Source organism: Alosa sapidissima, chromosome 16 (assembly GCF_018492685.1).
Source record: "Alosa sapidissima isolate fAloSap1 chromosome 16, fAloSap1.pri, whole genome shotgun sequence".
NCBI lineage: Eukaryota > Metazoa > Chordata > Actinopteri > Clupeiformes > Clupeidae > Alosa > Alosa sapidissima.
Window position 1 is genome coordinate 8,469,283 of NC_055972.1, and position 125,000 is coordinate 8,594,282.

At 41.8% G+C, this 125,000-nt stretch overlaps 7 protein-coding genes across 14 annotated transcripts in view; 5 read left to right on the top strand and 2 right to left on the bottom strand.

The window, feature by feature from the left end:
- ablim1a (actin binding LIM protein 1a) overlaps window positions 1-2,133 on the bottom strand; it is a 61,822-nt gene extending 59,689 nt beyond the window's left edge. The window contains exon 1 of the mRNA XM_042064814.1: window positions 1,832-2,133. Coding sequence (XP_041920748.1) covers window positions 1,832-1,844 — 13 coding nt within the window. The 5' untranslated portion in view covers window positions 1,845-2,133. The remainder of the gene's footprint in view (window positions 1-1,831) is intronic.
- A 2,526-nt stretch (window positions 2,134-4,659) lies between these two features.
- LOC121685052 (interferon-induced protein with tetratricopeptide repeats 2-like) lies at window positions 4,660-6,215 on the top strand (the record flags this gene model as incomplete). The annotated part of the gene is made up of 1 exon (XM_042065309.1): window positions 4,660-6,215. A coding segment is annotated over one exon (1,080 nt), but the record flags the coding sequence as incomplete, so codon positions are not given.
- Window positions 6,216-15,811: 9,596 nt separating this feature from the next.
- On the bottom strand, window positions 15,812-29,499 carry ppa1b (inorganic pyrophosphatase 1b). Its single transcript, XM_042064839.1, has 11 exons — window positions 29,342-29,499; window positions 28,675-28,739; window positions 28,179-28,232; window positions 21,506-21,625; window positions 21,241-21,327; window positions 20,931-21,057; window positions 20,568-20,695; window positions 20,308-20,393; window positions 17,431-17,506; window positions 16,237-16,276; window positions 15,812-16,128 (listed from the first exon to the last, which is right to left on the bottom strand). Exons 1-11 carry the CDS (start codon window positions 29,400-29,402, stop codon window positions 16,100-16,102), a joined length of 873 nt encoding a protein of 290 aa, XP_041920773.1. The 5' UTR covers window positions 29,403-29,499; the 3' UTR covers window positions 15,812-16,099.
- Window positions 29,500-29,863: 364 nt separating this feature from the next.
- On the top strand, window positions 29,864-35,553 carry eif4ebp2 (eukaryotic translation initiation factor 4E binding protein 2). The gene is made up of 3 exons (XM_042064848.1): window positions 29,864-30,165; window positions 33,230-33,406; window positions 33,953-35,553. Exons 1-3 carry the CDS (start codon window positions 30,033-30,035, stop codon window positions 33,982-33,984), a joined length of 342 nt encoding a protein of 113 aa, XP_041920782.1. The 5' UTR covers window positions 29,864-30,032; the 3' UTR covers window positions 33,985-35,553.
- Window positions 35,554-38,665: 3,112 nt separating this feature from the next.
- pald1b (phosphatase domain containing paladin 1b) lies at window positions 38,666-53,962 on the top strand. Of its 3 annotated transcripts, none has more exons than XM_042064806.1 (20): window positions 38,666-38,931; window positions 44,885-45,079; window positions 45,768-45,870; window positions 46,152-46,331; window positions 46,515-46,679; window positions 46,859-47,019; window positions 47,123-47,198; window positions 47,294-47,445; window positions 47,556-47,643; window positions 47,795-47,899; window positions 48,297-48,392; window positions 49,216-49,350; window positions 49,959-50,075; window positions 50,317-50,493; window positions 50,897-51,094; window positions 51,615-51,755; window positions 51,869-51,940; window positions 52,140-52,280; window positions 53,182-53,337; window positions 53,695-53,962. In XM_042064806.1, the coding sequence occupies exons 2-20, from the start codon at window positions 44,895-44,897 to the stop codon at window positions 53,842-53,844; spliced, it is 2,598 nt and encodes an 865-aa protein (XP_041920740.1). In that variant the 5' UTR covers window positions 38,666-38,931; window positions 44,885-44,894; the 3' UTR covers window positions 53,845-53,962. The 3 variants fall into 3 exon arrangements, with proteins under 3 accessions (XP_041920740.1, XP_041920738.1, XP_041920737.1); XM_042064804.1 differs by lacking the exon at window positions 38,666-38,931 and adding an exon at window positions 43,443-44,338; XM_042064803.1 differs by lacking the exon at window positions 38,666-38,931 and having other exon boundaries at window positions 43,443-45,079.
- A 2,282-nt stretch (window positions 53,963-56,244) lies between these two features.
- On the top strand, window positions 56,245-59,342 carry rps24 (ribosomal protein S24). 3 transcript variants are annotated; one of them, XM_042064845.1, is made up of 7 exons: window positions 56,245-56,338; window positions 57,219-57,284; window positions 57,398-57,607; window positions 57,846-57,959; window positions 58,116-58,118; window positions 58,634-58,652; window positions 59,264-59,342. In XM_042064845.1, the coding sequence occupies exons 1-6, from the start codon at window positions 56,336-56,338 to the stop codon at window positions 58,637-58,639; spliced, it is 402 nt and encodes a 133-aa protein (XP_041920779.1). In that variant the 5' UTR covers window positions 56,245-56,335; the 3' UTR covers window positions 58,640-58,652; window positions 59,264-59,342. The 3 variants fall into 3 exon arrangements, with proteins under 3 accessions (XP_041920779.1, XP_041920780.1, XP_041920781.1); XM_042064846.1 differs by lacking the exon at window positions 58,116-58,118; XM_042064847.1 differs by lacking the exons at window positions 58,116-58,118; window positions 58,634-58,652.
- A 32,293-nt stretch (window positions 59,343-91,635) lies between these two features.
- zmiz1a (zinc finger, MIZ-type containing 1a) overlaps window positions 91,636-125,000 on the top strand; it is a 114,074-nt gene continuing 80,709 nt past the window's right edge. Inside the window, exons 1-2 of one of the 4 annotated variants that reach the window (XM_042064791.1) lie at window positions 91,636-91,827; window positions 115,693-115,811. The gene's annotated coding sequence lies outside the window, so the exon portion shown is untranslated. The remainder of the gene's footprint in view (window positions 91,828-115,692; window positions 115,812-125,000) is intronic. The other 3 variants (XM_042064787.1, XM_042064789.1, XM_042064788.1) reach the window with 3 other exon arrangements.

The window sequence follows — 125,000 nt, forward strand, 5'->3', positions numbered from 1 at the left end:
GGGAGACCTGAAGCTGCATACCAACTTTTACTGAGCTAGGTTCGTCCAGGCGGTGTAAACCAAACAGATGCACAGCAGTCTGAACCCTGATAGCCTGTTTTTAAAAACAGCTAACCCACAACAACTGATGTAAATTCCTTCTTAGGAAATGACAAGCATTCTTCCCTTCCATTGCAATTTCCACTGTAAAGCTATACCCAGCTTCTGACTATTAAACCATATTTCAAATCTCATTCATTCCAGCCTCTCACTTCCTCTACTTCCAGGGCCTTGGGGAAGACGGTCCTATTTTAATATGGAGGGATGGTCAGAGAGCCAACACACAAATCCTCTGGAACATTGTTTGCGACGGACGGGGGAACAAAAAATGAACATCTGTGTCAGTAATGCAATCTCTGAAAGGGCTTTTGCATGAGTCTGTTTTGAGATTTTCATCTTAAGGCACTTGGCAGAGATTCAATGCAAAACAATTATATTGTGATGTAGTGTGTGTGTGTGTGTGTGTGTGTGTGTGTGTGTGTGTGTGTGTGTGTGTGTGTGTGTGTGTGTGTGTGTGTGTACTTGCATTTTGGTAAAAAACGCTATAATCCATTATGCCAGTGCAACTTAGAACTATTTTTTTTTCTCCTAATAGACACTGCAACTAAAATGGCACCATGTTGTCCCCTCTACAGTTGCATGACACCACACACATCCAAGCTCTTGGGTTCATAGAAGGATAACAGGCACTAGTGCACAGGGTAAGCCCTCTGTCTCTATGAAACCTGCTGACCACAGTTATGCACTGCAGGAATACAGGTTTCTGTCAGTTCATCTGCTGAGTTTCTATAGACCAGTTAAAACATTCCAAACACCATAACTCAACCAAGGATGCCAACCACACCATGCCAAGGTGGCCTACTCAAGAGGAGACAAAATATAGACTATTTTCTAGTATTAATGAGTGCAGACTATGCTACAACAAAGACACAGGATGAAAAGTGTCAGATGTCAGTACAAAGATGTCAAAACAAAGCCCTTGAAACATGCAAACAATTGGTTGTTGGCTAAATTCAGTTTACCTTTTAGTCTGCCTTTCTCAGATATTTATATAAAAACGTTTTATAATATTGACAAAATGTCACCTTTACTACGGCCAACATATTTCTGACGTTGACTTTGGATAACACTCACACAAACAGTGAAGTGAGTGTGTTTTCAGCTCGTAGCTATTTCAGAGTTTTCTGCTATGTTACCAAGTTATTGGACACAACCGGCTACTCCGATAGCACCATCTGCTGGTGAGAACTGAGAAGTCTCCTCGTCTCGCCATCACTTGCAGTAGTATGCTTAGGCGTTAAGTTCTAGAGTTCAGAAGCAAGATAACGTTAGTCGCCTACTAAACAGATGCATTCGTTCGTTCGTTCATTCTGCTTCAGTTTCAGATGTAGTATTAACATCATTACTTGGATGAAGACATAATAAGTAGCCTACAGGAGGTCATAAAAGTAGCATACACCAGGCAGATGTGCCATGCCAAACGTGCCTGGTAAAACAATATCAACAATCCTCATCGAATTACAACCTATTACATTCTGATGGCATTGCAACAGTGATAAAGACCAGTTTGCATGCGGTGGTCCCCCCCCCCCCCAATCCCACAAAGATGTCTTTGGATTTGCACAGGCGAGGTGGCACCCATCCGATAGCCCACATCTCTCTTTTATGCTAAGGTCATTGACTGCTACCAGTGATTTACCACTTAATGCAATGATGTACAGCTTTTTTCTACCGGGCCATGGAATATATTAGGCTCCCCCTTGGATATATCTTATATGCTGCTGTTGCTTACCTTTTGTAGACATACCCAGCAGACGTGCACCAAACGAGAATAAACAGTTTTTTTCCCCTCAAAACAATGTTTGCTCGGAATAGGTTGATGGTTACATGGCAAACGTGGCTCCAAGTGGTTTCAGTATATTGCCATGTCCTCCACGAATAACACTAGCGCTCCATCAACGTTTGGGCGTGTCCCGGCATGAGAAATCAATGCGCAGGTTATTAAGTTGCATGTCATGCTCAGAGTGGCTAAATTTCCCGTTGTCAGATACCCTAGAACGCACGTTATCACCAGATGTAGCCTCACAGAGTTTCTTACAATGCTATTGAGATCTCAACTTGACGGAATAGACCAGACTACAGTGGCGTCGTTAGACCTGGGCATTCGGGGCTATAGCCCCGGATCCTCTGGGGATAGCCCCGGATCTATGGGCCGTCAACAACAACAACAACAAAAACTCTAATCGTGAATGAAATAAATAGCCCCGTAGAAGAGACTTTTGTGTTTTGTGTCCATTGTGTGCATTAACGGCAGCGCAAGAAAATCTGACGTGATCTGGGCAGGTTTAGAATCATTTGTTGCAAAATGTTGAAATTTCAATTCTCCTCTACGCTATTACGCATTGCTGTTTCGTGCTTCTACTAACTACCTATAGCGAAATAAGTGTACAGAAGGACAAATGAATATCAGAAGTTTCTTTAGAGAAAAAAGGGCAGAGCAGGGACAATAAGTGGAAACTCAGTGTGTCATCATCTCCCGCAACCCAGGAGGACATTTCGATCAGCTCAGTTTCAATATATCGTGATTTACTATTGAATCACATGCGCAGTAAATATGGTAAACCTGACCTCGTTTGAGGGGGCTTCCAAGCAATGCATGTTGGGCTTGATTTTGACACAATCCAAATGCATTGCTTTCAAGGCACCCATAGCCCATTAATTGAAGGGGATGACGTCCAAATGTTTATCCCGAGACGAACGCTCACACCTGTGCACTTGACAGAGGTGCATGACGATGTTTATTCTACAGGCTATTTTAATGTCATATTTTGGGTGTTGTATGTGGTGCACTTTGGCAGAAGAGACGTTCTCTTTACACGGTCTTTAAACATCAAGTGTTTAATAGGTTTGTTATTAACAGTTTATTTTTTTGATAGTGAAAAATTCAGCACTGGGTCCCTTCATTAGAAAGGATGTTGTTATTCAAAATAGCTTACATGATTCTATAAAGAGAAGGAACATACACCTGTTGCTTCATCATGCTGTTTTAATTTCTCTTCTCTGCAATTTCTCTCTATTCCTCAATCTATATTTTAAAGGAACTTGTTTATTCATGTCTCTTTACTTAAATTTCTTCAGAAAAGGTCAGACATGACAGAAATGTGGCTTTTACCACTCAGATATGCCTATAGTCAAAGGCCACAACATAGCTGTGGCCAGGGGCGCCTGCAGGAATTAATGCTACGGTACGCACACCCATCACCCCCCCCCCAAAAAAAAAATCACTCGTGAACAGGCTAAAGTTACCTTTAGCTTTGTTCTAGCGTAACGTGACGTCTAGCTTTAGTGCAGTCTAACGTTCTGACAAGCACACCAATTGCCTACCTTGTTCTTGCCCATCTGGAATAACTCCTAGCTTTGCTGCCTCCATCCTTTCTGTTTTCGTTGTTTAAACTTGTGATATCCATGATGAGTATTGAGTTAGTTAATTAGCTCAACATTGTGTGCTGATAACCATATATAAATAGCCGAGTAAAAGAAAACAACAAGTAGCCTATTGCGTGTCTGCGTGCGTATTCTCTCTCCTGCTCAAACAAAATGCGTGCACGTTAATTTTGATAACGTGTTCACTAACTTTACGTATTAGTAAATGGTAAATAGCCTAATGTCATGCAGCTAAAGGGATACTGTGCATAGTTGGGAAGGTATGGTAGGCCAATCTGGTGTGAATACACACACTCACAAGGGACATTTTCTGTTGTTGAGTAGCTTGATGGTACGCACAGTGCGTACGGACGTACACCTGCAGGCGCGCCTGGCTGTGGCTAAGAAAGCCTCAGTGATATATACAGTAAGTATATCATCAATGTGAATTCAACTGCTTATTTTCACCCATAAAAGACCCAAAACCCAAAGCAAACAGTAAGCATTAAACAGTATTTCAAGTCAAGTCAAGTCAAGTCAAATGTGTTATCCCAATGGGGGGATAATAACATTTTGGTGATTTGTTGATGATGTAATGATGTAATTATAATGATGTAATGATGTAATTATGCTTTGGGAGGCCTACGTGATCACTTTGATAAGCGGTAGACTTTAGACCTTACTAGATAAGGTGAGGGCCAATATATACTGGAGGTTTGTTGAAAGCTTTAAACACTTGAAAGAAGCTGTTTGGAGAGCACAACACATACTCTTTCAACACACTAGACCACACTACTGAAAGCCATCATGGAGTAAGTATTTTACGAGACTATCTTATCAGAACCATTTAATTAAACATAAGTCTATATTTAAAACAAATGCAACTAGTAATCCATGTATTATATAGGGATCAAATGGCTGATACAATAACACCTTTCTCTTTCTCTTTCTCTCTCTCTCTCTCTCTCTCTCCATAGCTCATTCAAGACTCCTCTGAGGAGAAAGCTAGACAGCCTTGAGTGCCACTTCACCTGGAACCTCAGTGGCAGCAAGGGGCAACGTATTGAAGGTCTGAGGGAGTATTTGGAGGAAGTTCGTAAAGGTGGTGGCTGTCCTTGGGAGGGTCACCTGTACAACCTGCTGGGTTACATTGTCTACCACATCACAGACTCCGCAGAGGAGGCACTGATACGCCTGCTACAGGCTGAGGTGGTGCTCAAACAGCGAGAACCGGAGGGCAGAGGACCTCGTCTGCTGGTCAACCAGGCTAACCTGGTCTGGGTGCACTACCATTTGGGGGAGCTGCCGGAGTGCCACGCTTCTCTGGAGGAAGTGACCCGGCTCCAGGAGGATTTCCCTGCACCTCCCGGGTGTGAACTGCATCCAGAGGTATATGGGGAGAAAGGCTGGACTCAGGTGAAGTTTGAGTATGAATTGAAAAAGCAAGCTGTAGCTAACTTTGAAATGGCTCTGAGAGGAGACCCAGATAGGAAAGAGTGGCACGTAGGCCTTGCAATGGCCAAGTATAAAGTTTATTATGGTATAGGGAATGAACAATTGAATGAAGAAATTATAAAGCAAATTGAACGTGCAAAGACAATGGATCCAGATAATCTTCGCATGTCAGCTCTCTACTTGGTTGCTTTGGCAGCGGTTGGCCAGAAGACAGAAGAGACTACGAGAGAGGCCGAAAAACTAGTCCAACAGATAAAACCCAATCAAGATGGCCTTGGAGATCTTCTCCATTTCTTCCGCGTATATGATTCATCGGATAGAGGTTTACAATTAGCAGAAGAGGTAGTGAGGAAATACCCGTCTGAAAAAGGAACCAAAAAGCAGCTGGCTCATTGTTATAGAAGGAAAATTTTGGAATCACGGGGGAACATAGATCAGGAATTGATGAGGAAAGCCCTTGACATTTATGAAGAGGTCATCAGCCTTTACCCATACAGAGAGGAGTTTAAAATGAATATTGCAGGATTATACGCTCAATCAGGCGACATCGAGAAAGCAGATCAGATATATGAGGATCTTCTCAGTAAGAGGGATGCCCTCGAACCTAAGTGTCTACAGCTGTTATACTCCAGATATGCAAAACACCTTAATCGGTTTAAAAAATTGCCTTTGGAATCCAGTGATTACCACAAAAAGATTGTAGAAATCCAAGTTCATTCTTGGGAGAAGCAGGACAGCATCAGAATTCTCCAGTCAATTAGTCGTTGCCAACCGAGATTTGATGATATCCCAGTCTTTCTATCACAGCATGGACTGAACTGATTTTGCGCTGTATGTCTTAGTCATATAGACAGCTGTAGTGATTGTAGTGATTGAAGGTTGTGATTGAAGGTTGTAGAAATCCAAGTTCATTTTTGAGAGAGGCAGGACAGCATTACAATTCTCTGGAAAATTGATAGGAATATTAGCCATCCAAAACCTGAAGAAATCCAAGACTTTTTGTTCAAGCATCTGAGCTGATCATGTGTACAGTAGTTTGTCTACTCATATGATGCAGTATTCAGATACATCCCAAATTTTAATAAATAAATGTACAATCAAGAAATTATGCAAACTCGCAGACCGAAAATGCCGCTATATACATTCTTTGCAGTCAGATAATGGGGAAAAATTGAGTTAATTAAAAAATTGATGTGTAAACTTTGGAAGATCCTGTAATGACCACTGTAAACTGTATCCAGTGTTGTAGTCTGTATATTAGTACTCACTAGCCTGGGTGCCATTCCGAACTTAGTCCCGCCCCACGGGAAGTTCGGTCTGGCATTGCTCCATTGTGGGGCAAGTATGCTCGCCCTAAATCAGGCGGACCAATCAAATCAGGCTTTACGATGATGGACAGGTGAGCAACAGCGCTTGGTCTATCACGTCATCTGAGCACGCTTAGATTAGGCTTATGTTTGAAACAAAAACGCTGTGGCTAGAAGGATACATGGCTTTTAAGACCATATGGAAAATTCATATTATTTAATGAGTTTGTATCACTGAAAACGATTATTTCTGAAAACTTTGGCCAAAGTTGAGATGTGCGAAAACTGGTGGTTTCACTTTCATCAAGGGAAAACAGCGCTGTTGCATTGTGACATGTTCCCTCGTTCGTTTGAAATCTCTGATTGACCACCTGTTCGAGGGATTTGCGACAGCCTTTCCCAGCTGTTTAACATGTTTGTAGCATATCACTGTTCAACAGAATTATTTTAAAAACGGAGGGGATATAGGAGCAGAAAGAAGGATGGTTCGTGTGTTTTCTTCCTACACCTCACGGTAAGCTATTTTGTTGCTCTGATTGGTTAGGTCTATCCAATTGAGTGCAGAGGCATTCCCCCCCTGTATCGGTTGAAGCACGCCCCATAATTACGTCCCAATGGAGCAGTATCAGACTCATATTCTGACTAGAATTTGAGTATGACAACGTCAGGCTAAGTACTCACTGTAATATTGAATCTTTCAGCATCACAGCTCTTTGGCTGGTGCCAGCAGAAAGGCCCAGAGGCCTAATGTCTTCCCAGCACAGCCCTTCCCCACCCCACCTCCACTCATAGTGGGGAGTTCCTTCAGCATGCCTTTGGAACACAAAAACACAAAAATCACATAGTGCATGACAAGCTAGGAAAGTCACCACCAGAAAAGCTAAAGAAAAAGTCTGTTTTCAGCCATAGAAATGGCAGTGTTGTGTTTTGATTTTTCATTAATTATATTATTGATTAAATGCAAATTAACAAAAAATAAAATTATGTTGAAAAAGGACATTGTTTTTTTTTTACACATACAGATGATGACTGATTATCCCATAGAAGTTATTATTGTATAATTTGTTTTTAAAATAAGTATAGTTATTTGGCTTTTGGAACACAGAAACACAAAGAGCATAGGCAAAGATCCTTGATTACTCCGCTGTAACCCTCTCTGGCATAGGCTACATGGAACACCTGCCTCGTGCATCAAACAGGCGAATTCGAATTGATAAGCGTCAGGGAGGATGGATAGTAGAAAGATGCCATGAGGGACTGAAAAGGCCAGGTAAAAAAGACGAAAAGTATTGGAGGGAAATGCCAAATGTGCCATGCTACCAATTTTTTTTGAAGAGGACAGACATAAGTGGCAACTGGTAAAGAGAGATAGCCATGATTATAACGGCGTAATTGGGCTAATAACCTACTGGACGTTATAGCGTTGTCAATCTATTCGCAAGTAACATATTAAATGAATTAAAATATTAGCATTTTGGTATCATCCAATATGGCTATTCATAGACTTTGCAAATATTGATAACAAAACTCAAGCTTGATCTGTGTATGCAGTAGCCTATAGGCCTAAAAACAAAAGTAGCCTGAGAAGCAGATCAGCCAGTCCCCCGCTGAAAATGATGAGCCCGAAATTAACTATGACTGTAGGGACAAGTAGAAAGGATAATAGAGTTAACCATATGAATTAAAGTTATTTTATGGAAGAAAGAACAGTAGGCTATGACAGCAGTAGGCTACATAATCAACCTATATGGGTCGTTTGCTCAGAAGTGGATGTAGTAAAGGAGCAAATCACCGAACAACAACATGATAGCTGACCCATGCAGAAAAAACATGTAAACAATACAGTAGTTCAATATGCCTCTTAGTGGAATTGTGGGATACATTTCAAATGCTTTATTTCTTCCTTCCTGTTTTTGTTAACTTATCAACCTATCCTTGTGGAATAGTGGAATATTAGCCTATAATAAAAACTACAGGATAGTAAGAGCTGAAATGTTGCCTTTATCCAATTTCCACCACCACTAAAAAAGTGGGTCTTGGGCCTGAAACTCCCGGGCTGAAAAGTGGCCCCACTCCGGCCCTGGTTGCCCAGGTAATACTTTTTTTCCCGTGATTGCCCACTTGACTGCAAGGAGTTTGAGTTTCATGGCACTATAATTTGACATGTTCCTCTCACTTGGCCACAAGCCCCGGCTAGAAAAAGCTATTGGTCACCGTAACCCATCCTTCTCCTGTCACAGTACTGCCCCCAATCCTGCATGGCTTGCGTCGCATCCGTCTCTAAGATAAAGGGACGACTGAAATCGGCATAACCTACTGTAGGGCTGGCGCTTGAACAAGCCGTTCGTTTAAGGCTCTGAATCCAGAAAACGTTCTAAAGGCAAACCTGAACCTGACTACATTCAATGTTATCTATCCAATATTCAGATGTCTCTTTTTTTGTACTTGAAATGTATGCAAATTAGTGCATAATTAATGAGATATTGTTAAATTAGGCTACATCCAAAAACATATATTTTCAGAAAACTTGTAATGCAAAAAAATATTGTCTCTACATAAATAATCATCTAGTAAGAATATCAAGGAGTTACATTTTTACCCTATTCACTCGTTGCCTACAGAGGCCAGTTTTAGGCCACACATGCTAATTAGCAGGTTTAAAACAAAACAAAAAAACAGCTAAATATGATATTCAAAATTAGGCAAAATACCCTTTTTACCAGTGTTTTCTCACATTTGACGCCCAAGTGATATTAGTCCCAGTCTTACTTATGCATTATATAAATGATGATGTCATCTAAGTGTGAAAATGGATCGTGAAAATTTGAAGACAAAAAAATTCTTGTTCCTTAGACTTGTTCCTAGACACCGTACTATTGCACGCGCATAGGCTTAGGCCTATGCAATACACATAACAAACAAGGCATAGCCTACCTTTCAGCTATGGGTCGTAGCATTTGGCTGAATTCCGTTGATATGAAGTAGGCTAGTCTGACAATTAAGAGAGAAATAGTCCCTATTCAGCACGTCTACAATTCTGTGAGACAAGTTATTTCGCTTACCGGCTAGGTGTCGAAGATGAGGCCCAGCCCCACATTTTTGCCTGATGTGACCACAATCTACAAAAGATAAATCACAAGAAACCAACAGTGTGACCTTGGAGCAAGACCCACACATTCTGGTTGAGTTTTTCCAACTCTATGTCCACGTAGCCTAGCCTTTTCTCAGATGATTTTTTGAAAATAGGCTGATGACATTCAAGCTATTAATTGGAGACTTCACAATTAATATCATGGAAGCTATGTCACTGTCGCAGACCCAGACAAAGAGCAACTATTATAGGCCAAAGGTGCAATGAAATGGCGTCATCTGGTGGTCATACAATACACTCAATAATAAATTGATAGAATTGTAGGTGACTGCTCATTTTTCTGTAGAAAGTACTTTGTCACTAACTATTATTAACAGTTGTCAGTCTTTACAGATGATTTACACTGTTTTTTTTTTATTATTACTGTAAAGGCGACTGTGCTTGCCTAGTTAAAACATCTCACTGGTGCTCTTTCCTATCATTCAAATTCCGGCCATGCAAAACAATGGAAGAGTGTGCATCAGGTTCTAGAATCTTTGGTGTGCATGTTTGAGGAGTGCTGAAGAGTGCTATGGAGATTGCATTATTTGCGAAAAAAAAATAGACAATATATCCTTTATAGTGCAATAAAAAGAAATATTTTCCAGTGCATCATTACTGCATAGCAGATTTCTGGTGGCACCATGCATTATTTTGGAGTTGAGAAAGGCATTAGGCATATATTACACCAGACAGACCCTCTCCCAAAGGCCATTCATTAACAAGTAAATATTGATGGACTACCTTTGTTCAAAAGCAGCAATTAGCACTAGCATTCGTATTAACATTAATGTGACATTTCCTGCTTGTTCTGTCGTCAACTCCATGCTTTGAGGAAAACAATCTTTTTATCATAGTTCCCTCTTCAGTGAGCGATTACCAGCTTGTTTTTGTAACAGAGATGGCTGTTTATTGTTCCTAGGTTTGGAAACACCTATTCATATTAATACGTATGGAAATCAAGTTAAACGCCGACCACTGTTTGTCTATTACATGGCCCAGAATGTCTTCCATGTCTTTATAACAAAAAAACAGTAAAACCTAATTTCCCGTAAACATATCAATTTGCATACTTGTAACATTTTTAATAATACTCTCCCATCATGACATTTAACAATAATGAACATTTAGATTTGAACACCATAAATGTGAAAATAACTGTACTATATAGCTATATAGCTAATGTTCTCCTTGCCACTTCAGTTCATAAGTCCATAAACACCCATGGAAGAGCAATGAAATGATGAGTGTGGCAAGGCTGGAGAGAGACGCTGTGTAGGCTACACTAGAAAGGCATTGTGGCAGAATTACAACAGCGAAGGTGAAGGATGACAGATACCAAATACACGGGATGGTTTGCCAAATGATGTAAACTTTTGGAAAGTTTTCCCTTTTAGCTTGTGCACCCTCGCATTGGAGTCCCGAGTTCATATACAAAATTTGGTATCGATAAGTGACAGTGTTCCTGAGATATGGACGACTTCCTGTTTCGGAGCTTCGGCACCGATTTCATTTGGCTGTGACGGGCAAACGCTTCCGAAAATCAAAAATTCTTCTGGTAACTTTTGTGAGGCTTGGTCCAAGGATCATGTACGTCAAGTTTTGTGGCGTTCGGACCAAATTTGTGACCTGTGAAAATTTAGTTTCGCTTTCTGTTCAATCCAATATGGCGGACGAATGACACGCCCACTTGACGTCATCTTCGTGAGTAATTTACACCGGTGCTGACTGGATGTTTTAAAGTGGGAACGGTGTCTATCTCAAAGGGCCCAGGCGCTAGAGCTGGCCAAAAATTAGGGAGACGGGAATAAGACAATTTAAGAAGAACAGTAAGTGCGCTGCTTTCAGCAAGCACACGTAATAAGAAACTTAAGAAGAACAATAAGTGTGCTGCTTTCAGCAAGCACACTTAATAACAGTCATGCAAAACGAAGGCATCACAGTCTGTGACCCCTCATCTCAGATATCAGGTCAAGATCCCTTTGAAATTGTCCTGCAGCAGTTCAAATCGTTGTCTTCTTCTTCTGACTTCTTCTTCTTCTTCTGACTTCTTCTGACTTCCGACCTATCGCCTATCCCCGACGTTTGGACTTTAGTTTGTTCCACCATTTGCTCCAGTAACAGAAGTCGCTGCTAAACTACTGGCTGGATATTCTCACGGCTGCTCTTTCCCCCGGTGTGCTCATCAATTCCAGCTTAGCAACATCACAGAGTGTTGCGCTGTCCGGGCTCCCTACATCTGACGTTAGCTGTTGCATGGATCTGTATGGTATCCTGATGTGGTGACGGCCTTGCTGTTTTGTTTCGGTTTGGGGTTTGCTGTGTGGAGCGCCTTCCGCTTCTCTCTGTGGCCTTCCATCGCTGCGTCTCTGATGCATGATTACTAGCTAACCTGGTGGTGGCTATCTGCTTGGGCCTGTTTAGTGCGGACGTGCGTGTTTGTTGCATGAGTGTGCATGTGTGGGAGTTTGGTTTGCTTGCTGCTCTATTGATGCTCTGTGCTTTTCTCTGTATTTTGTTTTGTCTTATTTGTACTCATTTGTTTTTGTTTGTTTTCTACTGCATGTACTGTCAAGTGGGCTTTCCCTGTGTATATTGCTTGTCTCTCCTGCTGGGGGCTGCATTGGGCGCATGTTGGAGGGTGTATTCTCCTCTGGTGGTGTCCATCCCTTATTGTGTGTGCTGTGTTAATTAGTTTAGATAAGTCACCTTTTCATTTTGATTTGCAGTGTGGTTTGAATCACAGATTTCGCCTCAGAGGCTTTGACATCTGCCCTCTACGGTAAGTCCAATCTAGTGTCAACATTGATCCTGACGATCTAGCATTACATTGCTCTGGTATTGAAGTGCATGTACATTGATCCTGTTTTAAATAAATAAATTGTAATAGTTTTGTATTGTAATCTCACGTCTCTGCCTATTATTCAGACTACCAACTTGTGTGACCCTAGTGGTAAACAGGAAATTATCAGGTTAATTTAACGGGTAGGTTCCTGGGTAACAGGGTATTAGAACCTGGTGACTGTTTATATACAAGGTAGGCTACTGTCACATAAGCAAGAATAAAACAGGAAAAGGCTTGAAATATTTCACTTTATGTATAGGCTAATACACCTAGATTATATTAAATAAATTATGGGGGAAACTTATTTACCGGTACGTGATTTTTTTTTTTCTTTTTAGATGCACCTGTATGTCCTCCGCAACCCATCCATTTACGGCAGAAGAGAGATCAGACAGCATTGCAGCTAGTATTGTTTCACGATTTCATTTGGCTGTGACGGGCAAACGCTTCCGAAAATCAAAAATTCTTCTGGTAACTTTTGTGAGGCTTGGTCCAAGGATCATGTACGTCAAGTTTTGTGGCGTTCGGACCAAATTTGTGACCTGTGAAAATTTAGTTTCGCTTTCTGTTCAATCCAATATGGCGGACGAATGACACGCCCACTTGACGTCATCTTCGTGAGTAATTTACACCGGTGCTGACTGGATGTTTTAAAGTGGGAACGGTGTCTATCTCAAAGGGCCCAGGCGCTAGAGCTGGCCAAAAATTAGGGAGACGGGAATAAGACAATTTAAGAAGAACAGTAAGTGCGCTGCTTTCAGCAAGCACACGTAATAAGAAACTTAAGAAGAACAATAAGTGTGCTGCTTTCAGCAAGCACACTTAATAACAGTCATGCAAAACGAAGGCATCACAGTCTGTGACCCCTCATCTCAGATATCAGGTCAAGATCCCTTTGAAATTGTCCTGCAGCAGTTCAAATCGTTGTCTTCTTCTTCTGACTTCTTCTTCTTCTTCTGACTTCTTCTGACTTCCGACCTATCGCCTATCCCCGACGTTTGGACTTTAGTTTGTTCCACCATTTGCTCCAGTAACAGAAGTCGCTGCTAAACTACTGGCTGGATATTCTCACGGCTGCTCTTTCCCCCGGTGTGCTCATCAATTCCAGCTTAGCAACATCACAGAGTGTTGCGCTGTCCGGGCTCCCTACATCTGACGTTAGCTGTTGCATGGATCTGTATGGTATCCTGATGTGGTGACGGCCTTGCTGTTTTGTTTCGGTTTGGGGTTTGCTGTGTGGAGCGCCTTCCGCTTCTCTCTGTGGCCTTCCATCGCTGCGTCTCTGATGCATGATTACTAGCTAACCTGGTGGTGGCTATCTGCTTGGGCCTGTTTAGTGCGGACGTGCGTGTTTGTTGCATGAGTGTGCATGTGTGGGAGTTTGGTTTGCTTGCTGCTCTATTGATGCTCTGTGCTTTTCTCTGTATTTTGTTTTGTCTTATTTGTACTCATTTGTTTTTGTTTGTTTTCTACTGCATGTACTGTCAAGTGGGCTTTCCCTGTGTATATTGCTTGTCTCTCCTGCTGGGGGCTGCATTGGGCGCATGTTGGAGGGTGTATTCTCCTCTGGTGGTGTCCATCCCTTATTGTGTGTGCTGTGTTAATTAGTTTAGATAAGTCACCTTTTCATTTTGATTTGCAGTGTGGTTTGAATCACAGATTTCGCCTCAGAGGCTTTGACATCTGCCCTCTACGGTAAGTCCAATCTAGTGTCAACATTGATCCTGACGATCTAGCATTACATTGCTCTGGTATTGAAGTGCATGTACATTGATCCTGTTTTAAATAAATAAATTGTAATAGTTTTGTATTGTAATCTCACGTCTCTGCCTATTATTCAGACTACCAACTTGTGTGACCCTAGTGGTAAACAGGAAATTATCAGGTTAATTTAACGGGTAGGTTCCTGGGTAACAGGGTATTAGAACCTGGTGACTGTTTATATACAAGGTAGGCTACTGTCACATAAGCAAGAATAAAACAGGAAAAGGCTTGAAATATTTCACTTTATGTATAGGCTAATACACCTAGATTATATTAAATAAATTATGGGGGAAACTTATTTACCGGTACGTGATTTTTTTTTTTCTTTTTAGATGCACCTGTATGTCCTCCGCAACCCATCCATTTACGGCAGAAGAGAGATCAGACAGCATTGCAGCTAGTATTGTTTCATACCACATACAGGTAAACCGCTACACACACACACAGTACGCAAACACAGAAGCAAACACACACGCACTCTCTTTTACAGTACATACACATTGAATGAGTTGGGGATGGAGACAAATTGACAAACATGATTTATTTATGCAAAGAGACACTGCAGGACTGAGCAAGGCCATATTGTATTGCTATGCAGTGCATGTAGTTTTCTTTATAGCTATATGTTTTGTTTAATGATTGCACTGTTGTGATGCTTTATGGTTTAATTTTAATCCCATTCAAATAAAAGTAATGTGTTTTGCCTGATCAGTTGTGTTTTCATAAAATATTGGTACACATTTTATAAATTCTGCATGCAAGTCAACTTATGAGCATTGATGAGATTGTTGTTGACTTCCGGAGAGGTCACACCCAACACCTGCCACTGACCATCGACGGTGCTGTGGTGGAGAGAGCGAGCAGCACCAAATTCCTGGGGGTGCACATCAGTGAAGACCTCTCCTGGACCACCAACACTGCATCACTGGCGAAGAGAGCTCAGCGCCGCCTGTACTTCCTGCGGAAACTCAGGCGAGCAAGTGCTCCACCAGCCATCATGACCACATTCTACCGAGGCACCATTGAGAGCATCCTCTCCAGCTGTATCGCTGTGTGGGGCGGAAGCTGCACTGAATACAACAGGAAAGCCCTGCAGCGCATAGTGAACACAGCTGGAAGGATTATTGGTGCTTCACTCCCCTCCCTGAAGGACATTTACACCACCCACCTCACCCGCAAGGCGACCAAAATTGTGAGTGATGCAAGTCACCCCGCTCACAATCTGTTTGATCTACTGCCCTCTGGGAAGAGGTACAGAAGCCTGCGCTCCCGCACTACCAGACTCACCAACAGCTTCATACACCAAGCTGTAAGGATGCTGAACTCTCTCCCTCCTCAGCTACATAACATCCTGGACATTGGACCCAAAATGGCCGCCTGCACTACTCCACTTGCACACTTGTACACTTTACAACTTGGTGTTGTTGTCCTGAAAACACAACACTTCTGCTGCTCTTACATAACTTGCACCACTATGCCACTTTCTTTCTTACTTAGGTCAAACAGAACTACCCAAGCCTTTTATTGGCCTGACTTTGCACTAGTATTTTATTGACTGTCTATGCACAATTTCAACCAAATTTTGCTGCTCTTATTTTTTCATTATTATATGTGCCCTCTTATTTACTTATTTACTTACTTTTTTGTTTACTTGAATGTTATGTTTGTCTGTGGACCATAATTGGTAAAATATGTCTTGTCTTCACCGTGGGATAGTGAGGAACGTAATTTCGATCTCTTTGTATGTCTGGAACATGTGAAGAAATTGACAATAAAGCTGACTTTGACTTTGACAGAAATGTACATTTCAGTGCTGTTGAAGACAAAAAAGGAACTTTAAGTCTTAGATCAAAAGAAAGTCTTTAATAAAGCAATTAAGAGTCTCTTACAGAGTGCCAGCTTGATCCAGAGTGCATTAGCCCATCTGTGCTGGTAAACAGCTTAATTATGCAAGTTAAATAAAATGAAAACTATTATTACATTTTTCAGAATTGGCTAATCTCCTGTCTCTCTTACAGCATATCTAAAGAAATGATATGTTTATCATTCAATGTTCAATTCTATATAGATTCATAAATCTACTTTCAAGTACATCTATTGAACCAATTTGTGTTCCCCCGAAGTGCTCTTCTTCATTTACTTCTTATAGTAAAACCATTTATCAACTGTAATGAGAAACATACAACGTCAGTTCAATCAACAAAAAAAAAAAAAAAAAAAAAAAAAAAAAAAAAACATAAGAAAAATGTGCTTTATATCCACAGTAAATTTACCTGAACATGGAATGGGTTCTTCTTTTCCACAGGGGCAATTCTGCAAGGGAGCAACACAAAACATAATAAGGTACTGATGGGTCAAATGCAGAGAAATCCATCTATCTATCCACCCATCTTCTACCTTTCTACCTACCTACCTACCTGTCCCTTCATACAGGCAGATTACTGACCACTGCACTTCAAATGCCCATTCAACCCCATTTGCTGTAAAATGCACAAAACCTGGAGCAAACCGTGTTGGGGGGGCAAGCAGGTCCTGAGCTGGAATGAGTAAACCCAACTCCCTCTTACATACTAAATGGCAAACACTAGTATTGATGAGTTTCGGTTTATGTGTACGCCCACCTCCCATATGTGAGATTCAAAAACAGTGTAGGACCATTTCAGTTAAAGGTCATCAATCAGCAATTTAAACGGTTCCCCATGAGCTTGGTCAAATAACCAACCAGTATCTTATCCAACAGCTTTTGGATAAGCACTTACTCAATAAGACATTTTTATCTAAAAACCAACAAGGTACTGACTACCAACAGACTTAACTTACAAACAGTAACAACCGTACAACAGGAATCGATGAAAGCTAACTTTCTAATGTATTTTTACAATATATTTGGTAACATGTTGTATAAGTTATTCTCATATTTTTGCAGGGTTTCAGGCCTGACTGGGCCATCAAAATGAAGGAGGTGGCTTTAAAGGGACACCAGGCAAGCCTGATGCTTTTTCTCTACGAAACTCCCCCTCGCTCGGTCTGAAGCTCTTTTCCTTTTCTTTGCGTCTTCAGTCAAGGGTTTTCGCTGCTTCTTCGCCGGCTCTGCCATTATACACACGTTTGCAACAATCTCTAGCGTTTCGTTAGCCTGCCTCTATGCTGTAAACTGATCCTGCTTCGGTCGGCGGGTAGGATACACCGAACTTGCAAGTGGGATATTCTTCCTACAGGCAGTAGGTAGGGGCGGGAGAGAGAGCCTTCATTCGCCCCGTAATAAGTCATTTAACCATATACCGACTTACGAAGATGATTAATTAACACAAAAACGTTGCCTGGTGTTCCTTTAAAACTCGCTATCTAGACAAAAAGAACTTAAAATCATGACTTAATGTTGTGTGAACGGTCTGTGTCTGTGTGTGTGTGTGTGTGTGTGTGTGTGTGTGTTCTCTCAATAGAAGATAATAGCTAACTGGTCTTACAGCATCAACAACGGCTTGGGCTTCACTGCTGGAGCAACAGTTCGGGCTCCCATCTTCAGAGAAACACGTGTTTTTACTGCAAACAAGAGGGACACAAATAGACTTTCCATTGGATGTTTCTCAAACACATGCCGATAACTTTATTAGTCATATTTTACTGAATAAGAATTTTGTTGATATATATATTTTGTTGGAATATTTCAAAAGGTGCAGTCAACAATCATATGCGATTTCAAGCCCATACATTTTTTTTTTTTTATCACATTCTGCAATCACCTCCTCACAAGTCTCTGTAGGCAGCTTGGAAACAAACAAAGTGGGGGCAGCCCGGAATACTGAACGAAGGGGTGAGCTACCTCTGTGGTGTGTTTCGTTTGGTCCTTAGTTTAAATATAATGTACGCAGTGTTTCCCACAGAATTTAATTCTATTTGTGGTGGTAGGTTTGCAGAATTAACTTGAATGCAGCAGTTTTTAACAAATTAGTGCAGTGTGGTTATGATTCTAACCAGATTTAAGCACAATTTAGTACAACCAGGAAAATCATTGTGTGGTGGTCAGTGTTGCCACAGTTACCTTGAAAAAGTAATCCGATTACTGATTACTGATTTCTCCTTTAAAAAGTAACTTAGTAAGTAACTGATTTTAAAAGTAACTAAGTTAGATTACAAGTTACTTTATTAGTTACTTTCAGCAGCTTCCGACAACACCCCCACCGCCTCAACATAAAAATGATAACCGGTTTTGCCAATACTCACTATACAGGAAGTGCATTTTAACAGTAATGTCAGCAATGTATAGCAGACATCCCAACCTAACCTACTTAGATACTGAAATTCAGATGTTTGTTCAATAATGTCTAAGTACACCAAATAAGGAAGGCCTATTGATAGAAATTGTTATAGTAAAATATGTAGATTTTTTTTCCATGTAGCCTTGGCAACTAGCCATCTTGTATAGGCCTGAGTAATATGCAAATGAAATTACACTTGTTAAACTCACCTCAACAAGTCTTTTGCAATCATTTAACCCGCCGTGAGCAATGCTAAAGTCGCTGTTACTGTACAAACAGTGCAGTGTGCAAGACTATCATTATGTTTTAATCTTTAAGAGACAATTGGGGACACTTTTGTGTATTCTGATAGTCTTCTAAAAAGACTATTAAACAGCTTCAGGTGATACAAAATGCAGCAGCTAGGACTCTAACAAAAACTAAAAGAACTGACCACATTACTCCAATTCTTAAGTCCTTGCACTGGCTTCCAGTAAGTCACAGAATTGACTTTAAAGCACTATTGCTTGTTTATAAATCAGTAAATGGAGCAGGACCTAAATACTTGTCAGACATGCTTCAGCAGTACACACCTTCTCGTCCTCTCAGGTCCCAGGTGAAAAACCTGCTAGTAAAACCTACAGTTAGAACCAAACATGGTGAAGCAGCTTTTAGCTGCTATGCGGCTCAGCTGTGGAACCAACTTTCGGATGACATTAAAAAGGCCCCAACTGTAGCCAGTTTTAAATCTAGACTTAAGACCAAACTGTTCTCAGACGCTTTCTGCTAACTGTGCCGAGTTACAAATTCTGAATCTGCCTCGATAATTATTCTACTTTGTCTTTTATTACTTTTTTTACTACTTTTGCCTTTGTTTTTGCTTACTAATTATTCTTTATTTTTAAATGATTTTACCTTGTGTTTTATGTTTTCTTTTGAAAATAATTCAGTGGAAATGCATGGATTCCAGTTTCTTCCAGTAGCAGCAACTGGAATCCATGCATTTCCACTGAATTATTTTTGGAATCTGATCCCTTATCATACCTGTTCATTCTTACTCGTTGCTCGACTTATCGTGACTAAATTCAAGATGGCTGCAAACGCTAAACTTCGTGAAGATACTGTCTGTATAAATCGTCTTGTAAGTAAACTACCAGTGCTTTTTCAAAGTTCTCAATGTCTCGTTTTAAATGTCAGGGCCCTCGGAAGTCTACCAATGAAGTGTGGAGATACATTGAGCCTCGTAAATGGGTGTAAAACAGTGATTTATTTGCATGGCTAGCCCGATGCCGAAGCACCACTATTGAAAAAGCTGTTGGTAGCATCGGCTAACTAGCGCCAGATTTTGGAGTGCAGGGGACAAGCCGAGATGGGCTATGAGACATACGTTCACACTCGGTATCATGTTTCAATACACTTTAGGTCAATATCACACCGGAATTCTCCTTTAAGTTTGGGAGAAAAGAGATATAAGCACACTTACACGGAAAACTGTGTTACTAAGTAATGCGTTACTGGCATCACTGGTGGTGGTCAGTGTTGATATTGTGGTGGGCCGCCACAAATAAGTCAATGTATCGGAAACACTGCTGTACGTATAATGTATGTAACAAAAGTGTCTACTAATAAATTTGAATAGAAACATAAACAAATGCGACTTCCTGCGAAATCGCTGACTGCACTTTTAATCATTAGGACTTCTGCATGATTTTCCAAGAAGAATAGTGTGCTGAAGAATGGTATAATCTGGGCTGTGTGGTACATAAGTCTTTCCATGAGGTCCAAAACAATAAAATATTCTCTCCATTTGACCAACAGTTTCAGAGACATTTATGTTTTGTACCTTTTGACTAGTCTTTACGTGGCAATGATTTTATGTTCTACTTTCTTTCAAAGGATCTTGGGTCTTTGTTTCAGCTTCTAATAAGAACATTATGTAATATAGTAACTGAGTGGTATATTAAGTCATTTTATGAACATAATATAAAATTGTTCACATTAATGTCTGCAAATTTGTGAATGGTAACACATACTTCCATAAACCAAGATATGTCCAGCTATGATATAAGGCACAATTAAAGTGGTCAAAAATGATTGTCTCCTTACCAGCTTAACCCCCCTGCATTAGTCGGCTGAGAGATGAGATTCTTCCAAAAGGCATGAGTGCTCTTGATTGTCTCAATAGCAAAGTCCTGCAAGTTAGCAATTAACATCACCAAACAGCAAAACATTTTATAATACAGAAAAAAATCAAATGTATCTAATGAATGTACACACACACACACACACACACACACAGATGAGATTATCCATACACATTTAAGGACCTTTTCTTTACCTTTGTTTGCAGATAAAGAAATACAAACCTTGTCTTTAAAGTCTCCATTGAAGGCAAACTGATTTTCAGGCTTTCCATCGGGCACTTTGTAGCGTCTAAACCAGTCCACTGTATTTTCAAGATAGCCTGGCTTCAGCTTCCGGACATCTTCAATATCTGGCACAAAATAATTCACAAAATAACAAAATCAACACAAAGATGTGTCATAAGCTTTAGGTAATATAAATACAAATGTTTAAATATTAGGTTTAAATATTAGAAATTCTTTGATGCATTGAAATTGTAGAAGTTGATGGCAGAAACATCAAATAAACATGTAAACAGATCTGATGTACCTCATTCAACATTACTTCATACAGTGGTTTGAAAATGTCACTTGACACTAACTTACTGTTGAAGTCCTTCGCCTCAGGGTCATCAACATTGATTGCTATAACTTTCCAATCAGTTTCCCCTTCATCAATCATTGCCAACACACCCAACACCTTAACTTTGATGACCTCCCCTCTTGAGCATACCTAAAATGTTTGAAGCAATGACATTTTATCCCTAAGAAAGTTGCACGGTAAAATATTCTCTAACAGACTACTGATTAAAACTGGTATATACCAGGGTTATTTGTGTCAAATCTCTTAACAGTTAAATCAATTAATATTATTACTTACTAGTCTGATAATGGTAAGAATTTGAGGGTGCATTACCTTGCTGCCAATTTCACAGACATCAATTGGATCATTGTCACCACAACAGCCGGTATCTCCATCTTTGTGCCCTGGGTCTTCCCATGTCTAGTAGTGGGACAAAAAGTAATCAGAAGAGAATGTGAAAATGTGCAATTGATGCATATGGGTGGAGGGTGTGTGTTTGTTCCATGAGCTTATTTTCAAAAAATTTTGCATTTCATGTGCATGGTGCCATCCACAGATTACCCATTCAATTGGACCCCTTTGTTTAGCTCTTCAATACCTGAGGGATGGCTCCATAGTTCCAGATGTATCCTTTGTGAGGGAAAACGTTAGCCACATACCGCAGATTTCCCTTCTTCACATCTTGTTTTATAGGGTTGAGAGGATCTTTGGTGGCAATCTGAGAAGTTAATCAATTTATTTATTTATTTAACCCCAATCTGTATTACAAGATCCAGATAACAAAATCAAGCCATGCTCATTTGACACAGCTTCACAACTACTTTTATTGCAGAAAAAGAAACCATACTAATAATGTCAATCCTTACAAAAACAAAAGGACCTTAAAACAGATGATACAATAAAACAGTTCAGGTTTCCATCTCATCTGCATAGGTAGCAAAAGGTACACACAGTAAAATTCACACCTTGGTCAAGCTTCAGCATTAAATGGATGATAATTATATTATATTCTCAAATCTTATTCATTCGTTCCAATAACTACAGAGAAAAAAACAGCTACAAGGTTTTAGCAAAGATGATCATTTTTTAAAGCCATTCCTCGAAAGCAGTCCCACGCAGGAACTCTGCAGATGTCAGGCAAGTGCAAGTTTGTCCCCACCAAGCAAAAATAAAGCAGGAAAAACAACAAATCATTACACAAAGTATTTTTCCCCTAGAAAAGCAAATTAATTTGTTTTTCGTTTTTAACACACCAGTATTAATGTGGACAAGGGATGTAGAGAGTCCTATAGAGATGGGAAACCCCACTGTCACTGTGTGATGTAATCTTTTTATGACTGAAGGATTCATTTATAGAAATGACCATTAGAAAGAGATTACATGCAATTCTGTTCACCTTCAAGCTGGTGCTGTCAAATGTGGTCTTAAAAACAAAGCATCAAAACACTGGATGGATGCTTTTCCATACAAAAACCGGGAGACTGGTCCAAACCGAGGTACGGATGAAGGCTACCATTTAAGATGCTCCATAAGACCTTAAAACAGAGTCAAGGTTCACCTTGAGCCAAAGCACATAGCCAAAACAACAGGCTTCAGGACCAGTCTGAGGGTCCTTGAGTGTTTCAACTAGTCAACTTGGTCTGAGGACACCTGAAGATGGTAGTTCAGACACTTCCTTTCCAATGCAACGGAGCTGGAGAGTATCTGCCCCGTAGAATAGGGGATTAGATTGGCCTAAGAATAAATCAATATCAGGGGTTTTGGTCACTCGTACAAATACCACGTCAAAAAGTAAGGTTTCTGGTTATTTTTGGTTCGAAAACAGCTTAATGTTTTTTTCACATTATACTCATATTATGTATATTTTCTTTGTAATCACCAGAGTGTATCTGGAAAAAAAAAAAACATTTCTCAAATGAAGTGTACTTTGATAGTAATTGTCATCTTTAAAGTAAACTTCATCACTGTGGTTCACCAGTTGCACAAAGGAAGCAACAATCTCTTCAGAGCAATAAACGCCACTGGGAAGATCACTGGGGGCCAGTTACCACCACCTCCCGCTGGCTTCACAGACCCGCAGAGATGAATCTCAATTGTTTAACCTCCTGTCCTCAGGAAGGAGGGAAGGAAGCAAGTGAGGACTACCAGAACAATGTTACATCCCCCACCCCCCCAAACCCAGCCACCCCCCCAAGAAGTCAAGCTGCTAAATTCCCAGGCCCTCAGCCCTTCCATACCAGTTTGTCACAATCCACCACACCCTACAGCGCTCTGCATAATCGCAGACAAATAACTCTCAACCTCGTTACCACTACGACAGGCTGCTGCAACAGGATAATACTTTGGACTGAAACTGTTTATCTTGTATCCAGTACTGATAACCGTGTGGTGTAAATGTGTGCTTGCTATTTTTACTTCTAGTATGTATCTTTATTCTTGTAATATTTATGAAACGATTACTGGAGTAGCTCAATTAATTCTTTGCCTTTAGGCTTCGTTTAATTCCTATCACTTGTTTCACACTGACTGTTATTACTGACGTATACACCACATTTAGAATTAAATTGGTGCGATGTCAGAGCCAAAAAAACGTCCATAAAAGGCATAGAATGTCCAAAGTTTTGCGAAATTTCAAACTTAGGAAAGATGACAAGGTGCAATGTGTCCACTGCAAAGCAGAAGTGGCATACAACAGCAGCACGCAGTGTTTCCCATACATTGACTTATTGTGGCCCACCACAATATCAAAATTGACCACCACATAATGATTTTCCAGGTTGTGCTAAATTGTGCTTAAATCTGGTTAGCATCATAACCACGCTGCGCTAATTTGTTAAAAACTGTTGCATTCAAGTTAATTCTGCAAACCTACCACCACAAATAGAATTCAAATTCTGTGGGAAACACTGAGCACATCAACGATGATTTAACATCTGAGCCAAAAGCATCCAGTTGTCCACACACACACTGTTACGACCCCGTGCCCCCTCAGGTCCTGGTCTGTCAGTGCACGGGCAGTGCTGGGCCTGGTTAGGCTAATTACATTATTAGGTGCACCTGTATTGGGTGGGGCTATAAAAGGGGTTCTCTCGCTCGGTAGGCACTTTTTCCTCCTTTCTTGCAGGCACTTTGATAGTCCTCTACTGTGGCACGTTATTCTTTCCCTCCTCTTTATTTATATTTTCCCCCTTTTGCCTTTCACTTACTCATCTTACATGCTGATACTACCATTTCACACATACACACACACACTCCTTAACACGCATTTCCCTAGACACTTTAGTGTTGATGTTGCTATCAATATTAATAAATGGTTAAATTTGAAACTGTTGTTGTCTCCCTTTATGTTGCGGTCTGTTCATGAGCTGGCCTTAACAACACACACAGTTAGATTAGGCTCTCTCACCAAATAGGCCTACCCCAGACATAATTATTATAGCCCTGACAAAATAACTGCATTACTTCAAGTGTCAAAACTGCAGTTTTCTGAGTATCAAAACTGCAGTTTTGGAGGAAATAATTGCAGTTCTTCTGCAAAAAATGCAGTACTTTGGATGCGAAAAAACGGCATTGTACTGCATAGTAGCCTACTGTACTTTACTGCAGAAATGCAATATTTTGGACATGAAAATACTACTGTACTGCACTGTCCTGTAGTATAAAAGGTCATTTTTTGTAAGGGAGGTTATTTGGTAGTAATGGTAAATGCTGCAGATGCACAAATCTACATAAAACAGATACAGTATATTAATTTACTTTGAAGTGATTAGGGCTAGTTAACAGTATGACATTTGTTGTGCATGTTACATTTTTTATCCAATTACTCGATGAAATAATCACTAGAATACACGGTTCCAAAACGAATTGACAACTGCGCCACTATTCATCTTAACAATTACTTTATTCTATCCAGATAACAAAATTCTTATTTCCACAGAATTTTTCTCCCGTCAGAGAACGTAGTGATAAGTGGACAAACCCTCCATTGGAGTAATACAGTACTACATTTTTCAGGTAGACGGCTTGATGTAAGTAATTACAGCACAGGTAGAGAGCATAGACCTCTGCACTCTTCTCATGTTGTGTCATCTCGCTGCCTTACACTAAAATCGGTTAAATGAATCAATCATCAATATTCACTCAAAATCCATCATGACAAGTGAAAACAGGATTTACAAATGTTTGCAAAATCATTCAAAAGGAAAAACTGAAATATCACACAGACAGTGATTGTTTACAATTAATTATCAAATGGACGGTTTATTAGTTATACTACTTCTCAGCGTAATAATGCAATATTTATCAACCACTGGGAACATTCCTTTATTAATTACACCCCCGACCACATTCAATTTACTTGGTCTCCTTCTGGTGCCACAACCTCTTCTGTGTAACACGTTCTCTGTCCAACATTCCGCATTACTGGTTCTACTGGCTCAACTTGGTCCAAGGACTGGACACTTCATTCTTTTATTCTGTACAGTATTTTACTATATTTAATTTTCTTTTTGTATGTTAATAGTAGCTATTTAATTAAGCATCTTTCAGCTCTTAACATGTAATTGTACTAATAAACTCTTATTGTAAAGGTCTCTTGTATCTTGACAGAGTAAGTATTCAGACCCTTTGTTATGCTACTGAACATTTTAGTTCAGTAAATTAAATTGATTGGACATGATTTGGAAAGGCACACACATGTTTATACGGTCTCAGAGCTGAAAATAGATCAGAGAAAAAACAAACAATGAGGTCAAAGTAACATCCTGCAAAACTAAAAGACATGATTGTGTTGTTGCACAGAGGAGAAGGCTACAAAACTTGCTGTATCGAAGGTCGCCAAGAGCTCCGTGGTCTCCATAACTGTTCAATGGGAGAAGTTTAGGACTACCCCAGACTTCCTAGAGTTGCCTACCCAGGCCAATTGAGCAATCGGGGCAAAGGGCTTTAGCAAGAGAGGTGACCTGAAGGTCACTGAGCTCAAAAGATCCTGTATAAAGATGGGAGAATTACTGCCACAAACCCCAGGGGCCTTATTCACAAAGAATTTTAAGGCTAAAAGTAGCTCCTAAGTGGCGAATTTAGGAGCAACTCCTAAAAATAATGGGGTGTCACTCCTAACTTTAGGACTTAAAGGACCTAAAAGTAGCACCTAAGTCTGGGACAGCTTAAAAGTCGTCGAGAGGACTCCTAACTCACTAAGACCTATTCACAAACAGCTTTTTGTGGCATTTCACGTTGCGATGTTTTGAAATGCGTTGCCTATGCGGCAACAAGAGCTTCCAATCGCGAGGGAACAATTTTGCATTCATAAAAGGGATGCAATAACGCCACCAACAACAACCATGTAAATTAAATGTAATGTTTCATTGTGAATCAAATTAAAATGGTCTCCTCTTTGCAAACATAGGCATATGTGACAGATTAATTTAATAATGTTGCAAAGATACTGCATCAGTCCGTAGGCCTATGTTTCATTAAGCTACTACTGTAGGATATTTGTTTTGCCTTACTCTTTATTTCATTTAGGCTAGACCTTTTTATTCAGTTATTCATCATCTTCCGTCCTTCGAGCTACTTGTGTAGCGCACGCATTCTCAGACCTGTCACTCATCATCGTAAGGAAGGTGTTTGGAATCATTCCCGCGTTACAATCATCAGCCAATCAAGGTGGTCACTTCAGTCAAGCTCGTGCATGAGTAATGACGTCATCCATAGCAACGAAGACTCACTTAGTTTAGGAGTTTTCATTTTTCCTTACTAAGAGTAGGTCTGAAAGGCTTTGTGAATAACTTTTAAGAGAAAACTCCTAGCTAAAATCTTTCAGTGCGATTTAGGAGTACTCCTAGTGGTAAGATAAAAGGCTTTGTGAATACGGCCCCAGATCAGTTGAGTTTTCAAAGTGGCAAGGCACAGGCCAAAAAAAGTTTCCAAAGAAGCACATGAAGAACTCTTTAGACAGTGAGGGACAAGATTCTCTGGACTGATGAAATCAAGATGGAACTGGTGGCCTGACTTTTTAGAGCCATATCTGTAGAAAACCAGGCACTGTCCATACAATCCCAACAGTGACACATTGTGGTGACAGCATCATGCTACAGGGGTGTTTTTCAGCAGCAGAGACTGAGCAACTGATCAGGATTGAGGAAAAGCTTCACAGAGCAAAGTACAAAAATACCCGGATATAACCTGGCCCAAAGTCTCCATTCCCAAATCTGAAGTGTTTGGGCCAATAAAATCGTTTGGGCAGGCTTTATACAAGGATGGACAGATGAGCAACAGTGCCTAGTCATTCACATCACTTGAGCTTTTGTTTACAAAAGAAAAAGGCTGTTGCTAGAGAAGCTACATGTTTTGCTATAGCATCTCTCGAACAGTGCAAATACTTGAAAAACACCCAGAAAACAGCAATTAAGGCATTTGTCTAGAATAATGATGTTTTTAGCTGTACTCCCCACAGGATTCAGATATTTCATTGGTTTGATTGGTTAGGTCTATCATCCATCATGTCAGTTGCATGCAGGGGCATTTTCCCCTGTATTGGTTGAAACACGCCGCAAAATCAAAACCCAATGGATTGATACCAGCCAGGCTATGCCAGGTTATTGATGCTGCCCACACCCCCACCCCTCCGTGCCCAACCACATTTTTGTCTTGGCCAACATCCCTGGGTGCAGAAGTGGCTTAGGAACAGCTTGTGTAATGGAGGCGAACTGAGCTAGCGTGTTAGTTGCCCGTGTAAATCCTCACAGCCCTAACCTTAAGAACACTTCTAACCGCTGAGTTGGAAGCCTGGGCTTTTAGCTCAGTGGTTAGAGCGTTCGACTACCATGCCGGTGTGTGTCGAGGTGGCGGGTTCGAGGGCCGTGAGCGGCGGACGAATTACGACCTCTGTTACACTCGAACATCTCAGACCTGCATATTTCTGTCCAACAATGGTCCCCATGCAATCTGACAGAGCTTGAGCAGATCTGCATAGACAAATGGTGGAAAGATCCCAAAAGCAAAGTGTGCAAAAGTTTGTTGCGCCATATCCAAGAAGACTCAAGGCCGTAATCAGTGCCAAAAATGAAGTTACTGAGTAAATGGAATTACTTTTTAAATAAAAAAAATCTAAAATCTCATTTTCCTTTTGCCATGAAGTTGTGTCAGTTGATGAATGCAACTCTTAAGGTTATAGAAATCAATGTGATTAATCACCACACCTTGTTCATTACTGATATTAAAGATATGAAATCTTAAAAAAAGGCATATAGTAAGAGAGATACACTTACCTCCATCTTTGCGTTTGTCCATCTAGGTACCTCAATGACTACATGGAAAATATTCTACAGACAAATTGGTGTGGGTTAAGGCCTACAAGTATTCAACACAGCAAACACTTCAAAGAATACAATTACTTTTTGTAGCATAAATGGCCTACGGCTTAATGTTGGTTAAATGGGGGATAGCTACATCACCTCCCTTATAAAGTCTGTGGCTACATTCAATAAGGTAAATATTATTATAAATGTACTAGAGTTGCCTAAAAAATATTGTATTATTATACAAGTACACAATAAATTATATGAGTTATATTTCAATGCTGGGAAGGTTACCACTCCCTATAACATGACCTCTTATCTCAAGATTTCAACATGGCCTTTTGGCAGAAATGGTCAATGTCATTAGAGTGGGAAATTAAGTGATCACTTAAGTGTCCATTTACAGTAGGGTACTAAAAGATTTGCTGTCAACTTCTTAAAAAGGAAAAGTCCATTGAACCTGTACCTGGCTTTCATCAGCATACAGAGGTATGTCATGGAATGGTGAGATGTACTTCCCATCAGAGTTTTCTATAAGAGAGATAAATTATGTCAAATCTAATCACCTTATGACGTCTCAACATTTGAGCCTCAGGCCTGTAGCCAACACGTAGGCCTTCAGTGATTAGGCTACTCAATATTTTTGGTGGGCTTTAATTTTGACCACTGGAATAACTGCAGAATTGTAAAATGCAGTAGTGTGTGCACAGTACATGGACATCTGCCGTTGCCTTTGCTTCTCGAAAAGAACTTTCTCCTGCAGAAAGTGAAAGTTTAGGTGCAGTTTCCGTTGCGAATCAAGACTGATAACCGTCGACCACTTCCTTCCATGACTCGACAAGGAACACAGGCGTCCACACACAACCCTACACAACACACAACCCTAACCCGGCAGAACTGGTTGGGCAATATCTCAGCATATTGCAGAGAAAACCTGCTGATCATTGAATGGTCAATTAAAGCACACCGAAAAGTATGCCCAAATGCACTATGCGCCCAAATCACTATGGTTATTAACTGATTTGACCATGATTGACACTATAATGAATGACACGTGGAAACTAAACGTTACGGTCCATCAGTAGACTACCCACGAATAAAATCCCGATACACTGTAAAATAATTATACTTACTGAAATACACTCTGTAACTCAGGGTGTTTGGATTTCCTCTCTCTTCGATTGTGAAACTCATGGTGTTAGCGTTATTGCTGTTTTCAGACTACTGTGTGTGCATCGATTGGTGAACGACGTACACGGTGCTGCACTCGGCTTTGAAAGGACCAAAGGCCGCATGCGCAGTTGTGAATTAAGAGGACGAGGAAGAGGAAGAGGCGTGCTTCAAAGAATAGCCTCTTGCATTATCCCTCATTTTATGATATGATTGTAAATACTTTTATACATTTATGTTAACCCACCACACCGTGGTGTTTATTGTCACAAACTCATTGCCAGCTATCTAAATATATTGCAGGACTGCATTCAGATAATTTACCAATACCACGTTTAACTGCGTGAAATTGTATTTACGACTACACACATTTCAATACATGATGATGATAACGGGTCTATGTTGAAATATAAAAGTAGTTACGCGAAAATGAAGACAGCCTCAGCTAATGACGTAATATCCTCTACACACATGCTTCGCTTCCTGCCTGGTGGAGGGAGGGGACCGTGCTGAAGGCTGGGTTAGCGAGCTGAGCAACAAGGAAGGTTGTTTGGAGAGAAAAGAGAGAGGGGGACGGGTCCGGGATACCACCTTCCCGCAAGATAGCCTAACATCTTTAGTTTGCTATTATTTGTTTTGTGATTGTTTGATGCAATGTCGACCAGTCGTCATCATAGTGAGAGCCGGGCCATCCCGACCAGGACGGTGCTGATCAACGACACAACGCAGCTACCTCATGATTATTGCACCACCCCTGGAGGCACTTTATTTTCCACCACTCCGGGAGGTAATGCAAACATATAGTGCATTTGATATGTCGGAGAACCGGGGAGTGTTAGTTGTCGATTGTTATGCCTACTTAAATTGTATGTTGGCTCACAACAATGCGGCCTGTGCCTCAGTCTTATCCAACAACAACCCGATCTTCGCGCAAAACAAAAACAAAGCTTTGCTGCGCCGCCTATGCTGTCGGTTTGAAGAACCTGATTGGCCGAGCATCAACGCAGTGATTGAGAAGCATGTTTGTTACATTATTACAGTGAAATTGATACCAGTATGGCATATGTTTTAAGGCCTGTAATTACCACCATTCCTCTCAGAAATTGTGTGTTGATAAATCGCCATGTCTGTGGGCTACACACACAACATGTATGTAAGCCACGTCATATAAATTGGCAAAACCGATCGATATTTGCAGGTGACATTTGTAAGCTTTGGCGAAACCAGTTACAGATAACATTAAAGGCATACTCCAACACAAACTGTGTTGAATGAGCCACTAAACTAAACCAGCAATACCGGATACTGTATTACGTCATTATCTACTCGGCTAGAATGTTTATTCTTTTGTTGCTCTTTCAGCCCTCACAACTTGTATTGTGATACAAGCCTTTGCAATAAAACTGCTCATTTAACAGGCAGCGAGGAACACACATGCTGTCCTTTGCTTTCTCTTCCAGTTATGCTGGTGTGAGTAAGCTATGGTGACATCTTAACAAATCAAATCTTGTGTTTCGCAAGCTGATTTGAACTTTGAGCACAGAATCAAACATTGCTTTTAGTTTTTATAGCCTATTGAATGCTGCCTCTCCCCATTTTCTTCCTCCAGTAACTCTGTATCATGTTTGTAGTGGCCTATGTATGTTATGTATGTAGCCTATGCTAGCATGCCTCCCCTGATGTGTAGGCCTACATACTCATCTTTCTACCCAGCTGGCCTCACAGATAGGTCCTATATAAATTAAACTGAATTGCATTAACTTAAGATTAATTTGCACAGATATCAAGTTATCCTGTATTAAAATAGTAGAGTTAGCAGTTGCTATATCATAACAAGCAAATGGTAAAACTAGGCAGCACTGACCCCACCACAATTTTCTAGGGTAGCAACAAGTATGCCTGACAGATGGTAGCTGCTTAGATGCTACATACATAATAGCTTTGGCTGTGTTAACTTATGGTAGCCTATCTGTTAATTGGGATAGATATTAATATTACTAATCTCTGAATGTTGATGTGATATAAAAACTAGCTAGCCACATGGAGTTATCTAGACCAATCCCTGCACAGAAGTCCTACATTTGATTGGTTAGACATTTTGTCATTTTGCTAAAGAAATAGCACATCCAAGAGGCTATGCATAGCAGTGAACTGCTTGATTGACAATGTTTACCTGAGAGAAAAAGGCAACACAAGCATGTATTTGCACCTCCAGACCGAACCCCTTTGACATTTTAAATCACACCTCAGGCAATCGGCCATTTTGCCTGTGTCACACGTCACCCTTAGATAATAGTCAGATTTTAGAGACATCCCGATCAGCTTAGTGCACAGATGTCACACCCACAACATTTGAATAGTGGGTGCCCCAACATTAATATCCCAATATGCAGCATAAAAGACAGATACACACAGATATCCACAGACATTTTTATAAGCTTCAGCTTGAAAACCAAACATGATTTATAAATAGTAAGATTCATCATCATCATCATCATAATCAAGCTCATATTTCCCACAATAGCACAAAAACACACTCACCTTTCATTAGATTGATGTAGTAGGATATTTATATAGTTTTATGTTAGCCCTTAAAGGTGCACTGTAGACAAACATTAAAGGTAAAGGTGGGTGAAACCTAATACATAATTCCTCATTATCAGGGAACAGAAAAATAAAATGGTTGATGATCCCTGGCTGACTTGAAGTGGAACGTCCCTTATTGTATAGATCAGCCAAAAGTCATGTAGGCCTACAGCTCAGCCCAGCAGACATCAACATGTAGCCTCATCCTTTTCCATGTGGGGAAACAAAAAAAACGCAACATATGGTTTCTAAGGTTTCCAAGTGCACATGGAGCAGTTTTCACACTGCAGTGTCTTCCAGGCATCTTAAAGTAGTGCAGAATCACAACAACTCTGCTAACAACACAATGAACGCATTCTAGCCGTAGACAGTAAACGTCAGTGTTTCCCATACATTGACTTATTTGTGGCGGTCCACCACAATATCAACATTGACCACCACACAATGATTTTCCAGGTTGTACTAAATTGTGCTTAAATCTGGTTAGCATCATAACCACGCTGTGCTAATTTGTTAAAAACTGTTGTATTCAAGTTAATTTTGCAAACCAACCACCACAAATGGAATTCAATTCTGTGGGAAACACTGAACGTTCTAGCGGGTATCCTGTAAACATGGCGGATGCTGTGATATCGGGGGCGGGGCGCTGTGTCCTGACAACATCTCCTCATTCTCAATAGCTTCACTCTTAGTTTTATGCCCTGGAACTGAGCCCATCTGAAGTGAAGACTGTGGGCCATTTACATACTTCGTAAGATGAATGGGAATGGTAATTTATCACTCTCTCCAGGCCGGTAGAATACTTCCCTGAGAGCCAACGAGGTATACTGTTTCTAGGCAACAGGTATTGGAGACAGAAAATCCTCAAATTGCATTTTGATGGCAGTGTATGAAATCTGTTACTTGAATTCTTCAGAAATAGGTGAAGGCATTCAATTTTGAATCCCCATGTTTGTTGCCAAGTTGATTGTGCTGTCCAAGAGTCAAATTGTAATGGAATAACAGCTTTCTCTGAATGTATATGGGTAATTGCTTGAAATTGGTCTGTCATAATGAGGCTCTGTGTGGAGTTTGAATGTCTTGAACACACCATTGTGTCATCGGTGGCACTGACTTGTATGTATTTGTTACAGTGCCTTAAAGTGTATTAAAGTGTAAGGTATTATGAGAGTTTAGTAAAAAAAAAAAGACTACTGGAAATGTTGTATTATGTAAATGGGCACTGAAATGATTTGATTTGGGTTGTATATTGTGTTTTATTGCAGGAACCCGGATCATCTATGATCGGAAGTTTCTGTTGGATAGACGTAACTCCCCTATAGCCCAGACCCCACCAGCACACCTGCCCATCATCCCTGGAGTAACCAGCCAAAATGTCCTTAATGAAAATAAGAAGAATCAAGCTAATAACATTAACAACCGTGACACCAAACCAGGAACAGGTAAGCCTCCACATTTTCCATAAGATCCCTCCAAAAGTGTATTTTTAGTATTTTTAAAATCCTTTTTGGGAAATTCATTTTCCAGCATTTGATGTGCTCTTACAACCAAGGTTAGCAGCTGGTAGGAAAGGTGTAGATCCAAACCATTTTGTCTCTGCCAAGTGGCCTTTCAGTTAAAGGTTCTACGTTGTTTGACTGGCAATGCACCTGGCAAGGCGTTGATACTCTTGCACAAATACTAATGCTAATTTAGTTACCAGGCAAAATCATTTCGCCAATTTAATGGTCATGACCTCATGCGAGCACACAGAGGAGGACGTTCTCACAACAGTCTCACCATTCCTGTAAAATATTGACTACAAACTGTAATTTGAAGTAAACCTCCACTATGTTCCACCAGATGTTAAAAAGCTCTACTAATTACTGAACCGATTTATGCCTAGTTTTATTTCAATCAAATGTCTTGCATTAGATAAGGAAATATGTCTCGAGTGTCTGTCACAATGTCTTAAATTAGGCCTCAACATCAATGACCTTGTGTTTCAGGTGAAGATGCTCAGTTTGAGATGGACATCTAAGCAAAGGAGAAACAAGATGAAGAAATAAGAAGGATGAACCTGGCGCATGTGTGCCAGTGGCTTGGCTTGTAGAAACCAATATCATAAGGCCTCTCAGCCATCTCCTTTTGCTCTCTCATTAGCTGCTGGTTCTTTATCACCCATGGGGATTACACTTGACTTCAGGTCAGGTTGCTGCAGCCCAGGAAAACTAATGTAGATGTTGCCTTCATCTGGTTAGTTTTCAGGGGCACTGCAGAAAACCTGTTTCATGGCCACAAACTAAAGGAATATGTGACAGAAGTGCCCAGAAGTAACATATTCAAACTGACAAAATCAGTTTTACTATCAGGGTGCATTCTATTGCTAGATAACTCAGTCTTTGACTACTCACATTGTCTGTCTAATCCATGAAGAATGAATGAGTTGAGTGGACATTTATGGTACACAGTTATATTTGGATTGCCACATTAACAAATTCGGAAAAAAACTGAAAACCATACCCTAAAAAAAGTATCTATAAGCTCTTTTTTGGAGTCTGTTAGGTGTATTTGGTGAATTTGGGAGATCAGCATTAATCAGCTGTCCCTTGTCTATGAACAACAGCAAATTCATTCCAGGCCTATTATGCCCATTACTTGCTGGTGTGAGTTTGACATCTATTTCTAGGAATATTCAGTTATTCATATTTGATTTAAGATGTTGCACAATGAATCATGTCTATTCCAGCATAAACATCATTCTAAGGGCAATTTTCTCCCCTTATATACATGTGATATGTAACTCCAAACAATTCCACTGTGCACCACCATTCATGCCCTGTAAAAGTCCATGCTGAAATATCTGTAGAACAAAGACACTCAGTCAGCCTTTGCATCTAGTCAGAAGTCTTATTTTTTACAGATTGTTTCATAAATTAACGCCAATGTGACCGAAGTCTCACTAGATGTATGATTTGCCTCTATTTTTGTGAGATAAATTTCAATTATTGTAATTATTGTTATACTTTAATACCATTTTCACACATATACTATCATAAGTGTCAAGGTAAAGTGACCTTTAAATTAATATCTGTGAAATCTGAAGGCTCTTCACGGGTGTTGGATTCAGTAGTTGTGTTTCAGTGAGGCACATGCACTAAGTAAATATGAGATTTACAGACTTTACCACACTTATCTGGCATAATGAAAAGTATGTCAGTAAAGCCCAAAAGCCCATTCAAACCCCATTTAAATCAAATTGCTACTTTATATTCAAACTTTAAATACTGGGTCAGAGGTAGGAAAGCACTGAAATGTTGTCAGGTCATCTGTAGAGATTAATATAATACTAAAAAACCACCAGTCAATTGGCAGTTAAAGATCAGATGAAGAGATGAAACAACACACTCGCACAAGCTCGGTGACCTGACACTCATTAGATTAAATTGATTTTTTTGTGAAAAACTTGAATTTTTTCCAACTCTCCTCTATGCATTTTCACCTTTATTACTTCCCATCACCTTTCAGTGTGAAAATCTATGAAATTGGTTCAAATTAAGTTCCTATTTAAATACCGTACTGTAGCCAACAGTCATCTTTTTTAAAAGTAGGAGCATAGGAGGTAAAAGGGAAAGATGACTTTGGTGAGAGAGCCTGTCTCCTGCACAGTGATCAATACATCGCCCTCTGTGCTTCATTTAATTTGTTTCTACTTGCTCAATGTTTTCTCTTCTGTGTCTGTGCCCATGCCTTACTTTACTAAGCTTAGAGGCTGTGAATTTCATCTGTTGAGTTATGGCTCCTTTGAATTCATTTCCAGCATTGTTTGTCTCACCTGGATCTTTTCTTCCTCCTTTGAGGCAAAGATCAAGCCACTCTTGTGTCTGTTATCTGAGAAATTATATTTTTGGAGATTAACTTTTCTGTGGCTAAATGTTTTTTTTTTTTTCTCCTGGCTACACTATGAGAGGTGTAATGGGAAATGATCTTTTCGCTGAATGATCAAAGTTGCTTGTAGCTCTTAGCTCTGGTAGCTGTTAAGATTTCTATAAAGGATTTCAGTTATGAGCTATTTGACATTTTGGTCAAAAATTGACAAGCCAAACAATATTCAGATTATGTGTTATTAATCATCTTTAGCCACTGAAGAAAAAACAGCCAGCCATGCCGGTGTAATTCCTCCATTTCAATCAAAATACTATAGATGGAACACCATGTCAAAGCAAAGGGAATCATTTTCTCTCTTATTTTGGTAATTGAATAATCAGATCATGTGTTTTTGTTTCAAATTTCACTGTTCTCAGTGAATACACTATAAATCATTAGCTTTGTGGGTTTTCTGTTTGTTTGTTTTTTTGGTCAGAAGTATCATTGATGGATTTGAAACATGTTAGTGGCCTGTAAGGTCTGAACGATTTTGTATTATGTCGCATATGAGATTGAAAAAAAAAAGATTATGTTTTTGTTCAAATCCCTGAATTATCTTTTATTTTTCAATGAAATGCCAATGCCATTGGACACTGTTACAGCAAGATCAATAAAGTTCCTTCATAAAAACTACTATTATGTTTTAAAGTCTTTTTGTAAGGCACTGTTGCCGAGTCATATGGAGATTGGTAATTCTGTATTTCAATAATTCACACTCCACAGCCAGGCAGTGAGGGCATAGTGAGCACAGCAGTTCTGTTCCTTGTCTAGGTTTACGGGGCTCTTTAAGAACTGTTGTGTTCACAATTCTAGCTTTTAGTAACTTCATCCTCCTGTAGTGCTCAGGTCTGTGGGATTGGTTTTCAATGTCAAATGGATCATGGACTTATTTTGTCCAATTAAAGTCCTTGGCCTTGATTCATGTTTTGTTTCTATGATTGTTTATATTGAGTGAAGCCACTCAATGTCTGGTGAGAACCTGGATGTCAGTCTTGTTAATTGTTTATCGATGTGATAAAGTCAGTTTAAGGCAGTGGTTCTTAACTGGTCTGGTCTTGGGACCCACAATTTCATGTCTCATATATCTTTTTAGTATTTAAGCCAACTGATACGGTGAGCTATGTGGTAAGACAAGCGAAGTACCTGTACCTGTTTGGAACATGCGGATGTTTGGCATAAGGGCCTACATTTGCAAAGTCCTCAACTCCTATTGCCTTTCAAAGTAGTATGCTACTCAAACCAATAATGTGGGTCCAGACCTGTTAACACCACAGGGGTTTCAGCTTGAATGAGGATGCACCTATTTGGAGGTTAGTGGCATAATTACATTAGTCACTACCATACTGTAGGTTTTCAAATACAGTTACTGTATATATAATTTAAGATACACTGGGAACTGGTGTGTTTAAAGGTTATTTTCCCCGGAGTTATTTCGGTCCTTTTGAGCTTGGCATATATGAAGGACTTGTGTGAAGAGTGACCGGTTGCTTGGAAACCTGTGGCAACAGGCTGTGTTCACCGGAAAACTGCCTGTAAGCCTAGCTGGAGTGCGCAGTCCTTTTGTTACATGAAATAATCTCTTAGAAAGCAGTTCAACTGATGCCATAAATATCTTGTGAGGTTAATATTTCACAGAGTGTTTGTTATGTTGAAGGAGGATTCATGACAGGCAATGATGTACAGGAGAGGGAAGTATTTACATAAATAGCAGTGTAGTATTCAAAATATATGGGAGACTGAGCTACTGCTGAGCTAAATACTGGCCTACAACCATACTATACTTGTGGACATGAATCACAGGCTCAGTCCCTGCCTCAGTCATTGCAAGCGCCTCTTGATTGATTAATCACCACTATGTGGATACTATTTTTAGAATTGATTTAGATTGTGTTAGTTAGTACAATTTGTATTTTAGTATATTTAGTATATTCTTTATCTTCTACTGTCCTTATTGGCTAGTTGTGTTTTTATATTATATACTTTTAATTACTTTTTTCTGCTGTTAGTGAATGTGTGTGTGTTGTCTGTATGCTACTGAGACTTTGAATTTCCCCTGGGGATCAATAAAGTATCTATCTATCTATCTATCTATGAATGATAAGTGCTGACTATTCTACTGCCCACCTTCCCTGTTGATATGTTAAAGCAAATAACCATATGCAAGTTATCTTGCTGTACAAGCATTTTATCAATGCATGCCCCTCTTGTCCCTCTATGCCGGCATATTGGATCATTATATTTAAATGATATATCCTCCACATTGTTGCAAGGAGGGTTTTTTCATTGGACGGGATAAATATAATACAACTTCCATTGTATAAAACAATCATGGATTTTAAATGCTGATTGATGACCCTGTCACAACATGATTTCAATTAGCAATACACTGTGGATACATGATTCATTATCGTGTAATACCAATATATTCGGTTAAGTAATGAACACCAATATTACATTATTACATGTGGTAACACTTTCATGTTCATCATGCTTAGACACTTTAAAATAAATATGCTTGCATGGTTACAACAGACTCTTGTTATGCAAAGTATTGATTTTGAGAGTGCTAGTCATATATGCTCAGCGTCTGCTGAAGCTCCTGTTTTGTACATGGTCTGTTGCCAGGCGATTGAGTGGGTGATTGGCCAGGCATGTGTGTGTGTGTGTGTGTGTGTGTGTGTGTGTGTGTGTGTGTGTGAGAGTGAGAGTGAGTGCGAGAGATGGAGAGAGAGAGGTTCTCCCACACATCCTCTCACAGTCCCAGTCATCACTCGTCAGTCTGTGGAAGAGAACACACCAGTGAGGTGGCTTCCTGAGGTTCCAGCTCTTTTTGCCCAGTCTCGGCAGCCAGAGGCGTCTAATCTGCTGTCCTGGGCATGTCTTTAGGTCAGAGCCTGGTCTCGGGGCCGGTGGCAGCAGAAATGATTGGAGCTCACCTGTGAGGAGGCAGGGCAGAGGAGGATGTCTCAGTGAGTCGCCAATTCACCGGCCGCTGCCACTATTCATCCTCCACACCCAAACACAGGACAACTGGATGGTGTGAGACAGAGCAGAGAGCCAGGTGATGTGCCACCCCAATCCAATCTTCTCCGTCTCCCCCCTCTCTCTCTCTCTCTCTCTCTCTCTCTCTCTCTCTCTCTCTCTCTTCCTTTGTCTCTCCCTCAGTCTCCCTTGAATTGATGTATTACGCCCGATGAACTGTCAGCATTTCAAGTAATATTGAAATATTGAAATATTTGATTTGGGGATTTCTTCTCTTGCTTAACTGGCTTCATTTGTGTGTGCTTGAGGTTTAATCTAGATTTGCACAGGGCCTTGAGCTTACGATGTAGGCTACACAAGAAAAGAAGAAAGAAATTAAGACATTTCATGCCCATTTGTTCCAGTGAAATATGGAAATAATGGTACTCTGTGAGGGGGAAATCAAGGGGTTGATGCGTATGACAAACTGTTTTGTGGATCAAGTGAAAGGCATGGTCTCTGCTTGCTCTGTGTGGATCAAGTGAAAGGCATGGTCTCTGCTTGTTATGTGTGGATCAAGTGAAAGGCATGGTCTCTGCTTGTTATGTGTGGATCAAGTGAAAGGCATGGTCTCTGCTTGTTCATCTTGTGTCTTCACTCTGGTATGATGTGACAAAAGTGCATGTGGTCTAGCAATGCTGTCTTTGTGCAGACCAAATGTTAAGTGAGAACCATAATTCTATCACTGACCATATGTTCTACCCAGAAGACCCATAATCTTTTATTTGTCTCATGGGGTCATGGCCTTTTAAAACTGTAAATAAACCAAGGATATTGTAATGTGTGTGTCACTTACATGTCAGGGCATTTCCCCAGAAGGGACAGTATAATAAGATTTGACCTTACAGAAAGTCCACCCTCATAATGGTCTCAAGGAAATCTTTTTCCAGGCCCCTGATTTCTCAATGACTATCTGATGACATGGGATATTCACCAACTAGCTATGTACAAGCATGTAGGTGTCTTGTAATGTGTTTTCTTGTAAAAATTGTTTTTTTTTGCATATTTTGATAGTATAGAGTCTAAGAAACAAGATTTTTTTTGTCTTCAAATTTTCATGATCCATTTTCACACTTAGATGACATCATAATTTATATAATGCATAATTAAGACTGGGACTACTATCACTTGGAGGTCAAATGTGAGAAAACACTGGTAAAGAGGGTATTTTGCCTAATTTTTGGGTGCTGATTCTGAATATCATATATACTTAGCTGATTTTTTAGTTTTAAACCTGCTAATTAGCATTTGCGGCCTAAAACTGGCCTCCATAGGCGACATAGAAAGGGTGAATAAGGTACAAAATTGAACTCCTTGATATTTTTATGAAACTTTACTAGTTGATTATTTATGTAGAGACAATATTTTTTTTGCATTACAAGTTTTCTGAAAATATATGTTTATGGATGTAATTTAACAATATCTCATTAATTATGCACTAATTTGCATACATTTCAATTACAAAAAAAAATTGTCCTAGGTTATGCCGATTTCAGTCATCCCTTTATCTTAGAGACGGATGCAAGCCATGCAGGATTGAGGGCTGTTCTGTGACAGGAGAAGGATGGGTTACAGCGACCAATAGCCTTTGCTAGCCGGGGCTTGTGGCCAAGTGAGAGGAACATGTCAAAGTATAGTGCCATGAAACTCCTTGCAGTCAAGTGGGCAATCACAGAAAAAAAAATGCAAGTATCTCCTGGGCAACAAGTTCACCGTGTACACTGACAACAATCCCCTCCAATACCTGCAGTGCGAAACTGGGCGCTCTGGAACAGTGCTGGGTTTCTCAGCTTGCCCTCTTTGATTACAACATGAAATATCGTCCTGGGACAGCTAATCGCAATGCCGATGCCCTTTATAGGCTTCCCACAAGCCCCACTAACGAGGCAGCTGTGGCCTACTGGTTAGCGCTTCGGACTTGTAACCGGAGGGTTGCTGGTTCGAACCCTGACCATAGGCACGGCTGAAGTGCCCTTGAGCAAGGCACCTAACCCCTCACTGCTCCCTGAGCGCCGCTGTTGTTGCAGGCAGCTCACTGCGCCGGGATTAGTGTGTGCTTCACCTCACTGTGTGTTCACTGTGTGCTGAGTGTGTTTCACTAATTCACAGGTTGGGATAAATGCAGAGACCAAATTTCCCTCACGGGATCAAAAGAGTATATATACTTATACACTAACACTGTGCGATCTGTGTCACACGGCCTGGACGTCCCCCTGCCGATTGCCATAGCCAACATGCAAGCCTCGAGTGCACCTATCCAAGACTCTTGGATGACACCATCCCTGGTCGAACCAAAAGAGACCTGAAAGGCCTGCAAGGGACTGATCCCTGTATTTCCAGATACCTGTGGTTTTGGCGACAGGGACGACCACCTACCCGTTAAGACAAGTGGAGTGAACCAAGGGAAGTCCAGCAGCTGATAAAGCAGTGGTCCCAGATACAGGAAGTGGATGGGACCTTGTACCGAGCGATCCTCCTTCCAGGGATCCAGTGCTGCAGCTTTTACTGCCTAAGGTGTTGCGAGTCGAAGTGCTCACTAGCCTACACAACAACCATGGCCATCTGGGGGTGGACAGGACCACAGATTTGATATGCCAGAGGTGCTACTGGCCCCAGATGTGGCATGAGTTGCAAAAGTGGTGTTTTGAGTGTGAGCACTGTGTGGTTGCTAAAGCAAGACAACCCAAGCCAGAACCTTCTTGGGAAATCTGTAAGCCACTAAGCCTTTGTAGATAATCTCGATTGACTTTACTCTCTTGGATTGGGCTAGCACAGGACAAGAGAATGTTCTGGTAGTCATAAATGTTTTCTCAAAGTTGGCCCAGGCCTTTTCCACCCCTGATCAGAGAGATTTCACCGTAGCTAAGATTTTAACTGAGAGATGGTTCTATGTGTATGGCGTGCCAAGGAGAATCCACTCTGATCAGGGGCACAGCTTTGAGGGGGAGCTGTTGAAGCACCTGTGTGACATCTAAAGCATAACAAAGAGTAGAACCACCACTTATCATCCAGAGGGGATGGTCAATGTGAACATTTCAATAGGACACTTCATGAATTGCTCACAAACTTACCCCCTGAAAAGAAACGTAAATGGCCCCAGTTGCTCCCTCAGCTCCTGTTCGCCTATAATACCACCGTGTACCAGTCCACACAGAACTCCCCATACGAGCTGATGTTCGGTCAGAAGCCACAGTTACCAGTCGACCACCTACTTGGAAATACTGGAGGTGACCACAGGGACAGTCCACCGACTGATTGGGTGGTGCAACATCAAGAGTACCTGGCACTCCACCTGGCACTCTAGTCTTTTTCTAGCGTGCAGTAGCCTGAAAGTTGTCGGTTCAATTCCCGGCTTCCACTATAATGCCCTTGAGCAAGGCACTTAACCCCAAGTTGCTCTAGGGACAATGTAATCCCTTGTAATATAGCTGACATACAGTATGTAAGTGACTTTGGTCAAGAATTGTCTGCTAAATGTAATGTAATGTACACTCTTTTGCAAGAACCATTTTCATGGTCGCCACAAAATCCAGGATACGTGGGTGTCCACGAAGTAAGAAATTGTGGAGTGTCTCGATGGAATTGGCACACACTATAAGATCAGGCCGTATGGGGAGGAGGGCCCCCTTAAGACCATGCATCGCTCCGAGCTTAAACCTGTTCCCACCAGTCAAGATTCATCCAGCCTACCAGCACTGGCTGCTCCACAGCCTCATGGGGGTATCCGGAGGGAGCCAGGCCTCAGTAACCCTGTAGTTGGAGACTCATTGAGGGTAGCCATAGTCCACACCAGGACTAGTGCTTAGCATCACAGTGACCAAGATGGTGTTAACTTTAGCCTTGACCAACTGTCCCAGGCTCATTTGGAGGGCGTACCAGATTAAAGAGAGCAAATGCACATGGTTTAGTGTCTGACCAATGTTTTCCCTTGAGTTATTTGTTTAGTTCAGGCTGTGAGAGGGCCATCCGTGGTTTGTCTGTCTGTTTGTTTGTTTGTAATTTATCCGTGGTTTGTCTGTTTGTTTGTACCTTAAATTCTTTTGTTTGTTAATTTTGCCTACTGCTACTTAACTACCAATGCCTATGACACCTAGTGGTGTACTATCTTGCCTGTACTATTATAGATTATTTTCAAGACAAATTTCTCTTAAGGTAGACAACAGAATGTCATGGCAGGTCAAGGAAAGCATCAAGAGAAGCAAAGATTAAGACATTTTAAGAAAAAGTTTTTGATATAGACACCAAGGGAGGAGGTGTTTTTACACTTTTCAGACACTAAAAGTTTAAAAACTATGGATATTGTTTTAGAACCAACAACCTTTCTACATTATCTGTGGGTTTTGTGTGCAAAAAGTGGAATTAATTGTCAAAAAATCAGAAGAAAATGTGAAAATCACTTTTCGGACTAGATATAATCGCTTATTTTAAAACATACAGATAAAAACACTAAAGATGGATCGTGAAAATTTGAAGACAAAAAAATCTTGTTCCTTAGACTCTATATTTTAAAAATTGCAATATATATGCAAAAAAAATATTTTTTTACATGAAAATCTAGTGGGAGCCTATTTTCCAAACACAGCGTACTGTACTAATGTGTCTTAGACGGCTAATTAATGTTTACCCTCTGAATATATTCCAACATTTCCACATGACTGACGTAATGCAATTTAGATCCTAACATTTATTTGTCAGTTAGCTACATCATGCAATTCATGAGACACTTAAAGGTGCGGTCTGCAATTCTATTCCAGTACACTCTCTGTTAAATTCAGCTAATTGCTGTTCATGGACCTCTATCTGTTTTGTGTGTGCTCTCAAAACAACTCAGGTGGCTGTACAGTTTTTGCTCTGCAAATGAAAAAAAGACATACGATAATGGTTTGGATTTATATCCCTGCCAACCAACACACATGAGGTGGATGGAGGGTAAGTGTATTGTTTGCCAATTGAGCTCAAATCTTCCACCAGAATCACAAACCGTGATATGATATCTGTGATTCTACGACATATCTGTGATTTCCATAGCCTGTTATGGGGCTTTTGGGGGTTGATCTCTGGTGTGCTCCATGAGAAGAAGGCTGTCCCTGGGAATACTTGATCCAACCCACTCTACCGTCTGGCTGCCAGATGTACCCAGAGGTTGGACCGTGCTATAAATGAGAAGGCAGACATGCAGCGTGAGACGAAGATATATAGAGAGAGAACATACGGACAGACTCTGCATATTCACATAGAGTGATACGGACATCACTCTGCATGCATATACCTTTTTTAGTTCTTCAGCTGTTTCCAGTTTATGCTTTAATCTGTCACAGAAATATGGATTATATCAAGACACCTATCATCTAACAATTACTGCATTTAGATTTGTTTAAAAGGACACTGTGGAAGATGGCTGAAATCAAGAAAAAAACACCAAGACAAAATGGGAGTACAAAGAACTCGTAAGGCTATAAAGTTTAATTAGTAAAAAGGAAAACGTTGGATGATGGATGCTCATTGACCTTTACTTATGTATTGTCAAAGCGGTCCACTCCTTGCAGCTGGGATTGTTGCTGTTCTTTTTCTTTCACCCTTCACTGCTTTCAATGTGGCAGCTCGCTCTGCTGGAGAAACCCACTCACACTCCCACGGCCCTGAGTGACTCATAGCTGAGCACTGCAAAAGGGGCTCTGTCCACAGCATGATGTAACGTGGTAATGGTGTGGAGGATGGAGGAAGAAGGAGGTTGCACTGATATATGTACCCATGACATATGTCTGACAAATAATGTCAATTATATTTGTTGTTGTTCGTTTGACCTTTTTATTGAAATGTTGTGAGAGGAGATTGTGTTGGCTTTTTTCTAAACACTTAGAAGGGCAAAACACAAGCAATCCATTTCTCTGTCATACAATTTGTTAAAAGTGCTGCATGACCAGGATGTCCACAAATTCATTAGTCCACCTACCACGTCTGGGACTGTTTTCGTGCTTCTCTTTTCACAACAGGGCATGCATTATGGGAACAAGTGCTAGCACAGCACAGCAGTCTTTCACTTCACCCAAACAAAAAGACATCCTACGTGCCAAGCGGATGGCCACAGACAGACTCTCCACTGGCAACAGCTCCCCTCAGATGGTCAGCTTTCTGAACAACAAGGCCAAGTCCATCATCACCAACAAAGTGGCTCCAGTCTTTATCACGTAAGCATCACATAGGAAGTTATCAGTGCATGACAGACTTTCACATTTCAATCTTTGCAACATGACTGGATTGGAATAGAATCAGGATGCCCAAAGGTAATTTGTCATCTGCATCCAAAGTTCTTTGGAGTTTCCAAAGTTATTTGTAGGTAACATGAACACATAGTTTACAATCAATGAGGTTCCACTAAAGTTAAATATAACGGTTACACTTTACTTGACAGTATCGACATAAGAGTGACATGACACTGTCATGAACGTGTCATCAACAAGTCATAAACGTTAATGACATAACGCTTCTCTCATTAAGTGTCATTCGGTTTTTGTCATAACAGGTTAGGGTTAGGATTAAGGTTAGGTTTAGGGTTAGAGTTCATGTGTCATGACAGTGTCATGTGTTCATGACAGTGTCATGTCACTCTTATGTCGATACTGTCAAGTAAACTGTTACCAATATAACTAATGTCTCTAGTCCTTTGTCAAGGTTAGTGCAGTCTTGTGGAGAGACATGCCGGTGTATGAGGACAAACGTGTGTTCTGAATATATCTGACCTTTTTCAACAGGAACATTATGTACCTTTGGGTGCCTTATCTTTCAATGACATGTCATGACATCATGCATTATACATGATTCAGTTTCTTTTTAACTATTTTTCATTCTCATAGACAATGTTCACTATGTTAACAGGTATAATTGTAAAGAAGAGTTCCAGATTCATGATGATCTTCTCACAGCCAACTACACAGTGGGCAGAATATCTGACACCATGCCTGAGCATTACCTTATATTGGTAAGGTCACAAACTGTACTTTTTTAAGTATATCCCTCAAGCTTTTGCCCAAAAAAGGAAATCGAAAACCAGAATATCTGGGAAACGAAAACTTTCCCTGAGTATTCCGACAGGTTTACCAGGATTGATTCAGTTACATCATCAGTGCAGAGAAACTTGCTGTTGCTATGCTTTGTTTGTTGCTTTTGAAGAGGCAGGTCAAATATTACCGTACACTGTTTTTTGAGAATGACAATATCCATGCACAGAGTTGCTCAATTCTGTGTTTCTACTTTCTATAGGGGGAATATTTTATAGTTCAGGATGTGTACAGCAGAACAGATGTCTTAAGTACCACAGGGAACTATGGGGCCCCAAACTTTCGCAAAGCTCAAGGGAACTACCCTATCTATGGCATGGGCCAGCCCAGTCTGAATGGCTTCAAACAGGTCCTCCAGAGACTCCAGGCAGCAGGTCATGAGGTCAGCACTGCTCCATGTTGATAATGCATGCAGTAATTTAAATATTCTGTCAAGCAACACATGAGTCCGAAGACACTACCTCATGCACAATTTTAGACATCATAAATGTGAATAATCCATTATCATCATCGTGTCAATTATTTAATTGAAATATCTCTTCATCTCAACGTAATTCCCAAAAAGGAGATTATATTCTTCTGTGTCCGGGAGGAGCCAGTTGTATTTTTACACTGGGAAAAGGACTTTGTGTCTTACACGCCCAGGAGGAAGGAGAATCTCCATGAGAACCTTCATGACCTAAAGGGAGAACTCACCCCAGAGCAGCTGGAACTAACCATCAGGAAAGAGGTATGAGGAAATACTATGGTTTTAGATGGTTTACATTTGTACCCTCAAACACAACCTCCTCTCTGACATCCCATTGGTCTGTGAGAATATTCCTCTCTTGGAATACTTTCGTCCACAAAATGATAGATGCAGGTGTGATGGGGGCTGTATAATGCATTGTTTTTTCTTTTCATTTGCAGCTGTGTGACTTTGCGAAACTGAATAAGAACATGTTTTATGTCTACAATGACATTGAGCACTTTAAAGACGAGCCCCATATTGTATCCATTCGGTCAGAGGAGGATATCCACGTCACTGAGGAGATCTACAAGACAGCCTTGTTTACTCTACCCTCTTACAGGTCACTCAAACATGCCCAAGCATTTCAAAATCATATCATATTTGTCATAACATGTTGGTTGAGACCAAATTTGTATAAGTATATAGCTGGTGATTTACTACAGGTATGATCGCCTACCACTGCCAATGGAAGGCGCACCCTTAGAAGAGACTTTTGATGCTTTCATCAGTGTTATAAGGGTATGAAGTCTTCTTTTCTGATACTCATAACATGAGTAAGCAAGCCTTAACTGTAGTGTACAAACAAGCCTGGAATGTTCAATGTTGCCCCCCAGGAGACCCCCAGCCTGGCTTCTCACAGGGATACCTGCATCCCTCTTCCCAGTCTGCTCTTCAGCTGTCAGATGGGAGTCGGACGCACCAACCTGGGCATGATCCTGGGTGCCCTGGTCATGTGTCACCTGAAGGGAGCTCCTCAGCAAGCAACGTTAGATTCTGTTGTGATTGGATTTTACATAAGTTGATTTTACAGATGCATGCCGACAGTTTTATTCCATTTTTATGATGGAAAAATGCATTTGGTCTTAATTTTGCCAGGTCAGCGAAGACACAGGAGAGGGCTGAATTTCAGATCATAAAGATGTTAATCAGCAGACTTCCAAAAGGGCAGCAGATCCTGGAGGAGGTGAGGACTTTACCCTGCCTATGTGAGCATCATTGCAAACATGCTTGTATTATTTACCATCACTGAACACAGAACTACATTGTGGCTCAGTCACTCAAATCCTCAGGACATCCTTGTCAAATAAATGTAAGCAGTCTATTGTTTACAACAGGTGAACGGTGCAATTGCTTCATGCTCAGAGATGCACAATATTAAAGATTCCATCTATGAAAACAAGAAAAAGCTGGAGGGAATTGGAGAGGATTATCAGATTCAGGTGAGGTCATCACACTGGTCAATAGTAACAATGGTTTCTGCCTGATTCACATCCGGGGGGGTTGCAACCAATACTCCTCATATTTGCTCACATGTCCTTGAAGGATGAACATAAATCACACCCACTTTGGCTTAGCTAATGGTCAAGATGTGATAACTTTTTTCCTCCTCAGTCACATGTGAAGGACATAATCATTTGTGTTATGATAATGAGATAAGAAATGGCTTTCTGTGTTTTAGATATGTTTTGTTTAATATAGTTTGAAATATCCATTTCAGGGTTGTTTGACAACAAAATATGGATGTCATAGTTCTTGGCGATTTAAGTAAGGTCAGGCTTGTTTTGTGTTATGGTCGACTCTAATAATAATTCAGCTTTGTGTTTCTGATGCATATAGGGAAGCAGCACAAAAAGCTATTTTCTTCAAAGGACACTTCAGAGCCTTGAGTGTTATTTTTACCTGATTGTTTTTAATGCCTATCTTCATGAGGAGGTATTCCACACTTATCTACTCTTACCAGATTTATTTTTCATAATTTTACATGATGCTTAAAATATGCAGTACTATGCTAATGTCTGAGGCACCTATTAGTGTTGTTGTTTTAGCAATGTAATGATCACTTATATAGTGATCAATACATTTATTTTTTACTTTTACTATTTTTTACTTATTTTTGTTTTTTCACTTTATACTTTACTTATTTTATTTATTATATAAACAGAACATACGCCATCAGATGTTTTGTTTTACAGTGTTATAATGACCTATCTTACAAGGGGAAGCTGTTGACGGAGCCAGCTGGTTTTGGTTCTGCCTCTGACACCGCTTTCAAAAATCGATACATATAATACAGTACGTTTTGAGTCGTCCCTCCTTATTGCGCCCTGCCAAGATGCTCTTGTTCCCACGGGGTCAGCTTTTGGGTAAAGTCAGCCGTTGATCTCAAGGTCCCCATCACAGCTAGATCTGCCAGCTTCTGGCGGGCAGGACAGGGCAGGCAGGGCATGCCTGTTAGTGCGCCATCAACAGTTTCCCCTTTGCGAGATTGGTCATTATTACACAGCTAAAGCAACCAAATGCAATGGTGGCCTAACACTGAAATCAGATTGGAACCAGATCAAAAGCTACATTTTATGTGTTTTTAAATACTCTCTACATTACCATATATGTGTTTTCTGGTTATATTCCAGTTAAGAGAGCGATAAGTACATTTACATGGTCATTTTAGCATTGCTTAAGCAAAACACATAAGATAAGACTTTTACACAGTAATGTCTAACTGTCTGTGTTTACCTTATCTATCTTCCTCAAACAGTATCCCTTGGCATTTGTAAAAAATTTCAGTCAGTGGATGTGCTCCAATGCCTGGCTCTACCGCTTGCTTGCTGCTATGGATCTGTCAGAGCTCTCTGCACCAGCAGCCCTCATTACAAGGGGAACCAGGGTACTGGTGAGGATCAACTTTACCTGTAGTTTTAAAAACACACAAAAGTGTATTTGGGAGGTCCCTGCATGGAACCCCTCCAGTTTGCCAGACTGGGCACTAACTCCCCCACATGGCATGAAGGTGAAGTTGCCTTAAGTAGTATGATGAATGCCATATTTACAAGTGAAGCACAATAAGGCAATTCTGCAAACCTCTCTATGACTGTAATGGATCAAATCATAATAGCAAATTGAGCCCATTGTTTAGGAGAAGTTAATTATTGTGTTGTGACATTATGAAGGTGAACAATAGTTTGTCATTACAAATTGTGACCACATGAGTTAACAAATATACCATTCAATTTTTTAACGTTATCTTTAAATGTCAATATATCATGGTTCCAATTCTTTATTTTATTGTCATATAACTGGATGAATGTTTTCTCTAGGTTTATCTGAGAGCAATGTTTTTTTAAATGATGCACTGCACCTTAACTCACCTGTAACCTCAGTTCTAAGCCCTGCTCATTGTTAGTTATGTATGAGTTGCACCAGCTGCTACTTCACAGACAAGACACCACCTGTGCCTTGGTGTACGAGCACTGTTTACATATTCACTCATTCTGCTGATAGGTAGCGAGTGAATATCTAGCCCCAGATATCCTGAGTACAGCCAAGGAGATGAAAGCATCCAACTTCAGACGGGTCCCCAAAACGCCAGTGTATGGCATGACTCAGCCTGGCTCTGAGGTAGGACTGTATACTAACATGTCTGCAAAAATAAAGCAAAGACCATGGATACACATAGTCAGGTCCATCTATTAAATCTGACATAAATTATATTGCACATTTCTTAAACTGATGGTGTAAACCTGTCCTGTAAAAGTCAAATTCTTGTGTTTAACAGGTGTGAATATGAGTAAAATCATGTGTATCAACTTCAAGATGACAGATTGGTTGAGACATGGGCTATGATTGCCTTTTGTTTCAGGCTCTGTCTACAGTTCTGTCCTACCTGACAGAGCAAAGGAAGCATGTACATCTGCTGTGGATCAACTTGCAGGAGGAACTGGTGATGGAGGGCAATGGCCAGGTGTTCATCCCACGAGAGCCCGCCTGTCTGGAGAAGCCTATCAGAATCTGCACACAGAGCCCACACCAACTCCAGGTGATATCTAGTGCTTCCTGTATGAAACAAAAGTGCTACATGAGGCGTTCATGTGTCAGTCCAAAATGACTCTAAACATTGAGTGTTTCTAATGAAGTGATGAAAACATGTGGTCGAGGGGGCGCTGTGGCGCAGCAGGCTACAGCGCCCGTACCATATACGGGTCCGAGTGCCCACGGGGACCCGGGTTCGAGTCCGGCGGTCATTTCCCGATCCCGCCCCATCTCTCTCTCCCACTTGCTTCCTGTCACTCTCTACTGTCTTGTCAAAATAAAGGCAAAAAAGCCCAAAAAATATACTTAAAAAAAAAGAAAACATGTGGTCGATGTCCAGTGCCCAGATGAAACTGCACAAGCTTTTTCGGTGGTTTCTTTGCAGTGTTATCATTAGCTTTCTGTCCCAGGAACTGGAGCAGGCTCTGGCAGAGGACGTCCTGCACTGTGGCAAGTGGCTGGAGGTGATCCTGGAGCAGGAGAGGCAGATGAGGATGTTTAAGAGCTGCCACACACTGCAGGAGATGTTCCGCCAGCACAGCAGCACACACACAGGCCTCCGCTACAGGCGCATCCCCCTGGCAGACTGCTCTGCACCACACGAGGAGGCAAGACGTGCAGAATTGAACACTAAGCAGTTTAGTCTATCCTGTCAGATAGTTCTTATGCCTTACAGGCTGAATTTCAGATGCCATCTGGATCACGCTTTAAACTCCCCAGTTTTAGAACCAACAGATATAAACAGTCTTTTGTACCTGCAGCAATTATACTTCTAAATTCTATAAAGAACCATAGATAACCCCCACCCCCCCGCCTTTGTATTGTCATTTATTTATTCTTTTATTGACTTACTATTTATTGACTGTTTACTGTTTTTATTGTTTTTATATGTCTGCAAGGTAGGCAACCTCTTTACTGTGTGTGTGATTTGTACTATCTGCTGCGCAAAAAAATTGCCCCATTGAAGGAGAAAATAAAGTAACTTGACTTGACCTGACTTGAAATAGAACTGTATTATCTAATGCCTGATAAAGACGTCTTTGCTGCTTTTTCAGGATATATGTAAGGGGTACCCCTCTCTTCACATTTATTTATTAATAGATAGTGATACCAAATTTCCTTTGAAAGGTCTTTGATGAGCTTTTGGAAGCCATAAAGAGCAGCTTAGCTGAGGACCCGACCTCTGCATTTGTCTTCAGCTGCCACAGCGGCAAAGACAGGACCACAGCTGCCATGGTCATTACAACCCTCACACTGTGGCATTTCAATGTGAGAACTCTTTTCACCAAACATACCATGTTGATTTTATGAATGAAATAATAAGTGTTATTGATATATTTACTGCCTTATGATGTATCATAACTTCAATGTTTTTTGCATAGGGCTTCCCTGATGTAGTGGAGGAAGAGATTGTGAGCATCCCTGATGCTAAATACACAAAAGGAGAGTTTGAGGTAGCCCACCACAGACAGCACAAGCCTTACTGCTGCTTCACTCATCTACTTGCATGAAATTAATCTAGTTTGTTTGCACTTGCACCTACCTTTGTGTGTGTGTGTGTGTGTGTGTGTGTGTGTGTGTGTGTGTGTGTGTGTGTGTGTGTGTGTGTGTGTGTGTGTGTGTGTGTGTGTGTGTGTGTGTGTGTGTGTGTAGGTAGTGATGCAGATAGTGAGGCTACTGCCACAGGGCCAGCAGATGAAGAGAGAGGTGGACATGGCACTGGACATTGTGAGTGAGACCATGACGCCTATGCATTACCACCTGAGAGAGATGATCATCTGTGCTTACAGAAAGGTGAGACATCATATGGATCAAATGCAATAAAACATTCACTGTGAAGGTATAAGAAATGTAGTTAATATGTTTGTAATCTTGATGTATATGTTTAGTCACCAAAAAAAGTATTGTCTGGATTTTAAAGATAATTTAGTAGCTCATGATGAATTTCAGAGAGCCAGGCTGATTCCAGCAGTGTGCTACTGCAGGGAAGGTCTACTGAAATCAACAGATGATAAGTCCAGTTATCATCTGTTCTGATGATCTGTTATCAATCTTACTATGTCTCAATTAAAGTACAGTTTAGAAAATGTCAATGTATGGTGAGCAGTTCAGTTTTTCTTTTATATAGCATTTTGCAATTCAATACATTGATTTTTCAGCTCAAAAGGAAACATCACAAACCAAACAAAGCTGAATAGGTCTTAGTGGTACCTGTGGGACAGTTTAATGACCACCGTGTTTGGTAATTAAAAGATGTAGTATGCATAATGTCATTGATGTATGTCCAGAGGCTTACTTGGGTGACAGAAATGACAATTCAGCTTTTGATACACGTCACAAGCAGGACGCACAAAATGTGCAAATAAATACATTATATATATTTATCATACTAAATCCTAAATCCGTACATTTATTTGACATGCCGGGTCTGGCATGTTTATTGTCTGCAGCGCAAAAACAGGCTCTCTGCCGAGTGGTTCATTATTTATAGAATGATGACACAGCTTGTGAATAACAGTCTATATACTTAAGAATAATAAGGCCTTTTGTTTCAATGACCTTTCACTAAAACTCACAGATATTGCCGCTCAAGAGAAGAATGTGCTGATGAAATAGTTTTAAGGGAGTGTCTTTAAAAAAAAACTTTGCTTAAAATGAAGGCAGTTCATGAAAGCAACATTTTTTTTTTACTTAGACAAAAGCTGCAAAGACAGAGAAAGAGTCTCAGGTTTGGCAGCTGAAAAGTCTTCAGTACCTTGAGCGCTACATATACCTCATACTGTTCAACACATACCTCCACCTGGAGAAGAAGGACTCCTGGAGACGACCCTTCGCTACATGGACACACCAGGTGGCCATTTATCATCTTTCATTCTTAGCTCTCAATTTTCAGAAAAAAGGATTTGCACACTCAAGTCATCTTGTGACAACAGTGTCAATTCTATATTTCACACTACATGTTGACATAACTATACTGTTGAAAGTGCTAATCTTTTTCACAGTGTGGAAAGTACAATATTCACAGAGTTTATTTTCCTTGTGTTGTTTCTGTTATAATATAAGGGGAGGCTTTTTTGTTATTCTTTAGGTGTGTTGAAACTGGTATTTTATGTTGACTTTAATAGTGCTTTAGAATGTAAGTTCACCTGAAATTGATGATTTTTTGCAATAGAATCAATCTGACAGCAAGTGTTTCCTGGACTTGCAGGTTGCAGCAAGAGCTGGAATCTTTACCATTCTCAACCAGCTGGGTTTCCCTGAGTTTGACAAGCCCAGGGACATGTCTCTGAGCAGTCTCCGTTGCCGCTGGCGACAGCCACCTGCTCATGCACTGCCTATTCGTGGAGAGTTCATCTGAAGAGTGTGTCCGCAGTCTTCACACTGACTGGGATGCATAATGAACCTTTTGGGTTTTGTCATGTCGCTGTAAATTACATTTCCATTTTGACACTAATTAAATCACTCTGAATTTAATTTATCTTTTTGTCTGACTTGGATAATTAGCCTATTTAGACTAGTAATGCATAAAACAAAGCATGAAGATAGGCTATATGAATAGAGATACATATCACGATACATAAAATCATAGCCTTGATCAACAATCAAAGTAAAAGTCAAATGAAAGCAACAGAGTAGAAGATATCAGCCCAAGTCATTTTGCATGGTTGAGATTGAGAATATGACTATGACCACCTTACATTGCATAGCTTCTTGCCTGGCCATGCATACTTGTAGGACCTCCTAATTTAGGCCTATAGGCTACAGGCCCGTAGGAAGTGGGGGTACTTAGGGTGCTGCAGCACCCCCTGTTGTTCCTGCAGCAACCTGCACCCTCTGTGTTCCTGCATTGTGATATTTACCCATAGGCCCATATGTTATTAAAGTCTTTTTTGGGACTATTTCTTCATCAGGTAAATACGGAAGCTCATTGCATTCACATGAGTAAAAAAAAAAAATCAGGTTATCTCATAATTACGAAATAATGATCTCATAATTACAACATAGTCACGTTATCAGGAGAATACTGTAGCCTAATACGTTTTATTTTGAACACTTACTGGGTCTCAATCCAAATAACAGAAATCACCAAACTCCAAGTCATGGTAGGGTAAGCTAAGGGTAAGTTAATAAGAACACAGCCGATTTAATATGACCGAGGAAAAAGACGGTAATGTTATGCTATGAATTAAGAATGCTCAATTCAAGTTCGCTTGTGAGGTCAGGATGTAGGCCTATGCATGTAAACGAAAATATGCCCTTCTTCAGTAACACTAGGCCGCAGGCCCCCCACCTCCCCCCAGCATTTTAAATCAATGCACCATATTGCTATGTATGATAGCATAGTAACATTATACCATTTGAAAGCTTGTACTCTTGGGAATCCATATATGACAACCTTTTTCCTGTTCAATCTGTATAGTGCTTCACATTGTCAGATTAATCTTACTATGTCTCAATTAAATTTGATCAAAAATGCCCTCATCTGCCTTTGGTGCTTCCCTACTTTCTAGCTGCAGTGTAGGCTATATCCCTTAGCAATAAGTAGATGCAGCATATATTGGGTATTGAAATATTCACAGGAATCCCTAGAAATTGAACATTCATGTTGTTTTATCTATTATTAGTTGTGCATATGTATAGTCCCATATTACACATCCATTGAACCAACAAAGAAAATGCAAAAAATAGAGACTTTTGTGTAATCATTCCATATCCATATTCCATATTATTTGAGACCAGGATTATGCTTCTACACCAAGAGGTTGCCACACAGTAAGCCTTTTATTGTCAGTATGCATTTTGGGTAACCAAAAGTCCTATGGGGAGTTTTCATAGGGCATTTTAGAAAACGCATGAGCATACCTTGGCAAATAATGGTCTAAAGTAGCCTACTCATATTTCATTCTTGATCTACTTTGAGATACAGATTCACAAGACCTGGTAGTGGGCCTCAGTTGTGTTTCCAGGAGAAAATAAATGACCAAGAGGGCAGAATGTGGTTATTTCCAGAGATGTACAAAACCGCCTACCCCTCTCTGACAGTTTATCACACAATCAATCTATACAAAATAATCTACAAGGCCTCTGCTTTCAAACGAGGTCAAGCACTTGAATATAAGTCAAAGTAGCCTATGTGGAAACAGGGCCATTGTTAGTAGGCGGTGTGCAATTTCGAGCAAAAACTCAAAAATAGAGGGGTAAGTGTAAAGATTTAAAATGCACAATGAAGGAAATCACATCTACTCGGTAATTATTATTATTATTATTATTATTATTATTATTATTATTATTACTGAACTTCAAGTAGGCTAGGGTACCCCTGTCAAAAATATTACGCTGTCAAACTCGCACCCAGTCTATGATTATTCACAAATAAAGATTATAGGTGTATGATGACACCTAGCGTTTTCTCTTGATGTTGCACTAAAGGGAAACGCTTCGATTTACCTGCCTCGCACACTGCAAACGTGATAATTCATTTTTATGTAGGCTAGCCTAATTTGATTCTGAACATATGGATTGTAAAGCATATTTTTCAACTCGCATAATCTGGGTACTACAACTGTTAAATCTACTAAATATTGGTAGACTATTTACGTTGATAATTGAAATTTATTTGTGAATCGTTTCACTTCTGCAGTAGGCTAGTCACATAAATTGGTTTTGATATAATGTAAATATTTTTGTGTGGTGATAAATAAATGATTTTTAAATAAGTGACGTTGGGCGTATTTATTTGTTTTTTACTCAGGCAAATAGTAAGCAACCCTTGCCACGATTCAGGCATTTCATTGGGCGCTTGCTGGTCCTCCTTCCTTTTCCACATCTCTGAGCGAGCCGACGCCAAGATGGTGAGTTTTGTGGCAATAAATGATCATCAAAATCCGTTGTTATCGGAAACATCCTATTATCTTATTCGAAGTTAATAAATGTACATGAACCCTATCCGTATACGAGTAATTCTATGCATGAATTGAGATGATAATTATGAGTTTAGTGCCAAATGTTTGGTCCTAATAACAACGGTGGCCTTCTCACAAGACTGCTCTACTAGTAGTGTTCGAAATATGAGCGAATTAGGCCGTAACATAGTACCTACAATGCGACAGTTGCGTTCTTTTTGTGGTGTTAACCAAATAAATGTAATGTAAGTGAAATAAGATGTGAGTGTGGCTGCACCGTTAGTGGTTTCTGTCTGCTATACACTTCCATCCTGCTAGCAAGTGTTAGCTAAATGGCTAATTAGCAAGGTTAGCCCATTAAGAATGATGTGCGTTGTTCCTGGTTGTGATTGTTTTATTCAGTGCTGCAGAATTCAACAAATGTACCTTTGGCCGTACCTACCTTATCACCGTTTGTGTATCACTGTTTGTAGTTGTGCGAGGTTGGCTGAAGTTATCTTTACAGCTTTCACAGGCATTATACCAGCTAATGTGCCATGCTATCCAATAAGTAGTATGATCTGAAGCGTAACATATCGATAAGCTATGGCAACTTGGTAGACCACCTAGGATAATTTCCGAATGTCACACACAGGAGAATGTAGAACGTTACGTTTTTAATTACGTGGCTACTGTAACTGAACTTCAAAATGTCACAATGTTACTATTCGTTTGACAGTAACAAACCTGTTTAGGTGGCCTGCTTAGTTTCATGGCTATGATGGATTGAGTCCTTTTTTACAGTGTGATGGAATGTGACTGTAGTGAAATAATGTGTCTTGTTTTTCAGAATGACACAGTAACAATCAGGACCAGGAAGTTTATGACAAACCGCCTGCTCCAGAGGAAGCAGATGGTAAGTATACCTTCACGTTGTCATCTGTGTAAAAACCCTGAAAGCTCTGTTGTGTAAGATGGACATCACTGTAATATGTGAAGGTCATTAATGCATGAATTCTCTTTCAACAGGTTGTTGATGTCCTGCATCCAGGCAAAGCAACAGTCCCCAAGACTGAGGTCAGGGAGAAGCTTGCCAAGCTGTACAAGACCACCCCTGATGTAGTGTTCGTCTTCGGCTTCAAGACTCAGTTTGGTGGTGGCAAGACGACTGGCTTTGCCATGGTTTACGACTCATTGGACTACGCTAAGAAGAATGAGCCCAAATACAGATTGCAAAGGGTATGATGACTGGCCATAAATTGGGTCATTGCAGGGGTGCTCTCTGTAGTGTCATTGAATTGTGTTTCTAACTGCAGTGAAATTGAACACATGGAATTTACCCATAATCTTTGGTTCATCAGATAGAAACATACCTAGTTTTATTAGGTATAACATTACCTTTCTTGCCATGGAAATACTGCCATGGTGACCCTCATGTTCTCTTTCTAACCTGATGCCATTTGTTCTCCTTTAACAGCACGGTCTGTATGAGAAAAAGAAGACTTCCAGAAAACAGCGCAAGGAACGCAAGAACAGAATGAAGAAGGTCAGAGGAACCAAAAAAGCATCTGTTGGTGCAGCTGGCAAGAAGGTAAGATGCTCTTTTTCATAGAACATGCCATCTGTAAGCCATTTTGTTGTGCTTGCCATCACATTTTTAATTAGCAAATCTAGTTTCTGTTTCTTTGCCATCTTAATTTGCTCTTTGTCATCTTTCTCCTTTCCCAAATCTTGTTCTGGACAATAGAAGGTAAATGGTGTTAAGAGTGGAGTAACTGCTTTCCACATTTATATTGGGGTGATGTCCCATGCTAACATTCCAAAAACACCACCTACTTTAACCCTAGTTACTGACCATATGTCAGTCAGATCTGCCTTTGTTGCGGTCAGATCTGTTTCCATTGTTGTGCAGTGCCAATATTCTAATGTAACACCACTTTCATTAGTTATTCAGTACAGTACATTGTATTGCTTCCATAGACCAACTCAAGTGGGCAAGGCTTGAGTCTTCATATTAGATGAGGATGGTATCATTGCAGGCCTTACTTTATTCAGTCTTAAGAGTTGTTCTCTGAAGAGTGTCTAAAGAGTCTAAAATGTAAGTGATTAAAGTTAAGGCATTGACCTTTTCATGAAAGCTAACAATAGCTTTCCTGACCAGGCATCAGAGAGCAGCTCTTAAGATGGCTTTTAATATGATCAATTCAAATGCTTAATTTATTTTCATCTTTTGCTTTATTTTTTGCCTCCTGCGGACGTTGTCAGAAATGAGGTGTCTTTCCAGGTAGAGCGGAGTTGGCATGGTGTGCTGATTGTTGCACATTCATGTCCTGTTCAGTTGAAATCAAAGCTTTGCATGTGATTTATCCCTTTGCTAGTTTATCAGCAGTGTTTTGAAGAGATGTTCCTGTCATGTTTGTCCATATGGTGCACCCCAGTTGGCTGTGTTAAACACAGCGACATAAACGATAACAGCAACATTACAAATGTCCGTGTCGTACACTGACTAAACCGAACACTAAGTTCAGAGCATGATCTATTTGCTCTATGTGTGTGAACTCATGGGTTGAATTTGAAGTGAGGCAGATTAACAAGCCTCTGAATTGCATGGCTTCACAAGACTTACCCCCATCTTGTTCTGTCCCCACTCTTCAAGCCTGGAGTGTTCCTGACTTGCACTGGTTTTAGAGTTCCAGGTTGTGAACTGGAAATGCTACAAAGTGTGTTTCTAGTCTTGTGTATGTTAACCAGATCCTGATTTCCTTTGTGATGTCTGTAGTTATCCCTTTCTAGTTCCCTTACCTCAGCAGTAGTGGAGTTGCTGGTAGGTTGGTCTTCTTCTGTATGTGCTTTTACCTTCCTAACAAGTTGTCCTTTCACTTTCTCTTTCTACAGTGAGACCGTCAAAGGGGAACCGATCATCCTGGAAATGTTCTTGTATATTGTCATCAAATAAAAAAGGAAAATTTCATAATCTTGCCTTTGACATATTTGTTTTGTGTAATATTGGGTAATAGCAATTCTGTAGCTTTTTTCCTTAACCCAAAGAGGATATCGCTTCAAGAGAACACATACTCATATTTTGTGCGCATTTCCTGACTAAGTTTTGTCTTGATTTTTCTTAATCAATGATGCAAGTTTCATTCATTAGCATTTGAGTGCAGTGACTTCAATCAGTCTAGCAGTACTGAGTGAAGGAGACAAAGCAATGAGGGCAGTTTTCTGAGACTGAAACCAATTTAAGTAATCCTTTAAATTCCACTGTTATGCCTACCCTTTTTCCTATTCCAAGATGGGTTGTTGATTGCATATAAGGAACACATTAGGCTATAAAGCTAGAGCTGTTTGTGTAATGGGTGTAGTACTTGATTGGCAATAGCAACTTGGAACATTACTTGATTGCACATTGAGATGGAAAACCCTAATTTCTGAAAGCTGTGCGTTAATGTTATGGGAAGCACTTGAATGCTCGAGGTGTATAGTGATGTGTTTAAAAACTAGATGATTATATCAACTGATCTGCATTTGTACATGTAGGCCTATGTGTTTAGTGGGAGTGATGTTAGGTCTGTATTTGGCCACATTAGTATTTCTACTTCTGTGCATATTTATGGAAAACATGCAGTTAATTGGACAATGACTAGTTTATTCCTCAAATGTCAAATCTTCACTCCTATAATACTGAAATGTCTGAAGATGACGACTCCTGCCAGAATGGTGCTGCAAAAAGGTACACACCAACTTTGGAATATGCTTACCTGTCCTCCAAGAGGATGCATCCCTTACTGCCATTGACACTGCAAAGTTGTCTGGCTATCAACGCTGCAGTTTTGAAGAATTCATTCAGTTCAGCAGTAGGAAATTAAATGTTTTCATTTCAAATGGCATTGTGTTACATATACTGCACAAATACAATGTTTTGCACAAACATTACTGTAAGAACTGCAGTGTAATCAGTAGTTTTATTGTTAGGACACTCCTCTCTTTGTGATTGCACTTTCCTGTATTTTCACCCACTAATGTTTGCATGTGGATGTAGAATGTTTTTTCTTTGCTAGTTCGAAAATATTGGCAATGGTGTAGGCCCTCAGAACTTCAGAGAATGGCCACTACTAAAACAACCGAGTCCTGCAACATGTCATTCTTGGCCATGGGTTTACTTCATGGAATCGCCGCCTGGGGGCGCTGCATACTCAAGTAATGACGGAAATAGCGCAGCAGGTCATTGACGATCACACACACCGTTCATAAAACACTTGGAGACAGAAGGGTGTTATCACAACATGCTGTTTTTGACAATGCGCCACAGAATAGGGAAAGCTGAAAAACACGTCCAACGTTTAAACATGTTTACGCTAAAATGGCGGTAGTCACTCAGGGTCTGTTCTCAACAAGACAATTATTTTGAATTTAATCTGAGGAGCACCGCAGGTGGTTCATACCGATCAGCAGGAGAGCGAGTGGAAGACACTGAGAAACGTGTGCAGACTGCAGAGTGAGTAGGCTTTGCTGCTGTCTGCAGTTGTTTAACTTGTCAAAGCATTGCCTTGGTGCCCTTCCATCTTTCTTGTGATTTTGTCAATAGGGCCTATCTTTTTCTTCCTTTCTTTCTTTTTGTTAATAAATTCAACCACGGGTCAATTATCATTTCTATAGAATATGCAACTTTTATTTGAATGAGTTTAATTTTGGTCACATATCTGGAATACTTAAAAAACGTTTTGTGAAGTAGCCTATTTCATATTTTATGACATTAAATGAACCACTATGCACTAAGCCACTCCCCTCCCCCATCTACTAGGACACTCAGAATAGGCCTACCTCTCATTTCTACTGCCCAAGTATTCAGCACTCATCAAACGTGTGAAACCAACAGAAAGGACGATGAAAGTGTGGCCAGAGGGAGCTGTTTCAGCACTTCAACAGTGTTTTGAAAACACGTCCTGGAAACTGTTTGCCACTCAGGTCACCCCTGACTCCCACACGGACAATGATTCATACGCCGCCTCCTTTCTGGGCTGTATCGACTCCCAACATCAACAGTGTCACCACACACAAACGGTTTACAACTTTCCCTAGAAGCCATGGATGAACAGTGAGGTCAGACTCCTGCTGAAGGCACGAGACATCGCATTCAGACCAGGTGATGCTCAGGCCTATAGCTCATCCAGGGCTAACCTGAAAAGGGGCATCAAAAAGGCCAAACACAACCACAAGTTAAGGATTGAGGATCACTTCAAGAACAATTCTGACCCTGTGTGCTTTAGATAGATAGATAGATGGATAGATAGATAGATAGATACTTTATTGATCCCCAGGGGAAATTCAGTAAAACCACCTTTAAAACCACCTCCATCGTGCCAGTGCCAAAACACTCCACTGCAACAAGCCTTAATGACTTCTGTCCAGTTGCACGCACCCCGATCATCTTGGAGTGCTTCGAGAGGCTGGTCCTGGCCCACCTCAAGACCTCACTGAACCCCTTCCAACTCGCCTAATGTCAGAACAGGAGCATGGAGGATGCCACCTCTATGGCACTTTACTCTGCCCTGTCCTATGTGAGAATGCTGTTCTTTGACTTTAGTTCAGCATTCAACACCATCATCCCCTCCAAACTGATCACCAAACTCAGTGAACTGGGCATCAATACCTCCCTCTGTAACTGGATTCTGGACTTCCTAACCAACAGACTTCAGTCTCTTAGGTTAGATAATCACACCAACTCAACCATCACCCTGGACACCGGTGCACCACAGGGATGTGTGCTGAGCACTCTCCTTTACTCCCTCTTCACCTACGACTGCACACCTGTACATGGCTCTAACACCATTGTCAAGTTTGCAGATGACACTACGGTGATTGGTCTCATCAGTAACAACGATGAGACGGCCTACAGGGAGGAGGTCCAGCACCTAACATTGTGGTGCACTGACAACAACCTGGCTCTCAACACCAAAAAGACCAAAGAGCTCATTGTGGACTTCAGGAAGTCTAAAGCTGGCACACACACCCCCATTCTCATGAACGGGACTGAGGTGGAGCGTGTCACCACCAGTTTCAAGTTTCTGGGTGTCCACATCTCTGAGGACCTCTCTTGGACCCTCAACACCCCTACTCTGATCAAGAAGGCTCACCAGTGTCACACACCATCTTCGTTCTTTCTGAGGAGACTAAAGAAGGTCCATTTGTCTCCTCAGATCCAGGTGAACTTCTACCACTGCACCATCGAAAGCATTCTCACCAACTGTGTCACAGTATGGTATGGCAACTGCTCTGCATTCGACTGGAAAGCACGGCAGAGGGTGGTGAAAACTGCTCAACGCATCACCGGTTCCTCACTCCCCTCCATCCAGGCGCGCAGCATTATCAAAGACTGTTCTCACCCCAACCACAGACTGTTCACCCCACTCCCCTCCAGGAGGCGTTACAGGTCTCTGCACCAGAACCAGCAGGTTCAGAAGAAGCTTCTTCCCTAAGTCTGTCACCCTACTTAACTCTAGCTCTGCATCCCGGTGACAACCAACCAACTAAACTCTGCACAATGACAAGTTGAATCTAATCCATTTAGGCGTAATATAGATTAAGCCTAAACTATCCTGTATTTAGGGTCCTTCTACAGAGTTCACAAGAAAAGGTTATGTGTCAAGTTTTGAAACCCCAACCAGTTAGTCTGATGCATATGCCCTTCCATACGTCTACGTATAAACAAATGCAGAGGCCTCAACAGGTAAGATAACCACTTCCAACAAATGTAACAAAACACAACGGTTATAACTTTTTTAAGTGTAATAATAACATAATAACTGATGAATTATACAAACATAAATTTATTTCCAGTTAGCAATCATTGCTCTTGCATGAAGCTTATTATTGCATTGCTATCTATATCTATCTATATTGCTATTTAGGGGCAGCCATTTACCAGCGGCCAAGCAGTAAAGCTGCATAAACATCCATTGTGTTTCTTTTCTTGTTCCATATGGTGCAGTTTTGAAATTTGGCATATTGTCCCTTACGAAAACTATACGAGAACTATAGCTATATACTATAAAATGTCTACAATAGTTCTGTAATGTATAACACTTCTATGATATTCTGTAAAATATACTTACACTGTATGTTCCTACAGTAAAGTCTTAGTATGTCCTAAAAGAGCTACTGTAAACCACAAATATAATAAAAGTCAAGAATTTTTTTTAAATATAATAATCCCACAAATACCGGCTTGTTAAGTGTAAAGAAGTTCTGGTTAGAGTTACTGGACTGCCGTTTGATTCCCATCATGCAGCCTCTACAGTGAGGTACTATACAATAATATCCATTTGATTCAACAAGTCTGAGCCTCTCCCTCCAGCATAGACCAGTCACTGCACATCAAGCAGTCATTTGTGCCTTCAAGTCTCTAGCAGCAGGCAAAGCATGTCCTGATGATGTACCTAATTGTATGTGCAAATAAACCCATTATATTCTCACAAAAATCTGTTTAGTTTTGTCTTAGGAACTAATATTTAATGATATTCAATGTTAAATTGTCATCTACTGGAATAGATGTCATCAGATGTCATTGTCATCTAATGGAATTCAGATGCGGGACTCCACCCTGACATGCTCTAGCACGATTTACCAAACAACTGCATGTGTTTTCATTATGAGTGAACAAACACAGCCTTGATCTTTTGTCACCAAACTGACAAAGTGGCTCTGAGTGGGTGGGTAGAGAGAAGAAGCCGCGGTAGCAGTTAAGGCAGCTGAGGAAGAGCAGGAGAGCTGCTGAGAAGTCCGCAGTCTTTGTGACGATGGGAGGTTTGACATAAATGGAGCTTTCAGCTGAGGGACTGGGAACAGATGGCGTTGGAAAATGAGGCTCCACTCCGCAGTGCTGACGTTCGGCTCCCAGGGGCCTTCACATTCTCCTTCCCTCACTCACTTATACGCTCAGAGCCAGAGCAGGAGGATGGGCCAGCCAGCTCATTGGACCACGGCTGTGTTAAGCTGTCCCATCCCATGGAGAAAGACGCAGGGAGAGGAGCTGTTATTATGCAAGGCTGGAGGAGCTGGGTAGGACGGGTATCACCTGGGTCCTGGCAGCTATTCAACCTCTCCCAGACAAACGGAGCAGATGGTGGGGCCACGGCCGCCCCCTCCAGAGGCTCCTGTGATTGGGGGGGGGGGGGTAGATGCAGAGAAAAGTTAGCTGCTACTCCCCTCCCGAGATCGGGCACAATGTTCGACTGAGGACTATATCAATGTCAGCACACCACAGTCTGTGTAGAAACTCAAACTGTGTGTTGGTACTTGGCCAGCAAAAAGCAATGAGAGGGCCTCTGTAATTTGGCTTTTGTCACTTGATGTGTGTGCTGGAAGTCGCTGTAGGTTTTGATGTCCCTACATCAGATTCAAGCCGAGCAGCGGCACCACTGCAGAGCCGAGAGCAGGGTGATTGGTTTAACCTCTGGGCCAGAGATGGTGCACTCTGCAGTCCCTCTCAGGGATGGTGCCTCTGGGTCCACAGCAGCATCGCTGGGACATTTACGGGAAGCTCACAACCATGACTGTGCTGCAAATGTTCAGTCATGCATTATCATTTCAGCGTGTAATTGCAGGAGAGATCATTTCTCATCTTAATGCCTCAGTCTGAAATTGAGTTGGTTGTCCTTGTCTGCTGTTTTTCAAATGTGTTTAGAGTGTGTCAAATTCCGTAGGTTGATAGTCAGACGAATGAAGCATTTTGTGTTATTTAATCAGGCTGAATCCTTTTGTGTTATTTAATCAGGCTGAATCCAACATCCATGTTATTGTCATAACCTACTCAGAATAGCTGACAGCCAAGGGGCTACTGATGACTGGGTGCAGAAAAGGACACTGGCTTTAATGGTTCATGTGCTTTTGCTAGGTGATCTGAATGGGCAGGACACTGTGACTTGACCTTAGCATTATCTTGCATGCAAATCGCATGATGACTTTAACGTGACTTGTCATACACATCTTAGTAGAAAGCCTTTTTCACATTTATTTGCAATCTAATGACAGAGCTAAGTTGAACATCTATGTATCCATCAGCCCTAACTACACAGGGGTTGGATTTCCACTTGATTAATAGTGTGATGTGGCTTGCGAGAGTGGTACAGAGCAGAGCAGAGGACAGTGATGCTGGGAGGTCTTCCTCCCTGTCTCACATGACCTTGTCATTTTTTATGTGGAGAGAAAAACACAGCTGTAGTGAGTGGTGATGTTGGGGATATGTGTGTGTGTGTGTGTGTGTGTGTGTGTGTGTGTGTGTGTGTGTGCATGTGCGTGTGCGTGTGTGTCGTGTGTGTGTGTGTGTTCAGGGCCAGGAGAAGATATCACGTGCAGAGCAGCAGGAGCTCGGGTGGGTGGGATAATCTCTGAATAAAGGCAGCCCTCTCCAGATGGATTTCTTTCTCTTATCTATGCAGAGGCTGTTTCCTCCTCTGGCTGTGACTGCAGACATCTGTCACTTACCTGCTGCAGATTATCTCCGGGGTAATCAGCAGGGCCGGGACGGCCTGAGAACGACTCAATGAGCTGCACAGCTCAGCTCTCCAGCTCCCTCACTGACGGGCCGAGCTGCACAGCGGAGCTCCGCGAAATGAGTTTTCCGCCGGCTGTAGTGAATGTTGGCAGCCAGGTTTTCTCTTTAGCATGCCTGCTGCGTGCTGAAATGGCGGGCTTGCAGTTCTCACCTGTGATCCACTCGCCCCCCCCCGCTGCACTCCCCAGGCCCCCCACATCCTGTTCCTGCTACTGTAGCTGCTGTTATGGTCCTTGCGTGTGTGGGATTGAGGGAGAGAGCGGGCCCAGTGTGTGGTGCTGTAGGAAGATGTAAAGATGATTGGGTTGAGCAAGTGTGCCTGCTAGTGCAGTGATGAACTCAATTGTGACTAATTGTGATGTATGAAAACATGGAAACTAAATCAAAATGGCCTGCTGAAACATATATTATCACAGCTTACATTACAGCAACATTAAATCTGGAACTACATATAAAAAAATCTCTTTTTTCAAATACACTCACTGCTGTAGTATTAGCTGCAGATGTGGTGATGGGGTTGCAGTGGCAGTATTTGCTCCATGCGCTTGGGAATGCAGATCCACCCACTCCTGCATTAGCATCCATAACTCATCTTAATGGACGGCATTATCACTGTTGTGTTACAGCATTGTGTCTTCTCTGTGATTTATTATGCATGTGTGTGTGTGTGTGTTGCGTTGCCATCAGATGTCAGGTGACCACTACCCTCCACCCTTTCCTACTGTTCTGTGACAGCAGGGGGAGCCACTTAGACAACATAAAATCCTTACACCAAGAGGGCTCTTTGAGACTCAGGGAAAGGGTTTGCAGTGTAGATTGATTACAGTGTAGTCTTATTTTGCAAGTAAGATCTAAACACCTTGACAGTGGAAAGAGGCTTTAAACCATAGACTGTATATACAGTCTATGCTTTAAACATTTAAAGCACCATACTACATTCTGTTTCTTATATTGTTGAATACTGTTACGATGTCTAATTATCAGATTATCACTTTGATTTGTTTTTGTTCTGCTGTTACCACATTTTGCAGCTGGCCAGTATGTAAAAATAAAGGCTTTCATACCGAGCTGAAAACGCAATTACACACTACAAATAATCCTTTCTGTAGGGTTCTGCAAATATTCGTTAGGTCCCCTCCCCGGCATTAAACTCCGGATGTGCCATGCATTTTGAGAGCCAGGCAGGTGTCATTACTGCAGTTCATTTGCAAGGTAAGTGACTATGGGATGTGACAGCGTTGGAATTAGTAATGCGCATGGGCTGTCATTTTTATCAACAGTGGCCTGCAGGGAGGATGTGATTAAATGGATATTCCACCCTCAGCATTAATACCCTCTGCCCCACATTCATTTCCATTTACTTACTGGAGCAGAGAATGGGGGGAACCTTCCTATTGATTGTGAAGAGGAGGGAGGCTCATTCTTCTTCTGACACCAGTGGGCCACAAATGGGAAAGTGTTATGTGTAGTTGATAGGAAAACCTGTTTAAGGTCTGTGTTTTTCCTTCATTCATTACATTACATTTACAGACCAGATGTATTAATGGACCATAAAAGTAGACTGCGAGTAAATTTTCTCAGCATAGCTGGCAACAAAGGATGTCTTGAAGTGCTGTGACTTAACAAGGGTAGCTTGAGAGAAATTGAATTTTACAAGTGAGTGTTTCTCATTAGTTGGCCACATTTTAATTTGGCTGTTTATATAAATAATCAAGTGAAGTACAAAATGAACTGGAAGAGTAAAATCTGTTTTGATGTACCATCCTTGCTGGATTTACAATAATTGTTTTGGACTATTTTTAGTAGAACTGATAATATCATAGGTCATGTGGTAGAAGAAATTGTTCTCAAAAATACATAATTGCTGATTTCCAACATAGCCAGTTGGCTGGGTTTTACCTGAAACGGCATCATCATAATGCTAAGGGCACTAAATAAATCAATGCTTATTAACCATTCTATCTCACTACTGACTTCTGGTGGTGTTTCTGACCACTATAGAACAAAGTTATCCAGCTGTGTCCGAATGTTTGACAAATTCCGGCCATAAAGAGCAATCAACGTTTTAACTCCAAGATAACATTATCTGGACATGAACATGTGTACACTTCAGTAGTGCACATTTTCTAGACCACTGTGGCCATTACTTACACAGACATTGCGTTCATGTTTAAAAGGTTTGTGCGCTCCAGGCTTGTGTGCAGTAAAGCTCTTGAGCTTAGCCTTGCAGGTAAAATGGGAGAACAGGAGCAGACGAAGCCAACGGTGAACGACTGTTAAAATATGAATGTGAGGACAGGAGAGATATATGAGAGGTCAAACACTTTACTGCTGACCTTGCGTTCTATTATTCATAAGATAATATTCAGAAATGTCGTACCTAGCAATCAAGCTGTTGTGTTGAAAATATTTGTGCTCGTAGCAGTCTTTTTCTTTGAAACCAAAATAAATCTAATTTTTACTTGTGGTCAAAACATGGGTGAGACACATGGGAATTGAACCCTGAACCTGTCTGACCATAACTCTTCTGCCTTAACCACTGAAATATTTAACATGCATGACACTATGATTTATGTGCAAGCAACTCACAGGTCACCCAAGTTTCAGACCTTTCGTCAGTGGAATTAAAAATCTGAACTAGCAGACCTCACAGCACGTCTGAAACCACTGCCAACTCTCTGCTGCTGTTTCAGCTTTTCACTCAGCAACAGACGAATCCTGCTCTTGCTTAAGTCATTAGAGCTAATATTTAAATGTTAACACATGATTAGGTGCTCTTTATACAAGGTATGTTAATCCATGCCATTGAAATAGATAATAAGATATCTTAAGATAAGATTTAGATAGGGTTTGCTCCCTTGGACAATTCTGTAAGGACAAATTTAAGCGCTACTCTTTACTTAAACTTTCCCAGAAATTTGAGTTAGAATGTCAGAAGAGCACCTTGTGCATTCTTAATGGATCTTAAATGTATGCATGATTTCTTGCCTGCAGGCGCTTCTATTTCAAGCGCCACAGCGGATGCACTGAATCCCTATGGAGGCCATTTGTGTCCATGTGAGATTCCGTTTGAAAGTGTACTTTTTCTGATGCCAGCTCCCACGTACTGCTCTTTATCTGATCCGTGCAATGATGTGTCTGCATGGTGAAATTGGTTTGATTGCACTGTTGGTTGACTTGGTAGACAAGCTGTACCTCATTCTGTTAAAGAGCTGCACGGCAGCAATCACAGGCTGGATTTCAGGCTCTAGCAGTGGATGCTCTGTTGTGGCTGTCATCAATGCCAGGTGAATGCACCAAACCCCACCACAGTAGACACACACCATTCTAAGCTATCTATGTGCATGGCATTGTCTCCCTGCCTGTTGGATGGAGGCTGGCAGCGAAGGGGGACATCTGGTGACTAATATGCTCCCATGTTAGCTGTGTTCTCTGAACAGCAGCTGTTGTGCAAGATGTGGTGAGGGTGAAGAATGGACAGAAGGATGGGCAGCCCTTGTTTATGTGTTTGCTTGTGTGGTCAGATCCTGGAGGTTATATCAATATAAATTGTAACAGGAGAAATGATTGATGAGGGGGAGATGTGGATTAGTAAAATACAATTCACTCAGACACAGAAGTAATCACTTGAGTTCAGAGTCTTGAGTGGGTTCAGTCTCTGTGCTGACTCCAGTAAAGGTTGTATCAGCGATGGCGGGGAAACGTCACTTCCGTTGATGTTCAAAAAACAGCTAACAGAGAGCTAGCTCGCTACTCCCCTCCCCCTCCTTCCCGCGCAATTGAAACTCTCCTGAACACGCATCTCGTCGGTTTGGAACACTTTATTTTGCCTTTGAGTGGTTGGCAACACTTGCTGGTAGCAAATGTTTTTGCGTGCAGATCTCAGAGCCTAGGCTGCCTACAGAGACGCGTTTTTTTTTTTTGACGACCTGCTTATGGGGAAGGCAGCTATAGCGGATCATTAGGAAAGATTAGATGAATGTGATAATTTATGTTTGGGCCTTTTTTGGGCCTGCAATCGCTGATACAACCTTTAAGCATAAGGACACTTTAAATGCATATCTCATTGCATCTCACTTTGCTATTTTGTGTCTGATTCCTACAGATCACCAGGCCTCTATCCCTTCTCCAAATGCATCTGAGCACAGCAGACAGGGGATAGACCCTGCCATACAGTGCGTTGGAATAGTGGGCCTTGTCATGGAGTCAACTGAAGTTAACCTCTCTACATTCCCTCCTATTTAGCTCCAAGTATGACTCATTTTTTCCCATCTGCTATGTGAGAGTATGTGGAGGCCAAAACTGTTTATGACACTCCAGCCCAGCCCAACTAGGCTGCCTGTAAGCCCCAAACCCTGTCCCACTCCGGCCCAGCCCAACTAGGCTGCCTGTAAGCCCCAAACCCTGTCCTACTCTCAGTGATAACTGGGGAATCAGTCACTGGACATGCACACAATATGCATAGTCATCGCAGAAAATAGCACAAATGACTGTTTGAACTGTATTCTTTGGCATGGGGATGTGTTCTTACTCTGCCATTTCAGCTTTTTCTGCAGCAAGCATAAATAGCCAAACCGTATGCACATAAAAGGAAAAATTATTGACTCAAGCAGTCTGCTACCCACGCTGTTCTTTTTATTTTTAAGCATCTTTTATTTTCCTAAATTATTATTAACCATTCTATCTCACTACTGACTTCTGGTGGTGTTTCTGACCGCTATAGAACAAAGTTATCCAGCTGTGTCCGAATGTTTGACAAATTCCGGCCATAAAGAGCAATCAACGTTTTAACTCCAAGATAACATTATCTGGACATGAACATGTGTACACTTCAGTAGTGCACATTTTCTAGACCACTGTGGCCATTACTTACACAGACATTGCGTTCATGTTTAAAAGGTTTGTGCGCTCCAGGCTTGTGTGCAGTAAAGCTCTTGAGCTTAGCCTTGCAGGTAAAATGGGAGAACAGGAGCAGACGAAGCCAACGGTACCCATGGGGTAACAGCACTGCATGCTGGGAATACAGACATCTTGGCAGATAGGGGGAATTCAGGCACTACACTAAATGAGTTGATATTGAATGTAATACTGCTAAACACAAGTGTAAGGAATTGAGATTTTGAGGAACACATGTCCTTGCCCATTTGCATCGTAAGCATTTCTGTCTTGTCAGATGTTGTTCCCCTACTTCAAAAGAACAAACTGGCTCATCCACACTTGAAAGGGAGAGCGTGCTGGAAGTGGTTGGTGTATCAGGAGAAGGCTGGCTGGTTTCCCTGTGTGCATCTTACCATTCAGACCAGCAGTGCTTTAGCTGTCATCAATGCCAAGCAGTCAGGGCTGTGCACCATCAATGGGTTTGCTCTAGCGTTGCGCTTCACAGAGGAGCCTGCGGGAAACGTTACGCTTCTAATGTCTCCGATTCCATGTTCCTCAGAAAACTATTGATGCGCAGACTCCATGGAAAAGCGAGAAACAATATCACAAAATGTTATTTTGGTCCTTGGAATTATTGGACCACAACTTTCCTGACTGAATCTTATTGGTGTCAGTTTTTGCAACACATTTGATACTCAGCTTCTGAAACATCAAAATAGCATTAACAAGCATGAGCACAGTTGTGACAATCACAATATATCTTGTGCCTTAATACTTAAATGTAATAAACTTTAAATATCTGATATCAATTAAATGTTGTGTTGCATCAGGCTTTTGGACAAATTATGCAGAAAGGATGGCTACATATGTAAAGGTTAGCACAACCCACACAAATTATGTTAGTCTCATATTTTGATTTAAATTAAAAGAACAAGCTAAGAAATATAAGTACACTTACTTACTGTTATGGGGACTTAAATGCATGATGCTTAATGCTTTATTACCCATGGTATATTTAAATCCTCTTGCAAAGCTATTATAGTCATGGACAACAGTATGGAAATGGGGAGCAGACAGATCAATGCACTGTGTGTGAGATATGAGAAATATAAATCTATTTCACATATAAATACTGCTTTGTTGTCAATTCACTGTGGATTAAATCAATGTATTCCAAAGAAAATATTTGTTTTTCCATTAATTACATAGATATTCACTGGTATCATGTACATCATATAGGGATCTTGTGTCACACATAATTAGAAAACAACATTATTGCATCATATTGTCTGTCTCGTTAGCACACACACACACACACACACACGCACATGCAGTGTTATGTAAGTGGGGATGAGGCAGGGTATGTCAGACACCAAACAGGACGAGGACCACAATTGCGTCACGTTCAAAAGTTTATTTAAGGGTTGGGGGTTTCAGGGGTTCCGGGGGGGGTACAGGAGTTCCAAGAGTCTGCGTGTGTGTGTTCCCCCAGTAGCCGAACAGCGAAGGCAGGAGCTGGATGATCCGGGAAGTCCTGGGGGAAACACACACACAACAGCAATTGAAACGAAGCAGCAGTACAGTCAAGGACTAGGCGGTATTCGTAGAAGAGGGACGGAAGGCAGGTCAAGATTACCGGGGCTGGAGAACACAGAAGTAGTCGAGCGGGTCCGGGATCACAGGCAAAGAGTCAGAGGCGTTTTCAATAAACAGGCAGGTAACTGGTGCTGGTTGCAGAATATCTGACAAGTGTGGACTGAAAAGCAAGGCTTTATAAAGAGGGCATGATGAGTGGTGAATGCAGTGCAGCTGGTAGGTAACGAGGGTGAGGCAGAGCAGAGCAGGAACAGGTGGAGGTCATCAGACTTCAATCAGCACGTGTTACCAGGCAGAGAGAGAGCTCATGACAGGGTAGGGGTAAGCAGCACACAGGGGCTGGGCCGGCGTGTAAACAGCTGCGGTGTCAGTGCAGGGCACAGTGCCAGCAGGCCCATCATGTGACTCCATCTGGGCATAGACAAACAGGGGGCCATCTTATAATAGACTCAAAGTGCCTTTAAGCCCATTACATTCAGTCAACATCCAACAACCATCCATGGCCACTCAAAATGGCACCCAACACCAGTTCTAGTTCTACCTTCAGCCTACCACCATGTCTTGTCCACAGTGCTTTGTGAAGGGGAGTTGGTCCTTAAAGTAATAACTGAACTGTCACAGACTGCTGCTTGAACTGTCCACTTAAGCATTATTTTCACAGTGTCTCCATGAAGTTAGATAGATAGATAGATAGATAGATACTTTATTGATCCCCAGGGGAAATTCAAGGTCTCAGCAGCATACAGACAACACAAACACATTCTTTAACAGCAGAAAGAGTAATTAAAGTATATAATATAAAAACACAACTAAGCAATAAGGACAGTAGAAGATAAAGAATATGCTAAATATACAAAAATACAAATTATACGAACACTTAATCTAAATCAATTCTAAAAACAGTATCCACATAGTGGTGATTAATCAATCAGAGGCGCTTGCAATGACTGAGGCAGGGACTGAGCCTGTGATTCTCTGTGCATAGTAAGGTATGGTAAGGTGCTCTAAGGTGCTCTGTGTGAATGAGTGTCATGGTGGTAGTGCAATGGTGATAGTGGTCGTGGTGATAGTGCAAATGTCCAACAGTGCAACAATGCAGAAATAAAGTAAAGTAAAGTCTATTTATCTATATATTTAACTATTTAAGAAAATGTATAAGTGTGGCCACAGTTCGGCTTTGGCATGGAGGGGGGGGGGGGGTTATGTTGTTTGACAATGAGAGTGCTCTGCTTCATTTTAATTGAGCCTCTTGAGCAAAATGGAATGTTGCAAGCACTCAAAAGCACATTGCACCTGTGAAATTAAGTGCTCGGGCACTATAGAAAAAATAGCTGTCCTCAGGATTGTTCATGATGTAATTTTGAATGGTAAATATTTGATTAAATAATTCAAGTGCTTCACAAGCATTTCTGTTGCAACCCTAATTGATTACAACCTAATTACACTTATCCGGTTTTGTATTACGGGCTAATGAACCATTAAAATGCTATAGGACTTGTGTTTATTCTGTCATGGTCTGTATGTATGGTAGTCAGAGTCATTTGTTGTAATACAATGTGAAGAGTTCACCATCATATCTGTGATATCATGATATCTGTGCCCAATTTTTCATTTTCTGTTCTCCATTACAGAGGAGAGTTTGATCATCGGACAAGACCAGGGTAATAGCATCAGCACTGAACTGAGGACTTTCATTACATCACTCTCTGATCAGCTTGATGTTAAAAGACGCATGTCAGTTAATGTCTTTTCTCAGAGGGAACAATGAGGAGCTTGAGAAGTACTTTATCTAAATCCAAACTGCTACACCTGTCATTAGCTTTAGCAGATGTGATGTGTGTGTTATGCGTGACTCAGACTGTATGAGACGAAGTATGCATATTCAGCAATGTGTGCATGTGGTATATATTTTCCTGTGCTGTGGTCTTATTTGCAACCGCTTGCAGCACAGTTGTCTCTCCATAGGCAATCACGCTTAACTGATTGTGTAAAATGGCAACATTGAAATGATCTGAATTAGTGGACAGATCTTACACTGTGTGTAATTGCAATGTTCCACTTCAAAGGCTTCTACAGGAGACGGAGAGTGGGGGAGAGATATCCTTAAAATACCAATTAGAGTAGCTGAAGGAACTCTGACCTTAGCTTTGGTGGGCCACACTCTTCCAGAGGAGGCTCAGTGCATTGGAAAATTCAGCCCACACCTTTCAGCTATGGTTCATAGCTTCCATATCAACATTTCTGCTCGTAAATTAACTCACACCCACTTACGGATTATAATGTCAAAAACGCATTTCCGCATTGCACTCAAAGGTTTATGTATATATTAAAATATAGATTATGTTATTAGAGATTTAGCTGTATTCCTTCTCCACACAAAGCAATGCACTCATGTACTCCATGACAAGTGGATAGGAGATAATTCTCCTGCCGTGATCTGTTTGAATCACTCTCTGTGAGCCTGTGACCCTCAGCTTGATATCACTGTCCACTGCACACCTCTAGCCCAATAATACCCTGTCCTCCAGACATTTCCTTTATTTTTATTATTTAGCCACTCGGCGGCTTGAACTGAGGCTAGCCAACATGGGTGCATTTCTGAAGCGGGGGTAGTTCCTCTCCATGCCCTCCCAATCCTCAGAGGATGCAGCAGCAGGGAGCGGCAGGAAGTAGTTACAGCCAGCCCCGGCCACATTTGTCACTGAGGCAGGCCCGCTGCTCTCCGGGTTGGTGGCCTCATTTCCATTTCAGGATGAGCTGCTGTTTGCCTGCGCTGCCTAGTAACTGTCAGATCCAGAGTGTGATTTATGTAAATCGGCTGGCAGGGGCCTCTGGGTCAGAAGCGATCTGTTGTGAGACCACTGCTGGGCAACTGAGCTGCATAAACAGCTAAAAATGTCCCCATTCCCCCTCACCCAGAGACGCCACGAGCAGAGGAACACACACCGAGAACAGCCACAGCCATGTAGTTCATAATACACACAGAGAGAAAGGCAGCATACAGCTTGTACTGAGATGGCTCAGAGCTGCCCACTCCACCCGCCTCCCAAAGGGCCTAATCAGTCACCTCCGGTAGAAATCACAGGAGGGTTGGAGTCAGAGTGGTTTGAAAGGTGGAGGTATCTCTTCTTGTCACCTTTGGTAATTTATGTCAAGCAAAGAACAAAGATAAGAAGGCTCAGTTGCTGTTAACCACTAACCCAAGAATGAATAAAACATTCTGAACATGAACGAAACATTCTCAACATTAAACAAATGTGCTTCTTAACACAAATCAAGCACTATAATCTCAGCTATGATATGAAAATATTATTTAATTATCGTTTGTGTGTGACTCTTTTGTATTGTGTTGAAGTATTGCTCAGATCTGCAACATACTGTATTATGTAGCAGGGACTCTGTGGCTTTGGATGTTGGCAGGGTTTCTTATACCTTCTGCTCTCCCACTGCTGACTTCCATTCACACCTGCAGTCTGGAGCCAGGGAAGGCTTTCAGGTGAAGATCCAAACACCAAAATAGAGCCGTGCTCACAGCAAGGTTAATGGGTTTAATGACCCACGCATGCCATCTCATTCTGACCCCCGTCTGAGTGAGAGCATGCGGTGATGGATTTCTCATCAGAACATCCTACTTTGTGTGTGTGTGTGTGTGTGGCTCTTAGAGGCTCTTAAGAGAGAAAAGGCAGAATGTCTACATGTTTACTACAGACAATGCAAGTACAGGTATGTGTGTGTGTGTGTGTGTGTGTGTGTGTGTGTGTGTTCGTATATGTTGTATTTGATACAAACAAACAATCAAACCTGCTCAAACATTATAGAAATGTGGTCTTGCTATACACATAATTTTGGGGTGCACCTCTTTGCTGAGGATAAAAGTCGTTGTGAGAAACCTAAATCCTTTATTTGCATTTTGTCGTGAATAAAGGGTTCATGCTGCCGTATAAATCAGTGAAAGAACTTTCATAAGCTACATGTGTCTCTTATCTCTGTCGTGCAGCAGGGCTTACAGTGGCCTTCCATCATCTGAACCAGCAGCAAAACAAAACGGAGCAAAACAACAGCAGGATCCACTTCATGCCATTTTTTTCACTCCATGTGGTCTGGATATTTCCCTGTGTTTGACTTGCTACAATAATTTAGTTTCACTGGCATTAAAAAAAAAACATTCATGAAAAACTGGGTTTTTTTTTTCTGCTCAGGTAGTCTGTCCGTAGGCCTCCTAGCCTCAAAGCCTCATTAAATGACTATGTGTTAAATTATGTGTTCAGAGAGAGAATTTTGTTCCAACACAATCAGGAAAATCCACGCATACATTTCTTCAAACACAGTGTGAGTGTCACAAAATAATTAGGCCAGCACATGGCTACACCGTCCCCAGTGACTGCAGTTGAAACCACAACGGTGCGGAGGAGTTTGCCTTGTTCCTGATGGCGTGACTTGAAATGGCTCCATAAAAAGCAAACACACTCTGTCTTATGTGCAGATGGTTTGTGTGGTGTGCATGTGCCAATGGGAAATTTAATTGTGCCTCATTTAAAAGTATCTGTTTTAATAGCATGCTTGCTGGAGTTCCCTGCTGGCATGTTTTAATTAGTTGGAATCCATTAGACTCCAGTTCCTGATCTACCTGCCAGGGTTTATCACTGGCCTGGGATTACACAGGAGCCATTTGCAAGCCTACTCTCAGGTCCGCTCATTATGAAGCAGTGATACGAATACGCCTACCCTATCTGCACATGACTCCTGCTCACTCTGTCTGCCTAGACCAGAGGCGGCCAGAAATCCCTGAACCTTTTAAACACGTCATGAAGATATTTAGATGAAGTTGCACTTCTGTGGCATTGCAACGATTGGTAACACTTTACTTGACAGTATCGACATAAGAGTGACATAACACTGTCATGAACACATGACACTGTCCTGACACATGAACCCTAACCCTAATCCTAACCCTAACTCTAACCCTGAACCTAACCCTAAATCTAACCCTTACCCTTACCCTTACTCTTACCCTAACCCTAACCCTAACCCTGACCTAATCCTAATCTCTAACCCTAACCCTAATCCTAACCCTAATTTGTTATGACAAAAAACGAATGACACTTAATGACAGAAGCGTTATGTCATAAAAGTTTATGACTTGTTTATGACACGTTCATGACAGTGTCATGTCACTCTTATGTCGATACTGTCAAGTAAAGTGTAACTCAACGATTCATAGCAGAGTGGATAGATGACTCAGATGAATAGCTAAATCGTCAAATGTTCAAGGAAATGCTTCAGTATGACAGATTTGCCTCTCAGTGTGATTTAGATGTGATTTGACACTCTGAGAAATGATACCCAGATATGGGTAGTGTGTTTTCCCCTCTTCCACAACCTGACTTTTTCTTCCTGGTGTATTTTTCGTTTTTTTACGATTTATCACTGCAGAGAGAGATCCAGACCCAGAATAAGTGCAGTGTGGCCAAACACTACCTCATAAAAGGGTCTCCCTGGTCTCCCACTCCTGCCAGTGGAAAGTGCATTTACAGCTCCTCATGATCCCGCGAACTGGATCAGTCAGCAGAAAAGAGCTGACTTTGGTCTAATTTGTGTTATGAAAGGCGGGGGGGGGGGTGCACTGGCCTCAGAAGCCTGCAGGCGCGTGTTGGCACAGACTTCACAAAGCATCAGGACTGCGGAGGCTGAAGTGGCATGTTTTTCTTATCATGACTCTTTCCCCTTCTTCCTCTCTCTAGTCCTCCCTCCCTCTTTCTGGAAGACATCAACTGCAGGCAAGTGTTGAGTTCAAAAAGAGCTCCCAGCGACATTCATTGGGGACAGGCATATGTGACCTCGGAAAGGTTTAACAAGTAAATATGCTAATTAGAGTTGTTTCACATGCAAGGCTATACTGAAAAGTTATCCTGGGGGGCATGAAATAACATCTTTCTTGCATTCTATAAAACTGCTGAAACCAAGACGTCACTGACCCCAATATTTGCCATGACTACCTAAGATAATGTACCCAAATATTATTGTGTACATTAAGGGATTATGTGTGCTAGTACCAGGGTATGTTAAATAAATGCTTGAAGGAAGCAGTGTAAAAAACATACCGAGCCAGAATTTTTGGAATGATCACAGATGAGGTCAAAAGATCAAATGTTTATGAGATCTTATGTAACAGGGTGACTTGTCCATGGTGTTCAAAGGGAAAGGGGACCTGTTTATATGTAAGGACACCCTCTCACAATTGGTTCTCTTGAGGCTCATATACAGGAATTACCCAACACTTGTGCATAAAATAGTAATTTTTCATGAAATATATCACCTGATTTTAATTTTTCCTAAATGGCTTGCAAAGACAGACCTTAACTTAATAAATCCCATTAGCGGGTATATATAAATGGCTTTGGTGCTGACTGTGATATTCATCTCTGCTGTGTTATTACAATAATGCAATGGCAGCACGTGTAATTTATGATCTCCTGCCTTTTCCCCAAAGAGCCCTGTTTCACTCCCATTATGAGATGCTTGATTTGATCTGCAAGACACTGAATCTGGCTAAAATAATCATTTGTAAAATATGTAGTATACTTGCAAGAGAGGCTTATATATTGCTGAATTATATCCCATGTGGATTCGGACACTTTATAACACAAGAGCTGAATTGTTTGTAAAAATGAGAGATGTTCATTTGTGTGGATATGCCAGACTGAATGTGTCTGCATAACCCTATGTGTGTGCATGGTAGATTATGAATGTTCATGCTACATTTGAGTGATAAAGGCAGATGTTGTATTGTGACATTTCTAGTCATAAGCAATGTAACAGTTTGCTGAGTGAAGAGGGTGTTCTTTGTGAAGATGCGTATTGATTCTCCTGAAAGCACCAGATCAGGATACAGGCAAGAGACCTCAGCACTTCACCCTTTCACCCAGAGCTCAGTCTTATCTTATTCACCCATGTCCTTTAACACCACAGCGTCTGGCACTGTGGCCCCCCAGGTGTGTCGCCTGAATCTGAGTGTTAGCCTTTATCCACCAATAGATGGCAATGATCGATTCCTCTGAGAACATCCAGACTCAGGTCAGATCCTTATTTTGGTTCACAGGAATTCACAATGTGATGATTAAGTCAAATTAAGTTCAATGTCATGTTTTACTAATGCATTTTGTATGGATGACTAGTGAGGTTTTTAGCAAGACTCGGAAGCCAATTGTGAGGCCTTTATCTGAATACACATTAGTATTAAATTAGGCAAGGCAATATTGAAAACAGACATTATCACTGCAACTTATAAAATACAGAAAGTCCCCCTTCAGATCATCAATATGAGAGACATTTTGCTATTTTATGTTGAGTTAAAACATAAATATAGTGAAATGAGTATAGTAAAGTTTAGTATGTAAGGATAAGGGATAGCAGCCGGATAGTATAGTATAGTATAGTATAGTATAGTATAGGATAGTATAGTATAGTATAGTATAGTATAGTATAGTATAGTATAGTGAAGTATAGTATAGTATAGTATAGTATAGTATAGTATGGTATGGTATAGTATAGTATAGTATAGTATAGTATAGTATAGTATAGTATGGTATAGTGTAGTATGGTATAGTATAGTATAGTATAGTATAGTGTAGTATGGTATAGTATAGTATAGTATAGTATAGTATAGTATAGTGTAGTGTAGTGTAGTATAGTATAGTGTAGTGTAGTATAGTATAGTATAGTATAGTATAGTATAGTATAGTATAGTATGGTATAGTATAGTATAGTATAGTATGGTATAGTATAGTATAGTATAGTATAGTGAAATTGATCTTGCCTTTTGCACATCCTCCTCGCCTCTAGCGCTGGAAAATGGACTCGGAATGTGCCTGTATGTACCCCCCACCCCCCCCCCCACACACACACACATACACACACACACATGCAGACTCACATACAGTACACACATACACACATAGGCCAGAACCGAGCCACAGACATGTCTAGGCGTGCTTCCCTGGCCTGTGATAACAAGAATTTGCTGCCCTGCTCAGCTCCTCTGTTTTCTCCCACTGGTGTGCTGCCACACACTTTGCCAATTCCTCTCCAACCACTCCCATTGCCAGGGCACCACAACAAAAAGCTACAAATGATTACGTGCAAGCGGAGCCTGCTCTGTGTTTGCCCTCTTTATGACTAATTGAGCTCCCCACTGAATCTGATTACTGCACTGTGAATTTACTGCACCTGGAACTGCTGTACTGGCATCTGAGCACCGACACGGTCATTACACAGATATTGGCTGCTTTACACCCTTAAAGGTATTACCATTCCCCAAACCTAGTCACTTTCCTGCCTTTTCATAGTCATATAGTTTTGACAATCTCCATAAAGGCAATAAACAAACATCCAAGCATTGGAGTTCACATTTTTGATTATGAGCCTTGGTGTTCATGGTGTGATGTGGCAAACCTCATCTGTATCAGTCAGTCATGTTTGCATTGCTTTGGTTGGGTTATAGAGCCTTTCTTGCCACCATGCCAAATCCTGTTGTCGAGGATCCCTAGTTGTCATGGAGATCCTCTCTAGGTGGGAGGCATATTAATACCTTCGTGGCAGTGTGAGCTATTATCTGTGAGGAGTCAGTGACAATATTAGAAGGCCTCTTTAAAAGTGGGCTTGGTGGCTGACATTTCTCAAAAGGGCAGCTGCACTCCAAAAGATGATGACACAAAATGGCCAAAAGACCACAGTGCAGCAGTTTATGTCTTAACACGTCAAAGTGAACCCCACAAAGAAAGTTGTGATATCATACTGGCATTTGTTATTTTAGTATCACACTGGTAAGTGAAGTTGTCTGTGAGGAAGGACTATGTCGTGTTTGCCGGGTGGTTGTTTTCTCTGGAGTCCGCTTCCTGCTCTGCCCTCAGGACATCCTTGTGTTGCAATGTCAAGTCCACGCAGATCTAATTCTGGTGAGACATGCAGAGCCGGTGACCTGCCTCTATTCACCGCCGTCTGTTCAACTATAACATTGGGACCCATTAATTGATCTTGACATTCATTTACCAACTAAGGGTATCTTGTTCTCCATTACAGAAGAGCCTGTTTAATGCTGAGACGGGAGCGTGAAGGTCTAGCTCTATTTTTCCATTTGTTACCTCTCTCTTGAGTTACGAGACAATTGGACCAATCTTGTTTCATAAACCTTCACACAAACATGTGCACTGGTACATACTCTCATTCTCTTTCTCACCCCATCCTCAACGCACACACATAGCCTACTGTTATATTAAGGTGTAAATAGTGTGCCAGGAAACAAAACAACATATCAGGCCCATTAAGGACTTGTACAATAAATAAGGACTATAGAGCTGCTTGTTCTCCAATGTGCTTTAGTCTCATTTTGGTGTAAAAATGGTCAAATGCTTGCTGTATATACTCTAATGTAAACACAGAACAGCAGAACAATAGGCAGTTTAGTGTCTTACAGCTCATGAAATGTGCTTTTCATCAGCCCTGTGTCATATATCAGCTTAATAGGTTTATTGTGTGAAATGTAAAGATAAAATGCAAAATCAAAATACAACTACTCATTACCACTAAAAGAAATATCTCTGCTTTACAGTTGCACACAGGCTACTGTTACACCCTCCTCCACCACTCAACATCATTCCTAACAATATAAAAGTATTGTCTTTCTCCTCAACTGAAGCTCAAGATCTCACACAACAGGCCATACAACAAGTGTTTCTTTGCCTCTCTTGAGGCATACGTAGAAAACCACATGTGCACCACAGAATTACAAGTGCTGAAGAAAATCATTCACCACAGAATTACAAGTGCTGAAGAAAATCATTCATTTTCCGATCAGCATAGGACATAAAATGATGGCACAAGTCACCTCCAGCATCTCTTGTTGTGGATGAAATACTGCGTTCTGCCTGTTTGATATTAGAAATGAAATACAGAGCTATTTGCTGTGCCAGGTCAGCCAATACTGGAGGATCTCAGCAGGCTTCCCATTGCAATAAGAAAACAGCAAGTCACCATTTCAACAGTAGCTATGTTTGATAAGGTCAGCAGATCCTGGACACAGAATAATTATTCTTTACTCATCAGGTTTGAGAAATTCACGGAACTCAGAAAAATTGGTTTCCATGGGGCCCCGTGGGAAGCTTTGACGGACACAGCAGTGACATCTTTCCTATTAGCCCTGAAATAAGCAGCGATCCCCTCTGTCCACTTCTCTCTACTAAATCCACCACAGTGAAATTTAGATGTGCTCCTCTTGACTTCCCTCACACAGCCTGGGAAGAATCCATGAAATTCACCCATGAAAAAACACACACGTCTACACACTGGGGCTGTTGTCAAGCCGCCATAAATCACCGCAAAAAATGAGCAAAGGTGAGCGTGAGCAGCGTGTTGAGAGCATACATCTGCTCTTGTGTAATGTCGAGTGCTGCCTGATGGTCCGTTCCTGTGTGGTGACTGATAGGAGCAGCGCTAGAGATGCCTCAGTCGGACCATTAGGAGTCCAGCAGCTCAATAAACATTTATGATAAGTGCACTGTCCTCAGAAAATGTTATTTCACAATCCCCACATGAAAAAGGGCCTCCGAGCTTTTCTCTGCTGCAATTGTCCTGAACACATTAATCCATCCAGTCAGTAGTTATTCTGGGCCATGAGAGTGGCTCTGCCCCCCACTCTCTGGCTCTCTGAGGTTCAATGGCAGAAAATCCATAGCCTTTCTAAGAGGAGGAATTCCATTAGATAACAGATATGGAATCCATCTCGATTCCCCACCTTATCTTCTCTCAGGGTGAGAAATCGATACGGTAGCTTCAGTTGAACTGCCAACAATAACAATAAATTGATGGGCCGGAGAGAGAGGAGGTGTGGTGAGAGCTGTACTGGCAGATACCGGGTGCATTTAATGACAATGGTGTAAATCAGGGCCGGCTAATTGTACAAACTATTTCCTAAATGAGTGAGAATGGGATGCAGGGAATGAAAAGTTGTGAATGAGCTGTGGGCAGAAACAAAGCACGAGGTCCAACAGAAATGCAGAAAAAAGATTTGTTGAGGCGCTTGAAAAGTGAAAGATGTGATCTAACAACCCTAATTGTGGGCAGTACCAGATTTATTTGTGTGTGTTTGTGTTGCTAGTATACTTGTACATGAATGTGTGCCTGTGCACGTTTGTGCGCACAAGTCACTCTAGATGTCTTTCCGGAGAGCTGTGGTTTCCTGTTGGGAATGCCAGGTGTGGTGTTTGCTCAGGCCGTTGCTAGGTGACACATTCCAAACAGTGCTGTGGTTGTGGGGTTACCGCAGCTCTAGGACGGAGGTGAAGTCGCTCTTCCCATGAGCACCAGCTCCTTGCTCCCACACTCCCCCCTGCTCAAGTGCTAATGGTTGAGAGATATTTCAACAATTTCATTCTAGTTTTAGATGGATGAAATACTGCAAAAAATGATGTGCACTTATTACATCAGTTAGAGGCCACAAAGGCTCTTCAGAAAGTAAACCCTATGTTTATTCTGTTAATTGTCATTTTAATATATATGTTGCCTATTATTATTTTGTTTATGATTTTTGTCAGATATAGACAGGTCCCTTACATGAAGGGAGAAAAATTCACAGAGCTCTTTCAAAATATCTCAATTTGGTTCCCATGAAATGAGAGCCAAAAGATATGAGCCAAGCACTGCAACTTACTGTCATATCCTAAATTGTATTCATCTCAAAACAGTACAGAACAATAGTAAAGTATCTTCACAGAAGATTACTAAACATGCAGTATTACCTGAAGCATAGTTGGCCCGCTGTAGTACCTCTAGTTATTATGTCATTTTTGCAAATGTACTTAAACATAGTGATATTTCCTCCGATTTATGACACATCAGTCTCTTTGACATTTATAGTACCCAGTTCTTTGGTAAACACACAGCGTTGACAATGTTGTTGCTGTGTTCCTGACCTGTGTGTCCAAGTTTAGCCCCAGGGTGCCCCGGTGCCGAGGCTCAGCCAGCAGGTGTCAGTCTTCCCTGTGCTATCAGCGGACTCACACCCCACGTGCTCCTAGCCTGCAGGGAGAGGAAAGGACAAAAGGCAACCACAAACTGCCTCAATGGCTTTCTCAAGAAAACATCCAAATTAACAGTCCCTTGAAAGATACACTCAGTGGCCATAGTGGCTTGTTTTTCTCATTGTGTGTGACCCTATCTCCATGGAGATGACCCTACCCATGAGGAGTGTGAAGAGAACACAGCGTGCATCACTAGATAATGTTAATATTACTACGAACAGTGAGATATAAATAGCTTTGCTCTTATCTTTCATTATTCATTGTGGTTCTCCTCCTGATATGCTTTCAGACATCATTGCAGATACAGTTCATTTGTGTTTTCATCACACTGATTTGGGATTCAGTGATTTCATATGAGCTTAATACAAAGATGTTTGGTTGCCTCATGACAGAAAACGGCTCAATACATAACTTCCATATCTCTCAACCTGCTGTTTTAGGTCAAATGGGTAAATTAATCAAGATCTATACAAGCCTCCTAAGGCACTGCATAAAATCTGATTGGAACAATAGTTTACAACTGCTACATTAAATGCGTGTCATCTCTCCTCGCCTGACAAAACTTATCTCTCATAATAGTCTGAAGATCATCATGGTGGCCTCCCCCCTCTTTCTCCTCCTCATCTCTTTTTCCTCATCACAGCCTCGTGCTCAGAGAGGAGGACCACCCTCACTGGCAGCTGAGCGCGAGTTAATTTCATCCCACACAATGGCACAATCTCAGCGGCTGCGTCGCATGGCCATTGTGCCCCCGTTCTCTCCCTGCCTTGGAGGAGGGAAGCATTAGTAGCACTGACATTGAATCATCAGTGCATGAGAGCCATCACTCCTTTGAAGGATTAACTTGATTAGCATGTTTTCATGCCACTCGTCCTGCTGTAATGGCCCCGTTGAAGCACCCACTTGTTGTGTTGGTGAAACATGCCCGGACTCACAAGACTCACTGCCCGCTTTTTTTTATTTAATTTTTTTAAGGTTTACTGGTGCATAGCGAGAGCACCACAACAGGCACCAACAAACATGGGCTTTTACATATCACTTTCCTGAGCTCCCCTTTCTGCCTGTTGGGAATGACCTCCAGATGTTACGCTTTTGTTCTATTTGTCTTTCACAGTACACAAATACCACTTACCTTATTCATGGTTCTGGATGGGTTTGTGCCATGCCTTTATTCCATTACTTATGCTGTAACATTCTTTACCCTTAGCAACATTAGAAACACATTACAATGGCATTACAACAATAAGAAAAAAATGCAGATATCAGCTATTGTAGTGCATGTTTGTGTTACCCTGGGCCCTTCCGTCCCCCTGTGAATCGTATCCACACACCCAGAGTCCTGCTTGTCCTGTGGAGTTTTCCTAACAACATGATGTCATATGCAAGAAGGTATTTCTCAGACTCAACCTGTCTGCTCCTGCCAGGGCCCCGGTAATATGATCCACATAGAGAGGCTCAAGGCCACTCAAAGACAAGACCCTTATTTATTTCCTCTGGAGGAGATTCAGTTCTCCTGCTCTATGGTCTGTCCTCAACTTTATGTAATACATGAGAGATTCTAGATGGCTGATTATACAGCAGAGAGGGGTACAGTTTGAAGGAGGAATTATTCTGTTGTGGTTAATGATTTTTGCTTGTAAGCATGTTTAAGACTGCATGTGCACATGCCTGCATTTTTTAATCATCAAGCTTAATATGAATGTTTGAAATAATGCTTCCTTCTCCGTTTTGTAGGTTATTTGAATTGAATTGAATTGAATGAATTCACTGGACATAATTAAGAAAAGTAGACACCTGTCTATACAAGGTATCACAGTGAAAATCAACCCATGAGGTCAGGAGAATTGTCTGTAGACCTGCAAGACAGGATTGTGTCAAGACACAGATCTGGGGAAAGATAAGAACATTTCTGGAGCATTGAGAGTGGCCTAGAGCATGATAGCCTCCATCATTGTCAAATGGAAGAGATTTGTAGTTCGAGATCGACAGTCTTCCTGGTGCTGCCGCACACCCAGACTGAGCGATCGGGGATGAAAGGCTTTGGTCAGACAGTTAACCAAGAACCCAGTGGTCACTGCAAATGAGATCCAGATACCTTGCAGAGATGGGAGAACCGTACAGAAGGTCATCATCAGTGTTGGAGTCCACCAAACAGGCCTTTAGAGTGGCCAGACAGAAGCCATTCTTCAGTAATAGGCACACAACAGTGTTTTGTCAGTTTTCTGTAATGGATCTTATATCACGAGAAGCCAAATCCGTCCGATGAAACAAAGATTGAACTATTTGGCCACAGTTTCACAGTGGAGTGTGTGGAGGAAACCAGGCACTGAGCATCACCTCATAAATACTCTCCAGACAGTCAAACATGGTTATGGCAGTGTCTTGTTGTGGAACTGAGTGAACAGTCAGGATAGAGTAGGTATCATAGATGAATGCAGAAAAATATGATGTCAAAGTGATTCCTCAGTGAAAAACCTTAGGACTCAGGATCTCAGGCTGGTGCAAAGGGTTACATTTCAAGAAGACAACAATCCAAACCATACCACCAAGAAAACACAGGAGTGCTTTGGGGTAAACTGTGAAAGTCTGTACCTGGGTTGTATCAGCGATTGCAGGCCCAAAAAAGGCCTAAACATAAATTATCACATTCATGTAATCTCTCCTAAAGACCTGCTAGGTGCCCGCCCCATAAGCAGGCCGTCAAAAAAATGCGTCTCTGTAGGCAGCCTAGGCTCTGAGATCTGCACACAAAAACAATTGCTAACAACAAGTGTTGCCAACCACTCAAAGGCAAAATAAAGTGTTCCAACCAATAACCGACACGATGCGCGTTCAGGAGAGTTTCAATTGCACGGGAGGGAGGGGGAGGGAGTAGCGAACTAGCTCTCTGTTTTGTTTGAACGTCAACAGAAGTGACGTTAACTCGCTGATACAACCTTTAGAGGTATCAATGCAGTTTTGGGTTTTCCTTCGCCACTTGACTCCCTTTTACAGTTGTGGAGTATTCTACAACTGTCATAAATATCACTCATGGCTAGCACCCTTCCCCCAGGACTCGGCACATGTGGAGTTGTTTACAAACCGGCAAAGATCATTTCCAAACAGCCATGTTGACTGACAAGGTAATATTACGCAATTTCATATAAATAGTAAAGTAATTTGTGATTCTCTGGGTCAGGGAGAGCAAGTTACAAGGCTGGTTCTCCTTACATGGAAAGGCGAGGACTGCAGAATGCGTGCAATTCTCCCTATTAGAAGTTTATCATCAAAGTGACTTCAAAGATGTAAAACACTTGCATAGGATGCCCAAAGAGACCTAAAATGGCTGTATTGACACTCCCCATCTAACCTAGTTGAGCTTGAATGATTCTGCCCAGATGAATGGGAGAAAACTTCCAAAAGAAAGGTGTGCCAAGCGTGTAGAAACATTCCCAAGAAGACTTGAGACTTGCTTCCAAAAGTATCAACTACTGAGTGAAGGGTAAAGTAATTTAATTTTTAATAAAACTCCTGTTTTAATTTTAATTATAAAGTATTGTCGGTAGATTAATAAGAGAAAAGAATACATTTTAAGATGAGTATGAAATGGTAAATAAAAACAGAAAGGGTCCAAATGCAAACTGATAACAGGATGTTTTACAATACATCTATTACACCATCCAGTTTAGGAGCAATTCCACTAATTAGCAAAGTCTTATAATTAGAGCTGACGGAGACGGGGGCTTTGGATGCTTTTGATTTGTCCTAAGATGGCAGGCAGCGTCCTGTAAGTCAGTGGGATGACAGGACACTTATTTAATTCTCTCTCCAGTCCTTGTTGTGCCGTCCCAAGGTCAGGCACTGCATTGCATGATAATTTGAAGTAGGCCTTTGTAATGTTTTCAGTGAGCGGGCTATTCCTCAGACAAAGACATTAAATTAACTTAGATCTGTTAACACGTCAATAGCAATATAGTTACATACCAAAAACTCATAAGACACATTGTGAAAAGTGAATGCATACTTTTGAAACACATTCAAGCAACTACATATGTAGGGTTAATAACATGTCATCTTCAAAGACTGACAATTTGTCTGCATGATTTTATCAGGAGGGGAAACAATCCAACTACCCCCATCTTTTTCTCTTCATTAGGAAGTGCAACAACCCCCCAGCCTCTGCTCTTTCCCGGAGTCTGGCTTCACTCCTCGCCTCCCCCTCAATGGCCTGAGGGGGCAGTTAGCTTCTGAAAGCCTTGACTCTATTGTGAGTACACACTGATTGCCTTTACCCTCTCCAAAGTCCAGTCTGTCAGCATGGGGTACATGCCATGTGCTTTATCTGGTTGTGCTCACATTTTTTTACTCAAAGTGAAGGAGAGAGAGAGAGAAAGAGAGACTCTAAGCTCCCACTAGTCTAAAAGCCAAATGCCCTTCTCATTATTTTCTATTTCTATTCCTCCTTCACTCTCTCTCTGTACTTATAGTCTCACCATGTTCTATGGAGGAATCATTAGTAGCCTCACTTGAGTGCATTTCTGCTGTTCCATGTTGTCAAATATGGTGTCAGAGCCTGTCTCTGTGGTATAATGTATGCCCCTTCCCATATCCCACGCGGTGGCCTAATCTGCATTTCACTTGTTTGCTTACTTGTTTAATGTGGTGGTTAAAGGTGGTTTCTTGCAGGTAGTATTTTTTCTGTAGAGGCCTGTAAAGAACTCTCTGTCTCTCCGGTGGAGGTGTAAATAACCTTGTGTGTGAAAGCTCATGTCAGCGCAACTGAAACTCCCCTTCCATCATGCAACTACAAAGCCCTGGCAGCATCCATCATCTCTTGTTTGATAAAGAATTGGCTGAACAATGTTCTTTTTTTGCTACCGCTAAACCCTAGACACATTTGTTAAATGTCATTGTTCTGGCAAAGGACTACAGCAAGGGTACACCTTAAAGGTGATGCAAAGCTTAACTCAAAACAATGGACAAACTCACTCATAATTCTTGGCAACTGATTCACAAATGATTTAACAGTGTAATGGCAGGGACCTGCAACATGTTTAAGGAAAATACCTTTTTTTGTGCTCCACATGTGTATCCAATTCCTTACATCTGTATAAATGTAGAAGTTTATATGGACATTCTCCAACTCAGGTCACCCCAGCTATAATCCATCCATCTTCATGGCAGCCACCTGGCCATATTGTTTTAGCGACCCTGAGCTCTTACAACAACGGACTTCTCACTATGGAATTCATCTACTGATGGTAGCATGTAAGTGATGAACATTTGAGAATTTTGGCCAATTTCATAAAAAACACGACTAATGACCCAGAACAGATAGTTTGCTGAGTGGATGACACAAAGCCCAAAGTTACTCTCCAGTGATGCATTTGGATGTTCCATGGCCTTGCTGTTTACACCATCAAGGGGAAATGGTAATGACTCATTTGTAACACCAAACTTTAATCGGATCACTGATTGTTTTTACTGCTGAATACATAAATCTTCAAGTTTACAATTTAAGACATTATATTTATAGTGAAGTAGTATACATTAGAGTTGTGAGAAAAGTTAAAATGACAAGGAGTTTAATGAAAGGATGGACTGACACAGACTGCAGCACCACTGTTGAATACAACAGAATCTGCTTCTAAGAATAGGGCTGAAATAAAAACGAATGGCTGCTTTGACCCATGATGTCATTAGCTAGATTTATCCCTGCCAACTTAGATAACTGTACAGGAGCAAGTGTCCTTGAGACAGTGTTCTGTAAATGGACAGTGCATTAGTGTCAAAACTCTGCTTGAAAAACTAAGGATGTCATACAATGTTGCCAGTTGGCTGAGTTTAAGTGTGCTGGTTTAAGAGAAAAACTTACAGCATGTTAAATCTTTTTTCTGATCCTGTGCAATCACAACTCATACTAGGCCTACTCTATAATAATAATAATAATAATAATAATAATAATAATAATAATAAAATAAAACAATAATGAATAGCAAAGATACATCACATCAACCTTAAATATCACCTTTCAGTAGCTGCCTAGGGATATAGCCATGTAGCAGGCCCATCATTTTAGGCATTTTATCAGTGGTGTCTAAATAAAAATAATTAAAAAGACAATGCCAACAACGAGTTAGGTAGACTAGACATCAGAATGAGGCTGATAAATGTAATTCATTATAGTAGGCTAAGTCAATCATGTCAAAATGCATGCACGTGGACTAACGTTTCAACCAGATTCAACACGAGTTCACCATGATGATTGGACAGTTTATCCGTGAAGTCTGAGCTGGGGGCACAAGATAGCGTACGCGCGCTCACTGAAACAACTAATATAGCCTAATTAATGTTCTATAACATGAGAAAATGATAACATAAATTTCAGAAGAATTTCTTAATGCTGCATGGTTTATCCGGTTTCATCCGAGAAATAAAGCCACTGCACGCAAGAAGACTTATTCTTTCTGATGCACCACTCCAGACTCGGAACAGCGCTGTCTCCCTAGGCAGTCGAGTCAAGTCGTGATAGTGAGGGTAGCTAGTGTGGATGCTTGTGCTGTTGGGAGAGTCATTGTTCCTTGACGTCACCACTCAGCCAAGCCTGCCGCTGCTGCTCTCAAACATGTCTTTGTTATTCAGCTTTCTGTTCTATCGGAGACTGGTGAATCGCAAAATACGGAGAAGGTATTCCCTCACTGGTGTACAATGACAGCAAAGGAATAACCATGATGATAATAATAATGATGTTGATGATGATAATAATAATAATAATAATAATATAATAATAATAATAATAATAATAATAATAATAACAACAATAATAATAATAATAATAATAATAATAATATAGGCTACTACTACTAGCCTACTAATAATTATTTAGTTTACTGTAAAATATATAAGGTACATAAACAACACTGATTGCCATAATAAACAAAAGTTATCAGTGGATGATGTGGCGTTTTTGAATATTTTTTCACATAAAGCAATCTCGTTTGTTCCAGACCAAAAAAGACCCATAACCAAAAACATTTGTGCCCTCACATTCCAATATGTAGGCTGGGCTATTGTAGGCAAGCGTGCTGATCTTAAGACAGTCTGTTCGGGTGCAGTAATCCAACCCTACAAACACTCGACTTGACTCTGGGACACATTTTGCTAGCAACCACGAAGCACGGCTCTGTGGTAATAGAATAGCCGATGTAATTTGACACTTCAACTTGCCGTGCTCTACGTTAGTTGATTCAGGCACTCACACACACCACTGATACGTTGTGCGCTTTCCAGTGGTTGTGAAGTGTGAAGAGACAACAAAACAAGATTTGAAAATACAGAGGATTTTTGATCCCGGCTTTGAGTTTTGGCCATATCTGAAAGTAAGTTCTGTGTCTATTACTATATCTTTCTCACACCTCGCAGGCTTGACTGAGAGTGTGGTTTGTGCATTGCCGTGGATGTGCTCTTTGCTCTGGCGCTAGCACCGACCTCCGATAGCTAACAATGGAGTAGTCTCTTAAAGAGTGACACCAGAAATGTGGCTAAATGTTAGAATTATGAGAAGAAACAGGTTGTGCTAATTTGTATGAGCAGTTAGATTAGATATGTAAAGATAAGGATGCTTGATGAGCAGAATGTACATTCGGTGATAGTACCTTAGTGCTTTTAAAATAGCCAAAACAATCTCAATTTAAATTGAGGATGTGATTTGGTCTTCAGAACTCTTTGGAGATAACATCAAACTAGACTTACGGTAATCAGTAGGCTACTATGTATCCTGCATTTAGACGTGGTACGTTCTATTTTGCAATGTAACGTTAACGTTAGGCTCGTACTGTGCGCGGGTATCATTTTGGAGTTGTGTAGACATTAACAATACGTTAAGTTAATTTGTCGTCTGGCTGTAGCCTAGTCATGCAGTTGACCTCATCTTCCAAAACACCCAAATTCAACTCCTTTAGGTGTACATTGGCTGAAAGAGCTATAGTCTCATCGCAGAGGTATCTTGAGAATGTAATTACTAGCATAGTATTTTTTTACTTAACATGCAACTTGCCTGCTATCAGATGGAATCTAGCGTAGTTATTTGTTACACCATGTTAATATGGTAGGCAAGTGTGGATAAACTGATTGACAGTTGTTTGATACTGTTCTGTAGGCTACTAGCTCTACACAAAATGCTTTCGGGGACACTGTAAAGTTGCTCTTATCTGCACGTAGCTGTGCAGATTTTCGCTGTAACCCCTTGCATAAAGTCATGGTGTCAGTAAGCTTTCTGAGGCCAGTTAGGGTTGAACATGTGAGAATTACAGTTTACAGTTCGTTATACTAGGCTACCAAGGAAAACGGCAGATGAAAGAACAGCGCGCGCGAGAGAAGTCCAGACGAAGACCAAATTCAGTAACGCCCCTTCTCTTCAGGTTTGAGAGAAGCGCGACTCCTATCTGTCCCAGGAAAGGAGCACGGCACATTAAAATAGCATATGTGTATGATGAAGCGTCAACATACGTTTCAAATGAATTCAGTTTTCTGTTTAGTAATCAAACGTGGTCCTCAGCTGTTTCTGCATGTCTGATTAATCATTTTATATAGCCACAGTGCAACATGAACTATTTTCAAACTCCATGTCTTGCTGTAAACTATTTTTAATATTCATGAGACATGACCATTACGATCGTCGCTGAGCAGTCACAACTTCTGTTTGTAATGCAGCTCTGATGACCAGGCTTACCTCAGTGCCTATGGAGTTCATAGGGGGAGCCTCTGTTTCACACCAGCAGCATGTCGATATGCAGCCCCAGATGTATGTAGACAAACGTAGATGGGCATGCGTGTGAGGCATTGGCAGTAAAGCTTTATTGTGTCTTAGGCCTATTTGTTTATGTGGAAGAGCACATTGTAAATGCTAGGGATCGATGCATTTTGTTTGTTGTGTTGTTTGTGGAAGAGCACAATGTAGCCTAATTACTCATAGGGACCAGTGCATTTTGTTTGTAGTATTTGTTTGTTTGTGGAAGAGCACACTGGAAATGCTCATAGGGATCATTAATCTTGTCTGCTGTTTTGCTTTGTTGTCTGTTTTGCTTTGTAGTGATAGTATTGATGAGACATATGCCTGACTGTGAATGAGAAGAGTGGTCTTCTTCCTCTTGTCTCTGCTGTTGGCCCTTGGTTAAGAGTCTGAATGACCATCGGGCAGAAACAGCAGTCAGCTGGGGGCTTCCTCTGGTCATGTTGGGGACACTGAACTTGTTATTGAAAGTAAGATCTGCAATGCCACACTTGTGGGCAGGATCTTAAATCACAGGCAGGCAGAGATGTCTGTAAATTGTCATTGTCTTTGAATCTTGTTTCTGATTTGATTCAGGAATATTCAATGTCACACTTCCGTAATCTCAACACCACATTATTTCCATCTTTTCACAATCTGGCAACTGTGTTACTACATCAAAATAGTTACTATCAATCGCCACCGTCACCATAGCACATCACAATAGAAGGCTAATATTGTCTTACTTTACCATGCTTGTTTTGCTTCACCAATGACTAAGGCTCCAACAGCAGACATCCTCAATCAGAGGGCAAGTTTAACTCAAGACAAAATAATCTCAATCTATGTTGTGTTGTTACACATGTACCACGGGTCTCCTTGAGTGAACTGTACACATTCCTGTCGCTCATAACATGGTTTTCTCTGTGCTCTGAGTCCTTCTCTTGTGTTGCATGCTCTCTCCGCCAGGAACCTGTTAGCCTTTTAAACCTGCATCCCACTAATCAGTGTTTTGACAGGCTTGACATTTAACTGTTAGTACACTATTGTAGAGAGTTGTGAAATAGTTGGCTTGTGTTCATTCATCATGGTCCTGAGCTGTTGTCTCGCCACCAGCTGCACACACCCACTCTTCAGCATAATTCAGGCATTGTTGCACAGTCCTTACCCTGAGCTCAGAGCGCTGTTGATCAGCACGACAATATTACTAAGAATTCACAGCCTGCTGCTGCCGTTTATATGGTAATGCTGTTTCCCAGGTGAGAACTAGTGAGAAGCACCTATTAGCAATCTGATAAGGGTCTTGATTCACACTGTTGCAAATGTCACTGAAATTCTGAAGAAAATAAATAAATAAAAAACTGAAATGCTTCTAGACCAGCAGTGATTACTAGCAGAATACTTGACCGATGCTCCTTTGTCTTTTCTATATGGTGATACTGAGAATGATGCAACAATTTATAGGGCCTGAAGACAGAAGCAGAGAAACAAAGTATCCAACATTTTTGTGGCACTCTTTTTATTTCTCATGTCTTCAGACTTCAGGTGTTTTTGTATAAGTTATTTCGGAGTGCCTTTTTTCCACAGAGGGTATTTCAGTTTGTCTCTTTAGTTATAAGATGAGGAGCTGACTGTGTTGCTCCCTCCTCTTCGGTCATGGCCTCAGGATTGTGTGTGTGTGTGTGTGTGTGTGTGTGTGTGGCTTCTGCTACCCTGTAAGTGCTGTTCCCTCTGATGGGGACTTCCAGGCCCACGCTGTCACTGGCTCATGCATGTTTGATTTGACGTGCCTTGAAAAATGAACGCTGAAGATGTCACAATGGCTGTATCCCATTTCTGTCTGTAAGAGCGAGGACCTTGAATCATAAATGACACCCAGCCACTCAGACACAATATGAGAGTTTGAAAATTTTTGCACTGGAGAACAAAATGTTCTTGCTGCACTCAAGATTTCCCCAGATCACAAGCAATTACCTTCACATGCTGTGCCTGATGAAATCTTGCTGGGATTTGAAACCTGCTTACTTTGTACTTTATAAATGACTCTCAGGCAAATATGCTTTCTGAAATATTTTGGTTTTAAGAGATGGGAATTAATCCTTATTGAGAGTGGCGTGGCGATGTACTGATACATAGATCTTTTTTAAAAAAATCTGTTTTGGTACATTTCATATATTCTTATCATGTTCAGTTAAAAGAAACGAGTCTCAGAAATGTTGAAGATCCAGGCACCAAATGAACATGAAAGGCCCAGCACCATGTTCCTCATTGTGTTAATATTCTTTTTAATGCACTCTGTTTATGCAGTGCAACATGATGCTAGACACTGCTGGTCCCTTACCTCTGCACTGATATTAAAATGTGGTGTATTCCATCATGTGGATACCTTGGGACTTGTCATCTTGTCTTGGCTGCATACACTATCTGCATCTCTCAGTTCTGTGTGGGTGACTTCTACTGCCAGGGAGACTGATGGTAGACATTCTGTCAAGGCAGTGAAATTACATTCAACACAGCCTTGAGGAATTTATACTTCCTTGTTCTCTGACAAAGCAAATTAACTGGGATTAAGCCAGATAGCACAATTATTTTTTAGGGCAAATATTTCCTCCAGATATCTGAATCACTTTGTTTGTATTAAGGCATACAATATTAAAGGGCACTACAACAATGACTGCGTTTTAATCTAATTACGAGAAAAGACCATCCTGACATAACACTTAGAACTGGAATATCATTATGACCGCCCCTGCACACTGGCAGGCGGTCTTATAGTAAAGTCCTTATAGGCAGGTTTCGACACTCGTCCGCCATCTTGGTAATACCTCCAGGCAGCTGTTTCGGGCAAACAACATTGGGCTCCTATCTAGATGAATGGGGAGAGATCCATAACTCCACATGGACAAAAAGACATTGAACATACATCATGTGAATCTGCATTTAAATCTGACATACCAATTGTGGAAATTTTTCCCCCAATGTGTTGATTTGCTCACTGCGCATGCACAAAATTTTGCATTGGCTATTTGGCTATTGCTATGGTAACGGTGGAAATAAACATGTTCAGCCTTGATCCCTCTGCTTGGACCCCAATGATGACTACATAGAGCTATATTTAAATATATTGTGATAGTGTATGACCATGCCCCGTTATAAATGCCCATACTTTTAATCCTAGGTGTAGCAATTACTCTGTGTAGTAATTCTTCAAATTCTTCATATTCTATATTCCATATGCTATTTTACTTTCCAAATAGATACCAAGTACCAAGTTATTCAGTGAAACCCATATTTTTACTAAGTATGCATGTCAAATTTACAAAATGTCCAAGTTTGTCACAGGAATCCACAGTCATCCTCATGTTCACCAGAGAAGTTGCAAAATCTGCCGAAAATGATTCTGCTTCTCAGTGTAGAGTCGCCACATCCTCAAAGCATAGTTTCTTACATTTTCATATACACAACAAACGTTTTAGTCTTTGGTCAGAAATGTAACCTTAAACTTCTCTCAGAATGGATAACATCTCTTTCAGTTAATTCTTGCGCATTCTCTCACTTTATGCAGTAGTCTTATTAAGCAGCATCACTGCGGTACATCTAGTTGGGACTAGAGAACACAATGGTACAATGCACTGATGTCAATGCAGACTCCTGCCTATGGGTGTCCTTCTCTGTCTTGACGTCCCCCTCTGGCTCTACATGTGTTTCATGCATCAGAGAGCCTCGGTGGGGCTCGTGAGGTGACAGCCAGGCAGGAGGAAGTGTGAGATAGAGCATGATAAATACTGTGCGTGTCTCTGTGCGTTTATGTCCAAGCGCAAGTTGGCATGCAACTGCAAGAACCACTTACCAGGTAAGTGCTGTTTCCTCAGCTCTTAATAAGTGCTCCCTAAGCGGAGTGTCTGTGCTTTCTCTTCTTTCTCTCTCTCTCATTCTTTCTCTGTATCTCTCTCTCCTCCTCTCCTGCTTTCTCACACACAACCTGGTGTGCCTGCACAGAGCCTTCCAATCCCTTTCTGTCTCTCGCACTGCCAGTCCAGCCAGACTATATCCCTGGGTTATGGGCTCATGTCTTTTCACTGCTCAGCCTGCACTTCTCAGATAAAAGAGGCATATTTTAAGCCTCAGTGTGAAAATATTGTCAGCGAGCAGGTCTGTGTTGGCAGTTTTGCTTGGGTGATGCACTGCAGGCTCCTGCATCTTTCTCATAGCAGGAACAGAATGTCCGTCTGACTGGTTGTCCCCTTGTAGTTCATTATATCATTGAGCCTTTTTTATGTTCATTTAGCATTGATCTTTTCTCATACTAATTAAATTTGGTGTGATTAAGAATGTTAAGATCATTCAAAGGAGGAATTTTGTATAATTTTTAATAGTATAGAGTGAATTATATGCAGCACCTTTTGAAATGTACTGGCTTTTTTACATGAGTTGAGAGTTTAATTCCACCTTTGTATTCATTTCCATATCTTTGTATTGTTTTAAAGTAGTAGGCAAGATTGACCCATATCTACCATCTAGTTCAACCCAAATGCAGTGATGCACTAGAGTGCATCTTCTCAGAAAACAGAAGCCACTGTTACACTGATCATTTATCATAGCTGTAATGAGATTAAACTAATCAAGTGTATTCCAGAGACGAGACAGCAATGACACACTGTGTGGGGCTTGCCAGAGATTGTCTTCAAACAACATTTGTCATTGTCTTTCTGTGCTTTTTAATTAACTGTTGACAAACAGCACCAGCCTTTTATGTTTTATGATTTAAAGGATGTTCAGCTCCAATCTCCATCAAAGTGTGTCATCTCAGAATACAATAGGGGGTAATGGCGAGCACATGTTCATCCAGACATCATCATTTGCTCTGTGGATTGTTCTGTAAGCACAATAAAATATTCAGTGTCATGTTTTGAGAATTTAAAATCTCACTCCTAGGCCACACACCGCCTCATCACCAGCATGGCTGAGGTTATGGCTGACTGCTTTTGTTGTGCAGCATTTGTGTTATGTTCATGTGGTCCCATGCATATATCCTTAATCTATTGAAGTAGGTAACACCTTAGACATTTGATCTCTCCATTGATATATTTTAACATATTGATGTTGTATTATGTTTTATGGAGTAGGGATATTTTTTTCGACGGACTGACACTTGTTACTTCCTCACACGATGTTGCAAGATAAAAATAGACCCCGAGCAAGTCTGTATAGAGCAAGTGTTTGTGTGTTTCAAATTAGGATGTGTGCACGACACAGTGGTGTGTTATGTGTAGGTAGGTGTTGTACACATATCAAGAGGCATTTGAAATGGCAAGGGTATAAATCTGAATTGGCTGTAAGTGCATTCAGTGTAATTAGTGGTTCTCAGAAGTTTAAATTTGAGTTAACTTGAGAGAAATTTCAGATGCAGTCTGCATCCATACCGATTAGGGTCCCATTCTCCTCTCTAGGTTTCTCTGAGACCTTAAAACATTTTCTGATCGATTTAATTGAATATGACCAAGGCTGTGAAAGTTCTGTTGATATAGCTCTCTGCTGACTCCTGAAAGTGAGTTCCTGGTGAAAACAGTAGAGGCTGGCTTTTATTTGCCTTTAGAGTTTGGAAAGCACAAATGAGAGAAACTCCATCTGAAGTGCCCCGAGGGCTCTCTTCTCCTCAAATTCCAGCCTGTCCGGCTGCCAGCACCCACAGAAGTGTTTGGTGTGTGGGGCTGTTTTTCAGAGAAGGCAGCTAACCTTAGACCTGCCTCTCTAAGCTGCCATTGACAACTTTAGCAGGGGAGGTTCCCTGTTGGCTGCACAGGGACTGGGCAAGGCTTTTGTCAAGATAATGTGTGCACAGGGGCCATGTCTGCTCTACCTCCCTTAACACACTTCACCAAGTAATAGAAATAAATCGCAGTAATCAAACCATCTGGTCATCAATATTCTTTTGCCTGTGTTTGGGGGAGGATTTGTGCATTGTGCATCTGGTTGTCAGCAGCAGCCACTTATACTCCAAATAAATCTCGAAAAGGGAACTTTGCCTTTATTTGTAAACAATTGACCCAAGACCTCGTACTTCCAACTGCTCCTTTCTAGCTCTGTAAATTTGCCTGAGAAGCCTTAACTTAAGGGATAAGCTCAGATTTGTGTACGGAATGTCTGGTATTGTGTACTGAAGTCGTAGCCTAAGCATTTCCTTAATGGTTATTTGGGAATGGAGGCAAGGTCAGGTGTTGTTATGTATCTTTATTAAGATGAAAATTGTTGACTTAGTCCAAGAATAACATTGAATTGTTGAGAACTGACCCTTGTAATGAGCCTGGCTCCCCTGTAATGTTAGCTGTAGACGGTGTCTAAAAAATTACCACACGTCAATGGCTTCTGGCCATGGTTCAGCAGTTCATTTGATATTGAGTGATGATGCTAGCTGCACATTTGGGAAACTGTGCACAGCCACTCGCACAACATCGCAGTACTGTGGGGACAACCTGTCACTTGAGGTAACTGCCACAATGGACATGTTTCTCCACCCTGCGTGCTGTGGGGAGTGCTTACGAAAGAGAGAGAGAGTGGGAAAAGGCTCCCTGCCCGCGCCTGTGGAGTGCAGCCCATTCTGGGGCTCCTTGGGGCGGGAGGTGGGGCAAGGGCTTGGAGAGGAGGAGGAGGAGGAGGTGCTGGTCACGTGAGTGCTAACTGTATTTGTGTTGGGTGCCTCTGAGGCTGTCACAGTAAATCTGTTTGACTCGTCACTTTGTAAATCATTATGATGGCTAAAAGCCTTTCTATTGGATTTAACAAAGGGGGGGGGGAATGTTGCAACTCTCCCTCATAGCAATATGTTTGTTTGTGACCTTTACAAGGAGCATGATTAGTGCTTCTTATTTTTCTTTTGTCATAGGACATTATAACCCACATTACTTGTCCATTTTTTTCATTTATTAACTTGCACTTTATTATATCCATATTGTGATGACTCTCCTTTGTGTTAAAGTAATGCAGTACACAGTTTGAGCAATAAAATCATTTAAGTTTCTACTGTATACATAACAATCATTTCACATTTAAGATCTTTGTCATCCCCTAAATTGCACTAATCCAGTAGAAAATGATTGCATGTTTTGGAATCAATTTGAGGAATGCTGTCATTTACCTAATGAAACCCCAGCTGTCCCTGTGCTAGGTCATGCCGGGTAAATATCAATGTTTCAGGAATGACTAACACTTAGTGTCACTTACTGGTCAAACCGGTTCTCAGGCTGGCAGAAACATGACAAAGTACATTATGTCCTCAACATGGCCTTTGTTTGTTGTTTGATAAACATCACAGAAGTGTCGCTGTTCTGTGGTGCCCGTGCTGATGCCACTCTTGCCTGGCATCGCGCGCCCAGGCACCCATTTGTCACCCCATGTTGATGCTCTGTCGCTGCAAGCCATGGGAATAATGAGAGCAATGTCAAGTATCATAGAGACACTGCCGTAAAACAACAGAGCCGTCATCCCTCCCTGACTAGTGAGTTTATGTCTCCACGACTAGATTGAACATGTAGTTTGAACATTGTACTTCCACAAGCTGCTAATCACTCAGTCAATAGTTGGTTTTCCATGCAACTATATAGTGTGAATTAAGAAGGGGGTGGGTTATAATCTCTATTCACGTGGAGTAATATGTAAAAGATTGATGGAACCAGGTTTATTTTGGGAAAAAAATGTTGCAGTTGTATTAGGTGTTTCTGTTAATCTTGCCCTGACATTTATTATATATTTTTAGTTTGCATAACACAGCAGATGGAAATGTGCACAGGCTAATTGTCACTTTAGCCACATTGTCATGATTGCTCTTAAAATAGCCAAATGAGCTGGATGGGAACCCAGCAAGTGGCCCAATAGTTGAGAGAAACTCTCCCTGCAGTGTTGAGCTAACACTTCCCCTGATTACAGTTGCACACACAGATGAGTGAAGAGGAAGACTGATCAATTCATGTGTGATTGTCCAGAAATCCTCAGATGGTCCTCTTTGATCATTGTTGATGTGGACACAGTGAGCTGTATTCTTAAGGGATGAGGCTTTTTGTACGGTTCACGGAACACTTGTTACTCAAGTCAGAACAGGCAGGGATAGGGTATGTTTGCTGCTGTCTGGAGCAACACATGGTTTAGAGCCAACCACAGTTACTTACTAAGTTTGAAAGCCTTTCAGAGTGTGTGATTCCTAGTGACGAGATTTTAGACCGAGTATAGATTATGCAGATTGGCATTGTATTTGCATAGGTAGTTATTAACTGTTTCTGTAATGGAATCCATATTTCACAAAGCGCAAACCTTGTGTACTGGCTCATTGTTGAAGATGTTATTTACTCAGTATTACCATGGACTGTTGGAGGAGGATAAACAGTATTTAAAGTAATTTCCTGTTATGAATTTATTGTTATAGTAGCCAACAAGGAAGGGGGGATGGCAACATCTTATATAATATGGTCATTTTGTATCTGTATGTAAAAGTTTTCTTAGCTTCTCAGTGTAGCTAGTAGTGAGGACAGGAGAACCAGACAAGGCACAGGTACAACGTTCTGCCACTGACAAGTAATTAAGCTATGGAGCTAGTTTGGCCAGCGCCTTATCGCCCAGAATATGGAAATGGGAGATCAATATTTTATGGTTGGCTGATCTAATTTCTAAGTAGCTGAAATGCTTTGGTTCATGTCCTCTGTATAATTCAGTAATCTAACCACGAGTGAAGCTCCCTCTCCCATTGTAAACCATGTTCATATCAGGCTTGAGATAAGGAATGATAAGCACCTGGCACTCTAACCTTTGTCTTGACTCTTGCTCCAACTAAAGAGGTTTATTGCTGCTTTGACAAAAAGATAGGCGAGGCAGCAACTACATTTACTTCCACTATTTTATTGTTTAGTTTAGAATACTGTAGTTTTATGAATCCAGATAATTATTTTGGCTCTTATTGGCTTAAAACAAAAGAAGGCTGGAATTTGTTTGATATAGTCTAGGAAATTATAGCATAATTAATTTACCTTTCGCCAATTTTAAAAATGCACAGTGTGTATTTTTACGCCACAAAATCCTTCCCTAGTCCCAGTAGTAATTATGTGATTATTTTTTCACAACAGTCTGGAAATGAGTTTGATGTACTGATTTGCAAGCATGGTTGAGTGAATGCTGTACGAAGGCCTTGCTGGCTCCCTCCCTCCTGTGCGGATGGGATGCGGCCCTTTACCCTGTTCTTGACGATGACTGAAATCAAATAAATAAAGCGCAAACTGGCAGAGTGCCAAGAGTGAGATTAGTGGCACAGGGACTGCTGTCAAAAACATCTTGGTAGATAATTAGTGCTGCTTTATAACTGCAGATTTCACTTTTTTCACCAGCTCTGTGGGCTTTGCTGTGACCTAATGTATTGAAAGCAATATATTATATTATGCAACATTTAATCATTCATTTGAAAAAAAAGCAGATGTACTCTGATAGAAAAGCTGAAGGCAAGGCCGAGAGTTCCATATGACATTGGAGCCAGGACCGTAACGTTACTGCATGCATACACTGCATACACTGCATACTCATTTTATTCTCTATACAGATTGACAGACACTGTGTTACTGTTCAATAGAAATGGCAGGGATAGACCTACCGTAATTGTATTGAACTTCTACTGATGCTAGTACAAAAGCCTTTAATTCTAAACGATAATACCTGAGAGATACTGAAATGTAAGCCCATTTGATGATGCCTGGTTGCACTATACAGGATCAAAGGGACAGCATTTTAAACAGCCAAATTAATGTTTTGACTGGCCCCGCTTCAATTTGCAAATTTCTTAAATGATCATGTTGTCATTGAGTGCATTGCTAGGCGTTATTGCTAGGCATTATGTGTTAGATTATTTCCCATTCCTTAACCCTTAAAGGAGTACCGTCACACCGGTGTGACGGGAATGTTGGAAAATGAACATTCTAAAGAATATCTGGGTTCATTGAATTCAACATAGAATTTTAGAACCTTCAATTGTTGCGGAACTTAGAATGTTCAAAAACCTACACCTTTAAGGGTTAAATGACATTGCAGCAGCTACTTGTTCAGTGTGTCACAGGGATGTGCCAGAGAGCCCATCTGAAGTTCCGGTGTTGAGGCGACTGGTTGGGCAGGGTCCTTGAGAGGCATGTCTTTAACCGGCGGATGACACCGGGGGATGTGGCAGCCTGGCAGCATGGTGACAGGCAGAGCAGGGAAGCCTGACCATCTCCAGCAACACTGATTGATAGTCATGGTGCACACGCAGCTCATCACAAAGGCCAGTCTGCCGCCTCCTGCTCACATTGCCTGCCACCGCGTCCACAGGGAGACAGAGAGAGAGAGAGAGAGAGAGAGAGTGCAGCCATTATTAAAGAAACAAATGTGTAAGCTTTGATGTACGGCAGATACATGTGGTGCACAAGAGTATGTTAGCAAAGAATTTAATTTGGAGATAGTAAATCAGAAGATAATTGAATCCAAATGGAAATGTAGGGCTAAATTCAAGGAACTAAAGAAGGAGTGAGGGGGAAAAAAGCCCTCTGATAAACCATCCATCCTTAAAATATGAGCTTTTGCTAGATTTGGTTCCCTTTTCAGTCCTTTTGTTTATTTCGATCATTTAGCACTGTTGCATTGTTTAGGGGTTGCGGCTGCTCTTGTTTGCTTTTGACATGTTTGAAGGACCTTTTCCTTTATTGCGGTGTTTGAGGCTATGTTACAGCTGTCTGTGAAATGTGAGCTATGCTACTGTGTGGCGTAAGAAAATAGGCTACCTGTCAACTCACTCACGAGAGCTTACAGTCAGGAGTGCTACAGATAGGCTAACTGCTGGATAAATGGGACATAATTCATGATCGAGGCCGACACACTCACAGGACAGCCAGGATGATGGGTTGTTCTTTCAGACAGCTTGTGTGAGATCACTCAGTAGCTCAGAATGAAGGACTATTCTGACATCGAAAGAAAATCCTTGACCTTCTGAGTTATTTCATCTGTGTGCTTCATTGATGGAGCCTTAACTTCTCCCCTCCAAAACCGCATCATACAGTATATAGACAATATAAAAAGGATTTTCCCTGTTTGCTTACTTTAATTGAAATCAGTTTCAATTAAAGTAATGTTATCTAACATATTGTATTATCTAAGTTCTAACTTGTTTAGTTTATCCTGATGTTCTGTAATGATCTAGCTGAGGCTGATATTTCCTCCTCATCCTTATATAGAACTACCTTGAGTTCATAAAATGAAATGTGATACAAAAACAAGCAGAGTAATATTTACATTCTCATATATATGAAACAAACGCTTACAATATATATTAAAGAAGCACATTCTGTAGCTAACTACCTCTTTATCAGTCCTTGAAGACAGTACTGTGAGAATGTGACAGACAGGTTGATTCAGACATTTTCATGGTACTGATCCTGTTCGAACACATATCTTTCACACCATTAAGCTATAAGTCATAGCTTTCTTACTGTTAAAACCCACTGCTCACTCACTGTTCAATCTCATCTTGCCACTGTCACAGGTACAGAGATATTGCTAACATCATGAAATGTTAAAGTCAGTCCTGTGTACCCGGCTTGCATAATGTATACAAACATATTTTCCACATCTTCCGACCACTTAGTAGCACAAAGTAACACATCTTTGTACTCTTTAAAGCTCAAAATAGGTTATTGCTAATGCTATAGAATGTTTTATTTACAGGAACACAAAGAATGCTGATTTTCTCTCTTGTAGCTCCTGGTTCCTTTTGAAGTCAGACAGAAGCTGGGGTTGGTATGCTGTCAGCACTGGTCTACAAGGCTTTCATGCCGTGAGACCAGGGCAGAAGTACTTGCACGCGGACGCTAATTGGAAGATTGGCACCAGAGCGGTTGCACGGAACCTCTCTGTGTACCATTACTCAGGAGTAGAGGGAGGGATGTCGTTCTGTTTGATCATGCTCGCCGACGGCCCAAGGCATGAGCTAATAGAAAATGTACGCCCATTTGGAAGCTTTTTCCGTAGCCCAAATTTAGTTCATTTTCCTCTCGTCTGCAAAGATCTCTCACACAAGTGTTGCAGACTGTGTTAATCTGTAAACATAATTAGCCCCACCATGTGAAAGCATTGTCTTGAATATAAAGTTATTGAATGAGGAGGTTTCTTGTCCTCATTGCAAGATATTGATTTGTTTGCAAAGAATGAGGTTCCTTCCATAGTGCAGATGTAATCAGATATATGACAGTACCAACAGAGGAGAGTTGGTCATAATAGGGTTACAATATCTTAATCGCCCTAGTGTATTTTGGCCTTTCAAATTAAACAAGACGTGTGTGTGTGTGTGTGTGTGTGTGTGTGTGTGTGTGTGTGTGTGTAGGTCCTTTTCCTTGAAGTGTGATCCGATACTTTAGGGAGTGAAGTGTTTTCGATAGAAACCACATGAATGATTGATAAAAGGAGCAGAGCTGTTTAAAATCATCCTGCTCCAAGGTTATCAATAATTCAAAGCATCTTCTATATTTTGGTGGCACATGAAATATCAGTCACAATTTCTAAATCTCAAGATGATAATATCTGTCAGAGGAATTAGTGGTTTGTAGTGATATTTCCCTATTAAAAGAGTTGAATATGCCCTTGGCAGGAGTTATTAGTTTTATGAAAGGCATTACAGCACTTTTTGCCTTTTTCACCGTGAAAGAAAAGCATTAATTAACCCTTAAAGGAGTACCGTCACACCGGTGTGATGGGAATGTTGAGAAATGAACGTTCTAAAGAATATCTGGGTTCATTGAATTCAACATAGAATTTTAGAACCTTCAATTGTTGCGGAACTTAGAATGTTCAAAAACCTACACCTTTAAGGGTTAAAGAAGAAAGGAGCATCAGGAGTCCCTGTTTTCTAGTCTCCGGGAACGATCTCGCCATGAAACAAACACAGCTGTCTACAGCACCACTATAATTAACATAGTTCCTCTGCTCAAAACCTTCCCAAAGAAAGTGACATGGAAGATTTCCCCTTTTGATCCCGAGCACCATGTCACTTCCTGAAAGGCACGTCCATGGCTTTAGCGTGCTCCCGCTGAGAGCTTTGGCCTGTGGCAACAACGTGACAGTTTGACCTTTTGCACGGGGATTGTAGTGGAAAGAGCTCCACAGTGGCCCAGTTGCGTTTTCCTGTGTTTGTTTTGTCCATTCGGGTAGTTAGCCTCAACCCAGTGAGATCAAACAGCTGCGCTTGTCGAGCGGAAGCGGTCACTTCACAGGCCGCAGACAGATGGGTTTGTCTGTCCTCAGATTGTACACCGTTCCTCAGAGATGGACGTTACCAGTGCTCTGTGTCCATTTGCATTCATTCATTTAGCAGACACTTTTGTCCAAAGTGACTTACAACTGATGATGTCAACTGTATTGTAAGGGATTACATTGTCCCCGGAGCAACTTGGGGTTAAGTGCCTTGCTCAAGGACACAATGATGGAAGCTGGGAATTGAACCCACAACTTTCAGGCTACTGCACACTAGCCCAGCTCCTTAACCACGACACTAAATCCGTCCATAGCTCCCTCCACCCCGTCCAAGTCTGACTACTGGTCCAAAGACAGGTTGAGAGCCAACAACCAGCCCACACCAGTCAGCTGGGAAAACAGGGAATCTCAGGGCGGGCAGAGGAGACTGTCATCGTAATGTCCGCACCTGCCTCAGGGTGGCTTCTTCAGCATTCTGCGGACAAGTGCGACCACTATTATAGGCCCTATTCAGTGGGTGAAATGGCAGTCAGACTTGGGTGTAGTGAGGCACACAGCACCGGCTTTGTGTTACACTAACAGCCTGGATCTTCATGTCAAGTCTGTGGGGATGTGTTGTGCGTGTCTGTGGGGATGTGTTGTGCGTGTCTGTGGGGATGTGTTGTGTGTATCTGTGGGGATGTGTTGTGCGTGTCTGTCAGCGGAACCCAGAGTGAAGCCACGGTGCTCTGGCATGCGTGGTTATGCCGTGCCGCCTCGGAGGCAGCCCAGGGGGACCTGCCTGCCATCTTCCCTGAGAAGGTGCAGTCACACAAGACTGTGCTCACCGCCTTCTGTTTTCTCTCTCTCTCTCTCTCTCTCTCTCTCTCTCTCTCCATGCTGCAGATCTGATTGCACATCTTGGTGTGTGCTGGAGCATTTCACCAGGCTAGTGGTTTCCTATTAAGTGCAAAAAGGTAGCTACATGTCATGTTTGACAGTGTCCAAGCCAGTGTTAACATTCTGGAAAATTCAAGTGGGCAGTTTGCCTTGACTGGTGATCTGTGGACTGCCCAGTCATGAGGAGCAGCTAACATGACAGAGACAGTCTGAGGCCCATCTCATTTGCACTCTGATCTGATGATTTATGGATTTGTTGTCATTATTAGAAATGAACAAAAAGTTTTTTTGGTGAATGTTAATGGCACTGTCACAGTAAATCAAATTTGATGAACAAGACAAGAGTAAGCTACTTTAGCTTTGATTTTATTGTGATTTTATTGGTATTCCACATACGGATGATTGTATGTGTGTGTGTGTGTGTGTGTGTGTGTGTGGTATTCTGACTTCCTGGTTGCTGGGTATATTATCATCCCTGAGATCAGCCAAGCTTACCAGCGAGCTGAAATATGGCATGTCAACAACTCTCTTGTGTCAACAACTAATATTTACATAATCCTTTCCCTGCCTTTTGCTGTTTTCATAACATGAGCATCCTTGTGCCCTGTGGTCAGATTAGACTGAACATGGATAATGGCACTAAAGCATTTGTCATAAAATAGATCTGGAGTTTGTGGGGTTGACCTTTGGAATGACAGTTCAAGTGCACCGTGCCATATGCTACCATTAGGAAGTGTGCATCTGCAGAAAAGACAGTTTTGTTTCCAGCTAAACGTTACCCTAGAATGCTAGAATGAGCAGTGTGGTCTAGCTAAGAGAGTTGAAGGTGCCAAGAGTGGCCTCCCAGAAGAAACTGGTGCACAGCTTGTGCCCTTAACTTCAGTCTGTTTTATTTCAGCAACTTTTCTGTTTCAGCTGTTTGAATTATATGTGTGTCTGTCTGTGTTTGTGTGTGTGTGTGTGTGTGTGTCTTTAATCTGTGTGTATTGGACACAGTAACTGTGTACTCGGTTGAAATTTAGTTAATGTTGAGTGATTGCATCTCAGTTTTCCACTTGTGTACGGGAAACGACCTCTCATTTTCCAGACAGCCATTATAAAACAGGTCTGCTGTGGCCATGCACTAGCTGCACCACAGTGGGCTCTCAGGGTTGGTGACTTATCTTGGCCCACTTAGTTCACCTATAGACATACAGGCATATGCACTACATACACACACACACACACTCTCACTCTGTCTGTCTTTCTCTCTCTCTCTCTCACACACACAGAGAATCTTTTAAATTCAGAGCAGAGATCTGTCTGAAAGGGCTGCCATCGCTGGGGTTATTAAAAGGAGCAGTGGTTGGCAGTGATAAGCACAGTTTGCTTATTGCATGGCACAAGTGTTCAGGGCAGAGGATTATTGCCACTTGTGTATATTTCTGCTGATGCATTTTTTTTATCCCCTTCAGTCAGATGGTGTGTATTAGAATAACTTGGCTGATGCAGACGAGTTGGGCTTGTGCCCTTACCTGCATACAAAGCAAAAATTCTCTCTTTCCTCCTCTCACCCACTACACCACCTCTGCTTTGCACACACACATTCACTCAAGCTGGCACACACACACACACACACACACACACACACACACACACACACACACACACACACACACACACGCCTAGCAACACAAAGGCATGTTTTTTAAAAAATACAGAATGTAACGTTCCTATGTGGATATTACTGAAAAGAATCTTGTTACACAAAGGCCACAACATATTTTCCTCTGAGGGAAAACGAAAAAAAGACTTTCATGCACATGTATGAAATGGCTGGCTCTCGCCCAGGCGTGCACACCTCACCCCGTGCTGAAGCTGCCCATTATGAGTGTGACTCCGCAGTCCACCTCTCCACGGAAGCATCTCTCAGATGCACATAAAAGCACCTCCAGCCCCCCCCCCCCCCCCCCCGCCCCCGCCCTCCGTAGCCATCGCTGCCCGCCTGCTCTCACTGTGGTAGCTATCGCTTCTCCAGCCGTTATTTACATAAATGATAAACAGAGCGAATGGCGGGACTAGCGGCGTAATCCACTTCCAGTGTCATTAGAGAGGAGAGGAGAAAAGGCTATTACTGCTTTGCTTCATCAGGGTGACTCACTTATGCCTTTTATGGAGGTAATGGAAACCTCTCTCATTAAGGTGCTTTCTCTCTCTCTCTCTCTCTCTCTCTCTCTCTTGCACTCGCTCTTCCCCTCCCTCTGTCTTCCTGCTGCGGAGCTGAGGAACATCTCCTCCCCTGTGTAATTGATCTTGTTGGTCCTCAGCGGTGGAGGAGAGGGGCCTGAAGCGCCGCCTGTTTTGCTGCATTCATTTTTCAGACGGGCAGAAGTGGCGGTGCCAAAGCGCGCCTCACCTCCCACAGCTGCCGCTGCTGCCGCCGCGCCGCACGCCGCCGCCCGCCGCCGCCCGCCGAGCATCTGTATCTTCTTACGCGCTTTTGATATCGGGCAGATTACAGCAGCCCTAAATAATGCACAGCAGCCTGCCAGTGTGGAAAACATTCGGATTCGTAAACTCAATGGATTTGAAATCAAATACAGACAGTAGTAGTACGTGGTACATCAGCACTCGGATATCAAAAAGTGGCAAACGTTTGTGATTGACGATGGCCATCGTTACAAAAAGGGCACCAGATCAAGCTTTCCCACGTTTCAATGGGGCAGAATGTCTGACCCCTCTTTTCGATTTTGAAGGGCAGCGGCATAGTGGACTGATGGTGGGAATGGACTGATAGCATCTTAACTCTGCTGATTAATTCTCACACAAACACTGAAGAGTGATCTCAGTGGGCTCTGGTTTCCCCAGAGGATGACTTATTTGTTTTGGGTGTGTGTCTTCTCCCTCCGGTTGGCTGAGGCAGCTGAAGCTGTAGTGTGTGTATGTGTGTGTGTGTGTGTGTGTGTGTGTGTGTGTGTGTGTGTGTGTGTGTGTGTGTGTGGTGTGTGTGTGTGTGTGTGTGTGTGGTGTGTGGTGTGTGTGTGTGTGTGGTGTGTGTGTGTGTGTGTGTGTATATACATGTGTGAATCAGGTAGTTGTTGTCATATGCGTTCATAAGTGTGGACTTGTATCAACATGCATCCCCCTCCACATCATAATCATGGTGGTGCTCATCTTCATTATCCCTGCTAGCAGTGGCATCAGCTGCCTGCACTCTGGTTTCAAGAGCCCTCTCCCTTCCAAGGATTAAGCTCCATTATTCAGCCCTGAGACCTAACACCGCACTCCCACACACATTTACTCATGGATTCATCCTATCTCTTTCTTCCTTTGTATTTTTAATATTGTGCTGCGTGACAGGCTGAGATAATGGTATTGATTCCCTCCCACCCCCTTTCCCCTCTTAAGCTAGTGCTTGTATTCTGCATTATTGGAGCTTGTGTGATGTCAGAGAGGTGTGTGTGTGTGGGGGGGGGGTCAAAGGAGAGGAGAAGAAAAACAAGATTTCAGGCACAAGACCAGGCCATAGGCGTGAGCTCTTTAATTAACTTTTGTTTGCCTCTTTTCATCGGGTCATGATTTATCTTAAACGCACTGGGCTTGCTTTGGAGAGCACTGAAGGCGAGTCGCTGTAATGCAACTGACCTTTCTGAAAGCGTTGACTGATGAGGTATCGGTCGGCAGGAAAATGAGATATTTCCAGCACTGCCTCTGACAGCCTTACAAATGAACGCATCAGGCAGCGTGATTCCCCCAAGACGGCGCTGGCTTGCTGCAGAGGGGTTGAGCTGTGGGCAGGCTGTCATCAACACTCTCCCCTTAATAAGAAAACATGTCCTCTCCCTTCTCTCTGAAGTTTCTCACCCTCTTTTTCTCATGGCTGTGTGACACTGTGGTGAAAATGGGCCAGGATCACCGGCGCAGGTTTATAGAGGGGCCAGCGCTCTCCACCTCTGTCCTCTGTCTCCACATGTGGAATGGAGAGTTGAGAGGGAGCTGGCGGCAACCACCTTCATTGCTTTTGCCCTTGGTGCGACCTCTGACACGCTTCTCTGCGAGTGCTATTCATGAAGATGTCTGGTTCAGTGAACACACGAGGAGGAAACGCCACACCAGTCTTCTGATGGCTGTGTGTGGCTTTGTTGCAGAAGATGGTAACCAGCTCGTTGAGATCAAGGGCGGCTTTCTCCAGACTCAAGTGTAAGATGCAGAAGTGAGGCTGCCTGTTTAAAGGGTGTCGAAGTGTTCTAGATAATCAGCGTAACATTGTAGTGTGTTGATGCTGTTGGTTTTTGTGGAATTGTTTTTGTATTATCCAATAGTTAAACATACATGGGTTGATAAAAAGGTGTCATAGCACTGGATTACGGGTAGAAAATGAATCATTAATCAAGACACTGGGGAAGTATGCTCAGCATGAAGCAAATCACCTGCATTAGCATAGCAAAATGCTGCATAATTAGCTTTTACTGCTGTGCTGATCGGCTGTGAGGAACAGCCCTGTTTTAATTATGTCTATGATAAACAGCCACCAAATGAAAGCTGAGCTGAAGAGGGGACACAGTAAGGCCAAGAGGAAGTCTTAACATGCTGTTTCCTTTATGCTTATTTCTCTCTCAAGATTTCCCATTTAAGATTGTCTAATAGATCAATTTGTGTTTGGTCAAGTAATTCTTGTGATTCTGTTCACAAGAAGGACAAATTGCCTGACAGTCAACTGAAACCAAAACCGAGGCCAAGTTTATGACTGAGCTGTCCTGTCGGTGCTGCAGCTTGTTTTAATGTGCAGTGCCCTACAGCTTTCACTTGAGAATTCAGATTGTAAGTGCTAACCCATCAGTGGTTTGCCTGTGAGCGTGATTAGGCACACTTCCCTTACCTGGGTAAAACAGGTGCGCGCCGCTGTCACTTCAGCCACTTAACTCTGTTTTCACAAGTCTTCTTTTTAAAGGCATTCTTCTCTTATCTCTCATACTACGCACAGTTCCCCTCACTAGTGCTGAAAGCACGTGCTGTTTTTCTGCCAGGTGCCTTTGGAGATCTAATCTCAAATCTCCACACAAAGGAACAACATGGTAGCATAGGTAATGGAATAGAGATGAATGTATTATTATCCATTAGACACTTTTAGGAGATCTGTGCTCCCCATACATTTTACAATTATTGTATTGGGACATATGTGTTAAACCCTGTCATTTAAGTATGATAATGTAGCTATAACACATTTCTTCATAATGCTTTGTTTGAGATTTCTCCACTCATCTTTGCCTGCTGAATAGTGCATCTCTCGCTCACTGTCTGTGAAAAGGGGTTCCTCAAGGGCCTCCTTCTTCAGATCTGAAAGACATTTTCTTGATTGGCAACATGGTAATGGAGAAGAAAAGTGCAAAATTGAAGGAAGTGTCTCAACAAAGCTGCATTATTTAGCTGTCGTGTGGATTGCAGAGAGTGGCTCGAGAGTGCACTCTTCTCCAGCCCGGGGTTGCACGATTTGTGTGCTTAAAGACTGGCGCTTGATTGGTCTGGAGCATGTCCCATGTGTGACTGCAGACCAGACGGCCTCTTTGCCAGTGGAATAAAATGGGAGCCGTCCTCATGGTGCAAATATCCGGAGGAATTTTTAAGGGAAACTATCCTGAGCATTTTCATTTGGGGTATTTATGTTGATGATCTCATGCTCTCAGCAGCAGGAGACAGCACGTGTGGGGCTCAACACTTGACCTGTTTGTTTATGAAATCGTATTCCTCTGCTAATTTCCTCCCGATAAGCATCTGACGGCTCGTTGTGAAGCTCTTTATCTTGGACTGGGGAAAATGGCTCCTTTAGTGTGGGAATTGATTTTCTCTCGGCAGAAGGCCCGTCTCACACCACATCTCTTTAAAAGGCTCCCATTTGAAATTGCACCCAATTTTAGGGGGAATGTCTTTGTGCATGCATGGACACGGACATTTATGGCTTTTGCCAGGCTTCTTATAGTCCTGCTTAGTGCCTGCTGTGCAAAGCTTTTGGTGGACATCTTTCACTTTATCATTAAGCCTATGGCATGATGAGCTGCCTGCGCTGCTGAATCAGCTGATTTTCCTAATGTGATCAACACGTCTTTGGCCCGGTGTTGAATGGCCTGTTTTGGAGCGGGAGTCGGAGATGAAGAGGTGATTACTGGGACCACTCTAATGATATCACAGGAGCTATGAGGGATCAGGGCTGTGGACCTTTAGATATGTCACAGTGACGAAATGTTTAGTGGGCTGCTGGAATGATACCAGAAAGGTCTGTGTTTGCCAACATACAGACTAGAATGTCAACTCATCCATGATGGCTTATTTGGCGGAGAAAAGGATCACTCCACACAGGGCTTTGAAAAAAGCACTTTGAGTGGTCGGTGCAGTTCCTGTAGATCTGGATGGATGTGGTGTCAGACACGTGGATGAGTCCTTTGTCATGGATCCTCCGTGTGAGACAGTCCCTGCCTGACTGTGGAGGAGACTCCAGCAGACACTTTGACTCCGTGGCAGCCACACGTAGGCGGCTATCAGCTCACACAGTCACGGATGAAAAGGAAATTAGCCTTGTTTAACACGATTAATTTCTTGGAGGATTTTTAGGGTTTTTTTGTTGTTGAATCGCGGCAGTTCTGTTCATTCCTTTACTGGGTGATGGAAGGGAAAGTTTTGTAGATGTCCCCACTTTCACCCATCAGAGCACCTAGTGGAAAAAAGCAAGCTATTTTCTTTACTGGGAACGGCTTAGTGGCAGCCAAGAGCTGGTGGAAGTGGTGTCTTTGTTCTTTTTTTTCTCCGGCTTTCCTCACAAAACTCAATTGGAGATCTGCTCTGAATTTTCCAGTACATTTATTTCTCCATGAATGTTTGCATATTCCAGTGATTGCTTTCTAGCAGGTTCAAATATGCAGAAATGGCAATATCCTCCTCTCTTGGAAGTAGCCTATTTTACATTTCGTAATTATTTTTCCAGGAAATGGTCAATTCTTCCACTTGCATAAAGAGTGAAATAGCTTCACAGAAAATATTTTGAAGCCAGACATCCTGATTAACCATCTGATATATGATTGCAGTTGTTCAATTTGAAGTCGCATTAAGTAGCGTCTACAAATATTAATTTGCTAATCTAAGCAGAAATTTTTATAAGAATCCTTGTACATGTTCAAGCCCCAGCTTGTGTGAAATCTCATGACAGTAGTTAGCAGGCGTGCCGTTTGTGGGCTACAGCTTGGACATGTCTTAATTCAGTCCTATAGGAAATGTAGTAAAGCAAATAGAATGAGAAAAATCCCAGGAGCGTGGCATCTCGTGGTCTCCGACATTCAAGCATCATGTGAGGATGCTGGCCAGATGCCAAGCGGCTTGCGCACGCCACCGTAACATGACTTGGGCTGGGAAAGTGCGAGATCGTGTGCTCACTGACCGTCCGCTAAACACCCTACCCGTCGCCTAGCGCAGCTCCCACGCCCGGCATGGCTCCCACGCTCAACGCCTTCGGACCACAGATTCATTTCCTTCCAAGGGAGTCGGCCATTCAATCCTATTAACGGCCATTCGAGAAGCGCTTGCTGTTGAGGGGCCGTCATTATCACCTGGAGCTTCTCCTGATGCATTAATAGCTGACCTTCTCTTTGCGTGCCACTCAGGGCAGAGCGGCAGGAGCAGCAGCTCCCCTGGTCAACACACTTACACCCAGAGACTTCACAGGCCCCACTGCCATCACTTGGCCAGGGTTAATAATAGTCCCTTAATAGGCTTACCTGTCAATGTGCCATGAGTTGTGAACTCATAAATCAGATTTGCCTGTGTGACATGAAGAGCCATACATGTTTATGTCACTTGCACAATTACATAAAGTGTCGCGCACACCCTTAGTTCCCCCCCCCCTCTTTATCCCCCTCTTCATCCGTGTCCTTACCTGGCAGTGAACTGTGAAGGAGCTTACCGAGGCGTTGAGGAATTGTATCATATTAAACTGCTGTGTGTAATGAGTTTTGGAGCGGGAGCGACACAGTGTGATAACCTCTGTGGAAGGACACTGTCTGAGCTCTCTGGAGGAGCAGCATGGCAGCCCCGGGGGTGGGGTGGGGGGGGGGGGTGCTGTGGGGTAAGGTGGGTGGCAGGGCAAGCATCGGTCTGCATCGGATGGCTCTGTCAGGGCAGCTGGCTTGAGTTACAGCCCTTCCTGTTTGATGTGACTGCAGTCACCTGTTCAGCGTCGCAAACAAAAAACACCACTTTCGACCAGGGCTGCAGTGATAAACATCTCAGTCATGACTGCTCTACGTGAACGACTCCCCGTGGCCCAAGCGCTATGTACGAGAGAGGAGATCCTAACGCTTGTGTCGTGTCTCTTGTCTGTCCACAGGTGTGGCGGGTGCTGGCTAAAGAGGAGTGGACGAAGGGACTGTCCCTGCGGCCTACATGAAGGAAAGGGAGGGGGAGGGGGGGGCCGGTGACCACAGCTCAGACCTTCCCCACTCACAGGTGAGCAGCAGTGTTAAAACAACATTATTGGACACATTTTTATTGTTGAATTCGTTTAGAAATCATTCAGATGTTGCCAGAGTATACCAGGTTAGAGTTAAGCATTGAAGGCTTATAGCTAAAGGTGCTTTATGTGCAGCCGTGGCCCACTGTTTAGCACTCTGGACTTGTAACCGGAGGGTTGCTGGTTCGAGCCCCGACCAGTGGGCCGCGGCTGAAGTGCCCTTGAGCAAGGCACCTAACCCCTCACTGCTCCCCGAGCGCCGCCACTAATTCACCGATTGGGTTAAATGCAGAGACCAAATTTCCCTCACGGGATCAAAAAAGTATATATACTTATACTTATACTTATGTTTCATCTCCAGGACTGCCATACAACTAGCTTAACCTATAGAGGCAATTGCTATGTTTTCTAAGTATGTGACCCCAGGGGTCTTGAGATGTTTTCCTCACTTTAATTGTGGTGTAAACAATGTACGACATAAGTGGTCAATCCTCACACTGCTAGTTCCTGAAACAAAGTGGTGTCGTGGTGCTAAATAGACTATGTCTGTGTCTTTGTGTTTGACTTTGTTCATGGAGACTGTACACGTGTCTTTTTGTGTGTCTGTGTGGTGGAGTGTGTAACCAACGTGGCATTGGTCCAACCTTATGGGCTAGCATGACATGCACACACCGCATGTTGCTTTCATTTGGACCACCTGGGGGACCGTAAGTAATATAGTTGAGCTGAGGGCTCTGTTAGTGTTTATGTGCTGAGGTCCCCCCCTTCTCTTTCTCTCTCCCGCCCTCTCTCCCTCTCTCTGTTTCTCTGTGCTCTATCTATCTCTTTTTCCCTTTCCCTCCCTCTCTCCCTCTCTTTCTTTCTCTGTACTCTATCTATCTCTTTTTCTCTCTCCTTCCCTCTCTCCCTCTCTTTGTTCTCTATATATCTCTCTCCCTCCTTCTCTCCCTCTCTCTCTTTCTCTGTGCTCTGTCTATCTCTCTCCCTCCCTCTCTCCCTCCCTCTCTCCCTCTCTTTCTTTCTCTGTGCTCTATCTATCTCTTTTTCTCTCTCCTTCCCTCTCTCCCTCTCTTTGTTCTCTATCTATCTCTCTCCCTCCTTCTCTCCCTCCCTCTCTCTCTCTGTGCTCTATCTCTCTCTCCCTCCCTCCCTCCCTCTCTCCCTCTCTCTGTGCTCTATCTATCTCTCTTTCTCTCTCTCCCTCCCTCCCTGCCTCCCTCACTCTCTCTCTCTCTCTCTCTCTCTCCCTCCCTCCCTCCCTCCCTCCCTCTCTCTGTGCTCTATCTCTCCTCTCCCTCCCCCCGCGCTGGTCTGTGCAGGGCTCTGCCCTGTGTCTGGCTAAGGCCCTCAGGGCTCCAGCACCTGCATAATGGAACACCAGAGGAAGGAAAGGGGGAAGAGAAAGGGGGAAAAAGGAATCAGATGACTGTGTCTTATGTTTCCTACTGCCAGTGTTTCTTGTCCTTTAACTTTCACAGAGAAAATATTTTTTCAAAATTGAGCGGGGGGTGTGTGTGCAATATTTTTGAATTCACTCGATGTTAACTGCTGTCAATATTTGGCATGAAACGGAGAGGAAAAAAAAATCTTTCAAATGGCCTCTCACTCAGAGACACATGTGTGTAATGCAAAATCTATCACTCTTTCTTTTATTCTGTCAGGGGATTAAGAATTGGGGACAGCCGGAATGAAATAAATAAATAAGTCTGGAGAGCGGTAGTGGGTAATCTTGCTTAGTGCAGTGTGAATGCTAAGCAGTGCTGCGGCCTGACAAACATCTGCCTGGCACACAGCTGAGAGGGATAAACTAAAGCGATTAGTGGGCTAACGTCAGCCTGCTGGAGAGGGCCTGCCCACCCGCCCGCTGTCCTGCTCCTCTCCCGCCCACACATCCACCTGGAGCAATGACACGGCCAGCCAGAGGCTAGCCTCCCACAACAGCGCTGCAGCCGGCCGGCCACCAATGTCCATCCCCACCTTTACAATTAGAAACCCATTAGCTCTGTGTATCAGGTAGGGGTGTGAATCTTCAACGGCCTCACAGTTCGCTTTGTTTATAATTCAAAAGGTTAGACTATAAAATTATTTCTGTATGACAATGCATCATGCATATTTAAACTGTTCCTTTTAAACTTGCTATTAAACAGCTGCTCTTTTTCATTAAACAAGGGACATTACATAAAAAGCAGTCTCCTTTTTCAAAGAAGATTAAAGATAAAGATTATTATCTTTGTCTAAATGCTAGATATGCTGTAGTCTACTCCATTGTAAATACTTCTATTAAAATTAAATTGCTATCACATTAAAACAAAATGGGCCTAAAGGATAACTCAGTTACTGTTCTATAAAACAAAAATATAGCAAGCTGGCTCCTCTAAGAAAAGTATTATCATATCACACGGTAATAAACAGTAAGTGATTTGTAGGTCTATTTGCAGTAAATACCTGTGATACCTGTAGAAAGAACTACAGTGTACATCATGGATTAATTTGGCTAATATGACAACACAGGAGGTGATGATATGTAGGCTAGTGTTAAGATGCATTTAAGTTATGATTAAACAGTGGAGTCAGAAGGTGTGGGGGTGGGATGGGGTGGTATGTGATCTAGAAGCGGGGTCACATTTGTGCTAAATAGCGTGCAGTAGGAGCAACGTGGAGCAGCCACAGATGCTTCCGGCAAGCTGTTGCACCAGACGCTGATCCTGACCACAGCGTTATTTGGAATAAGTGCAGCGGATTAATAGGGATGTAGTGTATATAATGAAACACCAATATTCATAATGGGGTAAGTGGAGTCTAAATGTGCCCTCCACAGAGGCACAGATGCTGGAGAAGTGGAAGGATCTTTTCTGCCGAGCTGCGAAGGCAGACTGCTTCCCTATGTCATAACAGGCTAAAGAGGCAGGATATTTCTACCTCTCTCTCCCTCTAGTTGTCCCCCTGTCTCTCTCCCCTGATCTGTAAGCCATTTTACACCCCAGTACTCCTCGTAGACATGCAGTAGCCCACAGCAGTGCGCAAGACGGGGTGCCAGAGGTCACCCACTCAGCTGCACTGTGCCGAGGCCGATGTGTCAGACACGCGCGTGCTGATCAGACCCCTTAGCGTCTCCTCTCTGTTGCCCCATTTGCTCGGCGACCTTCACGCCGTTCCAGCCTTTAGGAGTCGTCGCAATCAAATGGTCTTTCCTTTCATACCAATAGCATCATCCCACTGATCTTTATATCCCAATGAGGAATGCTGTATCGGGACAAGCTAGCCTATATGGAAATCAGAGGGAAGTCTACCGTTTCCACTGTGTGTACTAGGGCTGCTATTATGGATTCAACTGACATATTTATGCGTGCATTGCCAATGCAGGCACGTGCCAGAGAGCCAAGGGTGTATGGCTGCAAATGAGTTTGACAGTGAGGCTTTCTGGAAAGTTCTCTTTTGGCGGCCGCTTGTGTTGCATGGCGCACATGATAAAGAGAAGGTTGTCAGCACTTGCTGGATTAGCTCACGCCACAAGAATTAACATCACATTGAAGTTTTCCCTTTTTCCCCCTCGTGGATTTCAGGGGCGTTTGATTTATGTCCCCCCGCAGTGCCACCCTGTAGAAAATACACTCTTCAGAAGCACGGAAGATGTTGGGCACAGTGCTGTTATTTTTGTGTTTTTTTGGGGGGGTGGGGGGGTTCTTCCCTCAAGCAAGAGTCTTTTTCGTTATTGTATAACCAGAGTGTTTCTTGCCTTTGTTAGCTGGACGTTTTCCCCTGTTCTATTTTTGCTTCTCATGCTAAATGAGCACATACAGTACATGGGCAGCTAACATGTTCCACTGCTGGACAGATGCTGTCATGTCTTTTTTTCTGGGGCAGGAAAAGAAGAGCGTGCTCAAGTGACAGTCTGCTCTGTTTTCTTCTGGATGTCCTTAAGCTCACTCGCTCCCACGGGGAGCCGGGCCCGTGTCCTTTCTGAGGCGGCTGAGAGTGCCACCCACTGTGCGCGGAAGAGTTTGTTTAGAGGGGTCGAAGGGTGAAGCCGGTCGTCCAGGGATTCTGGCTGGCCTGATGGCCAGTTACAAAACAGCATGGCCATGTGCTGGGCCCTTTTTTTACTGGGCCAGCAGACAGCTTGGCTCTCTAACATTCACAGCCCTGGCGACGTCTTCTGCTAGGTTATTAGTGCTGAAAAAGACTTAGTCTACAGCTCCTGTATTTTCATGTGTCTCTTGGTGTTTTAAGCCCCCAACGTCGTCTTCCAGGCAGCGCTGCATGGAAGGCACTAGGCCGGGTTAGGCAAGGGTTAGGGTTAAGGTTAGGATTAGGTGCCTTGAAGTCGACGGTCGCAGCGCTGCCTTGAAGTCGACGGTGGGGGCTTAAAACACCATCAAGCATTTCCATGTATTCGTAATGTTATGCTCTAGGGGCTATTTGAAGCTGCCATTTGTTGCCATCAGTACTGGGGTGTTTTATTTATTGTATTAATGGGGACAAAAAACGATCTCTTCATGTAGTAACATTACAATATCATGTGTTCCTTAAAGTGGCTTTCGATGCTGAATGACACAATGTGATGAATCAGGTCTGCCTTGGACGCGTGTTGTTTTGTTCTTTCTGATGGTCAGATCACGCCCTCTTTGGAGAAGTGCGCTCTTAGCCTTAGTAGTTGATGAGCTGAGGGAGCGCTTTCCTCAGGCCTGTCACTCGGTAGGAGAATAACATTTGAACCTTGAAATGAACATAACTGCCTGCCATCGCTGACATGAAGCTATATGATTACAGAAGATGTTTTCTCCTGGCCTGTCAGCCTGGCCTGATGAATGACTGTAATATACTCGGCGTCAGGAGTGGACACATTCATTAATGGGCCTCCATAATTTGAACGATACACTTCGAATGCCATCGCAGCACAGAGCCTGATTGTCTCTCTGAATGATTTAATCTTGCTATGTTGTGTTCCCCTATTCATGTCAGCAAACAGAAAAACAATGTGCTCATTTGAATAATATCACAAATGGTGTGGTTACGGGCAGTCACGGCTCCTGAGCATGAATGGTGCCAGCTCACAGAGAGCAGGGAGACCCTGGGCTGCCACCACTGAGTCTGTGTCTGTAGAATTACACACAGCACACTGTACACAAGGCATATTTTGGTTGGTAGCCATATCAGGCTACAGGATGCCATACAGACTTAATGACTAGAAATACCATCGTGAGAAAGATTCTGGAGAAAAAGACAGATGGCTATAATGTCAAAATATCTGGCACTACCACAACTTGCATAGCATTGTTATCAGCAACAAGCCCTCTGAACTTTGCTCATTTCTTGCCAGTTATGTTTTGGCATGTTAAAGGTGCCATGTGTAATGTCCGCCAAAAAATCAATTCATACTCCACATTCCATAAAAGATGATGGCAGTATGCCTCCAGAAAGTGAGTTGGTCTACCCCGGAGTAACAACCGAGAAACGTGTGTTGCAGTTTGGCTGGCGGTTATGTTGCCCGCATACCGCCTCCCATGGCCGAAACTGGTATTATGACACCTGTCGGGCTGTGGCTAGTAATTTAGCATGCTAATTCAGGTTGATATCTCTGCAGCACTATACCTTGTCATTTTTTTTATGACATCATCGCCTTTATTTCTTCTCATTCTTTTGATGCGTGTAGCTCATTTTTTGGATATTTCTACCTCAGTTCTTACACATGGCACCTTTAATGCATTATTTTGGTTCTGAAAATGTGTAATATTCTTTTGAAATGAAGTGGGTGACCTTAAGCATTAAACATGGAAGAGTGCCACCTCACTTTTATTTTGTCTCTTGAATTTCTTGTTCTGCAAAGACATTATAGAGCTGTTAGGAAAGCAGGAACACCCGAGTCAAGAGGGGCAGAGAGAAAGAGGCTAATTTGACATTATGATTTGCTACTCGCTAGGGGTGGGCACGATAGTCGAAAAACTGTTCTAGACTATACACATTTTGATACGCCTATTCGGTTACTCTATAATGCATGACATTATTGTAGAAGTTGTGCTACCACAGTAGCATAGCATAACATTGAAGTATGCTTACTATGCTACCATGGTATGCTGGGATAAGTTATGCTACTATTTCACATGATTTTATTTTATATTTCATAACAACTCTAAACTGTTTAAATGTCTATTAGATCTGCACTATTCTTTCTATTAGATCTTGCTATTTTAACCCTTAAAGGAGTACCGTCACACCGGTGTGACGGGAATGTTGGGAAATTAACATTCTAAAGAATATCTGGGTTCATTGAATTCAACATAGAATTTTAGAACCTTCAATTGTTGCGGAACTTAGAACGTTCAAAAACCTACACCTTTAAGGGTCAATTCAATGATTCAGCTCTGCGTCCCCTCGCTCACTGCTGTGTCCGTCTCCCATCAACGCTGAAGCAGTCATAGTCAAGACTCTTTTCTTCTGCGGATTCTGTGTTGGTGGAATGATTTACCGAATGCTGTGCTAGTCTTTGGGTCTTCAAAAAGGTCTTCAAAAAGCGTCTAATTGCGTCTAAAGAGTCGCGGTATGTTTATGGTTATTGCTATTATTCCTTTTAAATTCTATTTAGTCTATTACTAATATTGGTATTTTGTAAAGCATCTGGTAAATACCTTAAACATAAACATAAATATGAATGTAGCTGCTGAAACCTGTGCCATTGGTATTGTCCTGTATTTGGGACATCAATTTCATTGTGGTGCAGCCTAACGCTTTGTCTGTTCAAGTCAATTACTTTCCCCTGAAATGAGTTTGCATTCACTACAGAAACAAAGACAAGAGCTGCCAGTTTTGAGTGGACGTTTTGATGGGCTCTTTTTCCTGAGGGCCTTATAGTCTGTTTGCGCTACTCTTTAAGTGAAGGTTTTGTGATCTATTTTAAAAGGTTTCTGTATTGGATGCTTTAAATAAACAAATGAACAAATGTGTGGCTTGTGAAATATGAAAGTCTTTTCAACATCAGTAACAGGGCTAGAAAAGGGCTAGAAAAACACATAATGACCTTCTGTATGTCTCAAATGCAGATTGATGGATGCACCGTAACATGTCAGTTTTCATTTATGGTGGGAATTGTTCTTTTTTTATCCTCTTCTGTTTTTCAACAAGGAAAATATGCAGCTCATTTCTATGTACTTTGTACTTCATGAAACTATGAGCGACCAGACCAGCTTTAAATCTCTTATTTACTGCTCTTTCACTTTTATGTATGATGGATTGCAGGTGAGGCTTGCTCACTTTGTACAGCCTCTGTTGATGAACTCCCATTTTAGTCTCATTTGACAGTGATCATCTTGATACATTACATCCATGTCTGCTCACAGCTCTGCCAATCATATATTCTCATTTGCGCCATTGAAAACTCAGCTTTTATGAATTCCATAAAGGCGTACAGATGTTCTTGGTGTTTTGTTTCGCCCTCCTTCAGATTATTTTTTTTTTCGTTGGCTCTGTGCGCATGAGGCTCCACACCTGCAGATGTTGCGCGTTAAAACCGCAGGCCTGCAGCTTCTCGCCAGCCCTGGCGGGATCGTTGAAACAAAGCAATTAAGTAGCGTCTGCGCAGGAGATATTTTATGGAAACGGTAAGGATGTGTGTGAATGCGCGCGAATAGAGAGGAATGTGGCGAGCGTTATAAAAGCAGCAGGGGAGTCCGGATTCTGAATGGAAATGATTTCATCAGAAGTGAGATTTCATCCAGGCTCTACACCCTCCAGAGGAGTGGGGAGATGAGGGGTGGGGGGGCATGGGGAGGAATGTGAGGAGGCTTGGATTTAGGTCTGCATGTTCTCCTTAATGAACACAGACAGCACAGGGGGGGGGGAGTCGGGGGTGTCCTTAAGATTGTGTGTAATTAGCAGAAGAAGTCCCAAACTCACTCTTAAGTTGTGATTACAGCGAGGACTGGTATTCAGAGTGGAAGCAGATCTGGGGTGGGGGCGGGGAAGAAGAATGCTTCAGGGGGTCAGGAGTTGTCTGAAATCCTGAAATATGGGGATTCCAGAGCTCTGGTCCCTTCATCTAAGGTCTTACTGGAGCCGTTATTTAAAAGCTTTCCTTTGAGTAGCATTTACATTGATGAGCAGGCTACAGAGTGTTTGATTGTGGACTGGACTTTTTTTGGGGGTCCTTTCAAGCAACAGTCACAGTTCAGAGAAAGTCTGAAAAGCCTGCACCAACTTCAGAGAATCTCTTTCACACACAAACCACAGCGAGACCCCCACCGAGGCTTTTCAGGCGGCGAGCTGCTCGGCCAGTTCCGCTCTGGAGGTTCGCTCCCTCCAGAGCCAGATACCAGAGAGTGAATTATTTGCAGTACTCTGACCCTCCTAATTGAGAACGGCTGAGGTTGTCTCTGGGTTGCGTCGTGGTACGCGGTGGCGGGCCAACCCCATCCATCCTGCTCCTGCTCCGCTCTGACTGCTGGCCCTCGGAAAACTGACCCCGTGCCTGGTCTACAAAAGAAAGTCAAAGTATTTATGTCGAAAGGGGGAGCAGCAAGGGGAGCGAGAGAGGGAGAGAGAGAGAGAGAGAGAAAGAATGAAAGGCAGGGGAAACATTTAGACAGCTGCACGTGTGGCGTCATGTAACCTCCTGTCTGTCAGAGGAGATATTTCTGTGGGGCCCGCAGGCTCCTGAGCAGCCCATCTCAGCGCTATCAGCGCCACTGCGCCCTGTTGACGGAGAGGGCCGGCCGGGGCCAGTGGTGTTCCTCTGCTCTGAGTGTGTGCCACGCTTAAAGGGCTCTGCATAATGGGAGAGTTTACTCATCTGAAATCACTCCGAGCCCTGGGCTTAATGGGAAAACAGAGTGGAATAACAATAAGGGTTGTCATATCACGGAGTGCTCTGCGATGATGGACTGTGTTATTTGATTATCGGAGCCTTTTACTGCTCTTAGTCATGGCGCTTTCAGGCCCCACTCTAATGATAAAATACTGTGTTGCTATGCAGGGGAAAAAACATTGAATATTTGACATTTAAACAACGCCTCAACCACACACTTACAAACCACACGGTTTGGATCTGCCTGCACTTTGCCTTTGAAATACTCGCATCAGGCATGTTTTGATGAATTGTACTCTGTGCAAACATGTTTGCACTAGTCATTTCCAACGTCTAGAAAATATTTTCTTCTGTCTTCTTCGACAGACACAAACATATTTGACAATGT

What these genes read in the sequence shown, in the direction of transcription:
- ppa1b (XM_042064839.1), bottom strand. Translation starts at nt 29,402, where the DNA reads ATGAGTTTCACAATCGAAGAGAGAGGAAATCCAAACACCCTGAGTTAC. An exon ending in TCTGTGAAATTGGCAGCAAG is followed by an intron (nt 21,058 to 21,240) that starts GTAATGCACCCT and finishes CAAACATTTTAG; the next exon opens with GTATGCTCAAGAGGGGAGGT. An exon ending in ATGGAGACTTTAAAGACAAG is followed by an intron (nt 20,394 to 20,567) that starts GTTTGTATTTCT and finishes GCTAACTTGCAG; the next exon opens with GACTTTGCTATTGAGACAAT.
- eif4ebp2 (XM_042064848.1), top strand. Translation starts at nt 30,033, where the DNA reads ATGTCGACCAGTCGTCATCATAGTGAGAGCCGGGCCATCCCGACCAGG. An exon ending in ATTTTCCACCACTCCGGGAG is followed by an intron (nt 30,166 to 33,229) that starts GTAATGCAAACA and finishes GTTTTATTGCAG; the next exon opens with GAACCCGGATCATCTATGAT. An exon ending in TGACACCAAACCAGGAACAG is followed by an intron (nt 33,407 to 33,952) that starts GTAAGCCTCCAC and finishes CTTGTGTTTCAG; the next exon opens with GTGAAGATGCTCAGTTTGAG.
- pald1b (XM_042064803.1), top strand. Translation starts at nt 44,808, where the DNA reads ATGACCAGGATGTCCACAAATTCATTAGTCCACCTACCACGTCTGGGA. An exon ending in ATGCCTATCTTCATGAGGAG is followed by an intron (nt 48,393 to 49,215) that starts GTATTCCACACT and finishes TTCCTCAAACAG; the next exon opens with TATCCCTTGGCATTTGTAAA. An exon ending in TCATCTGTGCTTACAGAAAG is followed by an intron (nt 52,281 to 53,181) that starts GTGAGACATCAT and finishes TTTTTTACTTAG; the next exon opens with ACAAAAGCTGCAAAGACAGA.
- rps24 (XM_042064845.1), top strand. An exon ending in TGCTCCAGAGGAAGCAGATG is followed by an intron (nt 57,285 to 57,397) that starts GTAAGTATACCT and finishes CTCTTTCAACAG; the next exon opens with GTTGTTGATGTCCTGCATCC. An exon ending in CCAAATACAGATTGCAAAGG is followed by an intron (nt 57,608 to 57,845) that starts GTATGATGACTG and finishes CTCCTTTAACAG; the next exon opens with CACGGTCTGTATGAGAAAAA.